Source organism: Ctenopharyngodon idella, chromosome 15 (assembly GCF_019924925.1).
Source record: "Ctenopharyngodon idella isolate HZGC_01 chromosome 15, HZGC01, whole genome shotgun sequence".
NCBI classification, from domain to species: Eukaryota; Metazoa; Chordata; class Actinopteri; order Cypriniformes; family Xenocyprididae; genus Ctenopharyngodon; species Ctenopharyngodon idella.
Genome location: NC_067234.1, coordinates 1,426,513 through 1,546,724, shown reverse-complemented (window position 1 = coordinate 1,546,724; position 120,212 = coordinate 1,426,513). Strand labels below are relative to the sequence as shown.

General features: G+C 39.3%; 3 protein-coding genes across 3 annotated transcripts; 1 reads left to right on the top strand and 2 right to left on the bottom strand.

Moving 5' to 3' along the window:
- Positions 1-5,566: 5,566 nt before the first annotated feature.
- LOC127495015 (chromodomain-helicase-DNA-binding protein 7-like) lies at positions 5,567-56,743 on the bottom strand. The gene is made up of 38 exons (XM_051861374.1): positions 56,476-56,743; positions 36,722-38,715; positions 31,348-31,769; positions 26,742-26,877; positions 26,394-26,516; positions 26,223-26,288; positions 25,364-25,419; positions 25,013-25,127; positions 24,400-24,483; positions 24,140-24,277; positions 23,891-24,012; positions 23,477-23,720; positions 23,140-23,316; positions 21,822-21,965; positions 21,440-21,722; positions 21,096-21,306; positions 20,731-20,926; positions 20,341-20,508; positions 19,931-20,110; positions 19,601-19,711; positions 18,762-18,967; positions 17,373-17,572; positions 17,126-17,285; positions 15,376-15,465; positions 14,824-14,927; positions 13,406-13,535; positions 13,186-13,243; positions 13,033-13,093; positions 12,608-12,944; positions 12,300-12,508; positions 10,770-11,555; positions 10,060-10,217; positions 9,456-9,683; positions 8,907-9,311; positions 8,574-8,771; positions 8,321-8,461; positions 8,126-8,230; positions 5,567-7,685 (listed from the first exon to the last, which is right to left on the bottom strand). The coding sequence occupies exons 2-38, from the start codon at positions 38,537-38,539 to the stop codon at positions 6,618-6,620; spliced, it is 9,438 nt and encodes a 3,145-aa protein (XP_051717334.1). The 5' UTR covers positions 38,540-38,715; positions 56,476-56,743; the 3' UTR covers positions 5,567-6,617.
- Positions 56,744-57,568: 825 nt separating this feature from the next.
- Positions 57,569-71,173, bottom strand: LOC127495304 (ras-related protein Rab-2A). The gene is made up of 8 exons (XM_051862043.1): positions 70,947-71,173; positions 67,134-67,205; positions 66,336-66,403; positions 62,539-62,621; positions 62,290-62,382; positions 61,435-61,546; positions 60,477-60,545; positions 57,569-59,059 (listed from the first exon to the last, which is right to left on the bottom strand). Exons 1-8 carry the CDS (start codon positions 70,990-70,992, stop codon positions 58,964-58,966), a joined length of 639 nt encoding a protein of 212 aa, XP_051718003.1. The 5' UTR covers positions 70,993-71,173; the 3' UTR covers positions 57,569-58,963.
- A 12,841-nt stretch (positions 71,174-84,014) lies between these two features.
- Positions 84,015-98,866, top strand: LOC127496100 (carbonic anhydrase-related protein-like). Its single transcript, XM_051863725.1, has 9 exons — positions 84,015-84,583; positions 85,540-85,731; positions 86,851-86,975; positions 87,598-87,693; positions 90,571-90,633; positions 90,722-90,770; positions 91,785-91,897; positions 93,702-93,872; positions 98,346-98,866. The coding sequence occupies exons 1-8, from the start codon at positions 84,511-84,513 to the stop codon at positions 93,834-93,836; spliced, it is 846 nt and encodes a 281-aa protein (XP_051719685.1). The 5' UTR covers positions 84,015-84,510; the 3' UTR covers positions 93,837-93,872; positions 98,346-98,866.
- Positions 98,867-120,212: the final 21,346 nt, after the last annotated feature.

Sequence of the window (120,212 nt, the reverse complement as noted above, 5' to 3'; positions counted from 1 at the left end):
GGATCTCTGCCGCTAAATAAAAGTGCGCCGAGCCCCAGGCTTGCTGAAACAGACCTGTCACAATAGCTAATGAGCTGCTCTCATTAAGGGAGAGTCCACCAATTAGCTGATTATGTAATAATAATTTTGATTAGTCGCACCTCAATGCCTCCGGTCATTTCTTCTGAGAGAACACACTTGCGTCAATGAATCAGTCCTAATATACTGTCAAAAATGTGATAAATCCTTTGGGGTGTGTTGAAACTATTATTTTATTTTTAAAGAAATACACCACTGCAAAACGGAAGTCCCGCCTTAAGCCCAGTTCACACCGCCAATAGCTATGGCTGTGTTCGAAATCGAGCCCTATAGACCTTATTTACCAGAGAAACAAGCGCGCCGCCATCTTTAGAATATTGTCTTTGAACTTCCGTTTTTGCGGTAGCTCTGTATATTTCTATGGCATCGCTGTTGAAGAATAATTAGCTGGTGAAGTGGATTTACCTGTTGTAGAGTTAATGAAAGTTATCATGAGCATTGTTATGTTTAAAGCAGATGTCTTAGCAAATGTCAGTAGACCGGGAAGATTTTAAAATGAGCAGTTCTTTCATAAATACATAAGATCACTGTGGAAATACAAGCCGGAAGTCAAAAGACAACGAGCACAGCGCTGAAAAGGGGCGGGGCTACATAAGGTCTATACCCTCATTAACTATTCCCTACATTACTCCACTAATATATAGTCCACTTGAAGGAGTGAATGAAAACGAGTGAGTGAATTCGGACGCTGAGTGCGCCGGGAGGGCTACTGCTTTTGCATAGTTCATCTTCTGGCAAGACGCAGGAATTCATTCAACACGACCGTCACAGTGCATTATGGGTATTTCTCTAGCCGTTGAGTGTACACAAGCAGCAACCTCCCCCCGTTTCTTTTGAAGCCAATACAGAAGTGACTTAAACTGCAATTCATCAACTGGCCGCTAGGGACAGGCTCCAAAAGAGAGCAGAATCTCATTGAGCCCCATGTTAAAATGCCCAACTTTACAGCAGAAAAAAAAAACGTTTACAGCCTGGTACAAATTGTGGTTTTGGTCTATATAGCTAATTTTGCCCTTCATGACAACTGTGAGGGGGGTGAATTTTTTAAATAACTCATCAGTTTAAATTATATTAAGCCTTAAAGTTCTGCAAAATTAAGGGCACAGCCACTTGAGTGACAGGTGGATTGCCGCTGCCGTCATGTCACCTCAGCTCCACCCACGTCCTGCCTCTTTGCCCGTTCTGTTATCCAGGAGTGACGCATGGTGGCGCGCTGACAAGATGGCAATGGCCGGCTTTAGAATTCAAAAATGCTCTTCAGAAACCTACGGGTGACATCACGGACACTATGTCCATATTTTTTTTTACAGTCTATGACTGTACATCAATTGCACACTTGTTATTGCGATGCATTGTGGGATTGAATGAGTCCATTCGATAATGTCCACTATGGTTACAGACGCCACTACAAATGGCTGTCCCCTCAAATAGTGCTATTTAGGGGTGTAGGGGGTGATTTCGGTAAATGTGTTTCCGTTGTAGTTTATGTGCATGTTTTAATAAATAAAAAAAAATATCCGACTCAATTGAGCACAAAAGTTTATGCACATTTTTTAGTATTATATCTATTGACTTTGTCGCTGTATGTCGCTAGTCTGTACTGTGAAGATGCTTCTCTAGTGCTCTCTCTGTAATATTATTGATAGACTGCATGTCGGGCAATCATAAGCAAAATTTCCAAATTTCCAAAGCAAAAAATGCAATCATAAATGATGTATTGACTGCTCACTGCATCATAAAATTAACAACACGAACTATCAATGTAAGAATCAAACTCATGAAGGGTGTTTACATGACGTACATTTATTTCTTCACGCTTTATTTATACAGATGACTACTGATAACTCAAAACGTTTCCCGCTCACAAGATTTCTGCGAAAACTATTAAAAACACTGTATTATTAGTTGGTGAGGTCACTTTGTAAAGAAAAACTACACGCCTATAGACTGAACAAGTAATACGCACAAGTAATACCCAAATCGCATAAAAAGTTTTCAATTTTAAGTTGAAAATGGTGTCGTGTAAACGGCCCCAAAGACTGACGACTATTTCCATGCATCATTTTATTATATATATGTATGGGGTTACAGTCAAATCATATAAAACAGTGAAATCGCTCCGGAACTGCCCTGTCGTGCCTGCACTTCAGATGGTAAATTGAGAGTTCCACTGACAGTCTTCACTCTTATTGGATGTCACTTGCAAAATTTGTTGCTTATTTGAATAAAGTTAAACTTTTCTGAACTTTTGTTGCGTGACTTGTGTCATTTGACACCCACATTCTGTAGCCAATAGAGTACCTCAGGGATGACGTGTTTTTGTAGGCAAAACCCGGAAGCGAGTTAGCATTTTAGGACTTCCGGTTCCATTGCCCCGAAGTCAATAGGTTTTTTGAATGGGTTTTTGCTAAATCGCCTGAAATAAGGTTTGTGGTTAACAAAGCCTCTAAATATTTTCACGTTTTGATCTATGAGATAAAACACACCAGTTATAACCCGCTTGTGATTTTTTAAACCTTTATTGTGTCTTAAAAACAGCGGTTGCTAACAAATTGCTAAAAGGGACTACTTCCTTTGGTGGGGACTTTAGACGTCATCATGACAAACAGGACATTTGGACAGCATTTCTCATAAAAAAGTATTCATACACAGCACAGATCATAATCAGCGAGCATGTTTTTAAATAAAGTTGTTTTTTTAAATAAAGTTTGAGGAAGCTTGGTGGTGGTGACGTTGATTCGTGACCATGGTGTGCTGTAGTCCGTTTATAGCCTACTGTTAGTTTTTTTTATATCTGACGACTTTATTTAGGCTCCAAAATGTATAAATGTTGTGTTAACTTGTAAAGATGATCTTGTCAGACAAAACGTGTAAGTGTCCTTTGTTAAACAAAGAGCTTATTTTTTGCAATTTTCCAAAAGTCTATGGGAAAAATGCATTGGCTTTCGATCGAGGGAACCCATGCGCCACTAACTTCCGGATTGGCCTACAAAAACATGCCATCCCTGAGGTACTCTATAGTCTCTGTTGCTCATGTCATCGGAAGTTGCCAGCTCTCCATTGAAAACGAACTGGATCATGTAGCTTTATTACTGCGTGTTGCTGGCGGTGTGAACGGGACTTTAAAGAGCCTATTACTGTTTTGTTTATTCTAGATCTGTAATTTTGACAAAAAGATAAAGCAGAGTTTGGTCTCAAGTAGTCAGGTGCTGAACATTCAGAAAAAAAAATAAACTTGTCTTACAAAAATGACCACTGAGCGAACTGACTTTAAGGGACTTTGGAAATACATAGTAAACATCTTTTAGTTTTGTGAAGCTTTTGTGAAGATTTCATTGGAAATTGTTAAAGGGTTAGTTCACCCAAAAATGAAATTTCTGTCATTAATTACTCACCCTCACCCAGTGGTTCAACCTTAATGTAGTTCCAAACGTAGGTTCGGGAGGAGCCTAAACATTCAGTCTTGTCAATCATCATTATGAGCGTGTATATAAGCAGCAGTCACTGCGTCATCCCTCCTCCTCTATTTCTCTTATTCTCCCTCTGCGCAGTACTATTATAGGGGGGTTTAACTCGGAGCTCGAGCCGAGCCTCGGGTTTGAGCCTCTTTCGAGGACAGCAAGCCAAGTTTTTTTTTTACCATTCAGATTGAATGGGCAGGTGAACTTGTGAAATGTTATGAAGAAACGAGAATACTTTTTGTGCACAAAGACAAAACAAAAATAACGGCTTTATTCAACAATTTCATCTATACCCTGTCAAATCTCCTACGCAGTTGACAGTGCAGCGCTTCCGTGTTTACGTATGAACGCCGGCTCAGTATTGGCTGACGATGTTCACGTGAGCATCACGACGCATATGTGTGATGTTGACGCAAGAGCCGGCCAATGAGCTGGCGCTCTGACGCAGAACAGGGAAGCTCTGCAATGTTTTCAACGTAAACTGTGAATGAGAATGACAGGGAAGAGAGGAAACTGTTGAATAAAGTCGCTATTTCTGTTTTGTTTTTGCACACAAAAAAGTATTCTCATCGCTTCATAACATTAAGGTTGAACCACTATAGTCACTATTTTAACGGTGTCTTTACTACTTTTCTGGACCTTGAATGTGGAAATTTTTTTGGTTTCTATGGGAGATAAAACCTCTCGGATTTCATCAAAAATATCTTAATTTATGTTCTGAAGATGAACGAAGGTCTTACGGGTTTGGAACAACATGAGGGCGAGTAATTAATGACAGAAATTTCATTTTTGTGTGAACTAACCCTTTTAACCCTTTTGGTGGTTCAGTGCCAGAAGTCCTCTTTTACAGATGACTACAACAGCACAGCAGCTGCAGCCAAGGGAAGCATTCAGTTTGGCCTTCCTGAGAAAGGGCCTCTCCCAAGGAAAAGCTGCCAGCTCTAATCCCAGCGGCCCAGCGTTAGTGAACTGTGCTGCCATGTTTGACGCTCAGTGGCTAACCACTACCTGCCTCCTCGCCAATGACAGACTTCACACCCAGCAGTCAGTGGTTTGTGAAGGAGGCACGATGCCGGCGGTGACGAGCCCTCTGCGAGCGACTGCGCCATGTGTCAAGATGGCACATAATGACAAGGAACCACAGAAGATTTTCAATGCCACAAAAACCACCCTGACAACACAATAACTCACTCTTCATTAAAAACAGGAAGCAAAAAAAAAAAAAAAATCTATTGAACAAATGCAACAGCAGTTTGTCTATAAAGGACAAGGGAAATCATTTCCCTCATCCAAAAACTCAATTAACGTACATTAACACCTCAGGACTTCCATGGCAACAATAAAAGGCACCATTTTGACAACTCCGTGTATGAGCACCTCCTGTCCAAATCTCAAACTCTATCTCCTGCCAAGAGCTGCATGCTGGGTGCACACGAGACCTATGGATTTCACGAGCCACTTCATCGGAAAGTGCAATTATGAAAGATGTCTGTCGAGAGATGGGGAAAAAAGCCTTGTTCCAGGCGTTAGGCTCATAATGGCTGGCTACTGGAGCGGACAGAGAGCCCCTGCCATGTCCTCCCGTCCTGTCGGAGCGCATTATGTCAACCGCTCCACAGGACTGATGGTGTTTATGATGGCTAGAGTAAACAGGCCTGTCGGAACCTCTTTCCCCGGCAACCAGGTCATGCAGCGCTACTGTATGAGGCATCTAATGCAGAATCATTCAGTTTTCAAATTCTGTTCTTTAAAAATGAAATTTTAAATATCAAAACTTAATTTTAATTGTATTTAGTGCTTTTAAAGTCTGTTAACACCTACATTCAATATAGCTTTAGCTAAACATTTGGTGCTAATGATAAAAAAAAAAAAAAATCTTCACAATTGTTTCAAATAAATCTAACTTAACAGATCAAACACGTGAACGTAAAGGGAATTAACCATTTATTCCGTTAGATGATATATAAAAGGTTAGTTGTCGACAGAGGATGCTGTTTGACATCCCCCACAGAGCTACACAAACAGAGTTTTGGTTTCCTAGGCGAATATTGTGAGTCACTTTTATTAAAAGCATCATTACTACAGTTGGCAGCAATTTACAGTTCATCATACATGATGGTTTCAAAAAAAAAAAAAAAAAAAAACCACTCACAAAAGAAAAAACAAAACAAAAACATGTACAACATTTATGTCTGTAAACTTCAAGGCTAGTTAGAATTGAGGTAATGCTGTTCAGCTTTGTGGCTAAAGTAACAAAAGTCCATTCAAATAGATAAAGGTACCTGATTTTATTCTTACACCAGTGCATTAACATGGATACAATGAGACAATTTGACTGCAGTAATTTATTTCATGTCGCTTTTTCACACTTTCCGGTGTTTAGTCAAAAGAGTAAAATCGAACATTCAAAAGCTGCCTTCGTTATTGCTGTCTCCACAGGTTGAGAGGTCTCCTCACCCGTTTGGATTGTCAGTGTGAGAGACTGGGAACAGTCCGAGTGTAGGCTATGATATGTGAGAACTTCGCCCGCTCCTCTCAGCAGAACAGTACAACGAGAACCACGATTCTTCTTCAGCAGCGGAGAGTGTCTTAATGCCGTTAAATTGTACACCACTGAATATTACGAGATGCTACTCATTGTTACAATATCAACAGTAGAGAAAGAGAAAAAAAAAAAAAAGACAAAACAAAATAATATTAAAATAAAGAGAGAGCAGCATAGCACTATCGGAACCATTAATTCCTATAATATTTCAGGAAATTTCCATCTCATCTAGAAGGCACCCACACAGTGCCAAAGACTTCAAAAAAACCCAACAAAAACACAAAAAGAAAAATACAGGGGAAAAAACCCTTTTGACATCCGCACAAATCTATGTCTGTTCGTGTCATCCCTGGCTATGCTAATGGTTACAGAGACAGCTTATTTGCTTTCCTGTTAACTTTACCTGTCAACAAAAACCAAACGACCAAAGTGTTTTGGATATTGAGTTGGCATGTAAACTCACTAACCATCCTGTCAGAGTTCAGTGTGTCTTCCTCAGCCCTGGGAAAAATGTTAGAAGGCCTGATTCAGTTTCAGTCACTTTTGTCATCCTCATCAGCAGGGTCATCATCGTCCTCATCATCATCGTCATCATCATCATCATCGTCGTCCTCATCATCCATTCCACCTTCCATGGAGTCCATTTCCTCTACCGGCCCTGCCAGGTCATCATCTAGTACTGATGAATCAGCAGTCTTGTTCTGGCTCTCCTCTGAGTCACTGTCTTCAAGTGTGTTGTCAGCAGTTTCGACATCAGCCGCAGAGGCATTCTGGTCCTGATTTGTGCCGGGCCCTTTGCTGGACCCCTTGTCCTCACCGGCGGCCCCTAAGGCCCCGGACACAGCACTCTGGAGGTCAGCTAGAGAAGCTTGGGGGAAGCCTGGGAGGCCCAGGCCACCAAGGCTGGGGGGTAAAAACATGGATGAGTAGAAAAGGCCTGGGGCCATGGTGGACAGCAGGAAAGGGTTAAAGGCCAGCGGGCTAGTAGACATGCCGGCGGTGGCAGCAGCGGCGGCCGCAGCAGCAGCAGCTGCATTCAGTGCGGCAGCGTCACCCGTAGCCTCGGCAGACTCTGTTTCACTTGGTTTCTCGGCTTCCTTCTCTTTCTCATCTCCTTCCTCCTTGGTCTCCTCATCCGTCTTCAGGTTGGGATTTTCCTCAGATTCAGCCTGTTCTGTACCAGACGCACCATTGGTCGCCGTCGCAGCTGCAGCCAGGTTTCCTCCAAATAGACCCCCCAGACTGAACATGTTGGGAAGGCCACCCATGCCAGGAAGCATGAGAGGCAGCATGGCTGCGGCGTGCTTGCCGTCCGCTCCCCCTCCGAGAGCAGGGGGAAAGCCCATGAGGCCAGCTGCCAGCTGGAGGCTCTGGAGGTTCTGCAGGCCCTGCAGACTGGTCAGGTCCATACTGCCAAACAGTCCGTTCATCAGTAAAGGATTAACACCGGATGTGGAAGCTGCTGCTGCAGCCGCTGCCTGCGCTGCTGCCGTCGCCTTGGCGATTTCAGATTTGGGACGTCTGCCTCTGCGGCGCACGCCCTCCTCTCTGACCACAGGCCCAGTCAGGAGACGGTCAAACATGGACTCTGGGAGAAAGCCCTGGGAACAAAAATAAATTATTTAAGGTATAACTTACCATTACAAAGTTTGGATTAATAAAGATTGTTTTATTGTGTTTTTAAGGTCATATTGTAAAATATTACAACTTAAAATAACTTATATATTATTTATTCCTGTGACGGTAAATTTGAATTTTAGCAGCCTTTACTCCAGTCTTGAGTGTCACATGATCCTTCAGAAATTCTAATTTGGTGCTCAAGAAACTAATATATATATATATATATATACACTAACAAAAAAAAAAATGCTTAATGTGTGTAAACTAGAAATCAGGACTATTTAATGAATATAAAGTTTGAAAGAACAGCATTTATGAAATGGATCTCTTTTGTAACAACTGTCTTCACAGTCACTTTTGTTCAATTTGAAGCATCTTTGCTGAATAAAAGTATCAAAATTTAGATAAAATCAAGACTCACCGATTGCTTCACAATATCTGTCCAGTCTGGGGCGATGGCAAATTCTGGATTTTCAATCAGCCAGCGTGGTAAATCCTTCATTGGAGGGGCCATGGCTCCTCCCATCTGTAGTCATACAAGTTATAAATGTTGCAGCAAGTGTAAAGAATATTTTGGGGGAAATAAAATGGATCCATTTCTAAAAAAAATACTTGCCTTTCTTCCATTCCTAATGTTAACAACAGGGACTCTCTCCTCTCCGGTCAGCGTGTTAATGTCTATCTTGTTGGGATTGCGGCATCTGTGCCTTTTCTGTTTGGGTTTGGCAAACTGAGAGAGGAGGAGGTCCTCATTCTTCTAAAAGATAAGAACAAGTGAACTCTGTAAGATAAACTGCATACAGCAAAGGACATTCCCACATCAGCCAACAGAATAACAAAGTTAGGCGGGTACAAAGAATTGCACTCACTGGTACGTATCCAGGCACATCCATAGTGTAGGTGGGGTGCTGTCTCAGCCATTCCCGTAGGTCCTTAGTGCTGGGACCATCTTCTCCTTGAAGATGGCTTCCCTCTTCTAGGCCTTCACCAGGGGCTTTCTGTGCAGGAGACGACATGGGTCTGTGTGCCCGCCCATCTACAAAAGCTTTGGTCCCATCTGAACTTTCCTGTAGAAGCAAAGAAACATAAAATGAGAGAGAAAAAAAAAATAAAATAAATAAGTGTGGGTTTAAAAAAAGAAAAGAAAAAACAAAAAACAAAAATGGCATTACACCCACATCACATCCTGACAGGATACGTACCACATTCAGCTGTCCTCTCTTGTTCCCCATAAAGAGCAGTTCCAACCCCTCCACATTTTTCCTGCGACCTCTTTTTCTCCGGTTGGGGAGTTCAGTGTCAAGTAGAGAGCCGTTGGCCCTTGGTCTGGAGGAAGCGCCTGCTTGCAGCAGCTCCATCTGTGCTTTCAGGGCTGCAGAGGAGGCCATGGCTCCAGGGAAGGCAGAGGAGGAGGAAGAGGAGGACACACTGTGCAGCGCTTTGGTCAGGTCTATGGCCTGTGCCTGGCCTTCTGCAGCATGGGACTCTCGTAGCTGGGCTACCATCTCCATCAGGTTCCTGCGCTTGGCAGCACGCTCCGCCTCGATCTCCACCTTCCTCCTTCTGCGTCTGCGCTGCCGAGGTACTGACAGGCTCAAAGTTTCATCCTGGACAACAACATTGATAGTGTGTTTAATCAATGTAACTCCTAAAATCTATTTTATAATGCTAAACAAAAGACAAAAGGTGCATTGGCACCCATAGTGAGTCTCAGGGTGCTGTTGGGGGGGGGGATTATAGGTGGGACTTGCCTTGTTGACCTGTGGTGACATGGTAAGGTCCTCACTGCCACTATAGCTGGTCTGACCCACCATTGAGAGATCACCAAGACTCCGCCTCTGCAGGGGGCTGTCCGTTGTCATGGAGCTGTAGCCAGGCAACAGGCCTGGGAAGTCAAAGAACTGCCTCCTGTTGAAAGGCCACTTGCCCTTCATGACCGCTTCACAGATGTTGTCCATACGATTGATCATTACCCTGTCCTGAAGTACAAACACAGAAGAGCAGCACAAGCGTGAGCGAGCGTGTGCGCGTGTATGCATGCATAATGAACTGGAGGGTACACAAAGGGTATCTCATTTTCTCCATTTCAGCTCTGGTTTCATGTCCCAAGGATCTTATAATGAAATTTTGCTCTATTATAAAAAAGGAGGAAGCTCTGAAACTACAAGTACATTTTTTCCATCACATCGTTGTTTTCCTCAAAGATTCAAGTTTGGCTTCATTTATCTTTAAATAACTTTTGTGGCAAACACTATTATTATATGGTAGAAGAAAAGAAAAGCTGGATGCATAAAAAAAAAAAAAAAAATTGACAAAAAGGGAAGCAAAAGATTGGAAGGGATTGGTTTGACTAACCTTGGGCCAGAAAGAGAAGAGTGAGCGTTCACTGAACATCTGAGAAGCTGATGGCTCAACGTCATCAACACTGAAGCAGTCCCTGGTCTCATCGCGGGCTGTGCTCAAGGAGGCGTTACTCTCCTCATCAAAATTCTTCCTCTCAGAGGCGGCTCCAACTGCAAATCAAAATGATCTTTCAATACAAACAAGACTGCAACAACTTTTAAAATCAAAATCTATGCTATGTAGCCAAGTACAGTCTCTGGAAAATGTAAAGCAAGTCATTTTTCTATCCCAGTCTAATATGCAGAGAAAAGATCAGTGTAAATGCTTTCAGAACTGCTTTAGCAGCCAACACGGTCTCAACAAGTGGACTAAATTTAGGGCAGAATAATCTTTTTGTACAACCAATAGAATACAGGGGGAGTGTCCAGAAACAACAATTTTTATAGTTCTGTTTGGTGTCAGTAGAGGCACATAAATTACACATTTTAACTTAAAATTCCCAATTAAATAGGTACTCCTCAAAGTAAAATTACAGATGATTGAGTGGAATTAGCCTAATCCTAGATTTAGTAATATAAATGGAGAAAATAGAAGCCTGATTTAAAACTGGTTTAATTTGTTTTTGGAGCATACAAAAATGCTTTAGGCATGTTTCTCTAACAGAGATATAATAAATGTAGTTTTAAAAGATAATAAAACAGCAAATAATGCCTAATAGTCACCTTCAGCTTGTGAAGATTTTTCTGATTTGTCATCCTCATCCATCTTTTCTTCCTCGTCTTCTTCAGAGATTTTGTCAATGAGTACTTTAGTCTCAGTTTTTGAGGGAGAAGCTCTCTCATCCTGAGCATTTTTGTTCTCAGGGGTAGGAAGTGTGTCTGTGGACTCATGATCCATGGGCTTCTCCACAGCCATACCATCCACGGAACAACCCATCTCTTCCTTGGTCTTAACTTCCATTGCATCTTTTTCCTCCACTTCCATCTTCTCCTCCTTGGGCTCAAGCTTAAGACCCAAATCATTTGCTTCCTCTTCTTCCTTCACTTCCTTTTTAGGAGACAGGGCTTCAGATTTTTCTTCTTTGACATCCTCTATGTTACCGTTCTCCACTTTGGGCATCACATCTCCGTGTGCTTCCTTCACATCCTCATCTTTGAGCAGGGTCAGAGGGGTGAGGGGATCAGACATGATGGGCAGTTCTGCACCCTTGCCCTGTGTGAACTTCTTATGGGCCTCCAAGAAGCTCAGCTCAGGGTCGTTGAGGATGTGGTAGTCAGTGCGACTGACACCATGCTTTGCAGCACCCCGCAGGAGGTCTCGATCATGGCGTCCGGGCTCCCACCAGGCAGGAAGGTCGGGGCTGGGTTGGCACAGACTCAACCTCTCCTCCAGCAGAGGGTGTGGCAACACCTGCTCCCTGATCCGCCGCAGCAGCTCGATACGATAGAGCGTCCGTGAAGCCCGCTCCTCTGTAATGGGGTCAATGATGAGGGTGGGGTCTGGCAGTTCTGCAAGCAGAAAGATGATGTTCAGTTGAATAATCGAAAACGTGAAAATTCAAATCAAAGCAACATCAAAATGTAAAATGCACAAATAAAATTGCAATTGCAATTACAGTGCAATTTAAGTAAACTATTTTCATGGCAGACAACCTATATATGGCGATTCTTTACTAATTCTGTAATATTTTGTTTGAATAGATAAAAAGAATTAAAAAAAAAAAAAAAAAAAAAAAAAAAAAATCAATCTAGGCATTACAATATAATGTCCAGTATTAAAACATTGAGATTAAGATAATATTTAACAGTATTAACAGTGTTTTTTTTTTTTTTTTTTTAAAGATTAACTGAATATTGGATGATGGCAAAGGTAATCTAAATGTAAAAAAATAGGGAAATGAGCTGCACAATTAAATCTCCAATATAGAAGGACAGTGATAAAAACAAAATCTCTTTTATTAGCTATCAATATGGTTCTGATATATTGTGCATGTTTCTTCTAAGGATGAAGATGCATAAACAGAGGGAAACAGAAATACTTAAATGTAGAGGAAGCAGACTAGGTTGGGGCACAATGAAGAAAATGTTTGGGACTACATAACCAAAAAAGGGGGAAAAAAAAAGAAAAGAAAAAAAAAAGAAAGAAAGAATAAAAATCACAAAAGGGAGGAAAAAAAAAAAAAAAAATCTTTGAACACTTCTATTGCTTTTAGCAATAGCACAAATTCCCACTTTCAAAAGACAGAAGTTTACCTGTCTCTGCTTTGACCTGCATCCGGCACACCCGCTTACACATGGCCACAAAAGAGTAGTAATATTTTTCCAGGCTCTCGTCTGTCTTCTTGTCCAGACGAGCAAAAGCACGGAATTGGGACCAGTCAAAGCACTGTCTGTGCACGTCATAAACCACACCAAATGTGGACACCACGCGGTAGAAATCAGCCTCTTCACGCCTTGTCCATCTGGAAAACAGATGTTGATAAATGAAACTGAGGTGATGCGTGACTAAAGGAGAAGAACTTAGAACCCCCCCCAAAATGGAAGATCTACAAGTAGCTCACCTCTGCCGACGCTCTTTGAAATAAGCTGCTCCATCAGCCAGCAGGGCGGCGCTGTCAGGGATGTAAGGTGATCCCTTGGCCATGAAGGGCCCTCCTTCAGCCATGAAAGCCACCGCTCCTTCTGGAGCATAAGCTCCTCCCTCTGTTACCATGGCCAGGATGTCATCACGCGGGCGGCGCCGGCGCCGGTCAGGTTTGGTCATGGCTTCCTGCCTTAGTTGTTCGCGCTTGTGAGTGCGCTGATAGGCCGTGATGATGCGGCGCAATCGGGCAGTCAGAGCCGAGGCTGGCGGCCAGTAAAGATTGCCTGCCTTGCCATTCTCACCAGGTTTAGGAGCTGAGGGTGGACAAACAGACGATAGTAAGCACAGAGAAGTAAAAATCAAGTATGATGGGTAACACCTGTGCACTAGGAAAACAAATACCTTCTCCAGCCTCACCATCCATCCCTTCATCTTTATCATCCAGAGGAGAGTTTGTAAAATCCTTTGGACATACAGAAAAAAAGTTGAAATGAAATCCAATCTATTACCAATAATGATTTTAGACAGTCAAAACTAATATAGTTCCAAACTCACATCCAGATCGTCTTTGAAAGGCATACGGAGTGGCTTGTACTCTGGGTCTTCATCCTCTCTATTGTGAAAAAAGATAAGCTTTTAGAAAGGGAGAAAACACAAAGAAAAGAAGCAAAAAAAGGAAAGCAGGGTGATGGATAAAGAAAGAGGGAGAGAGCCAGAGAAAGAAAGAGCAGGAGGAGTCCCTCTTGCTGGGGCTGTGATTTTGGGCCAAACTTACCCCTCGACACCATCTGCCATTATGTCCGCTCCCCTCTGCTCGGCAGCGATGGCCTTGGCATCAGGCATGCCCACCCTCTCCAGGAAACACAGGGTGGGGTCAGCACGCATAGAGTTATACTTCTCATAGCCTAGCGGAAGAAAAGAGAGCAGCGGAGAACATAAAATATGCATAATTACAGGGTAAGCTAAGGGCTGGGGAGCTATTATTTCCCCTGGTGATGTTAAAGCAAAAAAAAAAAAAAAAAAAAAAAAAAAAATATTACTGGTGTCAAACGTAGTTAACCCCCCCCCAAAAAAAACCAAATAAGTTTCCAAAGAAAAGAAATTTCGCGCATACACACACACACAAAATATATATAAAATATATATCTATACACACACGTAAATCAAACCAAAGAAAAAACAAAAATGAAACAAATAGCAAGCCAGAGGAAAATGCCCGTTGAAACTGTCCAAGCAGAACAGATTTGAGCCTGCGGATCCCTACAGTGCACAACAGGGGAGGCGATTGGCAGGCTGGACCCACTTCAGCTGAGCCGCTGATCAGACGGGGCTTGAGCACCCCCTCCCCCGCTAGAACATCACATTTCAATTAGGATTTATGCGGTGACACATTGTTCCTAACTGCCGCCGCGCCCCGAGCCAAACTGTAATCATGAGGGGGTTTATAGGCCATCACTCTTTCCTCTGCAGTCCAGGCCTGCCACCTCTCCTCTCCCTGTTTCCTCCCCAGACCTCCCTACTGAATTGGGATTATGATTAAGAACAGGCTGCCTGTGTTATATACACGCTCCTGTGTGTGTGTGCGCGCGCGCGTGTATGGAGGCCAGCTGTTAACGAGGTAGCGCAGCTCAGCGCACCAGGGGAGACCAGAGAGAGAGCTCTCTGTACACACATTCAGGAAAAAGACCAATCTGAGAGAAGCATAAAAGCCCCTCACACCAAGATTAATATCGGTGGTGAGAGCAGCAGACACTATTAAATAAAGCGACTATTACTACACTTTATACAATTAAAAGTCAGCAGCTGAAAAACCCCTTTCCATCTCTCTTATTAAATACTGCTTCTGGCCCCCTTTCCCCCAAAAGATAAATTGTGACAGCTGCGTAGCTTCACAAAAGAAACAATCACGTCCCAAACGGGGAATTTAGCAGGCTCTCCCAGAACACTTCTTAACACTGCGGGTCAATGTTAATACAATGTGCTAAGAGGTGCCTGTTGCCTCTGATAGATTAGATCTTGGCTTTTTCCCGCTATCCATTTTCCCATCAACTCTCCATCTAGTCCAGGATCAGCCATTCAGAAAATATCACCAATCAATCTCTAGGCAATATTACAATAGGTCAACATTAGCAATTGTCACCTGTCACCGCAAAAGCACCAGTTGGAGAGCAGCCGTAAGAAGGCAGAGCTTACCATGCTTAAAGACGCCGATGAGGAGGGACTTGTCAGCATCGAGATCCCACCAATCAGTGGGGACGTCGGCATGGAAAGGTTGTGGGATCCAGATATCCAACTCGCTATAAATGAAAGACAAACAAACACACACAGGAAAGGGTGATTAAAACCAGGAGATGGCTGCAGTGGCATATAATCTAATGAGAGCAGCATTAATGTCTATCTGCAGACATCTGGTAGGAAACGCAAGCATTAGCAAGCCACATCTCATTTAGGCCCATTTCTCATCTTGTTTGTTTAGGGCCAACCTGATTATGGCCAGAGATCTGAGTCGCTCACTTATCTCACCCTGTGCACTTGCGTGCACATGAGCCCCTCGCAGTCATTAGAACTTCAGTCGAGTCCTTGAGATCATCAACATGGCGAGCACGTTTGCACATTATAAATGCATGCACATCTGGGTGGGGGTGTTGTCAGAAAGGGGGAAGAGGAGGAGGAGAAAGAGATGGAGGGAGAGGAAAGATAACAGCAGGCAGGATTCAGTGGAAGGGAATGGAGAGAGATGCCAACCTTGAATCAGTTCCCTCTAGGATTCTGTCTGCCTGGTCTCCGATGACTTCTTGTCGCAGATAGTACAGCATGCGGACCCGCAGCAGCACTCTGTCATAGATAGAGCGAGCAAGAGAGAGGATAAAAAGGGCAGAAGAGAACAAAAAAAAAAACAAAACAAAAAAAAAAACACACAGATGAGTTGGGGGTTAATGGAGTGCCACACAGATTTGAAAGGAAGGAAAAAGGGACAAAGGAAGGAGAGAAGGCAGAAAACAAAAGAGTGAGTAAGTTTGGCCAGCTACGAGCTGTGCCAGCAGCAGTAGCAGCGGCAGCAGCAGCTCTTTGGCATGTGCCACGGCTCATCCATCATGCTGCCAGGGCTGATTAGCCACGCTGTGCGGCAGCCTCCACGCCTGACAGATGGCTGCACATAATCACCTCTGTGTGTGCCGCCTTTCACCCGCTTCCAACAGGTCTGCCTGGCACCTGGCCTGGCACCGCGCCGCTGCGCTTGGGGAGCCGCCCGTACCCACCCTCTCCCCCCTCCTCCACGCATACGGACTCTAGCACCTTCATCCTCTCGTTTTCATTTCCTTCCTAATGCTGTTAGGGAAGTTGGGGAGGTGCTAACGGGACGCCTCCAAAGTACAGAGGCAGAAGTTTGCAGTGCGGCGAGCAGATGGTTGGCGGTCTAAGCACCTCGCATTTATCGTCTCGTAACGTTTCCTCAGCTGTTGCTCTGTTCCCCTTCTCTGGATGCACATCAGAGCCAGCAGTGTAAACCTTGTTTTCCTTTCTCTCTCTCTCTCTCTCTCTCTCTCTCTCTCTGCTGTCACTGCCTAGCGTTAGGCAGGACACAACAATGCTGGCCTGGCAACAGAAATTATTTATCAAATGAAACCAGAGAGGCCTCAAAAAACAAAAGACGAAAGCCGGCGACACAGGGCATAACAGACATGTGGGGTGAGAGGGAAAATCATTATATGCGGCCTGATGAGCTGAACGATGAATTATTGAGTGATCCTAAAATCTTTCGTTTCAGTGATGAAAAAGATTCTTCATGGCCTGTCATTCATTATTTCATTGGCAGAAGCCTTTGCCAGAAAGATGGGACTCTTTCTTTTGCCAGATTCTCTACAGCTGGCCATTTTTTAACTGACATTCATTAGTCAAAGCTAAACTATGGATGAGCCAAGCAACTTAATGAAACATCTGCACCACAAGGTAACAGCACAAACTCACTTTTGGACATGTTCAGCTAAATTCATAAGTTTGCTTTGATTAATTTTTCAAAGTTGAAAACCTTTTTACAAGTCTTCAAATGCACCTGCTTCTGAGGATATCAAAGGTTACTTTCAAAAAAAGACAGCAGCAGATACTTTTACAAAAATTGGTGGGAAGATTTCTATTCATGTCCGGTACAAAACTTTGACCAGATCTAAACTTATACTAATTATACTTTGATCTTAAATCATAGTGTCTCCAAGACCCTCAATGGGGTGACTAATGTTATCACATTGACCTAGAATTTTTACTCCACAAGTACTTTAAAGTGCAACAAACAGCCAATTGAATTTTGGAGTAGTGGGAAACAAGTTGGAAAATATCATGGATTAACTATTAGTATATATTAACTATATATTCACAACTTTAATAATTTCACAGATTTTATTTCATTTTATTTATTTTATTTCACAAGACCATAACCCTGGAAACAGATTTACATTATTTTTGCTGGAAGTTTCTGTAAAGGTGGAAAAGGACATACTTGTTGCAGTGGTGTTTAAGGTGTCTCTTATAACTATCCTCTTGAAGGAGGATGTCAGGATTACAGTCAGCAAGCCAGTCAGCCTGTGGCATGTGAGTTTGAGCAGCCTGCGGCTTCCCCTTCTTCCCTTTACGGCCCCGGGGCACTGGAGCAGACAGTCCTGAAACCACAAAAATGCCATCATTTAACACGTTAAGAGGTAAATGCAAGAAAGAAGAAGTGCAATTTCGAGGTTGTAGTGTCCTACCAGAGTGGTTGGTCAGTGTGCGGCTCTGGCCGTCCTCGGTGGGGGTGATGAGGTCCCAAATGAAGCTCTTGATGTTCTCGTCTCCACGGTAGTGGAGCAGGCAGTAGGCCAGGAGGGCACGGCAGATGGTCTCTACGTCTCGCTCCCTCAGCGGACGCTTAAAGCGTCCATGGGACAGGATGTCACCCCAGCGGCCCCAGCTACGCACAACAGAGAAGAAGTTAGCCAGGGCACAGTTCAAGCCTTTTTGAACTAGAGTTCTGTTCAATTTTGTAAAGCAGCACAAAAATGTCACTGACAAGACTAGTTAAACTAATTCAAAAAGTGAATTTGTACTGTCTGGGAAAAAACTATCACAGTGTCAAGATCATTTAAGAAGAGTATTACTCTATGATTGTACTATTTCTCACAAACTGGAGGAGGGGGGGTTGCACCACTGCCTTGCTGGCATGGAGCATGACCATGAGGAGACCCAATGCCCTTGTTATTTGATGGAGTACTCAAGCGCTCTCTAAGCACAAGCCTAAAGGGCTTTTGGGGAAGAGAGAGGGGGGGGAAGGTCTGCTCTGATTTCACAGCATTACACTGCTTTCCCAAAAAAAAAAAAAAAAAAAAAAAAAAAAAAAAAAAATCAGAAGAGACAAAGCTCTCAGACTTGATGGATCTAATTTGCCATATAGCCCAGGGGTCTAGACGTGTCTGACTGAAAAGGAAAAAAAAAAAAAAAAAATTATATATATATATATACACTGGTCAGACATGGTGCGTGCAGCCAGCCATGATTAGTGCTGAGTGCACTGAGGCCTGGCGCTTAATTAACTGTGCGCGTTAGATAGCGCAGTGTCTGCCACTGCCCCGGGACAAGGAAGCGTGACAAACTCGGCCACTGCACTGGTGGCCTGTGAGCTACCAGATATTCTCATTCCAAATGGAAAACAAGACGAGACAAGGGGAATTTGGATGGCGATAAAATAAAGCTGGAAGCTGAATATCCTGTCTCATGGCACTGAGATGGACTTCCTGCTAAAGCTGGTTTCTATGACGAGCTACGATTAAGGGAAACTGAAATCTATTAATGAGGGACATGGACTGAAAAAGTTAGTTGACTGCAATAATTTTAACTTGCATGTTTCTATGTGGAAAATGTGTGGGGATATTTTTCCCAGTGGGGGTGCTGTGTTGCCCTACAGGGTCATGTATAGTTGATTTTGAGCAAAAAGCATCTGCTAAATGAGAACTAATTATAGGGAAAGCCCCAGGGACTGCTCAATTGCAAGATGTTGATATAGAACAATTGTGATCTCAGTAGATTTTAAGGCTAGCATAGTCTGCCACAAAGATGTTAAAATCAACAACACTTTAATGAGACCATTTCCAGACTGCACTCACCCATACACCAGCAGGTTCTTCTCCACTCTAAAGCACTCACTCCGGGGGTACCCCTGGGTTCGGTCCTGGGGCCTCCGTGGTTTCTGAATGGGCTTGTCTTCAGAGTCACTCTCAAGCTCTGAATACTCCATCAAATCATCCTCCTTCATAGAACTGTAGTGACGAGTCTGCTTCCGGACCCGAGGAGTGTCAATCACCAGATTATTCTGACAAGAGATATGATCTGGGGTTAGAACACTCCCACATGTATTTAAGACAGCAGAAAAGGATTCTGTTTGTTCAGCACAATGATATATGTGATTGCTAGATAGCAACATGGAAGACCTCTAAATCAAGGACATATGCAGAAAATGTGATAAAGCACTTATTTCTCATGTAGATAAAAGATGCTTAGTGCCTATAATTCTCTTGAGTGCAAAGAACAGTGGTAATTACAGAAAATGCTTCCCATGGCCAAGTTTAAACAATTTCGCCTTTGCTCAATTACGGCTACATTCCATGCACTGTTAGCCTGGGGAAATCAGCCTCATTAATTATGCCCAGATAGCATATTTATGAGGAGTGACACCACCGAGTGTGGTGGAAACTACCCAGATTTTAATTTACACCATATCTTCAGTTATCAATTGTCAAACAGAATTATGAATATGATACCCGTCAAAAGCTGCTAATGCATGACCCTGGCATTAACGAAACAATGAATAGTCAGCCATAACTGCTCCACACATGATTACACAAGAAAGAGGTGCTACAGATTAGTGTCTCACTTTATGCAACATCTCCTGTGAGGCATTTCACAGTACAAGAGAGCTCCTTTCCTCTGTTAATTTGCATCTTACCCTGCCATTGATCACATCCAGGTCCAGCTCTGCTTTCTTTGCCCATTTCTGCCAGAAATCTGGGTCCTCCAGAGAAATGTCAGTTCTGTTCCCAGAGGCCACAAAACTTGCCTGGTAGGGGGGAAAAAAAGAATGTAAATAGTGAGATCAGAGACACTTACCCTTTAGGTTGCACTATTTTAAGAGCAAGATGAAATGGGTAGTAAGCATATATGCTGGTAATTACGTAATAGCATTGATGGGTGGGTCAATTTTTTTTTTGTTAAAATCAAATACCTCAGCCATGTCAAAAAACAAAACAAAAAAAACAACAATTTTAAATGCCATCACCTTAGCAAATGTTGAGCCTTTGCCTTCTGATTCAATAGTAATGGTCTGTGTGCGTCTCTGCAAAATCTGATCAATGTCTTCTTCACAAAACTTGGATCCCTCGTCCTCCTCATCCATTAGAGCTCCATAAGCCCCTTTACGCAGGAGGTCCTCAATCTCCTTTTTAGAGAGCTGCTGAACCTAAAAAAACCCAAACAAACAAATTAAAGATCTCAAATTTACTGTTTTCATCTAGAGTATTTCATGGAATGGATAAATTTAGGTAAAAAGGAAAACAAGTCTCAGTGCACTGGAATCAGAGGTCTTTCCACTGACTGCCAACATGTGCAAAGTATGTTTGATTAATGAACCATCTGGATTACTGTTTCAGTGAAACACCACAAGATGGTGGCGCTGTGTGCAGTTCATACCCCATTGGCAGCATTCTCCCTTCCGCTCATGGACTGAAGCACAGCCTTGTCCAGTCCTAACTTCAAACTGGCCTTGTCAAACATTTCTCTTTCATAAGAGTTTCTGGTGATCAGGCGGTAAATCTTCACAGCCTTGCTCTGTCCTATCCTGTGGCATCGGGCTTGTGCCTGAAGGCAACAGCACAAAACAGTCACACACCACCCCTAAAGACTCGCACACACATCCTAGAAAACTGCTAAGGTTGCACAATGTGATAAAGCACTTCCAGCTGAGTAGCTAGCTGGAATGCAGCTTTAAGATTCTTTATGTAATAAAATGGCTTCCAATTCAGGTCCAGCACATTTTCACTTGCATATGCACATTATATGGTGTGAAACTACCATGCTTACCTGTAAGTCATTCTGAGGGTTCCAGTCAGAGTCAAATATAATGCATGTATCAGCTGCAGTTAAGTTAATACCCAGGCCTCCAGCCCTGGTGCACAGCAGGAACACAAAACGGTCAGAGTCTGGCCGTGAGAAGCGGTCAATAGCTGCCTGGCGGAGATTTCCTCGAACTCTGCCATCTATACGCTCATATGGATACCTAGATTACAGGAAATGGAGCATACATTAACTATATATATCTAGTGGTTGATTTAATTTCTTCTTAAGTATTTTCTGTTATTTCTACCCTGACATATGAGATTGCACATTAAAATAAAAAGTGTTTTTCTCTCAATTCATTGGCAGTGCTGTGGGCTCAGACATCCTACCGTCTCTGGATGAGGTAGTCCTCCAGGATGTCCAGACAGCGCACCATCTGGGAAAAGATGAGCACACGGTGACCCCCAGCCTTCAGTTTGGGGAGCAGCTTGTCGATCAGCACCAGTTTTCCTGCAGCCTGGATCATGGCCTGGAGGTGGAACTCCGGTTGGTCTAAGGGGTGACTCTCCCTGAACTCCTCCATTATCTTCTCCTCAGCTCCTACAGACAGAGAAAAGAGTGAAATTTAAATCTGGCTGACTGGAGAAATGGTTATACAATAAGCATACACCGTTAGCAAATAAAACTGTTTTCAATTTACATGTAGAGTTTCACATCTGAGATTGTTGCTCACCATTGATGAGGTAGGGGTGATTACAGCACTTTCTCAGCTCCATCATGGTGTTTAGCAAGTTGGGAACACTGGATCCTCCTCCACCTCCGCTTCCTCCTCCGCCGCCTCCACTCTTGGACAGAAAGGCAAAGTTCTTCTCCAAGATGGCACGGTAGTATTTCTTCTGCACATTGGTCAGCTCCACTTCAATGATGGTCTCCTCTTTCGGAGCAAGATTCTTCTCTACATCCTCCTTCAGTCGGCGCAGCATCATGGGCTTCAGAATGCCCTGCAGCTTTTGCACCTAAAACAAGGAAATGACATCCATTAGAAAACATCCAAGCATCTCTGAAACGTTTTACAGACCAAGTACAGTGGTTTAACAAGTGCTGATATTCCATACCTGCTCTTCTGTTTTAAGATCTCCAAACTCCTGCATGAAGGTAGACTCTGAAGGAAACCTGTCTGGCTCCAGAAAATTAAGGAGACTGAAGAGCTCCTCCACTGTGTTTTGCAGTGGGGTCCCAGTCAGCAGGACTTTGTGTTCCTATGGAAGATAGAGAGTCTTGTTAAGTAACAAACAAGAATTAATTCCTCTAATGTCTTATCCAATGTTGACCAATAAAGGAGCTCTAATCTGCAGTATTGGCAGATACTGATCACCAATACCGATCATCGAAATAAATACTACATAAATAAAAGGCTTTACATAGACCCACTGCAGTTATTTAGCAATTCTTAACAACAAAATATTAAGGATATTTATTAAAAAAAAAAAAAAAGATAAGAAAATATCACGAATTGACAACTCTATTTATTGGCAAGCAACATGTGCAACATATCCCATTCCCCTCCCTTAAAGGTGATTAGGAACAACTTGGAGCTTAACAAATATAGCATTCCTATGAATTAAATATCCCCAAACTATCAACAGAAAGTTATCAAATGTAAAACTACTGCATAGTCTTAACAGTATAAATTAAATATAGATTAAGCCTACTAAATCTACTAAAGAGCAGTGAGTGATTTTTCTGTCTTTTGTTTTTTTGATTAACATTTTAATTTTTGAAACAAAGCAGCAGTTTTTTTGGGCTGCTGTCCACTTTAAGACTGAATGCACAGATCCAGTATCCTGTTACATATGTGACTTGTATCCCCGTTTATGTTCACTTAAGAGAAAATCGACTGACATATTTCTGTGTGTATTTGACCAGTTAAGCACAAACCTGAAGCCCAAAGTATACTTTGCTTCTCCGTGTTCCACTCCGTCTCGGAGCACACAGAAAGCCGCTAGAAGAATAGCATCTCTTTCACAGGTAAATGCAGTTTTAATAACTCTTATTGAGCATGTCCTGCAGTTTAGCAACAGTAGACTGCATTTTACAACAATCACTGATGTAGCTGATTTTGACGTTGAGTTTTATCTTTTAGGGAGGAACCAAAGCGCACCGCTGTGATGGAAAGAAATGCACTAAAATTGCACAGCTCTAGTTTCTTGCTGAACTAAATAGAAAAATTCAAAGAGCATAACAGAAAAATGACTTAAAATGAACTTGTGATTTTTCAGAGCTGGAAAACATTAAAATGCCTGAATAGTTACAGGTTTGCAGCACCATAGGAGCCCTGCATATAGTAAAAGTGAAAGCTATTGCTATATTTACAGCAGGTTATTTTCAGAAAATATATATATATTTTTTTTAGGTTGAAGTGGAAGCACTAACCATGTCCATCATCTTTAGGCCCTCAAGCAGCTTGCAGTTCCTGTTCTTGAGTCTATGAGCCTCATCAATGATCACACAGCGCCACGGCACACTCCGTAGCTCGGGGCAGTCCGTCAGTATCATCTCAAATGTGGTGATGATTGCATGGAATTTGTAGGCTCCCTTTATTACACGACCCTGCAGGAAGACAGATTTTATTTACAATGAAGTGGCTCTTGAATGCACAGCCTTATGTATAGAGTCCTGGAGAAATCTTGTGAAGCATAAACTCAAATGATAAAAAACAAAAACAAAACAAAACCTATGCTTATCAAATGACAAAAGCAGCATTATGTACCTGTGTGTCTCTGTAGTACATCTCATAAGCCTGAATAGTCTTTCGGCTAGCCTGGCTACCATGATAGACCACTACGTTTAGCTCAGTCCATGTCCTGAACTCCCTCTCCCAGTTGGGAATGGTGGAAAGAGGTGCAATCACCAAGAAAGGACCGTGGATTCCCTTCAGGTATATCTCATAGAGGAATGTGATGGACTGGATTGTTTTGCCAAGGCCCATTTCATCGGCTAAAATGCAGTTTCGTCTGAGAGCAGGAAAAAAAAAAAAAAGTGCAAATGCACCAGTAAGAATACAATTCTTCATGCAGCGGCTGCAATTCATGACATCCTTGAATTTAAAATGGCATCAAAAATGCACTTCAGCCCATGTATGAGTGAGTCGTGCAGCTGGACAGCTGGGTAATTGCATACATACGTGTTGTACCAGTTGAAGAGCAGCCAGTTGACTCCCTCCAGCTGGTATTCCCTGAGCGCATTGCCGTTTTTATATTCTCTGGAACTCTCGGATTTCTGCCAGTCACTGGTGGGAGGTCGCTCCTGTTTCAAATAAAACAATTCCCGTTAGTGGTTTCCGTGCAACCGCAAGAACGTGGCCCTCTCCCCTCACTAGCTCAGCACTCCAAAGCAAAAATAAAGAGAGGGCTAGAGGAGTGCCAGCTCTTACCACGCGCTTCGGCTCTGGCTCACGTGCCATCACTCTCTCGAACTCTTCAATCTTCCCTTGGTCGATGTCAGCTTTTAACTCCCACGTGCTGTCCTCGTAGGGTAAGGAGCACCACTTTACCAGGTACAAAGTTACAGGCTGCAGGAACACACATCAACACAACAGTTTTCCAAAAGAGGGTTTAATCAAGGTTATCCATGTTTTGAAAGACAGATGGTTTGAGAATGATTGAAGCAGATGGATGAGAGAGACAATCATACCTCTCCATTTTCATCGGTGCTTTCAGACACATCCAGAACTCTGTCCACCTCCACATAATCTGGGTTGAAGGGCTCATCATCCATCTGTCAATAAGAGTGTGATTGATTGGTTAGTTGGAGCACTGCAGAATGGTGGTTTCACTGCCGCTTGAGCCGCAACTACTATGAGCCTCTAAATGAGAATCTACCAGGTGGAATAATTTTATGCCACCCACATCAGAAATCTCTCTGGGAAAACCCCACCTGGTTTTGACAGTGAAAAGCCCTTTCGAATGGTAGCGTGGAGTTGCGCAGCAGAAATGAAAGTCTCAGCATACATTTCAATACAACTGCTTGAATTACTTTAACTTGTGAACCAAACTAAGCAGCATGTTAAGGGAGATTGCGTGCAACTGAGATAAGGGCTTGAAGTGAGGCGTTTTATTGCTTTAGCGTGCATGAGATTGTTCAAAAAGCCACTATAATACCAGCACAATACACCACTGTTGAGCATACATACTGCCACCATTATCAGTGAGGGCCATAAAATGAGGGGGGAAAAAAACAGAATGGAGAAAAAAAAAAAAAAAGACAAAATGGTGGAGGACAAGGAAAATGGAGGGCTGATGCTAACCTCACTAAGGAAGTTACTGAGGGCTTGCTTGGCTTTGAACCTCTTAACCTTCTGCTGGATTCTCTTATCCTTCTCCAGCTCTTCGATGTCTGCCCAGCGACAATGCAGGTAGGAGCTGAAGAAAAAACCCCAAAAAACAATAAAAAGGTCATGGGTGAACAATGACTTGACAGGTTATGATCCATTGGCATGGGTAGTTTTAAACTTACTCATTTAATAGTTTAGTAGCTTGTTTGCATTATTTGGCAAATTGATTCAATTAATGTTTAACTCTATGTTTAACTATTCTCCAATTACCTTCATTATGCAAGAAAGACATTAGCTAGAAGACATGTTAGGTCAGATACTTACAAGCCTTTGAATTTGACATAAAACTCTTCAACTTCCACCTCTTCACCAGATGACAACTGTAAAATAAGCAGCAGGAATAAAATTTGATCAAAACGTGTTTGTAACATGTTTGGCCTTTAAATCACTAGTGTGCATATTATTCAACCATCACACCATCAACAAGTGTAACTCATTTCCTGTGACAAACAACTGTGTTTTAGCATTGCTCTCAAATGTAATGCCCCAGGACAAAAGCAGTATGACAACAGAGACTAGGAGGAAAAAGAGAAAAAAAAAAAAAAAAAAAAATAGAGCAATCCTCCCCCTATTCTCTTTCTCCAGCTAGTAGTACGCTGTGCGGCTGAGTCATGAATCACTTCAGCTCCTCTACCACACACAGCCCCATTCACAGGGAGCTGACCCAGGGCCTGGCTTCCTGCCAAAACCACAGCGCTACGGCAGACGCCAAACCTACCATTTCCTCGGGCGGGAGCCCATTTGCAGCTGCGCTACTAAAAGCCATGCACGGTGTATTATTTTTGGCCAGGCTTTGCTTTGTGGAGCGGTTTCAAAGGAGTAACGTTGCACACTGCCACGGCCTGCATCTAAGGGTCTGTGATTAAACATGCTGAGAGACAGTTTATTCTTACATGTTTCATCTCAAAACCTCACACAGGCTTTGCTCTGAACCGGCCATGGCCTTTACTGGATTAATACTACTACTGTCAGGCAGAAGACAATATCAGCCCACTCAGGCATCTTCCTGGCAATCACAGGGTCTGGGGCAGGATTTGAGACAGCTGTTAGGTGTAATCTGCCCTTATCCAGCTGACAGCAGCGGTTAAAGCTCATGTGAGAGGCTTTTGGTGGCTCAGCTCACCTCTTTCTTTCCAATGCGCATCCCCATGATCTTCTCCACCACAGGGCCCTCCGCATCTGGCAACTCCTACAGTACACACAGGAATGAAGGACACAGAGTCAGTGGGAGAACATCCATCACGCATAACAACCAGCATGTTACATCAGCAGTTTTCTAACTCATGATATTGACCTGCTGCTCAGATGTTGTTGGAGATTTTGGTCCTGGGGAATCATCTCCATCATCATCAGAAATTCTGAACTCCAGGTCCTCAGTATAGCGTTTCCTCTTTACCTGCCGGCTAGATCGCCTCTTCTGTAGTAAACATTCCCCCCCCCACCCAAAAAAAAGTTACAAAAATGGCCAAAAAGGATTTTTTTTTTTTTTTAATCAGCATTATCTTGTCAATCTTTAGGTATCGGTTTTAGCCACAGAAAAAAACCATATCTACCACTAGCAAAGAAAGCATTCAAACTTTTCTTAAAGACAATAAGAACTTTGTTTTTTAATAGCCAAAGTGAAAACTTTAACAATATTCACCTGAACACCATCATCTTCCTCCTCCTCTGGTGAATGTGGCGGCGTTTTCTCCACATCAGATGTGACAGAGGGCTCTCTCTTGCGCTTTGCCTCTTTCTTGGTGCTGTTACTGGACTCGAAGTCAGATTTTTTTGCACTGTGGGTGAACAGGGAGGTTTGGTTAATGTAACAGTCACACCAATAAACCACAGATTTGTCTGGGTCAAATGTCAAACCATCACGCTGAAAAGTTTGTTAAAAAAAAAACAAAAAACAAAACATAACTGTTCATACCAGTCCAAGAACTTTAATGCCTTTCAACTTATATATACACATGAATGAATACATAAGGGAATGTGTATATTTCTGTTTGTTTTTATTTTTTAAATCACTTGTTAGCTTCAACAGTTCAATTAAATAGCAAATGGACAAATAAATGTTTAAATGCAAGTAGTTTAAATTAAGATGAGATGTACAGTTGTAGAATATTGTAGGCTGTCCATAGTTTTTGTATTTGTTTCTGTAGTTCTACTCAATTTTACCTTGTGTTCACACACAGACCAGGAAGAAAAAAAAAAAAAAGAATGGTCCTTTGCCTCTTAAGTTTGGTTTCAGACAGATAAAAGGAAAAATAAGAGAGGGAAGACAAGAACTAGTTAACTCCACTTCCAGTTCAGAGTCGTGCTCTCTCTCCCTGCCACAGATTACACAATGCCCTGAAGGTTTTTGCGCTCTCTCGCTCTGGGGCCCCCCTCTCTTTTCATTCGCACGCCAAGAGCAATCAAATCGCCCTGGTAACCGGCGGTCACGTGACCCGCACCTGTTCCTCTGGCTGGACGCCACTGGCTAAAGCCATCTGCTTGCCTCAGTTAGAGTCTCTCTCTCCAACACTCCTCAAGCACCTGCAGCCGCACCGCTCTGTGGCTTTGGGTTTCATACTGTCACTGCTCAGCAAACACAGCCAGAAATAAGGAGAAAAAAAGGCACATACAAAAGGAAGAAAGAGGGAACAGGAGGGGAAAAAAAAGCCACGAGGGCAGGAAGAACACTCAGTTTAGGGGGAGGGAGGACAGGCTTCCTTTCGATGGCTGACCTTTATGAATCATAAAATGCAAAGAGCTGCTATAGGACACAGAACATACACTGAAGATCCAGTTGAACGGGCCAGCGGGGTGGGCCATGGCGCGTGTAGTCTTTGAGATGAACGGGCAGAGAGAGAGGGGCTAATTGGCATTAGTAAGGGGAGGATGCAGGCCCTACTGCAGGTTTGTATGAGCCACACTGCTCCAGAGCTGACACTCAGGAGGAGGAGAGAGGGCCAGGGGGTTAATGGGACACCTGCCGTCGCCAGTGAGATGACTCATCTTCAGCTGGACCCCCGCACGGTGCTCTCTCTAACAGCAGCTGCTCACACACACACACACACACACACACACACACACACACACACCCACCCGTTTACCCTCAACAGCTCTTTTGCAGCGTCGGACAGGCGCAAACGTAAACAAGCATACATAAACAAGATGAAAAAAAAAAAAAAAATGCAGAGAACGAACATGCTACGACAAGTTAACAACTGCAAATAAAAACGGGCATCTGTGTCCTTCAAAGCAAGCAGGCTAATTAGGAACCACCAGACAAAACAAGGTCACACTTTTATTTTAAAAAGAGGGACAGAACCCAAACACACCCTGTTAGAGTACTAGCAAGAGGAATCAATGGAGGTTGTGCAATTAAAATTGTGCTAAACGTGCCTGAATTAGTGGAGGGGAAATGCCTGAGAGTGCCGGACTGTGAGGGAAGAACGTGTGGAAAGAGGATGTGAGTGGGTGAGTTGAGATATGTGAGAGAGGGAACACAAACTGTGCTGTGGAATGGGAGGAAAGAGAGGGAGGGCTAGAAAGAGACTCGGCAGAAGGATTGTGAGCATGTGATAATAGGTGGAAAAGGACAGTGTAGGCATGCAAGAGTTTGTGAAAGTGTTAGAGGCCCAGTCGAGGAGAAACACAGGAAGAGAGTCGGGGGGAAGCAACAGTGTTGTGTCTTGTGCTCTCAGAGCAAGGTCACCCGTGCTGTGGAGCCATTCAATTCCTCAGCATCACTGAGAAGGCTGGTTTACTGAGAGTGCAACTGTGCTCAAAAAGAAACATGTTCTGCGTTACACAGACTTGTGTTTCATTGTGCCTCTGAACAAAGCAACATACATCTTACAAAACAAAGTAACATACATCTTAAGGTGGTTAAATTGCCAAGAGACTATTCAAGCTACTTTTTTTAACCTTCTTAAAGTCATTTTAAAAGTGGAGGGTCTTTCATGCGCATAGCGTGGGGGCTGGCTTTTTGTTTTAAATGAGGGAGGTTTTGATGGAATTGGGTAGCACCGGCGATTTGAGTCTTCACTCTTGCTCGTCCCCCCAGTGGCTGCGCATTTAGCGTTCGGCACACTTCTCGAATCCATTCACCGCACTGCCTCACTCGCTCGCTCTTTTGAGGCGGTGGCCTGTCTGATCACCAAAGCAGCAAACCCAAGAATTCACAGGAACTGAAAACTCCCAAGCTCTGGTGGGACAGGCCTGGCAGTCTTAGAAAGATAAAATAAACAGGAAGGACAAAATTGGATGCTTGGTCCTTTCCTTCTGTTGTGCCATCCACCTCTATGCACTTTGTCTTTGAGGTTCAGTCACACAGAATTCAGCTTTTTTTTTTCCACTGGAGCCTGGAGCGAAGACAAGGGGGAGTGCTTGTTTGAGGACAAATAAGCAAGCAGTCTGGCGTAAAGGTGATGTAGTCAGACTCGCAAGCAAACAGGCATGCTGGTCCCGCAAGCGAAGAGCTTTGAGTACACACATTGCAGCACTTCCTATGCAACCGCGACTGTTGTGGTTTTTGTATGTGAGCGCACAGGATGTAGCTAAGATAATCTGCGAAAGAGAAAAAGTCTGCTTCGACATGAGAAAAAAAAAAAAAGAAAAGAAAAAAAAAAAAAAATCAAAGGGCTGACGGAACTGCCCACCCAGGTTAGGTGGTTATGCAGTTAGAAAAAAAACCCCCACCAACTAAAATGGGGGTTTGCTGTAGTTGCTTGGGAACCTGCCAATAAATTGAAGGTGAGAGGTGTGTATTTGCAATGCAAAACAGTCTTCTCGTGGGGGGAAAGAGCCACATGCAATGCAGCACTGAGGAGGGATCTTTCTGAAGTGTTTGATGGCTGTGTGTATGTATAGGGGAAACAAACCTGGGTACACAGACGCTCAAATTTTACTCTGGGTGCGGCCTGAGAATGACTATTTATAGTTGTACTTTCTTTGTCAGATAAGAATGCCAACAGATACAAGGCCAAGACTTTTAATGTCCAACCTACTTTCCACTTGCATGATCGAAACTAGTAACTAAACAAGGAAAACATTAAAAGAGCTGATAAGACAGACAACAAACAAATGGAGAAGGGGGAAGGGAAATGAATGACATACTCTCATCAAATGTGAGATGTGCTATATGTAGCCCACTTTTTGAGAAATGGGGCCACACAGTTTTAAAACTATCCACAGGGACTCTCCAATGCCACACATCCAGCACTGTAGCAGATTTGGTCAAATTCAGGCCGGCATGATTAATGAGACAGCATTGTGGACTAACTAGCATTAGTTGCCATTTTGAATGGAGACATTCCCCCTCCTCTTTTCCTTTTTCACAAACACACACACTTTCATCCCTCCTCCCCTTTTAGATGACCTACTGCTCTGGCACTGTGCTGCAGATGAGCTTGCTTTGGCCTGGCCCTTTTCCTTTGGATGAAAGGGACGCGGTGGTGGAGTGACAGGCTTTGGATAGGCGAGGGGAGGAGGTTAAGGGGGAAGGCTGACACATTCCTCAGCCGGATCATGTTACTACCTCAGCTAGAGAAAAAAAAAAGGCCATATAACCTTGGTGCTCTGCATATTTAGGATGGATGCATTTTCATTTTCTTTTTTAAAAGGGAATGGAAATGGGGGGGGGTGAAATCAAAAGAAAAAAGAAAGGGGCATCATTTAAAATGTGATGAGCACCATGATTAACTGTATCAAGAAAAGAGACAGATATACTGTGGATTTACATGATAACATGCTGTTTTAGGCAGTGGATATTAACATAACATTCTTGACAGAACAAATGACCAGAAAAGATGAGTACCTCTTCACAGACCTACAGAATGAAGTTCATGTAACTAGGGAGGATTTATCAGAAAGGCGTCAAGTTTGTGGTTTAGCACTTGCAGTTCAAAGCAAAAAAAAGCTGTTGTCTTTTAAAATCTATAGAAAATATCAAGTTCCTTGGGTCTCAAAAGTGTGATAAATAACAACCTAATGCTTCTGAACTGACTGAACTCTGATTATAGCACCATCAGCTTGTACCACACCTAGAAAACAACTCATAGTAAACATATCTACAATTCAATTAACTAGATGATCACATGAGGCTTTTTGACTCCATCCACATGTACATGGGTAAACATACAATAAAGATGTAGATATTACATTTGGAAGGTCATGTAAAAGTATTTGCAACATTTAGATTATCAAACAGTTTAAAACTGTAGATTTTTTTTGAAGGCAAGGTGAACACTACAAAAAGCTCAAATTTCACATACCTGGGCTTTTTGGAGCTCTTAGGCTTCGGGGTGGCAGTCTTCACTTTTTTCTCCTTAGGTTCCTTGGGTTCTTTGGGTGTCTTGGGAGTCTTCGGGGTTTTGGGAGTCTTGGGCTCTTTCGGTTCCTTGGGCTCCTTCTCCTTTGGCTTCTTTTTGCTCTTCTTTTCAACAGCAGACTGTTCCACGGGAGTCATAAGACTGTCTCCCTCGTTCATCAGAGCAGCTGCCTCTCCACCAGCCTCACCGCTGATGTCGTTACCCTCCTGGCCTTCACTTACCTTGGCTTTCTTCTTTTTCTTCTTTTTTGGCTTGAGCTCGCTCTCCGTCTGCTGTATGTCACAGCTGGCTGGTTGGAGGTTTGGGCCCGAGGCAGGTGCCTTACTGGATGTTATCATCTCCAGGGAAGGGTCTGATGGAGAATGCTGATGACAGGGGAGAGAAATGAGGAGATCTGTTAGTACCAAGAATGAAGAAATATAAATCAAGGCAGAACATAGAATTAGAGGATTTCCTTGTATTTTTTGCATATCTCACAGGAGCAAAGAAGCTAAACAAAGCTCATGGAATCACTGCTTCATTACATCGATCAACTCCAGATCCATTCCAAGTAGCAAAAACATTTTTTTCCCCTCTTCAGACAAGCTAGACCAAGTGGGGGGAAAATGAATAAAAACATCTTAACATTTTTATGTACTCAAACAGCTGCCCCTGCTGCTGTTGGCCCTTAAGGCATGCCATGTTACATGGTCTGATTCCCTTTGCTCCCATTAGTGCCAGTGCTAGTTGTAGCTCAGCAGAATCAACGCAGCATTAGTTTTGCCTTTTTTCTTGCAGTTATCTCCATTCCATTCAGACTGACAGGGAACATGTTGGCAGCTGTGCTAAGAGTCCAGCTTCTCAGAGTCCCTGCAGCAGATGGGACTGAGGCATTATGACACTAATAAATTATATCTATAATTCATAAATGCCTCAATTTTAAACGTCAGCAAATTTAATGCAAAGGCTACAGCTTTCAAAAGGCATACACAAAAAAACTGCCCTGGTGAAAACGGTTTCCATCCTCGGAAACCAGGAAGATTGTGTATTCTTTATAAGCTGTGTGTTGATTCTAGTCTAGAGTTTTATTGCATACCATGCACTTCGCTTTAAAACAAAAGACTTTGTAAACCACATCATTGTGGTGATGAAATGCATATTTCCTGTAAACAACAGCATGAGAAATAAGGGTGCACCGTGCATGCCAAACAGTGGCAAGGTCACAGAAAATGCCCAACACCCAGTCCAACGGTGGTCATTAGAGCAGCTGGAACAGCGAGTGTTCTTCTGGCGCTTTAACGGATAAATGTCTCTCCTCCTGCCAAGCCTCCCCAATAATCAATTGCATGAATGACAATAGGCCTACCGCATGTGCTCTCTGCATTTCTAATTTGACAGCAGCAGTCCAGAATACAATATGTTCAATATAGGATTTCATCTCTCGGAGGGAAAGACTGACGTGTCAGTTAATCTAGCAGGCAAAGTGCTCACTCGATGAGCTAAATACTCCCTGAAGGAGCACTGCTCTTCGGCTCAGCACGGCAGGCTTTTTGCAGGGTGAACCCGTGAGTTAACACCCAATTCATCTGATGAAAAGCTGGCTCCCAGACATGGAGCCTAACCCTAGCTAAACTTTATCTTCAAGATTCATTACTTACTGCTGCTGAACTTCAGTTTGCTTCTGGCTCAGAGCAAATCTAATGAGCTACAAATTTATGGCACTGAAACACCATGATACTGTAAGCTAGTTTACTAGCAGCTAACTACTCCAAATAATCCCCCCGCCCCCCCCCCCCCCCCCCCAGCATAAAAGAGCTTGACGATGCCAAAGTAAAGGCTTTTCTATCTCTGTCAAACAAGTTTATAAATGGACAATGAAAAGACCTGCCACATTAGGACTTTAAGACATATCAAAAAGCTGTGCAAACAGAGACACTAGAACATTTATACACTTGACATTTTACCCATTCTGTGTCGCAACTTCCTTTTACAACATTTAGTTTGCGCAAATTAAATAGCAGCAAAGGCAAACATACAACAGTACCTTCCTGGCTATATAAGCTGAATATTTAGGAAGTACTGCTCTGGTTGCATCTGACCCAGACAGAGTGCGACACCACCAAGATGGCTGGCAGCTGCTGTCAGCAGAGAGTCTTAAGCAGATAGCACCTTGCATAAACTGTTAAAAATGAAATAAATGAATCAAACATGGCTGTTTACTCTTCACACAGGGCATTACTGGATTTAAGCCATGGCTAGGGCTGTCACACAGTGAATGAATTTCCCTTGCAGTGATGTTGTGTGGATCAATATTGCGATAAGCAATATTATCGCCATAATATTATGCTGTTATATAAATAAGCTTGTTGGGCTATATTTATATTTATAACCAGAGTTGGCCAAGTTACTTTCAAAATGTAATACATTATATATTACTAGTTACTGTCATTTAAAAGTAGTTACATTACAATATTACTGTCTCTGAATTATAATGCGTTACACTACTTTTGCGTTACTTTAGAGAGATTTTTTATTTATTTTTGAGATAACTTAAAATTATATATATATATATAAAAAAAATATAAAATTATGCCCTTTGAAGGTTATTGGACACTGCAAAATTTTTGTTCTTTAAGTTTGTGACAAGCACATAATTATTACTTTTTTCATTGGAGTATTAATAAAGAAGCCGTCCTACATTCATTAGTCTCACTGTGTTGTGCTTGGAAAACTGCCACATCAGCAGCAGGAAATAGACATACTATTTTACCTGCTGATTTTTTTTTTCCTCTGGTGCTGGAATGTCTTGTGGTATTGGTAAAAAATAAAACTAACACCACTTGATTTCGGGTTAAAACGCGTTGTTGTAACGTGTGTTACTGAGATTGTAACGAGTATAATATTACCCAAATTTTAGTAGTAATGTGTTATATTACTGCGTTACAGCAAAAATATAATTACTTTTGTAATGCGTTACTCCCAACACTGTTTATAACAGTTCCGATTATCAGTTAAGATATTGCTTTCATCTTCTTACAACTGATGGCAAACTGATTTTTTTCACAAATATATGGCGTGGCCTGAAGGACAGACGCAAGTAAATCACACATGCTCAGTTCCCTTGCCGCTGTCTGTTCTCTCTCTGTTGTGTGTGGGGCAGAGCTGCCTGAGCCTTGCCTTCACCTCAGATATCACAATGCCTCTCATCTGCTAAGTTCCACAAACATTTTTTTTTATGTAAACAAACACGCATGTACACACAATGGGCAACATACAGTGTCACTGAAACTTATCAAGGTCATGTCCATATATCTTGCGACAAGTCAATATAGTAATTATCACGACAGGCCTAGCCATGACAAAATCTCATGCATGCATTCCCATCTGATCTTCTATTTTAGTTCTTAAAGCCCAGTGTGATGCTGTGAACACTTGCGCTTGGTACCAGTTTGACTGGAGCCACAATGAAGAGTCTGTTCCCTCAGATGAAGCACTGCTTTACTTAAAAGGGCACGCTCTTTTATTTCTCATCAAACCTCTTAATATTCAATGAGTGACACAGCTCTAGCAATAATAGTGCGAAAAATGAGCAGTGCAGTGTTATCTTTGATAACATGAAGCTTTCAGCAAAAGAAGTGACCATCACATCTGACTCACTTCATACTAACTTCAACCAAGTACAGGATGACAAAGTATAGGAGTAACAAAACAGAGGACTTGAACTATTGTTAATGTACGCAATTTATATTCCTGCCCAAATATTTTTACAACCGCCACTGTAGGTTTCAGAAATGAGATAAGGTAACCTGATATTAATAAAATTAACATGGTCACTCACATGGTCTAATTTTATTTAAAAGGCGATGTAATGAAAGTAGTGACGTCTTTTCTGTTGTGTTATGTACATCAGAGTAAAATGGATTATCGAAAAAAAAAAAAAAACGTAGGGCAGGGACTTGGTTCTATGTATCAGTTGTTGATTGGATAGAAGCATATCTGATAGTGAGCTTGCAGTCAATTGTAAGAAATGGGCAGGGTTTAAGTGGACTAAATGTTTGGTCTGACATGTGTCACAAGATAAGTGTCATTTCAACATTGAGTTATGACATTGATTAAAGACTATGAGGTCTTGGAGAAAAGGACAGGACTATTCAGAACTGGGCAGAAACTGCTGAAGTGTTGCTGGACAAGCTAAAGCCCTGATATTTTCTCGTTTATTTGACATACCCTATCATTTTCCTTTAAGGTGGACAGTTTTCATGGCATCTGTTTGTATATAATTAATCTGATTTGTGATTCTGGATCTGTCTCGTACATGCTGAAACGGCAAAACAAAAATTGAGATTTATTAAAAAAAAAAAAAAATAAAAAAAAATAAAAACTGATTTTTTTGTGTGAAATGTATGCACAAATGAATGGTTTACACTAAGATCAGTAACATGTATTTAGAAAATGTGGTGAAAATTCATGCCCACTTTGAATAAAAATCACCATATTAGAAAGAAAAAAAATATTAAGATCAAATGTCTTTAGGCAACTCATGATCTGGACATGTATTTCATCTAGGTCACAAGTGATGTGGATGAATTAATACTGACTGATCTTAAATGTCAACCACAAAACTTTAATATCAGCACACAATCAAAGAGACACCATCACTGACATCGAGCCATGGCTGTCAATGGTGGTATGGATGAGAAAGACAAAAATGCTATGTGCAGGATGTGTATGCTGGAATAACAGCAGCCATTGTGTGTGAATGGGTCACTAGAGAAAGAGGCTTTCAGAGCAAAACAAGCTAATGGTATCAGAAGCACGTGACACACGCAGCTATTGAGAGCTGCTAACCTCCCTTCCCCACTGGCTCCCTCCTCCACCCTCCCAACAGGACGCATCCTGCTGTACGCCATTAACTCACGCATGAGTCCTCCGAGACAGGCAAAGCAAACAGAGAGAACAGAGCGAGAGAGAGAGACAGAAATGATGCAGACAGAGAGCGAGCAAGAGCGAGAGGGGAACGGAAGGAGTGCAGACGGGGGAGGAGAGTGATGCTTACTGCGAGCAGGAAGGGAGCGTTTCCCCTTCAGAGTGGAAAGGGGGGAGGGGTAGGGGTTAGGAGATTAGCACTGTGGCGCCTGTGTCTTGGGGAGGGCCAGGATATGCAGCGAGGAGGAAACAAACAGCTGTAAAAATCCATTTCCACACTTGCGGGGCACAGGCGGCACCATAGCCGCCATAGAAACCCTCAAACGGGCCTTCTGCCACCCACACGCTTAACATGGATTTTCCAAAAGACTTTTAATGGCAATGGAATGCATGCTTCATTTGCACAACTCACCTGCATGTGAGGCACTTTCTGCATGGGTGGAGGCGACTGGTGAGGAGGTGCCCATGCCTGCTGAGATGGAGGAGAGTTCTGGTGGTGTGCACCCAGGTGTGTCTGTGACGGAGGAATAGAGGGAGGGGTGTGCACCTGCTGCAGCTGTTGCTGCTGGAAAGGCAATGGGGGCGTCTGCAGCTGCTGGCGCTGTGCTTGAGCAAGCAGCCTCTGGTCCTGCGGGCCCAGCGGCTCTGTGTGGTTTGCACCCAGTCCTGCTGGAGGTCTTCCTTGAGCGCTTGTGGCCCTGTGATTGGGTGACAAAGCAGCATACATCTGGGTTGGAGGAGGATGTGGATGCGAGGGATGTGATGGCAGCTGTTGGTGGGGATGCTGCTGTGCTGCATTCATTGGGCAGGCTCCTCTCTGAATGTGAGCCATTGGGCCTTGAGATTGATGTGGCACACTAGGGTAGCTGCCAACATCAGTTCCCAAACCAGCACTGGGTGGCCGGCCCTGCTGGGGCGGTGGAGTGCCTGCAGGGGTAGCCAGGTTCCTCATGGGCGACATGGAAGGAGGGGAGGCGTATGATCCCTGAGGTGGAGTCGGTAGATGCTGTTGCTGCAGCTTCTGCTGGGCTGTAGACTGGTTCTGAGCTTGATGCATAGGCTGGGTGTTGATTTGGTTCACATGAATGGGCTGCTGGTGCATTGGTCCCTGTTGAGCCCCAGGTGTGGGGTAGCGCTGGGGCCCTGTTGGGGCAGGGTAGCGTTGCACCTGGGTCACAGGAGCATTAGGGTTGCTGTTGCTGCTGGTGGTAAGGCTCAAGTTGGGACTCATCCCTGAAGTGTTGGCTAATCCCTGATTAAGGTTGCCGTACGAAGGATAGGGAGGGTACTGCCCTGAGCTGTTTACAGTGTTGGAAGGGACTTGCTGGTTGTGCATGTTAAACCCCATGTTTTGGTGGGATCTTCCACCCATGACCTGCTGCTGTTGCTGCTGCTGTCGTGAAGGGCTTTGTGGGAACTGGGGGTTATGGCTGGCGACGGACTCCGGATGAACCGGACCCTGGCCGGGTCTGTGGAGAAACTGCTGATTGGGTTGCTGACTAGGCTGTGCCGGGTGACGCATGGGGGGTCCCGACATGCTGGGATTCTGAGTCATCCCCACGTGCCCCATGAAATGATTGGCTTCCTGAGGGAGGCCTTGTGGAAAGTGGTTCATTCTAGGAGGTGTTTGGGTCTGGTTGTGACCCTGCATGGCATAGTCACCGCGGCCGATAAAAGGGCCCATTTGGTGGGCGTGTCCTTGTGGTCCGGAAGGGCCATGCTGATGAGAAGAGGCTTGTGGAGGCTGCTGCTGGAAAGATGGCCGAGCTTGTTCGGGCACCTGCATTGCTTGAGCACCCCACACATTTCCACCATCTGGGAATGATTGGCTCCGCCCATCTCCTTGTGCACCTGGGTAAACATGATGCCCTGCAGTCCCTCCCGCACCTGGCGGAGCACCATGATAGCGGGAATGAGGGGAGGACATGCCATTTACTGGTCCATTCCCTATCATCCGGCCCCCCTGCTGGTCCATTGGATGCATTTTGGGCTGCTCATACTGATTAAAGTGGTCAAAATGGTGGCCAAGCTTGGCCTGTCCAGGAACAGCAGGTGAGGAGAGGTGAAGAGAAGAGGGGAGCTGCCCGTAGCCTTGGTGCTCATGGGGCATCTGTTGACTCATGGGATTTGCCTGACCTTGGGGGTAGCCACAGTCCCCCAGGCCCTCCAACTCATCAGAGAACAGATTCCCATCGTCTCCGAAGAGGTTCATCATGCCTGGGTCAGCCATGGCTGCAGTACTCCTGCTGTGCAGCCGAGCTTCAGGAGCAGGACAGGGAATGTGTGCTCACACAGAGGTGGATGTCCTCAAAGCCGCTAATCCGCTAACTAATCTGCAGCATGTCACTCCATATTTCCTTAATTCTCTCAGAGAACGCAGCGTCAGGCAAAGTCAGGTTACGGGACCTGGAAAGGAAGGGAGAGAGAGAGAGAGAGAGAGAGGGAGTATTAACACAAATAGCTCTAGGTGAGAGCAAGCCTCTTCCATTTTGTTCACTTTAACCATGCTTTATTAAATTTTCAGCCACTGAGTCACAGCTGTTGAGAGATATGAGAGCAGTTGAAGGGTGGTGAGACTGAGGTTTTTTTTTGTGTGCAGTTAAATCAGTTGTAACTGACTCTTTGCCAACCTTTGATCCCAACCCCCACCCTCTGTTCCTTCTGCTTCCAAACAAAAGGGCCAACACACACACACGCACACACACACACACACACACAGGCACCAAGCTTAAATTCATTCATTCTTTACAATTTGTTGATGGTGAGGAAAGAACAAAGGAGTTTAGAGTGAAGCAGCAGCAGAAGCAGTGGTAGTTAAACAACAGCAGCTGCCAGACCAGGCAGGCAGATGTAGGAACAAGCAGGCGGCCCACCTGCTGAAGCCAAGACTTAAAACCAGCCCTGTTGCCGCCTGCGTTTGTGAGCGTTTCTGGAATATTTTGAAGTATCAGCAAGGTGTAAATTCATGTGCACATGTACTTAACCAGCTTGTCCTAAGTGCAAGGTAATCAGATGAGCGGGGGAATTATGTAGATGTGAGAAACCAGGCAAGGGTGGGGGAAGATGCGGCCTGCTGAGATGGTCTACACAACCACAACTGCCTCCATGTGTGTATAAGTTAGCAAGCGAATATGCGCATGTGGGGGGTGGCAAGGAATGCATCGCCTCAACTTCAACTACCCCACAAGAAAAATTTTCCATCCCTAGCTCCTCCCATTTGGTTCCTCCTTCAGCCATTATTCACCCAACCCCCAATTTCCCTCTTTCTCTAGGCCTCTCCACATGGCTGTTAAAACTATCCTGGTGAAAATCTACTCTGACCAGCCTAATCTAAGGATCAAAGAGTCACACTAAAACAAGATTCAGCTTGTTCCATTTTAAACATCCTTTATATAAAAAAAAAAAAAAAAAAAATGCTGCAAAAGTTCTGGACACAAAACTTCATTGTCATACGTCACTATGACAACAAATTACAGACAAAAAAGCCCTTTCTGGTCATAAACTAGAGTGACAAAGGAGTACATGAGTAAAACTAGATAACTTCATAATTTTGTAATGAGCTAGTGGTCGTGTAGCGTGGCAGATGTCGTCAAGACTTCCTGTAAGGCAATAATCACAGTATACAGTCTCTCTGCTACAAACCACATAGAAAATAAACAATACACTCTTACACACCTTCACCAAAACCAGCAGACAGGCACAAACAACCATTCATTCAACTGATAAAGATGGAATCCCTTTTGGGCAGACATAACTAAACCTTTCTTAACTTTTTTTTTTTGTCCTGAAGCCTTGAAGATGGTGACAAGCTGACTATTACAAACAGAGCTAATCTTAACAGGAGAAGTGATCGGAAGGATGAGAGATGCCTGTGGGTGACAGCACCACAGCTTTAATCTCCTCACAGCTCTAGTTAAGAGCAGGAAGAGGAGTCTCAACACCAAAGCCATAAATCAGTCCTTATTTACCAGAGTACTACGCTACTCTTGCTGCACTGGCGGGGGAGGGTCGGAGATCCTACAGAGCCATGCTAAAAGCCGCAAATTTGAATCCCTGTGATCAGATTTGGCGTCTAAGCCAGCAGGCTGACCGTTCACCCAATTCTCTTTGGAGTGACAGATGTGGCAGAGTGCCAGAGCGGCTCCTTCTGGAGTGCCACACCCCTCAGGAGGAGCACAAGCCATAGAGCAAGAGCACCGTGACGTACATACTTACTCATAACGTAACTGCAGTGAGTGGGTGGCCAGGCTTGCCCCTGACCAGAGGGCAGAACAGGAAGTGAAGATGCAGCCATTCACAACCACAAAAATACACTACATTGCTAAAATGACCTTACCAAGCTAAAACAAACATATTTAAGTTGTCTACAATATTTGTATCCTCCAACATAAGCCAAATGGCCAGGCTAAAAAAAAAAAAAAAAAAAAAAAAAAGTTCCTCAAATCATTTTCTGAAGAGAAACAAGAGGCCTAGGAAAAGGAAAATTCCTGCAGGAGATACCAGAACATCTATAAAATAAAATAGTTTTGATCTCTTTACAAGAAGCAAGGCCTTTTTGATTAATTTGGTAAAGCAATCAAATTTGGCCTTTAAAAACATGCCCCATCACACTAAGACTGTGAATAATGAGGAATAACACCATTCAAGAGTCATAATCCATTTTAAAATCGTACATTGTAACTCAATGTCAAGAGGAAAGAATGTACTGGGCAAGTAACAAATACTCTGGCAACATTAGAACATCCACCTTTAACATTACCAGTGATTCATAGCTCAAGTTATATAGGGCAAAAAGCCTAGAGCAGGTGAAAAGTGTAGTTCAGTGTGAGACTACCGTGCTGCATAATAAATCTGAGTAAAAGTCCACTCACAGGCAAGTTATAGCCACAACACCCAACCCCTCACTCAGAATAACTGAATGCTGATTTAGCAAAACTGGAGTATTCTAAAGAGACACTGTGCTGATCATGTGATCTGCTGGTCAGTTTATACTTCAGTCCATTTCTATGACAGTGAGCCAGTTTACATAAGCAGTAATAATCAAAGTACAGCAGCTTTTTGCTTAGTCAAAGTTAGTGTTTAGCTGTACCCAAATATACACGATACAAAAAGAGCAATCAAATACATTTGACGGATATTTACACATTGTGCTTACTAGGACTGGACGATTAATCGAAACCGAAATTCAGAATCTCTAACAGACATCATTTTCCCATGTCGGTTATTTCGTTTTTTTTAAATCCTGTTAATACTTTCCCCTTAAAAACATACTACTGCGTGTGTAGTCACCTGACTCCGCCCCCTTCAATCAGCGGCATGGAAGCAACACGGAGGCAAACTCAAACGCTGAGTCAACACACACAGACAGCACGCTAGCCCCAAAGTGAGATCACTTTCACTTGCGTCTTCACTAAACTTTGTCAATTGTATATGTTTTACAGCTTGCCAGTTTGGACATTTAAATGATTTTAGACCATCGGGTGTGTATTATATTGAACTACTACGCTGATGCATCGTGGGACATGAACACTCATACAGATAGTAGGCTGTGAAGTTTGGGCGCACAGAGAGGAGCGCAGAAACTCGTTGTCAATGCTGTGATTTATCATTAAAGTAGCTTAGAAACTCAAAAGTTATAGCATATCTATTTCTACGTTTGAAGTAACTACTTACAACCCACAGCTTCACAATTAATAGAGAGATGATATGACTAATTCACACACACACACACACACACACAATCGCTTTCTCATTAATGCACTCAAATAAACATACTGGTACTGTGCTAATTTATCTGTATCTGATTTACAACGAGCAGAAATCTGTAAGAAATGTTACGAACCATAGATAAAATAACTGCTGAAAGTGAGCTGTTATGTCAGAGCACTCTTTCATTAGGAAAAAATATCCCACCTTTAATGGTCAAGCATATTTACAGTACAAACCTTGTCCGGGAACTATGAGTGCAAAAAAAAAGTTTAATCGTAATCGAGGTAAAATGTTCAATTAATCGAGATTTTAATTTTAGGTCATTTCGTCCAGCCCTAGTGCTTACCTCCGTCTCTGAGCAGGCATACAACAAAGAGGCCAACTTTAGTCGAATTAACATGCATACAAAGCCTAGCTACAATCACAATATGTTGTTTCACTGAAAACTGAACTGGTACGATTTCAGGTAGACTCAAGCATTTACTTTGACTGAAATCAAACAAAATGCATACAAACTAGAGCTGCACGCCGATTTATCCAATAATGAAACAGGTGAAGTATTTGAGCGAGTCATTGAATCATTAATTCAAACCAATTTTTTTTTAAATAAATAATTGAAATTAATTAAACATTAAGTAGACTTCAGCAATTAACACTTCAGAATCTCTAGTAAATTACAAGTTATTTTGTTTAGTTGTCTGTTCAGAATCATGATCTCTATTTGAAAAAAATTGAGATTCTCAATTTATCCAGAATCGTGCAGCTCTAATACAAACAAACTTAAGGAGACTGTAACGACATGAGAAAGGTCTCACTGAGAAACAAAATAGGTAACATCTCTTGCCAGCTACGTGAGAATGGAAGGGATTCGTGCAACTCACTATCTTCCTTAAAATCAGTTTCATAACAGTTAAGTTACACAATGTAAGAAAGCCAATCAGTCGCACTGATAACTGATTATTTGACGTCATGGCTACACGAGTAGTTCACTGAGGTTTTTGCTGTTCCTTATACAAAATATAGAGATGCATGTGGTATTCATGGAATAAACAAAACCACCATTAATGTTTGATAAAGCCTTATACTATGAATACATATTTGATGAACATTATAGGTCACACTTTTCATCTTGCGTGAACGTTATATTGAAGGTCACTGGAGTCTTAATATAGGCTAGAATAATAAATTGGAGATTGGTTAACTAAAAGAATCTGAAAAAAGTAGCAAAAACCCTTAGTAACAGGTGCCAACAAAACATCAGTATCTCTGGAATGATGCCAACAATAAACTCACGTTTATAAGGGTGACCAAGTTCATGCTATCTTTCAATAATCATTCAACAATCATCTTTTGACACTAGCGATAAACATAAGAGCAGTCTGAGCCGGTTTTCAGCCATCTGTGTCAGAGCACCAACCCGCATTGTTTTTTCCTGAAACCAAACCAACCAACGTGGCCTTGCCAAAAGAGCAATGCACGGTGATACTAGCACAGAAGAGACTAAAGGGAGAAAAAAAAAAAAAAAAAAAAAAAAAAAAAAAAAGTGGGGGAGGAAAGGCCCACCAAGTGCGTGTGATTGCAGTCATTAACACCGACAGTCTCTTTAATGCACTCGGCAAGCAAGTCACTGATTAACCAATCCTACCTCCCCAATTTTCCCCATTTCACAGGGAGCTTTAAAACCTTGTTAAGAGAGGGCAGGTCTATGGCCACCTGTGGTTTGTCTCTTGAGTTTAAGTTTAACATACGAGGTGTGCATCATAGCAAAAGGAGGGGCTGCGCTCAAAACAAGCTCCTTGCACAAATGCTCTCCAGCAGCATTCCTTTTATTTCATTCCCCTCTTCAACAACCCCCACTAGAAGCTGTAACTGCAGCTGGGCATAATTTATATGTGTGCTCCTCCACATTATATGCATGGGCGGGGGTTTGGAGGGGGTGTATCTGTGGCAAGTAACTGAGCACAAAGACGGTGTGAGGGTGACACAGGATGTGACGGGTGGGTAGCTGGAGAGCAAGCGGGGGTTAGGGCCGTAGAGCTGCTCCATTTGTGTAAACTGGTTCTTTTACACAATGCTGCTGTAATTAAACGGATGAGTTTTTTTTTTTCTTCACACTTCATGCTGGCTCACGCATACTGGGTATAAAAAAAAAAAAAAAACATTTAGAAGTTGCACGCAGAGAGCTGTGCACTCCGTGCATGATATGATGTAATCCAACATATTACAGGCCAAATATGAAGCAGTTCCTATTAGAAACATTATGGCAACATTTTAGTCACGCAAATAAAAACAAGAGCTTGAGTGCGCTAAAAGTCACAGACAGAGGAAGCGGATTTGGGGGGAAAAAGAAAAGAAGAAAAAAAAAAAAGGGAAGAGAGAACTTTGACCTTCACTTCCAGACCTGCTGTCACCCAGCCTGCCTCCAGCACTTGTTTGAGTACCAGCTGAGAACCTGCAGCAGGGTCAGCTGGGGCAAGAAGCCATGAAACTCCACTGTTCCTCTAGCAGAAGACAGTTAAAGACTTTAAAGCAAATTCATCACCACCATGACATTGGCATAGTATGGAGGAAGCTTAACCAGATCAGGGCTCCAGATTAACATTTCCAGATGCAGATAATGTGTAAAAACCAAAACTTTATAGGGACAATTTTAATTATTCTACTCTTATTAAATGTACCATTGTTCTTCTATAGCATCATACTGAGCTGACCGACGGCTTCAGTGATTATCAAAAGGAGCACTTTTTACTAGAGATGCACCGATCGACCGGCCAGGAATCGGTTGATTTCCCGCACGATTGGCCCAGATCGGTGACTGGCCGGTCAGTCTTACGTCTTTCAGATTCCAAGCCGATCCGTTTTGCTACCAGTGGCCAAATACAATAGATATAGAAAGACGGTTCACTCCTATTAGTTATGAATGGGATAAACTGCAACGCGCAGTATGGCGTAATATGTCCCGCCTTCTAAGTAAAAGAGCCAATCGCTGATTGACCAAGTCATTGCATCACTGCAGCTGCCGTTAGAAGCTCTGGTTCCCATAGAAACCCGAGACTCGCGCTTAGGACTGCATATGTGCATTGGCTCGTCTAGCCTGAAAAATAAGCTTTTTTTATGCTATTTGAGCATAAGAAACAACATTTATGGGACAGTTCACGTCAGATTTTGTTGCCGATTTGAAATGTGTTATTTAATTGCGAGTTCGCCAAGCAGATATATCTATGTATCTATCTATAGTAGATAGCTGTTTCGGGCATCCAAAAACTGTCCTACCAGGAGGCACTGCAAATATGGCCGCCGAGTGAACAGACTTTCCTTGAAAGGGACTTTGCAGCGGCACAGGCAATAACGTCAGCTGCGCGTTCTCACATTTCTCTCCGATGGCGAGGTGACGCACACCCGCCTCCTCTCTCTCACTCGTCTCATTCGCACTGGTTAAATAGTGCTTGTATTGCGCATAATTTTAGTCACTCCTACAGGTTTCGTGCTCACACCAAAAGCGCGTGCACCACTGATCTATATTAGTGGAACGCACAAGCCGCTTCTCAGCCTCAAGCAGCTTGTGAGTCACAAGTACCAAAATGAGTGGCTTACTGCACTTAAACGGTCAAATACATATAAAATTGTGTCAAAATGCCTGTCTTGGTGAGTATTCAGTTAAACAGTCAGTTTCAGAATGTTAAATAATTGAGAAAGAGAACGCATGTTGTATAACAGTAAATCGGTATGTGCATAAACTCTTAAAGTGACGCAGTCTTATATTCCTGCTGCTGTCTGTCATGTTATTCAAAAAACAAAAGACAAAGAAAAACGCTTTATGCCCTTGATTGAATAAGTTTTATAACTTTAATTGTAAGCATGAATCTGTAATTAATTTTTACAATGAAGACTTTGTGTAATTCAGTCGTTTTTGAATAAAAGTTTTTGTTTTTCGTGAGAATGTGACTTCATACTTCAGTACAAAAAAAAGTGCCAAACTTTGACAAAAAATGATTTCTTGATTTGATATTTTGTGATTTCATAATGTCTAAATATAAAATCAAAAGCAAAACGTGCAAAAAAAATATTAGTGAGTGGAAATGGCTAAAAAGCAAAGTGCTCCTCTGCGCCATCTACTGGTTATAGTTGTAATTTCATGTCCTTTTTATTTTTAAATAAAAGCTTGTTTGCCACAGTGTAAGTTCTCCTATAACTTATAGTTTTACAAATGGGGACAATCTTTGAAGACTGAACAAATCATGTTTTTGGTCATCACATTAAAATTAACATTTAAACTCGATAATATTTAGAACAAAGTGCTGGGAAAAGTGTGAAGCACTTTAAAAATAAATAAATAAATCATAGAAGAGTGCTTTAATTTCACTCTCAAAAGTTTGCATGAACCCTGAAATTAATAATGTAAAAACATTCAACTATTTCTGCCACAATACCATTTTTACAGTTAGCGTCACCACATAAAATCCATGGTGAATGTTGTTGATTTGTGGACTGAAAAGGCTTCTATAACTTGTTCATTCATGGCACAATGTCTCTCCTGGTCAGTGCTTGTTTCGATGTCAGAACTGTTTCATCTGATAGCTATATATCATTTATAACAAAATTCTGTGCTGAATTTGAATGTTTCTCACTAGATCTCGCAGCGATGTCATTTCTGCGGCCAACTCAAATGCTTTCTCACTGGATCTCCCAGCGCTGTGTAGTAATGGTGTTGCGTGATTGGAATTTCTCATAGTCAACAAAAAATGGCAGCTCTTATCATTTGGAAAGGTGGTGGTCGCACCAGTGCAACCTCTAACAAAATTTAGTCACACCTGCAGGAAAAAAAGCAAAATACAACCTAGGGATGCTAACGGTTAATTGACAACCAATTCATTGCTGATAATTTAACTGATAAAACTTATCGATCACAGATTAAGTAAGGTGCGTACATTTGTGGTGCATGTGGCACACAAAGCACGTGTAGCCAGGGCTGTGACGGGGCTGGATCTTTTGCTCAAATGTACAAATGATGCATTTAATGTGATGCAAACTTTAAAAGTGCATTGAAATAATTAATAAATTTCTATTGCTTTCCATGTCCAAGAACTTTGTATTGTTTAAGTCAAATTTAATTTTACTTCCCCACAAAGTATTTAATCATATATCGGGCTCTGCGCTTTGAGAGGGCGTTGGGACACATGCAGGGCATAGCATCTCTTGTCTCATACCTTTATGTTTTCTCCCAATATTCCAAAGCTACTGACACTGACATAAAAGCGAATTATATCTTCCTCACAAGCAAGACATTTAAATTGGATGTTGCTCTTCCCCCGCGAAAAGGGTGAGACGGTATGGATTTGGGAAAAAGAAACGAGATTGCATCTCCAGTGGAATACTTCACGGAATATTGTTAAATTCATGGAAATTCGAGTGAGCAACCCGCAAAACAGAACACAAAGCCGCTTAATTCAAACTTATGGGCTTGCGTACCTCTCTCATTTAGAATGAATCCAAATGTTCCATTATCACAATGTAACTTTTGCCTGCTAACCAATTATTTCTCTTGTAAACAACTTTATACTTCAAAATATTCACATAAAAAAAGAAATGTGCAAAAATGTGTTTTGTCGTACTAGAGTTGTCAAAAGTACTAACTTTGGTAGCCATCATTGAAGCCAATCACAGACATAACCGATGAGCCGTGAACACGATAGCCAATCAGAGGTGTTAACAAATCCGCTCAACAGAAATGAGTACCGACTGAGTAAAATGAGTAAAATTTCATTGAAGTGAGTTGAGTAAAAACATGTTATTAAATGTTATCTTTTGTTGGACAAGATGTTAATAAATGCTTCATGTCTGGAAAGATGTTTGACACGTGTTGCTTTTTCAAATGTACACAAGTGACTCAAACTCACAGTGCTTTCAGGTGGATTAGCATTTGGAGCCATACTTCATTGACAAGCTGCGCATTTATTTAAAAAAAAAAAAAAAAAAAAAAGTTATTAATCGAAGCCTTTGCAATTTCATAATCGCACTAAGAATCACGTTTAAGCGTGATTTCAATGTTATTTTTCATATTGTGCGATAAATCGTGCAGCAGACACTGGTGACTATGTCATTGCCGTATACGCATCTTGCAGTATTAAGGTTAATGATTAATCAATAAATTGATTGTTAATTTAAAATGACTATCGATCATGGGAATGATTGTAAATTGACATCCCTAATTTGTTCGCAGTCTGGAGCCCTACAGATCTATTTCCTGATGGTGATATTTGAAATTAGTACTTTTATTCCACAAGGAAGTAGGAGTGTATAGAAAATATTGATACATGTGAAAATTGCGATATTATAGGGCTGCTCGATTATGGCAAAAATCACAATCACGATTATTTGTCAATATTGAAATCGCGATTCTTTAATATTGGTCATTGATCATTATTAAATGATCAAAGTCTTATTTTATGAAACGAGTAATTTTGGATGCATGTAAAATTTCACAATTATCGATAGGCTACTTCAGAAAAAACTAATACTAGGTTAACTAATGTAGCTAAGTAAAAGGTCCTCAAAACAATTAAAGATGAGAAGTAAACAGTCAGCAACACAATAAGAACAAAAATCAATTACAAACTAAATGGACAAATAGATACAACATACAAAAATAATGAAATAAACAGTGCTTTAATTTTTCAGGGAGATGTACTAACAGTGGTATTCAGTAAGTAATAGCCTACCACAGTAACACTGATAAAATAACACTGCTTAGTCTTCACTGTACACATTAAATATAGATTAATCCTAATTAGAGCTACAACATTTATTCATTCAAGAGCAGTGAGTGATTTTATCTTTGTCTTTTGTTGTTTGATTAACATTAATGACAGACTGAAGCAGTAAAATTGTGCTACTTTCACTTTAAGACCGAATGCACGGATCCAATACACTGTTACACAAGTTCTTTCTCAACTGTTCACTTTCACTTAAGACATATCCGACTATGTTTACGAGGAAACTTGCTAAAAACGACATTCTGACTTTTGTGTGTACGCTATTTGACCATTTAGGCGCGTAAGCCCACAGTATATTTTGCTTTTAATCATGATCCACCCCTTCTCAAAGAGTGTGCACTAGAGCTACACGATTCTGGATAAAATGAGAATCACGATTTTTTGGTTTTAAATAAAGATCACGATTCTCCCACGATTCTGAATAGACATCTAAACAAACAAACAAAAAAAAAAAAAAAAAAAAAAAAAAAAAAAAAAAAAAAAAACACACCATCTAATTTACTAGAGGTTCTGACAAAATATTAAATGCTGGACTAATTGCCGGAAAATTTAATTTGAATAAATTATTTTTTTTTTAAAATTGTTTTGAATATATGAATGACTCCTTAATAAATACTTTTCATTAATGGATGAATCAGGGTTTAATGAATCTTTTTGAATGAATGATTCAATGACAAAGTCACTTGTTGCCAACTAGTGGCGTAACAAGGTAATTTATACAACAGTTATTTCAAGTGCCACATTAGTTTTGATTTGCTCTATTTTGATTGCTATCTGATGTGCAGGTGTTTAAATCCTAACTGTAAACTTTTATCTTAGTACTTCTGTGATAATTTGAATATTTTTGTCAAAGGTTTAATAGACAGGCGAATCGTTGTCATTAATAAGATCGCATGGGTGTTTGAATCGAGATCGCGATCTTTTTACGATTAATCGTGCAGCTCTAGTGTGCACAGAAAGCCGCCTGAGGAACAGTGTCTCTTTTGAGGCTTAATGCACTTAATGACACTGGTTAATATTAGGCACGTTGTACAGTTTAGCAACAGTAGAATGCATCTTACAACACTCACATCTAAACGGCAGTGTTATCTCAGAACGTAAACTGTGACGCAGAGAAGCGCAAGAGTGCATCTAGCGGTCGCATTAGAAACCCAGCTCACAAGATGATATTATTATACCAGCTCCCACTGCGATGTACAGAGCTCAAGTGTAGACTCATTTTGGCTTCCACTAAGGAGATCGACAAGAGTCATGTTGTTTGCAAAATAAGCCATGATGCTAAAATCCAATACTCACAAACACATTGAATCTGAGAGCTCACTTAATATTTCGATGCCATCCGCGCCGCAGAGAGTGGCGTTTTGATAGAATATGTAAATATGTCCTGCACGCTTTCCTCTCAATAACAAAATAAATACACAAAAATGAGAATGGTGGGAAAACAGCAGCAAGAAAGCATCTGATCACAATTCGAATGTTTGCACAAGCTCTGCAAATCAGCCCTCCAGCAAAGGAACGTTTATTTATATAGCACTTTATACAACAGATGTAGATGCTTTAAATCAAGCAAAAAAAAAAAAAAAAAAAGTTATATACAATCTATATACAAACTGCTGAGAGTGGTGTTTAGTTATGTAAATGTGTTGGGTGCTTTCCTCTCAATTAAAAAAAAAAAAAAAAAAAATACAACAGTGAAAAAACAGAAGTTAAAAAAGCATCTGATCATAGCGACGTGGATATGCTTGCACAAGCTCTGTAATTCAGTGTTAAAGAATGAATTATGTACTTTAAAACTGCAAAATTTAAAAACTGCAATATTGTGAGCCTTTAAAGCAGGATCTAAGAATATTTACAGTCTGTATATATAACCGTTTATATATATACACACTGTTTACCTAAAAAAATCCTGTAAGCACCACTTCTTTACTCAGATTGCAAAATAAAAAATAAAAAAAAAATCTGCTGATGTTCTGTTACAGGGACTGATAAATGCAAATGCAGATCCCACAGTTCTGATTAATTTTTTTTTTTTTTTTTTTTTTTGCATAAGGTGGTATGTTCATTATGAGTTTTTTTTCTAAAATTAGAACCTCTTCCTAAAAAAAAATTAAAAAAAAAAAAAAAATTACAGCACCTTCCTTATAGTACTGCAATATATCATAACCCCTGTATCATGTTACACATTGTATCACCAGATTCTTGGTGATACAAGAGTCCTACTCCCCAATGCACAGGGCAATGGTGACACCAGAATAAAAATTCATGATTCTGAAGGGAAAAATACAGAATTATGTCAGACATGCTTGCACTCTATTACTTACTACATATATTTAAAATAATGTAGAGTAGTTTAATGTAGTACTGTCACTGTTCACTCTGTAAACTTTAATTTTTTTCCCCCTCACGCAGTACACGACTTGCGCATTTTGTTGGATCTCTTACACTGACTCTTACGGTGTGCACTATGTCCTGTCTCTCCCTTTATTAATGCACTTACATGATCAGAATAAACCATCTAAAATGCTTTGAATCATCATACCACTAAAATGAAAAACACACTAGGTTGATTTAAATTGTTTGTGCTTTCACTTTAAGGAGTGCTGCTCAAGCGTATGTGCATCAGGTGATCAATGCAATCAATCAGTTCTAATCGCAAAGAATGTCAAAATGACTATTCACAAACTTTAACGGCTTAATTCATCCAAAAATTTAAATTCGGTCTTCATGTACTCACTCTTACGTCATTCTCGCACGTCACATGTACATTGGAACGTTTGTGTTTACTACAGTATGTGCGTTGTTCAGTAAATCTGTTCATCATATAAAGCAAACGTGTCTCTTCAAAAGACTTGGATTAAACAGGTCAATTGATTATTTTTATGATGCCTTTATGACCTTTTTTTTTGGGCTCTTTTAAGCTAAGGGAATGGACTTTAAAAGGAGGGACAGAAATCCAGAAATCTCTCCTGTTTCCTAAAAAAAATTCTTCATTTGTGTTTGGAAGACAAACAAAAATCTTATAAGTTTGAAACAACATGAGGTTGAGTACATTATGAGAGAAATTTCATTTTTGGGTTAACTATACCTTGTACAGTAAGCTGAGTCTTGAACAAATCTAACTCATATCGCAATTAATTATTCACATCACTGATAAAGTCGCATTTTTATATCGCAATAATATATTGTTACACCCCTAGTTTTCACAAAAATAAAGCAGCACAACTGTTTCCAACGCTGATAAAAGAATTTTTTGCACACCAAACCAACATATTAGAACGATTTCTGAAGGATAATGTGACACTGGAGTAAAATTCAGCTTTTCACAGGAATACATTTCTAAATAGAAAACTTTTGTAATAATCCACAATATTACTGTTTTTACAATATTTTTAGTCAAATAAAAGCAGCCTTGGTGAGCATAAGAGACTTCAAAAATACTTTAAAAATTTTACTGAACCCAAACTTCTGAATAGTAGTGTATGGTGGTGTAATGATACACTCATGTTCACGATTCAATACAAATCACGATACTGATGATACTATCATGATATTTCAGGCCAAAATACAGCAGTTTTTTTTTTAATTACTTTATTATTATTAAAATATATTTTTCTTATTATAAAAGGACCCACACATATTCCCCCATTACATTATTATACATTCAACATTATATATAGTAGTTTAATGTAGTGTCATTGAAACTCCATAAACTTATTTTTTCTTATGCAGTTTTCTCACCCATCTAAAACACTTTGAATTATCATTCTACTAAAACTAAATGCGATAATGATTTAAATGATGTTTGCGCTTTCACTTTGAGGAGTGCTGTTCCATCGCATATGCGCTTGAGATGATAAATGCAATCAATCACAGTTCTAATCACAAGAAAGCATGTCAAAATGACTATTCCCAAACTGTAAATGGTTAGTTCAACCAAAAATTAAAATCATGCAAATACTCACTCTCATGTTGTTTTCACATCACTCAAGCTGAGTCTTGGATAAAACTAACTCTATATCGCAAATCACATCGTTTACATCTACGATACATATCGTCACATTTTTATATTGTGGTATCTCGATATAATGATGTACCGTTACACCCCTAGTAGTGCATATTTAAACGAACTTGAGATTAAGGACACACACTGAAATATCCTAATGCAAAAGCTCACTACATGAAGAATTGGAAAATCTTGATCTCATCACAAGTAGTAATATCAATTTTAGCGTACCACTGACTTTGACATTCCCTCAGGGCTGATGATTTTAAGGTTGTATATCCTGAGGCTCTGATGACTGCCTGTAGCCACATGGGACATAGAAATGACCTGAAGGGAATTAAAACATTAAATCCACTACTAAAAAGCCTACGGATTCAAAGCATGTGTTGCTTTAAGAAATTATGACAGAAATAAGCAAGTTTTAAGTTGTTGTATGAGTGGAAAAAGGCTGCTTTGTTTGACAAAAAAAAAATTGGGGAAATGGCACGTAAAAACAGTGTGAATTGCATGCACGACAATATTAACAGCGGATGTGATTATGAAAGCTTTGACATATTTTGAAAGGCATGATTAAACACGCACTAACAGAGGGGCACAGATCATGGTACAGACATTACTTTCGCACCACTTTGTTTGCTGTCCATATAAAAGTGGAGTTTACAGAAACTTTATGAAAAAACTAAGGTCTTCACAGAGGAAAAACAGTAAGAGTATCCTATGCAGCAGGCCCCTAAAATTGGAAAACTTTAAATATCTAAATCTTTATCAATTAAAACGCAGCAGCTCTCATTTGAATATTAGAAGACTCATCCATTCTAAGCTATTCATCTGAAACTGTTCCTCCATCTTCTGTGTGGCAGGGAAGAGGGGGATGGTCAGCGAGAAGGGGAAAAAAGCCTGCTTGTTTTGCAGCACAACAGGCCACTGCAGCCCTCCTGCTAACCCACGGCAAGAGAGGAGGGGTTAGAGGGAAAGGGCCTGCACACTGCGATGCTGTTTCTGGCGTAGATTGAAAGCATGTTGTCAGATATCTGAAATACCAGCTTTGAAAGCACCGTCCAATACCAGTGTTTGTGTGCACATGTGTCAATGCAGGGGGTGCCTGACCCACATCTACTGCAGTCCTCCAAATTTGTCACAGCCAGCCCCCAGCTAGTCTAGTACCAGGATGGTTTGCATGAATTTAAAATTGTTAAATAAATAACATATCTATGCTAACTGCTTTGCAAGATATAACTATGGCATCAATTTTCGTGTTCACTGTATTGTTTCAAGGCACACAGGAGACTTTTGCCCCCCTTAATTTCATCCAGGCACATACTAAAGATATGGATCCACGGACATTTCAAAAGGTTTAAAGCTGTAGTGTGTAGGCCAAGGTAATGATTTCATTATCAAAACAACACTAATACTGATTCAAATGCATTAACACACACAGCTGACCAGATCTTGTATGTATATCTTATACAATGCACTTAAAAGTACATTTAACAAGGATGAAACAGACATCATGTGCCGTACTTGCATTTAATCATAAAACTAGGTTAGGAACATTTTATATCTCATTAACTAAAGCATACAAACTAATCAAAACGACTTATATTTTGCTGAGATAACAAAACAGGGTGTAAATATCCCATTATGGTTCGTTTAAAGTGTCAAAATTGGTTATGAGAACAAACAAGTTACTATCGAAAATTTCGTTAGTTCAATAAAAAGTTGAGCAAACTAAATCAATAAGTATTTCTCTGAACATGAACTGCAACTCTGAAGCTTATGTAACTCTTACAAATAATGTTTTCTCTCGGATCAAATCAAACCCAGTATTTCGATATGGGCGAAGTTATGCAATGTAAGCGACTTTACACTAGACACTAATGTGTACTGGAACAACAACAAGTTGGATTCAAACTTTCTCTGAGGACAAAAGAGGAACCGGCACTTGACTTTTCGATTTGATGCAACTAGTGAACAAGCCCCGGCAACCACAAGAAAAGGCAAGCGAGATGAAAAGCCTAAAGCGACTACAAAGCAGTCTCACATATGCTCCGCCATACCGGCTTCATATCTGCTCATTGAGTGGACCGACACACATTAAAAGCTGCCATCTTAGGTTAAAGACTTCAGAGGCAGCGAGACAACGACGATACCATCTTTCAACGATTCTTTGTTAGATTTTCGAGTTTAAAAGAGTGTTTTTAAACAACTTTTAAACACTAAATATGTTAACGACAATTGTTTTAGTTCATTTTAACGACAAAATACAGATACGCGTTAAAATTGCTTAAAAACACTGAAGGATAAATTAGAAATGCGCTTTTCCCCCATTCGTGGCTCTACAACGCTGTAAATGAAGCAGGTGCTTTTCAAGTTTTCTGTGCGGCTTTAATACGGAGATTGGATAATAAAACCTGTTCGGCTTTATATATATAGTACGAAATAAACAAAATCGTAAACTTTTGAAAACACGGAAACTTCCCCAAAGATAAACCAGGTGCATTTTTTCAGTTCCCCTCAAATAAAGTGTCGTCCGACCCCTCCTCCCTTTAAAACCCTTCTACCTGTTGAGGGGAAAGGGGGACAAAAGAAATGTGAGATGAGTTGTGTCCAGTTAGCAAGTTAGCTTGTTGTGAGACAATGAAGTCGACGCTGTCCGTCTCTTACAGCAGATCGGCCACTTCCAACTAGCTAATTACCTCAACGCACGTCTGCCTCTCCAACGCACCTCTCACAGCCGACCAAACGATAAAAATAAAAATAAAAATTCCCAACCCAGAACACAAGCAACACCTATGAATTGTGATTCGTAAAACACATTAAAGTTTTGACTACTATAAACGAATAGATAAAGACAACGATAAATTGACCATCTGGCCTCAAGCAACCTTCCCCGGTATCTATATTGTCCTTCGGACGAGCGCACTTTCCGGCTCGCTTTGCCGTTTCCACATACTGTTTCGAGCATCATCGAATGTTATATAAGCGAAAAGCACAAGTATAAAACTTTAGGGTTATTCTCACGTGCAGTTTTGTGTGCGTGAAAACTATTTTTCAGTGTAATTGTTGATACGAGGGGTCGGGGATCTCCCTCATTCAGCTCGGCCAATGACTCACCTCTACGCTCAAACCACCTCGTGTCTCAACAATTAGCTTGCTAACGAAAGCTTACTTTATGTGATTTTGAAAAAAATAGTTTTATCAATTCGTGAGAAATGTAAAGAATATGAGTGATTTTCTAGACAACGAACATAATAAATTGTTTGTATAAAATTTAACAAACATATTTCTCGCTTCCACCCCTATAGGGATCCGTGCGGCTCTATACAATGCAGTGCGCGTGAGCTAAACGAGCTAATGTTAGCATGTGCTCGAGCTAGTTTGGGATTCTTCGATAAGTTAAAATGTGGAGAAACGAAAAACTAACGTGCGGTTTCTGTGTTCCCTGTGAAACGTTGAATTAAAACAACTTTTCGCTGTTTTAAAACACAATTTACACCGCGGGTACCACCAGGGTACAAAACAAGTTAAATGTACACTCAAAAACAGTTTTCTCACAATGAAAGTACGGGTATATTTGTACAAGAATGTTAAAAACGCTAAGAACTACCTAATAAGTTTGTGTGCGACTGATAAAGTTGGTTGATTCATATTGTATCATTAGAAAGAAAGGCTATTCCTTACCCTACTCAACGCGGGTCAGTTTAGGGTTTTCACCAATTAACTCCTCTTCATCTATCCCGAAAATCCGTTTAAATACGTGAATAACTGTCGAAATTCAAATTCTGTCGGTAAAGTCGGCGTCTCAGAGTCCTGTCCTCGCCGACTCTGCTTCTCTCCTTTGTGTTAATTTCACTCAATTCGAGTTTAATCCGATCGATCCAGGCAGTCGCGTTCTCGCGTCCTCTCCTCTAGACACTCGCGCTCACCTTCCACAGGCAGGGGGCGCGTGCATGACTTACTGGATAAACATGCGTGCGCGTGAGTGACCTCGCCGGGCTGTGACGCAAGTGCTTTTTTTCTTTTACTTTCCAGGTCTTTATAAACATTACGTATTGTTTCGATATTGCAGTTTTTCGCTCAAAATCAGTCTTTAATATTTCACATTTTGGGTTTTGAAACTTTTTAGCGCTCGTCATGTTTTATCTAGCAGTCTTTTTAGTGAACATTACGCATATCTCATATCATATTTTAAGTTTTAAAGATTCTTTGTGTGCTGACTGAAAAGCTTATGTAAAGATCTCAATGTACAGCAGTTCTATATGTTAACACAATATCTGCATGAAGCATTAATGTTGTTTTTTACTGGAATGTTGTGAATCATTTTGTCTTTCGCAGTCTAAAGAAGAATTAATAAGCACGATAACTAAACATGCTGTGCTTTCTTTCTTGAATCTGAGAAATTTTCCATTCACAACCTTACAATTATTGGCATAATTATACGCAACCAAGCTATACATATATAAGCGGAATTTACCTGACTCGTAAAACAACCAATCCCTGTTGGCGTCGGTACCCCGGATGTTCAGGTCTGCCTCTATACGTCAGTTCTATATGCCTGCATAAACATTCGGGTTGGTGCATTCCTCACATACGTTGTGGTTCATGTATTATCTAATTATTTCACTTTAACTCATTTTCTAAACTAAAAGATAAACATTTATGGCAAGAAAATAGCTAAATATACTTATTCTTTTTTATCATAAACATACGCTTTATTCGTATGCAAACAAACACAAAGCCAGTCCCGTTGTATAAAAACTACACACAAACAAACTGAGTTTAGAAGGTTTTATTATATTTTTCGTGATAGCATTTCATTTTGAGAACACAGCAAATAAAGTTGAGGGTCACAAAGTTACTCCAGGTTTGGCTTTATCACACCCCTTTCACAACAGACAAGATGTTCACCGTATATCTATTAACAACATAGTGCCAAGAGAAAGCAAGTCTTTACACAATCACTCAGACACCTAAATTAATGTGGATCTGCACTGACTTTACACAGCGGACTGCATTGGAGAAAATTAATTTTGAAGAAAGGAAAAACAATAGATATATTTATATGCATACAAATGCATGCATATGTGACGACTTGTATGGATATATAAGTACAGGCATGTATGCGTGAGTGTCTGTCTAATGGATAAGTGAGTCTAGCGTTATCATATGCAATATACGATTGCACGTAATGACTGAAATGATCCTGTGTAACATGAATATGTTATTGTTTCGAAGTCCCAAAATCTTTTAAGGCAAACAGCAGATCTAGTTCTGGAGGTGATCCATATCTGGAGCCATGATTTTAGAACACAGGTAAACACAAATTTGGCATTAAAATAGGTATATAGAGCCAGAGTTTCTATACAGAGAGGAGGATCGGGTGCACGTATACGAGGGGTCAAGGCAGATGGCAGGACCAAACTAAAATAAATGAAGTAAAAGATTACCTTAAAATGGTGTCAAAGCGGTTTTGGAAATATCGCAATACTGTTGCAGTTTCAAGCTCTATTCATACAGTATAGAATTTAAGCAAATTCAGTACAGAATTCTAGCTCGGTCAACGTACACCAAAGCAAGAAATGATAACTATATATACAGAATGTGAATGATAAATACAGATTTAAAACAGTCCTGCTTTTTTTCTTCTTTTAACTTCTTCACTTTGATAACAGCTGTTCCTTTTTTTTTTTTTAGACCAGCTCTACGTTCCTTTTATTTTGACTTCAGGGTTCACCACAGTTTTCATTGAATTCACCCACATAAACTGATTAAAATACTATAGATGACTTTGTAGTGTTTAATACAGTTCAGCTTGAAGTCAAATGGGCAAAAACAAAACAAAAACAAACAAAAAAACAATTTGCTGAGAAACAAACATGAATATATTTACCATAATAACTCCAAAGCTCCTGCCTTTTTCCTTACTAGTAACCATATAATGTCTTCTGTAGCCCAAACAGGCTTCAGGAGTTGTCAGGAGGTTTGAAGAGGACCTGGACTTTATAAATATTTTTTTTTTGTTTTGTTTTGGACAGCCATCTAATATATGATTTGAATCCGGGGTCTGGGCTGTGGGAGGTTAAGAAAATGTTAGTGAGCCCGACCAGTCCAGTAGAAACGTAAGGGGCGGAGGGGGACGTGGAGGAGACTGGAGGGTAAAGGGTAGTGCTCAGCAACAGCCCCCTCCGGCTTGCTGTCCTCCCTGACTGCCGCCCATCGTGGAGTTGGTGGCAGCATGCTGGGGTCCAATTTTAATGCCGTTAGCCTGCACACACACAAATAAAAACATTTAAACACTCATTTCCATTTCAGATGACAAGAGACCACACAATTTGAACCTCTGCTTCCAAAAGTGAAAAGAATCCATGTGAAATGATGGTGATTTTGTACCGTCACATAACGCTGTATTAAGTAGAAAATACCAGCCCCTGCAGGCCTGAATTAGTGGGCCGCTTTTGTCAGCACTGAGGCGGGAGAACCTCTGGAGTGTTATTCCAGCGGTAACACAGAGACGTAGGGAAACCTGCCAGAGCTTTAAAAACACACACACACCCAAGCTGGTGGCACTTTCATTCATCACACAAAGGCATCCACCACGCCAACTTTTCCCTTAAGCGGGCTTGTGTTCAAAACAGACATGCCGTAGCGAAGCTGTGCTTTTGTAATGCTCTCAGGAAACTCCTCATTGCGCCAAATCTGATTTATAGTGATCTGGGGTGAGCTCACATGTGAGCCTTGAGGTTCCTGGCCAGAATCTCTATCAGCTGATGCGGTTTGGACGCTGTGCCTTTACTTTTTTTCCTTTTCTTTTTTTTAAAGAAAACTCTTCCTACTACTTCAATAAAAAAAGCTGCAGTGGGCTCACCTCCATCCAACCGGTTGTAAACTTACAAGATGTGAGGAATTTGTGTGTTGGCTACCAGCCAGTAGAGAGAAACAGAAGGGCCGGAGGGCTTTTGTGGAACTTTCCCTGGAGAAGATCTGTGTTCGTCGTCACCTTGCTCCTTCTTCTAACTTTAGCTGTATATGCGTTTGTCATCGTACAAGTATACACCACCATTACATTCCTAAACATTTTATGGGCTGTTACAATGCCTGTATCACGTGCAAACCAGTACAATAATATCTGCTATGCTCCATTGGCTTTTACATCTGAATTTGCATAGATTTGAGGACAACAATGTGGCTACTGTGGGAAAACATCACAGTACAAAGTGCATCAACCATCCAATGTGAGACTCTAGTATATGACTTTACCCTTTTATTAAACCCATTTACTGATGGAAAACAATGACAAAGTGTCTGTCATATTAGCAGGAGCTTCCACTAAAATTAAAAGGTGAAGTACACCATTTAAAATTTCACTAAACTGAATTAAATTAGGAAAGAAAAAAATAAAAGCACTATAGTTTGGATCGCCCCAAAGTGGTCACAGAGCCACAATGTTTACTTTTAGGGGGATTCATTTTATGGATCTCTTACTTAACACTGTCTCTGTATATTAAGTAGGAAAAAGTAGCAAGTATTTTAGACAAATTACACATTTCACCTCCCTGGAAAAGGACTGTAAATTTAGTTTAAATTTCAGTGTAATGCTACAGGAAGTCCTCTTGACCCAATTACTTTTTTTAAGTTATAAAAGCAAACAAACAATGAATGCGCTTCCTTGTCATATGGGTTACCTCATTGTTTATATCAAAGACTCCCTCCTGGATCTTTTCATAAATCTCCTTGGCCGTATTGATAAATGCCTGAAACAAAAAGAAACCATATTTTATCCATGTGATTAAAATACCATCCTTTAACTGGTTTAGATGATAAATTCATCCAGAACTCAATACACAATTAAATGCAACCAATGCAAAACATAGCCAATACTACATACTGGAATCAATATAATTCAGAAATAAATTAGTCAGATAAAACAGATAGGATTAACTTGAAATGTTCAAACCGTCAAGGTCTTTACAGTTGAAGGCTGGTGCCCCCATCTGGCTGAAAGTAATGGTGTCTATTATTACTGGAGTTGAGCACACATTGGTCACCCAAAGAAAATAAATACGGCCGTGTGCACGGCTCACCTTTAAAGTGTTAAAACCTGCCACTGGCACTTTGTAGCCTAATTAACAGAGCTGCTTTGCTTTTTGGTGCAACTGCCTCTCAGCTCTCCAGAGCAATCAGTCCTCTGTGGCTCAATTACCACCGAGAGAGAAATAGATGGCTGAGCGAGTGCCACAGATGTGTGCGCTTGTATCCGCGGATGGATGTGTGTGGGGCAGGGAATCTATGAATATGCATGAACCTTAAATAGGAGATTGAAACGTCATAAAGGGGTGGGGGAAGGGTCAGAAGAATTCACACGACACTAATGAGACAAATTAATCATTGAGGCGACTTCGGGTGGGAGGATGGGGGAGGGACTTCCACAATTTAACATCCCCACTCTTTTAAAGCCAGCTCTAAGCCCTGCTTTAGCTTCTTGGCTTCCATCGCAGAGATCCGAATGTTTTTCTCCCCAGTCTGTGTGTCCCTAGGGTGTTATCTATATGCATGTATGTGCACATGTTTTCACACAAAAACCCAGGCATAAATCACGACACAGGCACTGAAGACCTCTGAGCCACACAAGAGCTGTTTTACCTCTTCTACGTTTGATGCAGTCTTTGCAGAAGTCTCCATGAAGATCAGTCCATGTTCTCTGGCAAAGGCCTCTCCTTCCTCTTTCTTCACCTCTCTCCGTGACTCCAAATCACTGGCACGAGGAAACAAAATCAGATTATTCTAGACTGAAATAAACTACAGTTCAAAAGTATGGGGTCAGTAAGATTTTAATGTTTTTTTTTTTTTAAAGAAATCTCTTATGCTCACCGAGGCTGCATTAATTTGATCAAAAATACAGTATAAACAGTAATACTGTAAAATATTACTACAATTTGAAGTAACCGTTTTCTATTCAAATATTTTTATTTATGTACATTTTAATTATTTGATATTATATATTTAATATTTTAAAATGTTAATTATTCCTGTGATGACAAAGCTGAATTTTCAGCATCATTCCTCCAGTCGTCAGTGTCACATGATCATTCAGGAATCATTCTAATATGTTGATTTGGTGCTCAATAAAGATTTCTTCTTATTATCAATCTTGAAAATGGTTGTGCGGCTTAATATTTTTGTGGAAACTGATATATTTTGTTTCAGGATTATTTGATTAATTTAAGGTTCAAAAGAACTAAATCAAATGTCATGTCAATAGATAATATACTGAAAATGGAAAACTTTAAGTGATTAAATGTGGTGTAAACCACTTTACACCAGAGTTTAGATCCAAATGGTCATTTTAGAAATTTGATGTACTCTTATTTCTCTCATCTCATTTGCTGTAATTAAACTGTATATATCAAAGATATTTATGTCAATATGTACTAGATAAATAATAAAAATAGACTATTTCTACCAATAACAACAACAATAAAAATGATGTACACTGACCTTTTATTTCCAATGAGCATGATGACCATGTTAGAGTTGGAATGTTGACGAGCATCTTCTAACCAAGTTGTCAAGTGATTAAAAGTGTCCCTTCTGCAAATGTAACAAACATCCACACATAAAAAAATAAATTAAATGAGTGAATTAAATAAGAATAATTTTGTAGTGAAGTACTGAAACTGGACTAGACAAGATAGTAAAGCAGAGGAGCAGAAGAGAAATATGACAGTCGTATGAGTTTGGTCTCACCTTGTGATGTCATAAACTAGCAGAGCCCCAGCTGCACCTCTGTAGTAAGACCTGGTGATTGAACGGAAGGACTCCTGTCCGGCCTGAAACACACAGACACAGGGATCACACCATCAGTAAAAGCCCGTTTATAAGGAACAGTAAGGTGCCAACAATGTCCACTGGGTATATTGTGTCTACACTCTGTGCGTAAACCATCTTCACCACAATCCCTCCAGGCTGGTGTTGCTCTGGGAACTCCAGCTCTAAAAGACCACAGTGACTTCACATGCACAGACCCTCCGTCGACTCTCCACACCACAACACTTCTCTAGAGTCTCACTGACGCCTGTCGAATCTACCGGCCCCCAGCGTACGGCCACCGTTCAACGGAGTGTCATGGTATAAGGTGGCCTCTGGTCAACCCAGCCCCTTTGACAGCAGGCAAATAAGCCAGGAGCACGTATTTGAATTCAATAATCCATTCCCTGGGGCAGCTGTTAACATTAGAGTTAATGGAGCCCATTGTGAATAAATGATGAATGACACTGTTATGCCTGCCATCTGCTGGAGTGAAAGGTTACAGGAAGGCCAGACATGCAGATTTCTCCTGTTACTTCATCCAACACTCCCCCCATCTTCTCTAGTTTTATCACAGAGCTTGTTGAAATAACCTTGAAATGAATTATTTATGGTGCATTTAAAGACACAGCACAATCTAGGTGACATCATCGCATCGAACCCACACCAAACAACCACCGCATGATTACCCCTAATTATCCCGACATTAGATTTTTCATAAGATAGCCTAACCCATGCAAACTGGCTATAAACAGGAAAACATCTTTTTAACATTTAATGTGACTTCATTTACGTTGCAAAGAGACGCCTTTACACATAAAAAACAAACAAACAAACAAACTGGTGTTGGTGTCTCTTAGTTACTGTCTAAGAATATACAAGTGTACAAATGAAAAGAAAAAAAAAAAACAAAAAAAAACAAGACATCTGATATGTACAACAAATACTGACGCTATGAACAACATCATGGCCATTGGTATGATGTCTCCCTCTGCTGGCCAAAATGTTTGTGCGCAGCTAAGGCATTTTATTTTATTAACATTTCATGACTGCATTTCCAATACAAGAAAGATTAAACAAGTCTGCTCAATGATGATCTCAAAATATTGACTGCTTTATTGTAAACATTTATGCATGCTGACAAAGAACTGAAAGTCATTTGAGACAAGGTTTTAAAAGCTCTGTAAATAAAACAAACATACAACCAATTACAAGGAATGCTTATAAAAATAAAGTTATATTCTGGGTGGCATATTTTGAAATACACAGAATGAAGTCTACACAATTCACCGAAATATTTTGAATAGGTCTTTCACTATGAAGAACTGCAGTGATAACCAGAAAAAAAGGAAAAGAAAGAAAATATACACACACGTTCAAAGGTTTGGGGTCAAAAAAAATAAATAAATAAAAATAATCGATTCAGCTAATTATCGGAATTATTATTATTAATTTTTTTTACAATTTTTAAATCATTTTTTAAATTCCAGAACTGATATTAATTCATATTAAATTGGTTTATTTTAGTCCTTGCTTATAGACGAGGCAGAATCTCTTTTATTGTCGAGCCTGCCCTCTGCTGAAATAAAAGGACAGCCCGACTGTCGCTTGGGACAGTTGACGCAATTGTCACTTGCCTGATTGGGCCAGTGCTGCATCATGAAAGTTTATCATTTGCACGTGTTTTTAAGCATTACCAGTTTAAATGTTAATTGCAAGAAGACGCAAAAGATAACTCAATTCAATAGCATGAGAAGTTTTGTGTGTGCATACATCTGAAGCGTGCAGCCTGAAAGCCGCTTCTCAGACAGCGTGGGAATGCTGAATTGAGCTCTTTCACATCTTCTTGTGCTTGAACAGACATAGTCACACAAAATTACGTCAAAAAATGCCAGTCTCTGCGAGTATCTTTTAGTAAACAAAGTCTGCTATATCTGAAGTGAACATAAACAGTTGAGAAATAAAACAATGTGTAAGTGTATTGGTCCATGCAGCTCTTAAAGTGACAGCAGCCTAATAAACCTGCTGCTGTCTTAGTTTTAATGTTAATCAAACAACTGAGGACAAAGAGAAAAAAAAACGAAACAAAAAAACAACACACTGCTCTTGACTAAACCTTCGTAACTTTAATAAGGATTAATCTATATATCTAATATATACAGTTAAGACTATTTAGTGCTATTTTACATTTGATTACTAATTTTCTCTACCTGAAAATTACTCTTAGACTTACTTGAAAAACATGAAAGGCAGTGTTTATTTTATTTGTTTGTTCCATTGTATTTGTGCTATTGTTTGTAATTTGCTTATTTGTTTATTTTATTACTGACAGTTTACTTGCCTTTAACAATATTTGAAATTTAGAGGGCAATATGAGTTGTATTGGTGAGTATTACATGATGTCATCTCTTACTAGTGGACATATCTATGGATATATGACCTGCACCATCATGCATAAGTGTATCAGTTAACTTTTTCCCCATGGTCTAGAGAAAAAAAGCAAACAAAAAGAATCGCAATACTTGTAGAATCACAATTTTTTTAAAATAATTCATACTATATCGGCACCCAAGTATCGTGATAGTAACGAATCGGGAGATAGGTGTATCATCCCAGCCCAAACAATTATTATAATTCAAAATGCTGTTCTTCTGAACTTTCTATTCAAAGAAAAAATAATATAAAATAATAATGTTTCTTGAGCAGCAAATCGGCATATTAGACCGATTTCTGAAGGATCATGTGACACTGAAGACTGGAGTAATGATGCTGAAAAATGAGCTTTACCATCACAGGGATAAATTACATTTTAAAATATGATAAAACAGAAAACAGTTATAGTTTAAAATTTCACAATATTACTGCTTTTACTGTATTTTTTGATCGAATAAATGCAGCCTTGGTGTACATAAGAGACCTTAAAATAAACATTACAGCCAGTGTAATTTTGTTTACATACTAGCGTTAATCTCCCACAGATCTCAATGAAATCGGAATCTTATGAAATCAAACATGTTTCAATTCAACAGGTGCTGCAAACTGCAAACAAACAAACAAAAGGCCAGGAGAGTGGCATACAGCAAGGAAACACAAGTTAGAAATCTTTTCTCCCTGTCAATCATTTTGAACAAGACATTAGGTTTGTTGACATGTCAGGGCTTAAGAAAAAGAGGATGAATCAATGGATGTCTTGTTGGTTCATGTCATAACTACAACATTTGGCTGCAAACATCTTCTTCTATTGATAGCAATTAAAAAATATCTATGGATTCTGGAAAAAAAATTATAAGGGCTTCTAAAACGGTGAAATTAACCTCTATTTCTCTCTGTTTGCTGCCTTTGACATCAAAGCACATTATAGTCACTATTAAACTGCTTGGGACTTATTTTGGTGCCAATAAGCATCATCAAGACAATTTTCCTGTGTCTCTAGAATCATTAGTCACATGATATTTATGTTTAACTGGCCCAAAACAACCTGACAGCAGAACTGAGCTCCCATGAGCAGCCTCAGGCATATTGCTGCATTGGCATTATTGTATGCCCAAATCTGCCTACTCAGGAAACACATGTTCCCTCAACACTGTCTCAACTGTGTCAGTTTCGTTTCACAAGCATGGTAACACTCATAATATTTACTAAGGGCATTAATTTGACCTAAACGATCACACTGAGAAACAAACTTGTGATATCTGCATAAATAAGATGCATGAAAAATCAGATGACTGTAATCTTACCGTATCCCAGATTTGAAGTTTTATCTGTTTGCCATCTATAGTGATCATTCGTGCTCCAAATTCAACACCTGTCAACACAAATGAAGGCAGAGCTTGATTCATGACTCATGCAACAGCATAGGGCAGTGAACACATCACCTCAAATTTGCATTAACACTACGGATCAACTCTTTCATTTTAAAGTATTAGTGATATAAAACTTTTTTGGTTTTGTGGAATGGGCTCATATGGAGTGGATGGAGGCTACAACACTATAAACAATATATGTACATGATTAATCATTAAATGATCACACACATGGGATCTTATTGCTAAATGAAAGTGATTCGGCCATGTCTATTAAACCTTTGACAAATACGATCACAGCGAAAGATTAAAATCTGTCGCTGAACCAGAGAGAGCAGTTGTCATGTATAGATATGAAACAGCTTCACAAACAGTCTTTTCAACCACACAGTATCATTATTATGAGTCACTGAATCATTCAAATTGATTTAAAAAAAAATAAATAATTCAAATTACTTCAATATATTTTTAAAAAGTCTGCAGCAATTAACATTTTAGAACCTCTAGTAAATTACATGTTATTTTGTTTAGTTGTCTATTCAGAATCGTGATTCTCAATTTGTGCAGCTCCATCAAACAAAAAACAAATTTCACTATTATGTGCTATTAGAAGGTTCCTTACAAAAAAACACCAAGGAGACTGGCACCAGTCTGCTTCCTGTGCTAAAATGAGACCCATTACTGCTGTTTTAATTAATGAGAGAATATGTGGTTGGGTTAAAAGAGCCTTACCGATAGTGAGATCGTGCACTGGCTGAAAGCGCTTATCTGTAAACTGTAATAATAGGCACGACTTCCCCACACCTGCAAAGCAAACACAGAGGGTCACGCGTGAATGGCCACAATTAGCCTCAGGCCTATACATCTGCTGTATCCCATTACATCAAAATCATTTGTTCAGGATTTAATTGAAATTTTTTTAAAAAAGTGATGGGGTCATTTCTGTAGTGAGGCTAAAACTGGCTTCCCCTTTTCACCTCATTTTCCAACAAATTGCATAAACATAAGTGGTTTAATTAAAGCCATTGTAAGACCATCTCATTATTCTACTGATAAAATGAATGAGGGAAAAAAAAAAAAAACTCATGCACTAAGATCAATATCAGACAAATAAAAAAGACAAATAATTTAAATGAGTTACATTAGAGCAGATGAGTTTGAGACCACGGCATGTAAAACCAATTACCTGATGGATTGATAGCAAAAACAAAGACATTTCTCATATCCTATTTTCTTTTTAATATTCACTGTGTATTGTGAACGTAAAAAATAGAAAAAAAAAAAAAAGGTTTTCTCTACACTTTAAACTACATACCTGTTTATTCATTAACAAAATGTCACCTGCTAATTTATATGAACTTGATTCTATAAGATATTAACTACATTATTTGAGTAAAAAAATCATCAGTTCAAGACATTTTATATTACCGGCATAACTAAATAAACTCATCCACCAAAATGTGATTAGAGGATCTGCCATGATACACAAACAGGTTAAATGCTTATGACATTAGGAGGAGGCGTTACCATGAGCAACAGCCGTTGCTAAGCAAGTGAGCCGCATTCAAAGAGCGCTCACAAGAGAGATGTTTGGAGACAACCTAACAATGATGAAATTACAATGTGTAATGTGCAGACTCACCTACAGCAAACACTACACTGACCCTACAGAACAATTTAGTAACTAACTTAAAAAAAAAAAAAAACAGCCTTCACAAAATACTTGTGATGTTTTGTCTCTTGTACATAATGGTGACGACAACAAATAATGTGGCAACAGCTAGATGCTACTACTTCAATCTAACCCTTTAGTATTATCTATGCCAGTAAAGTCATGGTAAGCATCTGAAATCAAACTCACAGGGAAGGGTTAATCATAATGTTCTCTGCTGTTCTGGACTTGCCTAGAAGTTCTAGTGCTCAAGGGAAGCATAAAGTAGCACTACTTGTATAGTTGCGCCTCTTTAAACTAATCTCTTATGCTTATTTTATTTTCATTTGTGGGTAACTTAAGATAAAAGTGTCTGCTAAATGAATAGATGCAAATATAGTTTGTCCAGAAATCAACCAAACCTTGTGACAGTTTTAACACTGCAAACCTACACCTCAAGCATGAACACAAACCAGACTAAATGCAATCTCACAACGCCTAGCAATGACTAGCTAGATCGAGTTTCAGATGAGCATCAACTAACTGGGGTTGAGCAACAAGCAGAGGCATGAGCCTGTTTACACACATTAACAAATCACTTTTACAACCAAACGAAGACTGAAAAACACAATTTTACTATTGTTTAGAGTCTTATGAAATGCATTAGGCATTGTAGAGTTTATATGATGGTTGCTTTTGCCTTGAGCACAGCCCAAGCCTGATACAAAAGGTAGAAAACCACTGTAGACAACTGTGCAAGTGGAAGTGTCGAGTTGGGCAAGATGCTGTAATGCTTTGGCTCCACAACAAACTGATCATCAGATGTTATGGTACAACCTATTCTAGAATTAGGCCTAGATAATTAAAGGTATCGTTCACCCAAAAATGAAAATCCTTTCATCATTTACTCACCCTCATTTCAAACCTGAATGACTTTCTTCTGTGGAACAGAAAGATATTTTGAGAAATGTCTCAGGGTTTTTAGTCTCATACAATGGAAGTTAATGTTCACCAAAACTGTTTGGTTATTCTTTTGCGTCCTGCAGAGGAAACTCGGTCATACAAGTGTGGATCAACATGAGAACGAGTGAATGACAGAATTGTTCATTTTTGGTTGAACTATCATTTAAACTCATGCATGTTATCTGTCACACTGAGCACAGAGAGAGAGAGAGAGAGAGAGAAATATGAAAAAAGTAAATCAAGCTCAGGGATGATATAATCATAATATGTTCTCAAACACTTAACGTGGGCAAAAAACTATTTTGCATATATGAATGCATAATAATAATAAAAAAAACTTTAGCTGCTGTTCTGCACTTGCAAAAGGGATAACGTCTACATGAGGCAGAAAAGACACTTCATAGTCAACGAAGAAAACTTACCTATTCTGTCAATGAAAAGCTTGTTGAAGGTTACATTTGCAACACAAAAGGCACCAGTTTCAGGATGCATTTATTATGTCTTATGATTATTTTAACGCTGTGTACGTCAGTGCAACAAAATCCTCAATACAACATTGGTTGCACAGTTGAATTGACCGTACCCATGTAAAAACACTGAGTTTTATCATTATAAGCTAATTTGTGTAGGAAAGATAAATCACAGCATTATTTAGAGGACAAAAAAGGTCCTAGTCCCACTTTATATTAGGTGTCTTTAACTACTATGTACTTGTCAAAAAAAAAAAAAAAAAGGAAAGTTAGGTACAACCTACTTATTGCACTCATGTTGTATTAACAAAACACTTTTGCTGCTATTGAAATGGGAGACAGGTAAGTTTAGGGACAGGTTTATAGTGTAATTATATATCTACATCTATAAACGTAATTATAGACATAACTAGAAACTAAAAAGTAACTACATGCAGGTATTTATAAATACAAGTAAAACGTGAAAACATATGTACACAGTAAGTGCATGGGATCGAATTATTAATTTTAATGTTAATACATAGTAGTTAATAACACTTAATAATATAAATAGGTCCAGAACATTCACTGGAATTACGTGGATGCAAAATCATATAGAGAGTGCTGGGTTGAATTAAACATCAGCACCCTCCTCAGCATTAATGTATTCATTTTATCGGTTAAATATTAATTTTTTGAGGAAAAAAAAGAAAACTTCTGTTCGTAACTAACGTAAATGACAGATAAACACGTTTAAAGATAGAAATACATTGTCTGCTGTTGCCGTATCTCTTGGGGAAAGGCCTACAGTGACAGAAATCTAGTGAGAACCCTAGCAGGCCACAAATTTACGGGGTTACCAGCCTTGAGATACACATTGTATGACCCTGACCGATAAATGTGGGACTTGAGTAATAAAACAAGGGAATTTCTTTTATAGTCATTGCTCATTAAATGTTTTATCCTCTGATAAAACGCGACTGAGCCAACGCCATTTTCATAAAGAGTAAATAGCTGCTAGCGATGTTGGCTAACTAGCCAGGTTGTGGCCTTTAAATGGACTAGAAAAAGATGTAAATAAAGCAAGCGAACATTGAGTCAGGCGTACTGACACGTACACAGCATGTTGCTTTTTCGCTCTACATGTCATGCTAATAGAAATCAGGGATGCCGCTGTTGTTATTGAGGCAGACAGCTGATATGAAGCAGCGTTTAGCTTGCCTGCTAGCTTCCCCCACCCAACAGAAAACAAAAGACCGTGGCAGCCTTATAACCTCACACCGCTGCCGTGACATGAAGCACACGATTAGAAATTAACTTTATGTATGTGATAAGAGTTAGCCAAAGAGCTAATGAGGTAGATGGAGAGAAAGGCAAAGAAAAAAACACAGGCTGTCAGTCCTCCCACCCCTCGCGCCTCTGCTTGAACCACGTCATTGACTCCAACACTGCGGAAATAACAGACTCGCTGTCGCTGCTTACCCGTGTCTCCGATTATGATGTATTTGAAGAGATACGCGTACGCCATGGCCAACCGGTCCTTTATCAACCTGCTCTGGCCTTACTAAAATGGCTCCTTGAAGCTAAAACCGCAGGGAAAGTGTGTGTGATATATGCCTCCGCTAAGCCAGCCCTTTTCTCCTCTCGACGGGAAGGAACAATAAACACCTCGAGCTCCAGCCGGTCTACGTCACACGTCCCGCCTTCGCCACGCACACAGAACAGAAGAGGTTGTGGACTTCACCGGAAGTTCACTCACCTAAACCACTATGTGTCAGGTCAATGTTCATCGAGAGGGCAGATATATCAGTAGACGTAGGCTAAGGGTTTTATTGTTCGCAAGACACTTTACAGAAGAATAATTATCATTCTAAAGATTCACACCTTGCATTGATCTCTCAAAAAGTGGTCGTGAGTGAACTCCTGAATGTTAAAACAGCAAAGCTGACGAATCTCCCGTTTAAAACCAATAATCAACCACACTTGAGCACTCTCAGAAAATAAATGAACAAAAATTGCTTGTCTTTGGGGCAGTACAATTAAAGGGGTAACTATTATTTACCCCTAAAAGGTAGTACACAGGTTGGCATAGAAGGAAAAATGAAAAACATGCATATATTTTCTAAATGCATATAGATCTTATTGTGAACAGTTAATCTGTGCACGTTTCATTTTTATATATTTTTTTTTTACCTTGTAATGTTTAATCAAAATGTCAGCGAAACAGTGAAAAAGTTAATTCAACAGTGAAAACGATAGACGTATGCAGGTGTTCTCCAATCAGTGGATGCTTCTCAATTAGAAGGCTGTGTTCTAGTGAGTCTACGACCTTCCTAGCCCAGTCCTGAGGCTTGTAGGCTACAGTTCTTCTCAGCATTAGACGATAGAATGAGATGTCTAGTAAGTGCGCATGGCTACGTTAAAGGTTTCCGCCCCTGCAGTCATAGCACAAAATACTTTGTATTAAAAATCTTTAAAGGTTTTTACTACTCCCTAAGGTACTAATATGCACCTTTTAGGGGTAGATAATAGGTTTATCATTTAAAGGGTACTGTCCTAGTGAAAAAATACCACTAAGGCACAATTTTTGCACACTTTTTTCAAGAATATTCAGGAAAATTCAGGAAAAAGACACTAGGACGCAGGCTGGTGTAAATTTACACCTGTGTAACAACCGGTATATAGGGTTTAAGCACTAGGAGTGAAGAAGACGTCGCTGGAAGCCATCAGAGGCAGACAGCGCATAAGTTACGGCTACACAATCTATTAGGGGTGAGGGGCGCTGAGAGCCAGCAGGCAGCACATAGGAGAACCCACCCCCATAGAAGTAAAAAGACACTAGAAGCCAGGAAGTATAGCTCTAGTGTAAAATCACAAACCCAAATCTTGAATTCTTCCATTCCAGATAGGGGCGCCCCGAAACTAACTGATCACAGGCAGTTAGGAATTGAGTATTATTTTATGATTCTTTTTTTAATCCTTTTTTCATGTAAAGCACTTTGAATTACCATTGTGTGTGAAATGTGCTATATACAGGTGCTGGTCATATAATTAGAATATCATCAAAAAGTTGATTTATTTCACTAATTCCATTCAAAAAGTGAAACTTGTATATTATATTCATTCATTACACACAGACTGATATATTTGGAAAATCCCAAATTCAGTATCTCAGAAAATTAGAATATTGTGAAAAGGTTCAATATTGAAGACACCTGGTGCCACACTCTAATCAGCTAATTAACTCAAAACACTTGCAAAGGCCTTTAAATGGTCTCTCAGTCTAGTTCTGTAGGCTACACAATCATGGGGAAGACTGCTGACTTGACAGTTGTCCAAAAGACGACCATTGACACCTTGCACAAGGAGGGCAAGACACAAAAGGTCATTGCAAAAGAGGCTGGCTGTTCACAGAGCTCTGTGTCCAAGCACATTAATAGAGAGGCGAAGGGAAGGAAAAGATGTGATAGAAAAAAGTGTACAAGCAATAGGGATAACCGCACCCTGGAGAGGATTGTGAAACAAAACCCATTCAAAAATGTGGGGGAGATTCACAAAGAGTGGACTGCAGCTGGAGTCAGTGCTTCAAGAACCACTACGCACAGACGTATGCAAGACATGGGTTTCAGCTGTTGCATTTCTTGTGTCAAGCCACTCTTGAACAACAGACAGCGTCAGAAGCGTCTCGCCTGGGCTAAAGACAAAAAGGACTGGACTGCTGCTGAGTGGTCCAAAGTTATGTTCTCTGATGAAAGTAAATTTTACATTTCCTTTGGAAATCAGGGTCCCAGAGTCTGGAGGAAGAGAGGAGAGGCACACAATCCACGTTGCTTGAGGTCCAGTGTAAAGTTTCCACAGTCAGTGATGGTTTGGGGTGCCATGTCATCTGCTGGTGTTGGTCCACTGTGTTTTCTGAGGTCCAAGGTCAACGCAGCCATATGCCAGGAAGTTTTAGAGCACTTCATGCTTCCTGCTGCTGACCAACTTTATGGAGATGCAGATTTCATTTTCCAACAGGACTTGGCACCTGCACACAGTGCCAAAGCTACCAGTACCTGGTTTAAGGACCATGGTATCCCTGTTCTTAATTGGCCAGCAAATTCGCCTGACCTTAACCCCATAGAAAATCTATGGGGTATTGTGAAGAGGAAGATGCGATATGCCAGACCCAACAATGCAGAAGAGCTGAAGGCCACTATCAGAGCAACCTGGGCTCTTATAACACCTGAGCAGTGCCACAGACTGATCGACTCCATGCCACGCCGCATTGCTGCAGTAATTCAGGCAAAAGGAGCCCCAACTAAGTATTGAGTGCTGTACATGCTCATACTTTTCATGTTCATACTTTTCAGTTGGCCAAGATTTCTAAAAATCCTTTCTTTGTATTGGTCTTAAGTAATATTCTAATTTTCTGAGATACTGAATTTGGGATTTTCCTTAGTTGTCAGTTATAATCATCAAAATTAAAAGAAATAAACATTTGAAATATATAGGTCTGTGTGTAATGAATAAATATAATATACAAGTTTCACTTTTTGAATGGAATTAGTGAAATAAATCAACTTTTTGATGATATTCTAATTATATGACCAGCACCTGTACATAAACTTGCCTTTCCAATGAATGTATACAGTATCTCACAGAAGTGAGTACACCCCTCACATTTTTGTAAATATTTTATTATATCTTTTCATGTGACGACACTGAAGAAATGACACTTTGCTACAATGTAAAGTAGTGATTGTACAGCTTGTATAACAGTGTAAATTTGCTGTCCCCTCAAAATAACTCAACACACAGCCATTAATGTCTAAACCTCTGGCCACAAAAGTGAGTACACCCCTAAGTAAAAATGTCCAAATTGGGCCCAAAGTGTCAATATTTTGTGTGGCCACCATTATTTTCCAGCACTGCCTTAACCCTCTTGGGCATGGAGTTCACCAGAGCTTCACAGGTTGCCACTGGAGTCCTCTTCCACTCCTCCATGACGACATCACGGAGCTGGTGGATGTTAGAGACCTTGCGCTCCTCCACCTTCCATTTGAGGATGCCCCACAGATGCTCAGTAGGGTTTAGGTACCCTCAGCTTCTTTTGCAAGGCAGTGGTCGTCTTGGAGGTGTGTTTGGGGTCGTTATCATGTTGGGAGGGGATCATGCTCTGCTTCAGTATGTCACAGTACATGTTGGCATTCATGGTTCCCTCAATGAACTGTAGCTCCCCAGTGCCGGCAGCATTCATGCAGCCCTAGACCATGACACTCCCACCACCATGCTTGACTGTAGGCAAGACACACTTGTCTTTGTACTCCTCACCTGGTTGCCGCCACACACGCCTGACACCATCTGAACCAAATAAGTTTATCTTGGTCTCATCAGACCACAGGACATGGTTCCAGTAATCCATGTCCTTAGTCTGCTTGTCTTCAGCAAACTGTTTGCGGGCTTTCTTGTGCATCATCTTTAGAAGAGGCTTCCTTCTGGGACGACAGCCATGCTGACCAATTTGATGCAGTGGGCGGCGTATGGTCTGAGCACTGACAGGCTGAACCCCCACCCCTTCAACCTCTGCAGCAATGCTGGCAGCACTCATACGTCTATTTCCCAAACACAACCTCTGAATATGACACTGAGCACATGCATTCAACTCCTGTTCTGAGTGGAACCTGTCCTGTTAAACCACTGTATGGTCTTGGCCACCGTGTTGCAGCTCAGTTTCAGAGTCTTGGCTATCTTTTTTCAGATCCTCAAAGAGTTCTTTGCCATGAGGTGCCATGTTGAACTTCCAGTGACCAGTATGAGAGAGTGAGAGCGATAACACCAAATTTAACACACCTGCTCCCCATTCACACCTGAGACCTTGTAACACTAACGAGTCACATGACACCCAATTTAGACATTTTTACTTAGGGGTGTACTCACTTTTGTGGCCAGCGGTTTAGACGTTAATGGCTGTGTGTTGAGTTATTTTGAGGGGACAGCAAATTTACACTGTTATACAAGCTGTACACTCACTACTTTACATTGTAGCAAAGTGTAATTTCTTCAGTGTTGTCACATGAAAAGATATAATAAAATATTTACAAAAATGTGAGGGGTGTACTCACTTCTGTGAGATACTGTATATAAATAACACAGACGATGAATAGTCAGTTACAGGCGATCCACACTCCAATCCAGAAGGTTATGCAACGCTGTTTGCTAAACGCCACAACAGGAAAAAGCGCAGAAGAAGAACAGATCTATGCATAGATGTTTATAGCTGTTTCTCAATTCCAAGAACACAAAGAATGGACTTGTGTTCTCGTGGAGACCGGTCTTGCCAGGTGAGCTTGAAAGAACGAACTCAGAAGGACGCAAGGACCCGCATCCTTGTGAGAATTGAGATGTGCTGCGATCTTGTTGCTCAACTGACCGTCCCAGCATATTAAGTAGCAGCCATTGCACAATAAGTACAACATAACATCACAAACAAATGTGACAAACTTTTAAAACATTTCTCTCATATTATTATAGACATTATTTTCATATAATTTTATATCTTTTTATTTTACTGTGTGTATTAATGAAAATGAGTAGCCCATGTTACCATGCTTTGTCAATGTTAAGATTCTTTTTAATATGCCAATAAAAATGCTGCAGGCTTTCTTCAGGTTATCACTTTATTAAAATTAAGCATTCAAACAGACAAATGTTTAGTTTCACAATCCGTCACGAATTTGCAGCGGGAATCTCTTAAGTGAGAACGAGAAGTTTAAAGCTTACAGGCTTCCCTACATCGACCTCCCGCAGCGTCTTCTGGGATTTCTGATGGTTTGATTCTCTCAAGTCTGCATTCGATGCATTGTAGATATCAAGAACAGATCCGGCTACTTTCATGCGTCCTCTGTACTTGCGTTCTTGAGTATTGGAATTGAACTTCGTCGGTTGATGATGACGTAGAGAAAGAACACAAGGACGCAAAAATCACTGAAGAACGCATATTGAGAAACAGTAATCTCGCAACCAGTGTTTCAAACGCGGAAAGACATCAATAAAACAGCTTGAGAATAATATCTAACGTAGCATTACATTTAATTTAAAGTGGTGATGAACTGAGAAATCACATTTTCCTTGAGCTTTTGATATATAAGAGGTCATCATACTATAAGAATATCCTGTAAGTTTAAGAACTGAAAACTTCCTTGTTAGTCCAATAAAAGCTTTTATTGACACCAGGCCCAGCGAACGACAGGTTTTTCAAAGTGCGGATCTGTGACGTCAAAAGGCATCAAGCACCGCCTCCGCAAAAGAAGATTAATGCCTACTTCATCACTGCCTGTTTAGCCCAGCCCACCGATTCACGCATGACATGTAATAGAGTACCTCAGGGATGACGTGTTTTTGTAGACAAAACCTGGAAGCGAGTTAGCATTTTAGGACTTCCGGTTCCATCGCCCCGAAGTCAATGGGTTTTTGTTAAATCGCCTGAAATAAGGTCTGTGGTTAACAAAGCCTCTAAATATTTTCACGTTTTGATCTATGACATAAAACACACCAGTTATAACCCGCTTGTGATTTTTTAAAAACCTTTATTGTGTCTTAAAAACGGCGGTTGCTAACAAATTGCTAAAAGGGACTACTTCCTTTGGCGAGAACTTAAGACGTCATCATGACAAACAGGACATTTAGACAGCATTTCTCATGAAAAAGTGGATAAGTATTCATACACAGCACAGATCATAATCAGCAAGCATGTTTTTAAATAAAGTTGTTTTTTAAATTATGTTTGAGGAAGCTTGGTGGTGGTGACGTTGATCCGTGACCATGGTGTGCTGTAGTCCGTTTATAGCCTACTGTTAGCTTTTTATATCTGACGACTTTATTTAGGCTTCAAAATGTATAAATGTTGTGTTAACTTGTAAAGATTATCTTGATAGACAAAACGTGTAAGTGTCATAACCCTTTGTTAAACACAGAGCTTATTTTTTGCGATTTTCCAAAAGTCTATGCTTGCATAGGCTTTCGATCGAGGGAACCCGTGCGCCACTAACTTCCGGGTTGGCCGACAAAGTGACGTCATCCCTGAGGTACTCTATAGGTAAATAACAGGCCTACGTGGTGCTATCGAGCTACCAAGCAATAAACATGCCGTTGAGGATTACAAAATTTTGTGCAGTGCCTGGATTTGACAGTAATGCAACATGTAAGTAACTGTGTTAATTCTAATGCCTGATCTGATATGATTCATGTACAGTCAGATGTTCTTTGTGTGTAAGTAAATCAAACCCGTGACTAAACGTCAACTTGCGTTGTTTCCAGGATGAAAATAATCAGTTATTTAAACGGTGATTAAATTATATAGAGAAAGCGATCAGAGATAGCTCCCTTTGTAATCGCTGGAGCAGCGAGCGCTGAAGCTGTCAATCAAAACAGTGTGAGTTTATCAGTGACTGAGTTCTGGACTCGCACCAAAACTCCCGTTTTATTCAACAAATCACTTAATTATATCGCGTTTGCACTGTTAGTGGCAATGAAAGCATTTGTTAGTGTACAGAAATTGAGTTGCACATCTGTCTGGTTCAGCTCAGCTACCAAATCTGACCTCAGAAGACTACAGAGGGTAGTCCGGTCTGCTGAGCGAATCATTGGTACAACCCTCCCCACTCTCCAAGAACTGTACTTATCCAGAGTGAGAAAAAGGGCAAAGAAAATCACTCTGGACCCCTCACATCCAGCACACTCCCTCTTTGAACTGTTGCCATCTGGTCGACACTACAGAGTTCTGAGCACCAGAACGACCAGACACAGGAACGGTTTCTTCCCTCAGGCAATCCATCTCATGAACACTTAACAAACACGGAACACACAACACTATTATACATTATTTACTTAAAACACATACTTATTTATTTTTAAAATTTGCACACATCATAATTGTACATACAAATTGTCTATATTATATATTGTTTTTTGCTTTTTTTGCACTTTGTCTATCTTGTATATTATTCTTTTATTCTTTTTATTATCTGTGTCTTGTCTTGTCGCTGTCACTCTGTTGCACTGTGGAGCTTCTGTCACTAAAACAAATTGCTAGTATGTGTAAACATACCTGGCAATAAAGCTCTTTCTGATTCTGATTCTGAGTTGCAATGACGAGATCACTGCTTTCATGAGCTCAACATGTCTGTGATCGGCTACAGTGTTTATCTCTGCAACCTTTCATGCCTTTAACCTTTCACGATCTAAATATAATGCCATAGATCTAAATGTAATGCAGCACTTTTCACGATTAGTTAACCTTGAGAGCTGTAATAGTAAAAACGCGCTAAAAGAGATAGTAATACTCGGCTATTTCAAATAGAAAGATGTTTGCCAATCACAGCAGTGGGCGTTTACACTGAAGTCTCACAGCAGACACGCCCCTTAAAACAGAGCGTTCAAATCAGAGGGCTAAAATCAGGGTAGGAAAAATGCCTTTTATTTAGAAATTATGACAATTTTGGATGTAAATAGCATACTAACATTATAAATGCACCCCAGGAAACATTATAAAACAATAAAACAACGCAGTTCATGACCGCTTTAAGTAATTTAGTGTCCACAGCATGTTAGTTCACTAGAGAAATGAACTCTTGAGGGAAACATTTCACTAAATATATGCACTATATTAGCTTATATAATCAATATATTTACTTTGTCAAGTCAAGTCACCTTTATTTATATAGTGTTTTTTACAATGCAGATTGTGTCAAAGCAGCTTTATAGTGATAGAGGGAACATAATTTTGGCTGTACAGAAGCTCTAGAAGAAAATAATGTCATTGTCCTGCTTAAGTAAGTTTGGTATGGATTCATTCCATTGAAAAAATCATTAGTTATTAATTTAGTTCTTTTATCTATACAGCAGCTCTGGAGAAAACAGTGATGCTATCGTCCAGCCCAGTTCAGGTCGCATACAATGGTGTCAGTGCAGGCAGATCAAAAACATTGTTGAATATCAAGTGTCCCCAACTAAGCAAGCAAGAGGCGACAGTGGCAAGGCACCCAAACTCCATCAGGTGACAAAAATTCTCCTCTGGCCAACAATAAACAGTGCATGATTATGATTCAGGCAGCATTACAGGTCATCAGTGTTGGGTAAGTTACTCTAAAAAAGTAATTAATTACTAGCTACTAATTACATCTTCAACAGTGTAAATAGATTTATGTATTAATTACTCTCTCTAAAAAGTATTGGATTATTATTACTAGAAAAACAAATGGAGGACAATCGGCGATGTCAGCGGAGCGCGTTCTGTTTAACAAAGGAAAGCAAAGTAGAAAAAAAAGAATATGGGTGATCTTCTTTCTCAATACTCCAGTTTTGTGGCATGTTTGTGGCTGCCAAGTTTCAACTAAAGAAGCACGCAACATCCGGTAGGTGACACTTGCTAACTCTCATTGGCTATCGCGGGTATCACGTCAGAGGCAGCCCGATCAAGAGTCGTAAATATCAAACATGTTTGAGATCGGGGACGCTCCGTCTCAATCGGGAGCAGTTAAATAATCATAATGACACCACACAATAGAGGATTTTTTGGAAAAAAATCTAATTAATGATCAAATTAATTGATCATCATCATGCGTGAACAACTCTATAAGTATAAATAAGTTTTGGCAATTTGCTGGTCTAGAACATTCAGGTGTGTGTTAACACAATGCCAAGGAGGAAAGACATCAGCAATGATCTTAGAGAAGCAATTGTTGCTGCCATCAATCTGAGAAGGGTTAGACGGCCATTTCCAAACAATTTGAAGTCTATTATTCTACAGTAAGGAAGATTATTCACAAGTGGAAAACATTCAAAACATTTGCCAATTTTCCCAGGACATCCCAGCAAATTCACCCCAAGGTCAGACCATGTAATGCTCATAGAAATCACGAAACACCCAAGAACTACACCTCAGACTCTACTGGCCTTAACATGTTAAATGTTAAAGTTCATGGCAGTACAATTATAAAAAGACAGGCCAATTATGGCATGTTTGGAAGGGTTGCCAGGAAAAAGAACATGGCAGCACGGCTTAGGTTTGCAAAGTTGCATTTAAACAAACCTCAAGACTCCTGGAAGAATGTCCTTTGGACAGACGAGACCAAAAGTGATGTTTGGCCATAATGCACAGCGCCATGTTTGGCGAAAACTAAACACAGCATATCAGCACAAACATCTCATACCAACTGTCCATCACACTGGTGGAGGGGTGATGATTTTTGGCTTGTTTTGAAGTCACATGACCTGGGCATCTTGCAATCATTGAGTCGACCATGAACTCTTCTGTATACCAAAGTATTCTAGAGTCAAATGTGAAGCCATCTGTCCCGACAGCTACAGCTTGGCTGAAATTGGGTCATGCAACAGGACAATGATCCCAAGAACACCAGCAAATCTACAACAGAATGGCTGGAAAAGAAAATAATCAAGGTGTTGCAATGGCCCAGTCAAAGTTCAGACCTCAACCTGACTGAAATGTTGTGGCGGGACCTTAAGAGAGCTGTGCATAAACAAATGCCCGCAAACCTCAACGAACTGATGCAACATTGTAAAGGAGAGCGGGCCGAAATTCCTCCAGAACGACGCGAGAGACTGATACTGTCATACAGAAAATGATTCCTTCAACTTATTTCTGCTAAAATGTCTTACAAGCAATTGAATCATAAGGTGTACTTAGTTTGTCACCCATGGCCTATAGAAATTCATCATACCCCTTTGAAATAGTTACTTTATTTGTCGTACAGCCTGAAATCAAAACCCATTTAAAAAAAAAAAAAAACCTTTTCCAGCTTAATTTACAAATTGTGCCTTACAACATCAAAAGTAATGAAAGAAAAAGGCATGTTCTGAAAATTAATAAAAACTGAAGCTAGAATAACAGGGTTGGAAATGTCATCGATCCCCTGATTTACTATTTCGTAGAGCAAACTTTTGGTTTAATAACAGCCATTAATCTTTTTGGATATGTCTATACTAGCTTTGCACACCTAGATTGGGGAATATTTACCCATTCTTTCTTGCAGAATTGTTCAAGTTCAGTCAGATTCCGTGGTGAGCGGCAATGGACTGCTCTCTTCAAGTCCATCCACAGATTTTCTATTGGATTCAAGTCAGGGCTCTGACTTGGCCACTCAAGGACATTCACTTTCTTTTCATTTCATAATTATCTTTTTTTTCTTTCAGCGCTATGTTTGGCAAAACAAAACCAAACAAACCAAAAGTGATCTCTAGAATCACTATCACACTATTTCTTAATATTTCACATTCACCATAACCCTACATTTCTTTATTGCATATGTTTATCCATATTATTTTGTGATCTCTAGAATCACACTTTCTTAAAGGATTAGTTCACTTTAAAATGAAAATTACCCCAAGCTTTACGCACTCTCAAGCCCTCGCAGCAGTTAAGCTTTTTCGTAAGTTGTATACGGAAGGCGTAAGACGTAGTGTAAGCGAGAGGCATTACACTTTCTTTGTAAGTTGGATACTAAAGGCAGTCTGGCGGAAGCTAGATATTTTACTTTATAGCTTGTTAAATATGGATATTTTTCTTGCACAAATGCATCACTTCGCTTCAGAAGGCATTTATTAACCCCCCGGAGCCGTGTGGAGTACGTTTTGCTTTGGATGGATGCACTTTCTTAAGCTTTATACTCGCTGGTCCCGTTCACTGCATTATAAAGCTTAGATGCGTCAGGATATTTATTAATTTAACTCCGATTGTGTTCATCTGAAAGAAGAAAGTCATATACACCTACGATGACTTGAGGGTGAGTAAAGCTTGGGGTAATTTTCGTTTTAAAGTGAACTAATTCTTTAATATTTCACATTCACCATAACCCTACATTTCTTTATTGCATATGTTTATCCATATTATTTTCGTATACATATTCATCTAAGTACCTTTAGTATACAGAAGCAAATAGTTAAACATTAATTATCCAGCAATGAAGTAATGTTTTCTTTCTTGTGCAAAGTTTGCACTAATACATTTTTTGTCAACAAAGGCTGTCCATCACACTGAAAAGACATGGTTGTCCTTGTTCAGATGGACAAAAGAATCAAAGTGCCAATGGTGCTATTTGAATTTAAGTGCTTTGCTTTTGGCCACAGTGGTGGTGTAGAGTTAGATGGTCCTGGAGCGACACAAAACCATTTCACGGGTGAAGGGGCAGCCAACTTATGTTTACAAACCTCCAGTTACCAATCTCTATTTAAAAGAATATTTATCAGGACAGTGCCAGATTTGTAATGCATATTATGTAATGAGCTAATGAGAGGAATAGGCCATGTGAGCTTTACTCTAAAAAAGTTAAGACATCAGAGATGAGAGAAAGAGCTTGACTTTAGATACTGAAGAAATACTGAGATAAATGACCTTCAATGGACTTCCCCTGCAAATTTCCGTCAAAATTGTCTTTAATCATATGCACTAGTCACAATCATAATGCTTCTCTTTGAAATGTCCAGCCTGAGAGTCTGACTCTCTGTGACTAGGATCCAGGCCTGATGGATATCTTAGACATTATTTATTACTATGACATTGTTTTTTAGAGTAGATTTATTTGCCCCCAATCGCTCCATATGCAAGGTCAAAGGTGAGTCAAAAATGAACTGTTTTAATCATAGCTTTCTGTACAAAACCACTTGCATTCATAGACTCTGAGTATATTGTCATGTCTTGTTATGCCCACTAGAGGACAGTGCTGTAATCTGCTGAACCTGGACTCAAACATGAGGTCTATTGTTCGTGAATAATAATTCAAAGTATTCAAACGATCCCCAACATCAAACCACCCACACCATCTGATACACTGATGAAATGCTTATGTTTTGATGTATGCGAATGCAAATTTCCTGATATACCTGATCAAATATAGATTTAATATAGAGGATGCTGATGTCACGTGACAACCCTGTTCTAGTCCCTGAGCTTTGGGGAGTAAAATGACCTACTTATAATTAATTAGGTAGTGATTGCACTTTTGTGTAATGTGCTGCCTTTAATTTTAGAAAATTAGGGTCAAAGTATTTTCTTAGTATAGAATTCAAGGCAATGCACCAAAGTGTTCACCTCCTCCAGTTGTTACATTTTTTATCTGGGTCAATAAGTGGATTTAGGAGACTTTCACACATCAATCCAGTTCAAATTGTTCTTGATGGCAGTTGTCCAGCTGATAAAATATCGAAGCATTGTTAAACTAAAAAGAGTGATATGATTTGACTGTGCTGACAAACAACAAGGTCACATGTAAACTTCTGATTAAAGTTGGTAGAAATATTATTCATCATTTTGTTTCGCTGGCGACCAGGAAATAACATGCCAGAATAACACAACCATGAGCCAGGGGAAAGCACTGTATGGGCCCCTCTCATCTTTACCTTGAAAACACTATCAGTAATGTGCCGAGAAAACAATAACAGACCTTCCCTCTCTTCAGTCTCTCTTATTTCACCCTCCTCCTGGTGGGTGTTTTTTTAACCACACCCATTTCCTCCATTGTGGGAGGAACTCTCCAAGAGCAACATCACTCCTGCATTCCTGCCTGTGTGCACTGTGCTTCCCGTGGCCTGACTGTAAACCAGGCTAGACTGCTGAGCTGTTTCTATGGTGCTACATCAGAGGCTTAAGAGTCACTGCACGCAGCCAATCAGATGACTTGTGGGGGGAACCGTGTGGGCTGTAGTAGCTAACAGAGTGAGTTTGTGAACTTACTTTTGGTGTGCTCTGAAGTTGAAACAGGGAGGACAACTTTCCTGGAAGAGAACAGGAGAAGAAAATTCATCATTTTCAATGGAATGACAAGTTTCTGTTGGTCTCACTGTTGACGACATTGTGTCTTTAAAGCCACTGAGTTCAATCACTCCCACTTGTATTGTTATAGACCACTTTCTTCATGTTTTATGAGTGGGCAGTGAGCAAACAACGAGGAAGACTTCACCCTGAAAACCGGACCAGAAAGAACTAGTTTTTGGCATCTGCTCAGGACAGAACACAAGTTGTTCTGAAAGCCATAGAGGAAATTCAGTTGCCATGGCAGATAATGTTATTGAGGAGGCCGATAACTACCCTGGCAAGGATGAGCTGGAATGGGGCTATGAAGAAGGTAAGGACTCAATGCGAGAATCACTGCTAATTCTTCTCTTTGTGAAATATGAAACTTTATTGTCACACCCATGATAAACAAGCTCTTCTCAATTTGCCTGAATGAACAATATATATATGAATTTATGCAGTTTTTACACTGCAGAGTCTTTAAATACACAGACAAAATTAGACAGTTGTGATCTGTCCCTTTTTTTAACAATGCTGCATAGTCACTTAATTCATAACCAATTCAGATCTTTTTTTTTTTTTAACAGTGAATCAGCGCAATTTTTTTTTTTTACTTATAAGGTATTTTTTATTAAATAAGTGCCTGAATAAAAATATTTAAAACATAATTGCATAATTAATGTTCATTATGTGAAAATAGCAGAGGAAAAAATACATTTAAACTGCATTCACACCAAGACTTTTCTTTTTGTGTGAAGAGTCATTTTTCTGAGCTTCAAGCTGTACTATTTCTAGTAGTGTTAGTCTACAATGAAAAGCATTCTTTACTTCTCTAGTGCAATTTTAGATAATAAAGAAAACGTATAGTGAAGCGTAAAAGAAGAGTGGAGTGAGTAATACATATACACAGGGTGAGATAAAAAGCAGCAGAGGAAAAAAATGAGCACATCCTGTATCCCCCTGTGTCTGCTATTCCTGTTGGACCCCTCAGTAATGACTTTGAGGCACTGGAGCTTTAGCAGCCCTTATTTAGTTTCAACATTGGGACATAAAAATGGACCACTGTTTGTATTATCTGTGGCAACACCAAATATTTCATAGCTACATACAAAGTTTGATTCGAGGTTGAGCAGCAGGCTGTGGGTCTGGGTCATGAACAAGGACAGTGTTATCATACACTCAAAACAAGATAAGTATTCTTTAATAAATGCATTAAAACAAAATGTTATCTCCATTTAAGGGTTGATTGATTGAATCAACTTTTTTGTCTTTTGTGAATGAATCCAGGTGTTGAATGGGGTCTTCTGTTTCCTGAGGCAAATGGAGAGTACCAGTCCCCCATAAACCTTAACTCTAGGGAGGCCCGCTATGACCCGCGGCTGCTGGAGGTGGGGCTTAACCCCAACTATGTAGTTTGCAGAGACTGTGAAGTCATTAACGATGGTCACACTGTGAGAATCATGCTTAAGTCCAAATCAGGTATAACATGCTGAAAGTTATCTCTGTTTTTGAAAATAAATATTTTGCCATTATTTTCTCACTTTCATGTCATTCACAACTCTATCATAATTTTTTCATTGGAACACCAAAAAAGTTGACAGTTGACAACAACTTTCAAGTCCCAAAAAGGACACGGTTAGTTCCTGTCCTTGATTCTGATTGGTCAATAGCTGTGTTTTATTCACGATAAAACACGGCTATGACCGCTTCACCCAACGGTTCTGTGTATCACTACACAACACCCTTAGCAACCACTCCTAGCAACGTAAACTGTATGTTGTCAATTGATGTTGTTCATTAAAGCTTACTGTATTATGTAGAAGAGTACTGTGAGAAAGAGATCGAGTGAGCGAGTTTATTACCTGCATTCAGATTTAGCATTTTCCTTCAGGTCAGTCATATGTTCATAATAAAAAATCTGTTTAAATGTCAGATGTATTATCTTGTCGTTTTCCCGTGACTTACAGCACTAGTTACAGCATTTGTCAGTTGTGTCTTGTTCCGTGTTCACAACAATTCAGTCTTTTCAATATAAAAGTCTTTGCTACTGACTGACATATTCATAAAGACAGTCTTTGCCGCCATCTAATGGCGTAATAATGTAACTTCTTTTGCTGTTTACGGTCAGAGACTATTTTTTCAGGCGAAAGGAAGGCTTTTAGTAAGAGTTTACTTCGTGAAAGTTGCATTGTTACATATTTTTGGCTTTAATGTCTGTATTGTGTGGTAACCGTTTCTCTCGTACCTTATTGCTTACTTATATGCTAGCAACTTCTCAATTCTGTAATCGTATTATAGTATTTTTCACAAACAAGTTCTTCCAATTAAAAAATGCCAAATATCGGCTGATATATCTGCCTGGATTTATTGATATATCAGTAGACGATATTATATTATATTTGTAACATGAGAGTGAGTTAATAATGATAGAACTTTCATTTGGGGATAACCCTTTGACAAAGTCCACAAATAATCATAAGATGTTTTGCTTTTCTTGGTCATTGAGAGGTTAAAAGACATAAATCTGATGTCTGTAAGAAATCTGTATTGTTTATCAAATCATCTCTTCTCTTCCCTTTCCTGTGAATGCTGTCTCAGTTGTGACTGGGGGTCCTCTCCCCAGTGACCATGAGTATGAATTGAGCGAGGTGCGCTTCCACTGGGGAAAAGAGAACCAGAGGGGTTCTGAACACACTGTCAACTTCAAGGCTTTTCCTATGGAGGTTAGTGTCACTCCGCCAGTTCTGTCCATATCGAGCGTTTGCTCTTGTTGAGTCACTCGTCCTTCCTGATGTCTAAATCGAGTCTGTTTCACACCGCACACATAGACAGCACATATTTATACTTAGGAATCCATATTAACAGGTCACAGTTTCACACTGCATAAGCAATGCATCAGAAACAGCAAACAACACGTTGAAAACAACCTCACTGTCTGATATGCATGTTTACGAACTTACAAGGAACAGTACAAGGAAGGATGCCTTTTTTAGCTACAAATCAAATTATGAACGATCTCAATTCATGTCAAAAACAACAATACCACTTGCTCCAATGAAGGATTTATCATCAAGTGATCTATACAACCTGTCTCTGACACCTGCTCTCAAACTCATGGTCTTCTGTACACAAGGAGAAAGATAAGAGCCTGTTCTCAATGTGTCACCATGTTTGTCAACCTGTTACCATGTTGCAGTTCCTCAAGCTGTTGGCACAATTGCAAGTCAAACCAGTCTTTTAACAGGACACAGAACTGGCATAAAAGTATCATCACCTTCATAATTTTGTATATGTAGAGTTCAGTTTATTGCAGATCCCTCAAGCAGTAATAAATATCTCTCACAGCTTCATCTAATCCACTGGAACGCTACATTATTCAACAGCGTGGAGGAGGCCATGGGCAAGAACAAAGGCATTCTCATCATCGCCTTATTTGTGCAGGTATCTTGGAGGTCATGACAGATACAAAAATACCCAATCATGTTGGGTAAATAAACATGGTATTACTAGTGTAAATACAGAAAGCCTTTCAAAAGACAAAGTCAGATTGGTAACACTTTAGAATACTGTTTCTTACTTACTGCATAACTAATAAGGAATTACTGAAGAACTACTAGGTAATTCTTCATTAACACTTAAGTCACTACTGTTAACTACTAAGGAAGATGTGTTAACTAATCAGTATGTAATAAAATTTTCTGATTTTGTCAAGTAACAGTTAGCTAATCAATAACTAATGAATTCTGTCATACCTCCTGTAGAACTACTATTAATTATCTACTAATTAAGGTTAACTATGAAGTAACTGCTAACGAACAGTCAAACACAATTATATTGAGTTGTGGCCCTTTCTTATTTACTAATGTTATCAGTAGTAGTATTATGAAAATGCAATATTAATAAATACAATACATTTTATAGAGTTTTTTGCCTGTGTGGTAAATAATTGTTTTGTGAGTGTGTTCTGTAAGAAATCAACTTCGGAAAGGAACCCTACCCCCACTCTAAATGCCTTGCCATAGCCAACTTACCTCAGATTAATATTTATATTTCATATACAGTACTGTAAGTGTGTCTGTTTTCCTCAGCACATTACCATTGACTAAATTCCAGTATGTAAGGCAATGACTGAGGGAAAGTGAAAATACAGGGAACCCATTAGTAATTAATAAAGAATTATTAGACAATTCTGCAGGAATTAGCCTAATTAGAACCTAAAATAATATTCCAAAGTGAAAATATATGGGAACCCATTAGTAATTCATAAAGAATTATTAGATAATTCTGCAGTAATTACTTAGAACTTGAAACAGTATTCTAAAGTGAGAATACAGGGAACTCATTAGTAATTAATAAAGAATTATTAGATAATTCTGCTGGAATTAGCCTACTTAGAACCTGTAATAGTATTCCAAAGTGAAAATACAGGGAACCCATTAGCATTTCATAAAGAATTATTAGATAATTCTGCAGTAATTACGTAGAACAATATTCTAAAGTGAAGATTTAAGCAACCCATTAGTAATTAATAAATAATTACCACATAATTCTGACTCAAATATATATATTGGTCAATAACAACACGAAAACTACAAACCCGATTCCAAAAAAGTTGGGACTCTGTACAAATTGTGAATAAAAAAGGAATGCAATAATTTACAAATCTCATAAACTTATATTTTATTCACAATAGAATATAGATAACATATCAAATGTTGAAAGTGAGACATTTTGAAATGTCATGCCAAATATTGGCTCATTTTGGATTTCATGAGAGCTACACATTCCAAAAAAGTTGGGACAGGTAGCAATAAGAGGCCGGAAAAGTTAAATGTACATATAAGGAACAGCTGGAGAACCAATTTGCAACTTATTAGGTCAATTGGCAACATGATTGGGTATAAAAAGAGCCTCTCAGAGTGGCAGTGACTCTCAGAAGTCAAGATGGGCAGTGTGTGGCATGGGCAGCTTACACATCTGGAAAGGCACCATCAATGCTGAAAGGTATATCCAAGTTCTAGAACAACATATGCTCCCATCCAGACGTCGTCTCTTTCAGGGAAGACCTTGCATTTTCCAACATGACAATGCCAGACCACATATTGCATCAATTACAACATCATGGCTGCGTAGAAGAAGGATCCGGGTACTGAAATGGCCAGCCTGCAGTCCAGAAACATTTGGCGCATCATAAAGAGGAAGATGCGACAAAGAAGACCTAAGACAGTTGAGCAACTAGAAGCCTGTATTAGACAAGAATGGGACAACATTCCTATTCCTAAACTTGAGCAACTTGTCTCCTCAGTCCCCAGACGTTTGCAGACTGTTATAAAAAGAAGAGGGGATGCCACACAGTGGTAAACATGGCCTTGTCCCAACTTTTTTGAGATGTGTTAATGCCATGAAATTTAAAATCAACTTATTTTTCCCTTAAAATGATACATTTTCTCAGTTTAAACATTTGATATGTCATCTATGTTGTATTCTGAATAAAATATTGAAATTTGAAACTTCCACATCATTGCATTCACAATTTGTACAGTGTCCCAACTTTTTTGGAATCGGGTTTGTACCAAACACTGAAAAAATAACCCAAAAATGACTCAACAGCATCATCCCAGTGTTTGGGTAAATAAATAAATAAATAAATAAATAAATACATGAATGAATAAAACATTTTATATCTGTGTTAAGTTAGATAGTTATGACAAGGCAGTGGGGGTGGGGTTCCTTTCCGAAGCTAATTTCTTACAGAACGTGCGCACAAAGTAGCTAATCACCATACAGGCAAAAACTTCTGAACAATTTGTTGTAATGAATCTTTTTGGGAGTGCAGTACAGTATGCAGCATATAAATGCATATTATTATTAGTATGGAAATTAAATAAGTGGTGGACTGTAACAAAGTAGTTGTAATTTTACTCAAGTAATTTTTAATTGAATCATGAAATGAGTAATTTTCTGTTCATTAGTAGTTACTTCATAGTTATATTTCTTGAACATTAATTAGTAGATAATTAATAGTAGTTCTTCAGGAGGTATGACAGAATTCATTAGTTATTGATTAGCTAACTGTTACTTAACATAATCATAAAATTCTATTACATACTGATTAGTTAACACATCTTCCTTAGTAGTTAACAGTAGTGACTTAAGAGTTAATGAAGAATTACCTATTAGTTCTTCAGTAATTCCTTATTAGTTATGCAGTAAGTAAGAAACAGTATTCTAAAGTGTTACCGTCAGATTTAGATGTCTCTGGTCTTCTTTTAGTATATTATGCTCAGCTGACACTGGTGCTCTAATTTGTTAATGCAGGTTGGAAAGGAACATCTTGGGCTGAAGGCCATCACAGATGTCCTGCAGGACCTGCAGTATAAGGTGAGCAGAAGAGCTGCCTCACTAGAGACTATAGCAAAAATTATGACACGTACGCTTGTGACCTAAAATACCTTTTTTGTGTGTGCAGGGAAAGACAAAAATAATTCCATGTTTTAACCCCAACACATTACTGCCTGGTAAATGAGTCATACTGATATTTTTATCTTTTTTGTATGTTTTGATATTTGATCTTTTTTCTGACTACATCATGATATCCTAGTTAAAGGGTTAATTCACCCAAAAATGAAATTTCTGTCATTAATTACTCACCTTCATGTTGTTCCACACCCGTAAGACCTTCGTTCATCTTCGGAGCACAAATTAAGATATTTTTGATGAAATCCGATGGCTCAGTGAGGCCTGCATAGCCAGCAAGACAATTAACACGTTCAATGCCCAGAAAGCTACTAAAGACGTATATAAAACAGTTCATGTGACTACAGTGGTTCAACCTTAATGTTATGAAGCGACGAGAATACTTTTTGTGTGGCAAAACGAATAACGACTTTATTCAACAACATCTAGTGATGGCCGATTTCAACACACTGCTTCATGAAGCTTTGAAGCTTAACAAATCATTTGTTTCGAATCAGTGGTTCGAAGCGTGTATCAAACTGCCAAAGTCACGCCCCCCAGTGGTGAACCTTTGAAATTTCGAAACACTTATGATGTAACAAAGCCTCGTTTACTGAAATCACTTGACTCTGGCAGTTTGATACACGCTTCAAACCACTGACTCGAAACAAAAGATTCGTAAAGCTTCGAAGCTTCATGAAGCAGAAATCTCCCATCACTAGATATTGTTGAAAAGTCGTTATTTGTTTTTTTGCTGCACAAAAAGTATTATCGTCACTTCATAACATTAAGGTTGAACCACCGTAGTCACATGAACTGATTTAAATGTGTCTTTAGTAACTTTATGGGTGTTTAAAGTGTTAATTGTCTTGCTGGCAATGCAGGCCTCACTGAACCATCGGATTTTATCAAAAATATCTTAATTTGTGTTCCGAAGATGAACGAAGGTCTTACAGGTTTGGAACGACACGAGGGTGAGTAATTAATCACAGAATTTTCATTTTTGGGTGAACTAACCCTTTAAAGGTTATCAATATTGTATCTGAATGCTTCCGTTGGTTTGTGTACCTCCTCAGATCCTCTCTTAAGAGATTACTGGGTGTATGAGGGCTCTTTAACCACACCGCCGTGTAGTGAGAACGTCATCTGGATTCTTTACCGTTACCCCCTTACCATCTCTCAGATGCAGGTAACACCTTTACACCTTTTATTAAATATTATTATTACTCAGATATGCATGATAAATCTCTAATAAACTGTCAATCCCATTCATTTGGTGGCTATATATATTTTTTTTTTCAATCATGGCAACTCTTGGAATAGTTTTAGCAGGTTATTGAATATGGCAATGTTTATGTATTTGGGCTTGGTGGACTAGATCTGCTACGTTTCTGCTGCTGTTGATTATTACTGCTGCAGAGTAAGTATGGACTTGCTACTGCTAATAGATATGCTGCATAAATAGACATACATAAATCCTGTAGCAGATCTAGGCAGGTGGAGCTGGGGGAGGAGGATGATTCAGAGGAACTCGCTGCAGGACTACCTTACAGAATGAACCAGACTATTTAAATGTTCCAACATGCTGATTTGGAGTTCAAGAAGCATTTCAAGAAACATCATTATCAGTAATGAAAACAGTTGTGCTGCTTAATTTTTTTTAATATAACCATAGCACAAATAGAACAGCATTTGGTTAAAAAAAAAATCTTTTGTAACATTATAAATGCCTTCTTTACTGCCACTTTTGATCAATTAAATGTGTCTTTGCTGAATAAAAATATTAATTTCTAAATCCTACAAACCCCCAAACTTTTTAAGAGTAGTGTATCATATATAGAGCACTTATTCATGTGAATAGACAAAAGGGGAAATCAGAAACCGACTTTGACATGACTTAAACTAACTGGGGTTTACCACAGTAATTTACATCATAGGGTGAAGGACAATTTAGGCTGTTTGTTTGCAACTTAGATTATCTTTGATCTCATTGACTGGCAGAACAGGGTCTTTCAAGTAAAGACCAGTCATATATTGAGTATGATGCAAAGATAAAACATGAAAATGGGTCAGGGTCTTGTCCGTGTTTGACGACTATAATAACTTTTTTAAATTATAAATTGTTTCCTTCTTGGATTAAGTTCAAATGCATTATCCCCATTTTGTACGTGTACATGGTACTAATATGACCCTGCTAATGTTATGACTTCGATAACAGCAATAATGAGAAAGAATAGAAAAGATACGAAAATACTCATTTCCTCATGTTTCTAAAAAAGCTCACACCCAGGGTCCAAATTCAACACTAACACCAAATGTGAGCAAAAAGTGACACTGTTGAGTAAAAGGAATGGAGTTATTGACCAGTTGGCTGGTAATTCTGAATGGAAGCATAAAACATCTACATTTAAACTGAATTGTAAGAAGCATAGTCTGACTCTTGCTGATGCTAGAGATGTGTTTATTTCAAATCAAACCATGTGGACACAGATGTGCAGTAATTCCTTACTAATAAACTAAAATTTAAGGAACAATATCATGATTGTTTTCAATATCAACACGCGTGTTGATATTGTACACCTATCATTATGAGGACATTCCATAATGATTTTTATACTGAGCTAATGACATTTTCTATCATCTAACCCTACCCCAAAACATAGCCTCACAGAAAATTTTCTATATTTTTACATTTTAATACAAAATGGTTTATTTAGTGATTTGAATTATGAGGATGTCAGCACATCCTCATGATATAGGGGGCAGGGCCTGAAACCTGAATACACACCACAATATAAGGACTTTGTGTCCTCATTATGTTGGTCAAACCAATACACACACACTCACACACACACACACACACACACACACACAATGCTGGTCCTCTTTTCAATGATTGCTTTTGCTCCTCTTTTGAAAGTTGCTTTGGGTAAATGCATCTGCTAAATGGATAAGTGTAAATGTGAACTAATTTAAACTCTTTTTCTGCCCAGATTGAGGAGTTTCGTCGTCTTAGGTCCCACATTAAAGGAGCAGAGCTTCTAGAAGGCAATGACGGGATGCTGGGGGACAACTTCAGACCCACCCAGCCCCTGAGCGACAGGGTGGTCAGGGCAGCCTTCCAGTAAAACCCCCACAGCAGGATCCATTTTAATCTGCCATGGGTAAATTTACAGGAGATTGTATTCTGTTCTTTGTTTATTCAAGCGGAGCACCCTCATTTGAGCATAATGCAATGGCTTACGTATGGCTTTGGCTGCTCTTTGTAAAGCAGGAGTTAAGATTAGGCTTCTCACATTAGCTGATTAAATGTCTCATTGTCTGGGTTGTGGCAAGAGCCCACCTGGATTTTAGTGCAAAATTGTTAGCACTTCCAAAATGATAGAAAATGGAAGATTCATCTCCATATGACCATAATTCTGACCAATAACTGTACAAAAGCCCCTGCTTAGTGTGCAGTAGCTTAATGGAAATAGGCCAAGTTCTCTTAGTAGTATTAGCATCACTATACAAAAGAGTGCTGCCAGGGTTAGAGCAATAGAGTAACCCAATTCCTTCTGATCTAGGACTAGCTGCAGCATTGTGTATAGATCTGTCTATTTCTAGGGCTCTCAAGGGGACACCTGGGTCTGCCTGCATATTATTCATTTTGAAATGAGACTTTGAGCAAGATAATTTAGGCCATGATGATGCAGTGCTGCTAAAAGTGTCTGATGATGTAACCAGAGTAATCTAAAGTATTACTTTGGCGATACTGTGCTTCTATATACTACACTTTTAAGGTTTAAGTGCTTTATCATGTAACTTATATTGATAAGCAGAGAAACCCAAGGAATCTCAGGAAAGAATAGCAGGATCCTATACTTTCAGTCACTTTCATTCAAGTTTTCTCTTTAATTTGTTTGGGATGATGATGAAAAAAGGCCCCCCTTTTATAATTGGAAATGCCCCCCCTCCTCTACATTTTTGACATATTAGACATACAAACAAGAGTGAATGTGTGCATATTTTTAAATAAAATATTATTTGCAAACAGTTTAAATGGGCTACTCCCTTAAATTATTGTTATTCACCTCAGATATTATTCAAATAACCTGGAGCCATGAGCTGTAAACACACCGCAATAAACAAAACCCCTTCAAACATTGAGTAAACCTCATTTCCCACTTCTTACGTTTTATATTAAAAAAAAAAATCCAACTAGGTCAAGTATGTTGCAATCGTCTTCAAACTATGGCCATGAACTGCCAGTAAATCAGACTAAAGTCAGGATGTAAATTAGCTGAATCAGTACTAAGCAGTAATATTGATGTCAGCAGACAAATTAGGCAATTATAAGTCACTTCACTAATTGCATTTTCTCTATTAGTAGGCAAATTAGTAATGTTAAAACCGCTTTCACTTACACTACATGCTTTTTTTGGCTCACATACATATTTATATTATCACACACACACACACTTACCGTCGCTCTTACCTCTGTCTTTATTTCTCTCCCCCACCTCTCTCTACCACACACACACACACACACACACACACACACGATGAACACACTACTTCCTCTGTGCTAAGCAACAAAGAGCACATACATGACAGGCTGATGGAGCCACAATAAGATATTGTTCAGGTGTAATGGATAGCTAATGGTCACATGACTGCCTCACAAATCAGCAATGTGTAGTCAGATTGAGAATTGAGGGTCCACACATCCTTATTTTCTTTCTGTTTCCACCAAAAAAAAAAAACCTTAAAAGTATAAGTTAATTTTATTAAGTAAACTTAAGTTCAAATATATGTATTAAGTATAGTTTATGTAGTAAGTATATACTAATATCAATGTACTTGTCACAAACTGCACAGGGACACGAAGGCTGAGGATCTAAGTGCAGGATTTATTAAGATAATCGCAGTCGTACAGGCAAGGATCAAACACCAGCAATAACAATGTCCAAGGCAGAGATGAATCGTAAACGGGGACAGGCAATGGGTCAGGGCAGGGAGCAGACAAGGCAGAGTAATCCAGTAAACAGGCAAAGAATCAACAGGGCAGGCAGCAAACACACAATGATGATAAGCAGTCCAAGGTAATACACAAGAATACAGGAAACAAGGAAACAAGGAAACAAGGAAACAAGGAAACAAGCTCAGACCTGCAGTTGAAACACTACACAAAACTTTACAGAGAATGAGTGAAACACAGGGACTATATATACACAGGCACAAACAAGCTTAACAAGATAACGAGTTAACAAGGGGGCGTGGTCCAATGAGTGTCCATGGTAACAAAACAAGGGGAGCAGCATGAGGTGCACACACAGAGAAGGTACAGGGAACACAGACAAGGATCATGATAGTACTAGTTGTATACTTGTAAGTGTACAATTTCAATACTTGGGAATAAATTGGCCCACTTTTAATGTATAAAAGTATACTTTAAGTGTAAGAGTAGTAAACTGAGTACACAACTAGTTTACAACTAAGTTTTTTGTTTGTACTGAAACTATTGCAACTATACTACAAGTGAAATTATAGGTATACTGATATACTAGTCAAATACTTGTAGCACATTTTTTAGTTTATGAAAGTACACTTTAAAGTATACTCTCAGTAAACTGCTAATTTAGTAGTTTTATACTGCAAGTATGCTTGTAGGTTTTAAGTAAATATAACATCATACTTATAGTTTTATTTTTTGCACTTTATGTATACTACTATGTTCCTATTTAGGTATTAATTTTTTATACATGAAATATACCTTTAACTGTACTTTAACTCATTCCATTTTAAAAACATTTTATTCTAGCTTCATGCATCCTTTTTTATCAACACTTAAATGTGGGTACTTTTAATTAAAAAAGCAACATTTTGTACAAAAAGCTAAGAAAATTGCATTTTTGTCAAAAACTACATCCGGATCGGATTCATAACGATGGTTAAAACACCCCCAAAGTCTCACAGTCATTAACCATCACATTTCATTCGGTAACGTTAGGCAGTTTTGAACTTATGCTGTTTAATGTTTGATGATCACATTATTTTATTATTTGTGCAAGGAATCTTCTATCACTTGTTTCTGCTTCTTATTCACCTGTGTTTTGATCCGGAGATTCTGTACTATTTCAGAATATGTGTAATAGTGCCCCCTACCGTATAACAGTGAAAACATAGATAGCCGTAACATCAAAGACTCTAGAAAAACACAAGACGCGTCACTCGTATTATTATGAATGGGAGAAAGTGCAACGCGCAATATGGCGGAATAAGTCCCGCCTTCTAAATAAGAGCCAATCGCCAATTAGTAAAGTCATCGCGTCACTGCAGCGGCCGTTAGAAGCTCCGGTTCCTATAGAAACAATCAGAAGCACGCCTCCGAAATGCTTTTAGGACTGCGCATGCACATTAGCTTGATCCAGGTTGGAAAATACCGTTTTTTTGTCATGATTCAACAAAATTTATGAGACAGTTGTTGTCAGATTTCATTGATGATTTCAAATATGAAATTTAATCGAAAGCTTGGCAAACAGCTTTGGAGAATTTGATGTTTCCCCATTCAAAGAGATAGGAGCTGCACTTGCATGCCCGAGAGGCGTTTTAAAGATGGTCGCCGAGTGAAATGACTTGTCTTAAAGGGACTTTGGGAACATTCAGTCAATGGTGGGGAAAGAGCAAAGTAGATTTTAAGTAAATTCCTATGTACACTACCAGTGGACTAGCCTACACAAAAATTCAGATATTAGCAACCTATTGGTTTTCTTTATAAATCAATATTTTCAAACAATGTAAGTTTATAAAACAGTACGTAAATGTGAAAAAAGTATTTGATTAATCTGTCAAAAGATTGAGTACAAGTATCAGCCAAATATACAGACATTTATGTCAGTACAAGTCAAGTATTCTTAAGTGCAAGTGTAAGTTTATTTCTGATAGAAACATAAAGTATGTTTCTGAGAAGTACATAAGAAGTAGACTAAAAGTATAATAATAGCACACTTGAATAAACTTTTTTTTTTTTTTTTCGTAAGGAAGGTCTCAGTCTGAATGTAACGTTATAGACCTCAGAAAAAAATATATTTCCCAAACATGTTAGTCATAAAGAGACAACATTACACTAAGATACATTTCATGTCTATAGGCTAAATTATATGCTTATGAGTAAGGGCTTTCAATATAGTCTCAGTAGTGATGAAACGAAATGAAAATTCTTGGCTAAAAAGTAAAATTCTGAACACATTTAGCCAAATCTACTGAATCCTAGCAACATTTATTTGTGCATGAAATATACTGCACATATTGCACAATGTTTGTGTATTTGTGCATTCTTTCGGTGACTTGTTTCGTGCACGTGTGGGAGTATTTGGTACTGGTTTTACTCAAGTGTCTCATGAACTGTAAAAGCAAACTCTCCGGCAGGACATCATTATAAGACAGTGTTAAAAAAAATACCCATGTCAGTCGTTACACTCTGCATAGGACCCTTGAAATAGTACTGTCTGTCGTGAGGTTCAGACCACAAACCACAGCAAAAGCAGAAGATAAAAGCTTAGTTATATATATATTATTCTATAATATTATATATATATTTTTATTATACTACTTCAATGCATGTAGTTTGATCTCAACCCTTTTTTATCTTTCAGAAATTAGATATGATGAAGAAATAGAGATGAGGGCTCTACAACATCCTGGCTAAAGTGAAACTTCATCACTTCCTGTATATGTGCATGGGCATCATTTTGTAGCTGCATGTTCTGAGTATGGCCCTGATGTGTGCAGAAACTGCTTTTACCTTTCATCTGAAACAAAATTATACTGGATTTTATGTAAACAAGAGGAAGTGAGTAATTATGAAGAGACACTTGGTGATGAGGTTGTATAAGCAAGAGTGAAGGAGCATACTAACGCTTGATGAATATTGTTAGAATACTGCAGTTTAACAATATGTTTATGTGTAATCCTATAAATGTGGCTTTATAGGAAGATCATAATATACATGACTGATACATGACCCATTCCATATAGTTTTATATTTGATTATTTCTGATATTTGACATGAACAGGAGGTAGAAGGTATTTATGACTGTACATTGAAGGCTTTTAAATACTAAGATTGAAATAAATTTATGCTGTTGAATGAACTGATTAAAGACACAAAGATTGATTTCATGGGTGCATTTTTTGTCTTTACCTGCTGATGAATGAACAGAATATGAGCCTCTGTTTTGTTTTGTTTTTTTCATTATCTTGCTTTATACATCTTTATAAGCAATGTGGTCATCTCTAGTCCTGCAAAAAAGGAAACATGATTCATTGACAGATATGTCTGTCTGTACTATTTCTGAAACCTGATAAGACAGACTCTTCTCTTCTAGTGAGAAACCACATTCAGGTGAAGAGTATTGCTTTTGCACCTTGAAAAATCCCTTGTCATCATAATGATTGTCATGTAAGGAGTAAGGATACTGACATTTACAGTAGAAAATATAGTGTCATTTCAAATAGATTCTCACTGTAATTTTTCACTGGGTATTTGGGGGGCAGTATGTCATTATGTACTTATTTGTTCATATGTATTTCAAATAAAGTTAAATTTAATGCATTTTATATTGCATGTGATTTTAATAAAAGGTCATGTGTCACACTGTATATTTCTATCCACCTTATACCTACACCCCATGACGCTTTGCAAGAATTATGGGTGTAACTTCCATTAGCTGTAAACAGTCAGTGAAAGGCTCGCTCTATGAACGCAATAATACGTTTTTTTTTTTAAAACTGGGTACAATGAGATGACATTATTCTACTCAACCTTCAACCAATGAACATTAAAAGGACATTTAAAAGTGTAAAAGCATCAACAAGGTACTTTCAACAGGCCATGAAAAAGCACAGTTCTTTCCACAGCAATAACGGACGGGTTAAATATAACTATAGTGATATATATCTGTATTATGTAATATACGTTGCCTTAATAAAAAATGTTCATGAACTTCTGAAAATAAAACATGAAAGAAAAATTGACAGCTCATTCAGTCAAACGTACAAATACGCTTTATTTGTAGGGCAACCTTATGATTTAAAACGATTAATTTCAGTCTTTTTAAATGGAAGTTCCCCAAACCGGAAGTGCAACCCATAATTCGAAACGCAGTAGGCTAGTCAGGAATAAGGTGGATAGAGTGGTGCAGGGATGACGTCAGTACCTGGAAGGATAATTTGCCAGTGGTTCCTTCGAGATTTTCCTATGGGCTTTTATGGGGTTTTTCAAATTATGAGGAAAATAAAGCCTGTGGTAAACATAACTTGACAATACTTTGACATTTTTCTCTACAACGTAAACTGCACACACTCACACCCCAAACGGTCTTATCTAGTAACTTAAAAATAAACATAACTGCTTCAAAATTTGCATTTTTGGTGTAGGTGTAGGCAGTTTATGTTGTAGATTAACACGTCAAAGTATCATTATGTTATGTTTAGCACAGACCTTATTTTACACATAAATTGAAAAACCCCATTATAAAAATCCATTGGAAAATCTCAAGGGAACCAGTAGCGAATTATTATTCCAGGTTTTGATGTCATCCCTGCACCACTCTATAGAATCATAGTATTTATTAATATTTTTTTTTATTTTAGCTTTTATTTTTATATTTGTATATCTGTTTTCAATTTAATTTTAGCTTAAGTTTGAATACATTTTATTTTTTGGTATTTTACTTAATCTTAAACTTACAGTTAGTTGCCAAGGTAACATTTCTAATTTTCGTTTTTTTTTTATTTTTTTATCTAATATATAGGCCTGTTTTATTTCAGCTTTATTTCAATCAAGTAAAAAAGAGTTTTAGTTAACAATACCACCTCTGATGTGTCTGCAGTGTTGCCATTGGGCTACTTTGACACTGTTGTCGTGGGTTTGTTTTTTTAGTCACTTGTCCCTGACACTCTGGTTTCATAAATCATTCAAATTACTAAGCACTTAAAGGGATAGTTCACCCAAAAATGAAAATTCTGTCATCATTTACTCACCCTCAAATTTTTCCAAACCTGTATGAATTTCTTTGAACACAAAAGAATATATTTTGAAGAATGCCAGTAACCAAACAGTTCGGCCCCACTGACTTCCATAGTATTTTTTCCCATACTGTGGAAGTCAATGGGGCCCATCAAATGTTTGGTTACCGACATACAACCCGAATTCTGAAAATGTTGGATTTGAATAAAATGAAAAACTAAAAGACTTTCAAGTCACATGAGCAAATATTTTCTATTATGTTATCTATGTTCTATTTTCACAATAGAACATAGATAACATAACAAATGTTTAAAAGGAGAAATTTTACACTTTTATCCACTAAATGAGCTCATTTCAAATTTGATGCCTGCTACAGGTCTCAAAAAAGTTGGCACAGGGGTAACAAACGGCTGAAAAAGCAAGAAATTTTGAAAAGATTCAGCTGGGAGAACATCTAACAACTAATTAAGTTAATTGATATCAGGTCTGTAACATGATTAGCTATAAAAGGGATGACTTAGAGAGGCAGAGTCTCTCAAAAGTAAAGATGGGCAGAAGCTCTTGAATCTGTGAAAGAGTGCGTAAAAAGATTGTGGAATACTTTAAAAACAATGTTCCTCAATGTCAAATTACAAAGGCTTTGCAAATCTCATCATCTACAGTGCATAACATCATAAAACGATTCAGAGAAACTGGAGAAATCTCTGTGCGTAAGGGACAAGGCCAAAGACCTTTATTGGATGCCCGTGGTCTTCGGGCCCTCAGACGACACTGCATCACTCATCAGCATGATTGTGTCAATGACATTACTAAATGGGCCCAGGAATACTTCCAGAAACCACTGTCAGTAAACACAATCCGCCGTGCCATCTGCAGATGCCAACTAATGCTCTATCATGCAAAAAGGAAGCCATATGTGAACATGGTCTAGAAGCGCTGTCGTGTCCTGTGGGCCAAGGCTCATTTAAAATGGACTGTTTCAAAGTGTTAAAGTGTTCTGTGATCAGACAAGTCCAAATTTGACATTCTTGTTGGAAATCACGGACACCATGTCCTCTGGGCGGGAGACCTTCCAGTGTATTTATCAACGTTCAGTTCAAAAACCAGCATCTCTTATGGTATGGGGGTGCATAAGTGCATACGGTATGGGCAGCTTGCATGTTTTGGAAGGCACTATAAATGCTGAAAGGTATATAAAGGTTTTAGAGCAACATATGCTCCCCTCCAGATGACGTCTATTTCAGGGAAGGCCTTGTGTATTTCATCAGGACAATGCAAAACCACATACTGCAGCTATTTCAACAGCATGGCTTCATTGTAGAAGAGTCTGGGTGCTGAATTGGCCTGCCTGCAGTCCAGCAGATCTTTCAACTATAGAGAAAAATACGTCAAAGATGACCACAAACTCATCAGCAGCTGGAAACCTATATCAAGCAAGAATGGGATCAAATTCCAACACCAAAACTCTAGAAACTCATAATAACCTCGATGCCCAGCTGTCTTCAAACTGTTTTGAAAAGAAAAGGAGATGCTACACCATGGTAAACATGCCCCCATCTCAACTGAACTTTCACTGTTTTTAGCTTCACTTAAACCATCCTTGTTTACATTACTTAAGAAAACTCATGTAAAATTTAGGGATTAAAGTGTTTTTTAATGTGTTTTCAGTAAAGGGAAAGATGTTGTTAGTTTATGTTAGTGTTTAATGTTCAGTTATGTTGGACATTTAGATGAGTTTCTGTAATGTTTTTGAATTTTGTGGTTACCATTATGCAAAAGTATGGCACCTGTGTTTAGGCTGTGAGCAGCCTAAAACTGTTTTTATTTTTTTTATTTTTTATATTTTTATTTTTTTATTTTTTTGAGTGCATTTTGTAGAGTAAATAGTTAATTTAATAAGGTAAATTAAGTCAATAAATGTGTTCACCTTACATAATAAACATAACATTATTAAGTAAACTGCACATATAAATATTATGTGACAGTGACAAATTCAAGTGATTTGTATTTACTCAAAGAAATTTTGTCAGCTTTACTTGAATTTCTTTTCTTCATACAACTAAACTGTGTACAATTTGTACAAATTACTCAATATAGTTGCATGCAGGGATGGGCAGTATTTATGATACATGTATTTCAAATATAAAATTGTATTTTGTAATTTGTATTTGATAGGGTTGATGGAAATGGCTTTGTATTTTGTATCAAAATACTTCAGTGTTTTGTATTTTTGTAGTTTTAAAATACTGTAAAATACTTTGTAAGAAGTCTACATGATGACATAATAAAAATGCGGCCTCTGATTGGTGCCTACTCAGTAGTTTGCCCAGACTTGTTGAGATTGTAACAGAAAGTTGATCCATATGGAAGAAGGTGGTCAAGGTAAGAAACATGCAGGCTGCCATTTTTTGCATAAATTGCTATAATTTTTAACATTTCATGTTAAGTTTTGGTGTTCGTTTTAGTAGCCTAGGCTAAATAGTATACCAATTTACATAATGTTCTTGAAAACTATTATACTGAGAAGCAGCCCCCTATATTTATGATTAACAATCAAATGATTAATTAGTTAGAAACTAGTTGCTATTAATACAGGTGCCATCAGTTGTCTTCTTATGAATGACTTGTTTGTGATTGAGTCAGTGTTGCTGATGCAAAGTAGGCCCTTCGTTACCAAACACCAAGTAACTAAATTAGGATACAATTATGACTCATTTGCAAACTGCTGAACATTAAACTGTTGGTTACTTTAAAACTAACCTTCATCTGGGCAAACACAGGGATATGTGAATATTTGATCTGTTAAAGCCACAACATGTAAATTTTCGTCGCTAGAGGTCGCTTATTCAAAACAAAGGTGTAGCTTGATGACGCCTTGATTTTGCAGAATCATGGGAGGTGTTGTCTTCACGTGTACAGCCTCAACTCTTCTGGGAAGGCTTTCCACAAGGTTTAGGAGTGTGTTTATGGGAATTTTTGACCATTCTTCTAGAAGCGCATTTGTGAGGTCAGGCAGTGATGTTGGACGAGAAGGCCTGGCTCGCAGTCTCCGCTCTAATTCATCCCAAAGGTGTTCTATCGGGTTGAGGTCAGGACTCTGTGCACTCCAGTCAAGTTCCTCCACACCAAACTCACTCATCCATGTCTTTATGGACCTTGCTTTGTGCACTGGTGCGCAGTCATGTTGGAACAGGAAGGGGCCATCCCCAAACTGTTCCCACAAAATTAGGAGTATGAAATTGTCCAACATGTCTTGGTATGCTGAAGCATGAAGAGTTCCTTTCACTGGAACTAAGGAGCCAAGCCCAACCCCTGAAAAACAACCCCACACCATAATCCCCTCTCCACCAAACTTTACACTTGGCACAATGCAGTCAGGCAAGTACCGTTCTCCTGGCAACTGCCAAACCCAGACTCCTCCATCGGATTGGCAGACAGAGAAGCATGATTCGTCACTCCAGAGAACACGTCTCCACTGCTCTAGAGTCCAGTGGCGGCGTGATTTACACCACTGCATCCGACACTTTGCATTGCACTTGGTCATGTAAGGCTTGGATGCAGCTGCTCGGCCATGGAAACCCATTCCATGAAGCTCTCTACGCACTGTTCTTGAGCTAATCTGAAGGCCACATGAAGTTTGGAGGTCTGTAGCTATTGACTCCGCAGAAAGTTGGCTACTTCTGCGCACTGTGCGCTTCAGTATGCGCTGACACCGCTCTGTGATTTTAGGTGGCCTACCACTTCGTGGCTGAGTTGCTGTTGTTCCCAATTGCTTCCACTTTGTTATGATACCACTAACAGTTGACTGTGGAATATTTAGTAGTGAGGAAATTTCATGAATGGACTTACTGCACAGGTGGCAACGGTACCACGCTTGAATTCACTGAGCTACTGAGGGCGACCCATTCTTTCACAAATGTTTGTAGAAGCAGTCTGCATGCCTAGGTGCTTGAGTTTATACACCTGTGGCCATGGAAGTGATTGGAACACCTGAATTCAATGATTTGAAGGGGTGTCCCAGTACTTTTGGCAATATAGTGTATTTGTGTATTGAACGTTGTGTAGGAAACTTTTTCCTCGTCGAAGCAGAGACCAGGAGACGTTGGGATATCTTTTAAGCAGAAGTTACTCTTTATTGAGAAACGTGCTGTGGGTCGCTGTAGTCATCCAAGTCTAACCAAGGCAGTGTACTTGGTAGTTCATATACATTCAAGGGGGAGGGATACATAGAGTAGAGGTGGAGACAATCTAAACAAAGCATGCAAATGCAGTGCAGGAATCAGCCCATTCCCTACATTTCCCAGCCATGAGCTAATCAGCATAACGGTGTCATTCAAATGCATAGGTGCTAATCCACTCAGTCTGACAGTATGGCCCATACCTTTACATTATCATAGAGACAAAGGCACAGCTGTATCTTGAGCCAAATGGTTAGGAAGTGCATGAAGACAAAAGGTTAATGTTACAGACACCTGGGCTGCCTGCCTTGATCTCCTTAAATTGTCATTATCTTTACCTCAAAATGTTAAATACAATATACTTCACCTTAATATTTCATGTGAGGTTATGTCAGGATGTAGGATCAGCAGATCTTAAACAGATTCTTAAATTTGTAATCCCACAGTCCCCCCTTTGAGAGTTCTAATAACTCTCACATAATACAAATTTAAACCTTCTTAAATCCCTTCTTTAACCTATGTTTGTTAACATAAGTCCCATCTTCCAGTCATGTAACTTGTAACAGATACAGGCACATACATCTTATTCTATGTCGTGTCCAACATTTACATAAGTGTTGTTCTTTAACTTGAGTATACTGTTGACACACATATACAATGCAGGGTGGTAATATGTTGTATGAACTACATGATGACACAGAAAACCATGTAGCATAAGCGTGGAAGTCCTAAAAGTCCATGGCGCCTGAATAGCTGTGGAGTCTGTTCCCTGTAGAGTCCATTTCCAATGCATTTCCATGTCTGTTCCAAGTTGCTCAGATATTGTTTGTCGTTGTGCAACTCCGAGTTGCTCAGATGACTCTGTCTTCATGAAGGTTGTTCATGGATATCTGAGGTGATGCTTTACACCAGGTGCTGCTTATGAGCCGTCATGGCATATACACATACCTGCAACACAAGAAAACAAAGAAACAGCAGACCAGCAGTATTCATGCATAGACTTTAGTACGTTAGATGATCGTATAGTTTTTCTGTCTAACTCTGATCATCATAAACTTCTAGTGATCGTATAGTGGTTTTGTTCCTTTTTTTTTTTTAACCTAGTCTTAATCAATTTGACACCTATAGACCAGTAAGGTGGGGATAAACTGAGAGGGGGAAACCTATGAGGAAGTCTTCACCACAGGGTTGGCCCCCGAGGCCTGTTGCACTTCGGTTCTTCCCTGGGCTCCTCACTGGTCTGTGTGTCCTATTCTCTCCCTGTAGTTAATTTGTAAACTTTACTGTGCTACATCTCATCTTCCAATGAAACATCAGTCATAGCAGACATCATAACCCACAGAGGATGGATAAGTGAATGGAGTGTGCTGTAGCATAACATTTAAGGCTGTGAGTGTACTTAACCAGTGTACCCCAAATGGTGGAAGTGACAGTCAACTTTCTTTTGTTCAGAATGAGTCTTTTAGCTTTCTTGTAGATTACTGGGGAAATTAAGCACTCACAGCCCAAATGGTTAGCATGTCAGTAAGCTGTTGCTCCAAGTGTTTGGAGAAGAGGGGAGGGGCAGTTTCAGTGTGGCAAGTAGACTGAGTAGGAGCTGAGTAAAGCTGTTCATTTCTTTAAATGTCTTTTTGTTTTTCCTACACTCTTTCATCCAATGTCCAGGTTTACCACAGTAATGACAACTGCCTTCTCTCTTAGGACATTTACGTTTCTGTCGATTCTCTGTGTTGACCTTAAAGGATGCTGCTGCAATCTTTACTCTTGTCTTGACATCCGAGTCTCTTTCCCAAATAGCTAACCGATCTAAGTTGTTTTGCAGAGTTCCATTGGACCATGTGAGGTCTAAGAAAGGCAATGCATTTTTGTATTCTGATGAGAGCCCATCAAACCACATGCGGACCAGTGGTCCATTGTCCTCTAACACCTTCTCTGGAGTGTCAGCTATTCCACTGTATGCTGCAGCTGACTGACAAAATCTTTCAGTGTACTCACTTACAGTTTCATCCTTCTTCTGTACACAACTAGTGATCTTTGGCCAGTCCACCTTTGGTCCAACAAGGTTCTGTAACACTCTCAGAACTCCTTCTCTCAATTCACCTTTGCTGGAATGCTGAAACTCAGAATTATTTACAGCACTTTCAAAATCACTGAATTCTGACTCTTTCAGGATTTGTGACATTAGCTGGGTGACTTCAGCTAGGGACATATCATAGAGCTTCATTTTCCTGGACAACTCTGTCCTAAACTCAGAAAAATTTCTCTGCACTGATGGCAAACTCTCAGCAAGTCTTTCTATGTCTTCAGGACCTAGAGCTGTACTGACTGCTTGTAACTGGAGTATGGGGGTTACAGATGTAACTGTGTCAACACCTTTTACCCTACTCTGAGCCTTTTGTCTCGCTCCACACACTTCAACTGCATTTACATCTTTATCCATGAATGCAGTATTGCTATTGCCCTCTAGTCTACAGAAAGACTCTAAGTCAGGATAGCTTTCATCTGACTGTTGGTCTTTTGAGTCACATTTGGTTGAGGCTTTGTTAAGGCCCAACTTCTGCGTGAGACGAGACACTCGAGTGTGCAACTGTTTGTTCTGCTTTTCTAACTTAGCAATACGTTGGATTTGTTCTTGTGCAATGGATAGAGTAAATTCTCTGTGGCAGCAGATAATGCCCTTCATATTTTTCTTCCGAATACAAGCACCAAGTACCTTTTTGCATTCTTCAATAGACCAAACTTTTTCTGGATGAATCCCAAATTTCTTTGTCAAATCCAATCTGACTGACTCAGTCACTATTGAGTCCATGTGCTTTCCTAACAATGATTTGAACTCACTATCTGTCCATAAAGGGGTAGCTAGTCCACCTTTCTCAGTTGGAATTAGTCTAGCGTTCTTTCTCAACATTTTGTAATGTCTTTCTGGCACAACAATACACTTCAACACTTCCCTGACAGAGCAGAGGTTACCCTAGTTAATACACATCGTAATATATTCAACCTTCTCTGGTGAGCAGAGTAGAACCAACTTGCTTACACACTGTAACAGTTGTAACCTTCCCTGAATTAACAGAGGATGAACCTTCTTCTCTAGCAAAGTAGAGAATGACTATTCTGTTAACACACCACCTTCCCTGATTAAACAGAGGATAAACAACCTTCCCTTATAAAGCAGAGGATAAAACTTCCCTAACTTTACAGAGGATAAACCAATATTAGCACGTGATGCCAATCTTCCCTGCCTGAGCAAAGGATACCAATATTAGCACATAATGCTAATCTTCCCTGATTAAACAGAGGATACCAATATTAGCATGTAATGCTAATCTTCCCTGCCTAAACAGAGGGTAAACTTCATCTCTAAAAGAACATTTTTAGAGGGTAACTTAGTTAACCAAACCCTACAGCTGTCTGTTAACTCTTCTCTGACGGTGCAGAGGATAACAACTTGGTACTGGTCTTAATGGTTCTTTTGGATAGAGTATCACTCACCAACCCTTGGGTGTACAGGAAAATTCAGCTTGGATCTTCTTTTGGATCAGATCTTTGTTGTGCTTGAAGTTTCAATCAGGATTGAGGTGAGAAGCTCTATCCGGGTCACGGCACCAAAACTGTAGGAAACTTTTTCCTCGTCGAAGCAGAGACCAGGAGACGTTGGGATATCTTTTAAGCAGAAGTTACTCTTTATTGAGAAATGTGCTGTGGGTCGCTGTAGTCATCCAAGTCTAACCAAGGCAGTGTACTTGGTAGTTCATATACATTCAAGGGGGAGGGATACATAGAGTAGAGGTGGAGACAATCTAAACAAAGCATGCAAATGCAGTGCAGGAATCAGCCCATTCCCTACATTTCCCAGCCATGATCTAATCAGCATAACGGTGTCATTCAAATGCATAGGTGCTAATCCACTCAGTCTGACAGTATGGCCCATACCTTTACATTATCATAGAGACAAAGGCACAGCTGTATCTTGAGCCAAATGGTTAGGAAGTGCATGAAGACAAAAGGTTAATGTTACAGACACCTGGGCTGCCTGCCTTGATCTCCTTAAATTGTCATTATCTTTACCTCAAAATGTTAAATACAATATACTTCACCTTAATATTTCATGTGAGGTTATGTCAGGATGTAGGATCAGCAGATCTTAAACAGATTCTTAAATTTGTAATCCCACAGTTGTCATAATGTTACTCTGTGCATTTTCTCGGCGGCTACTATGAGACACTTGTTGCACACTGCAGTAAGCTAGATCGATATTAGGCATGGTAAAACATGGTACTCGCGGTAAATCAAGAAAAAGAGATTCAAACAATAAGACTTACTGTGTTGAGCTATATAACAATGATTAGTTTTCTGTCTATGAATGTATCCAAACAGTTGCTCAGCTGTGTAATAAAACACATAATATACTAAAGCGTCTTTGGTGTTTCCATGGTTTCTACAAAATAAAACCGGAAATCAAGGGTAACGCGGGTATGATGTCACTGATAGGCGACGCACGGACACGGTCTGTGTTCTGGTTAAAATTGCTTATTTTTCTGGATTTAGACACTCTTGGATACATTTGGGATAATGTAAGTACAAAAGTCAACAAAATGTTTAACTTGTTCTAGTGGTTTTTGGATATTTTAATCTACATATAAAAACATAAAAATCCTACATATTGTGCCTTTAGCTGGTTGCATATGTCAGATTTATTGCATGACTCGGGCAGAAAAAAGCTGTTGCTATCAAACATTGTTTACTTAATCCACTGAGTCAGTGTAATGGTGAAGGGATAGATCAAAGGCCAATTGATGGCAAAGAAATTTCATGCTCACTTGTAAAAGTATTTTTTAGTATTTTTAAAATACAAAAATACAGTAGTTTATTTTGATACATAGTGTGGCTGCTGTATTTTGTAGTTTATTTTGATACATTTAAAATTAAGGTATTTGGTATTTTATTTTAAAATACATTTTGATGTATTTTTGCCCAACCCTGGTTGCATGGAACCACTTGACACTTCTTTTTTAAGTAAATCCAACAAATCATTTTTTTTGTGTATTTTGAGACCTGTAGCAGGCATCAAATTTGAAATGAGCTCATTTTGTGCATACAATTGTAAAATTTCTCAGATAAAACATTTGTTATATTATCTATGTTCTATTGTGAATAAAATATTGGGTCATGTGATTTGAAAGTCTTTTAGTTTTCATTTTATTAAAATTAAAAAAAAAAAAAAAAAAAAAAAAAAAAAACGTCCTAACATTTCCGGAATTTGGGTTGTACTTCAAAATATCCTTTTTTATGTTCAGTAGAAGAAATAAACTCATACAGGTTTGGAACAACTTGAGGGTGAGTAAATGATGACAGACTTTTCATTTTGGGGTGAACTATCCCTTTAAGGAGACTTACTGAATGTTTGCTTCAAATGAATAACATTAAACCACAACACTACAGCACAAATATGAGTGTATATCTGCCATTTTGATGTAAGCATGCTGTCATTTAGAGCGTTGACATGCCAACTGCAAACTGACTGAATTTGTATTTAAATCATATGACCTATTCCACTGGACCGCAAGGAAAAGACAACACCCCCCATATAAAGTAGCAACTAGCATATGCAACCCCACCCAGCAGCTTCAAAGCTTCTAAAACAGTATATTGAACATACTGTTTTGTCTTCTGAATACAGAGGATCCACATCTGTGTCAATTCAGTTTTCAAGTGGTCTAAAAAGTCATAGTCTTGCTTGTTTGCTTTCAAAAGGCATGTTTTTGTGTAAATGACACCACTATAAAAAAAATAAAAAAAAATAAAAATAAAAAAAAACGGCAACATCCAAAGTACTATAGCACATAAATAAGATAATCATTTAGTACCAGGGTAACTATATTGCAGTACAATGGTTTTACCATCACTTTCAATTTTTGTTAGGGTCATGTACTTCAAAACTATGTAGCTTGTTTGTGCTGTACGTGGGTCCACAAATGTGTTTTACCACAGAACAAAGATGTATGATTGTACTTTGGACCAGATTAGATGCATTTTGTCAACAGTCCAAAGAGATGTAGTTATCAGATCACTTTATGACTTTTAGATGGCTGTTATCAAATCACTTATAGCAACCGAAGATGGCTGTATCTTGAAATGTGTCGATTGAAAGACGCTACAGTGCCCTCAGCTGTCTGAGAAAAAAATTACAGCAAACAGCAACACTGATTGCTCATTAGATGCATTACACAAATGAGCGCAATTTAAAGGCGTTGCGAGGTTCAAGACACAAATATAGCACTGAGGTCATTTAAAAAATAATAATGTATTCATTAAAATCACTCTATCGCTTATGTAAAGCTGATAGTAGTGTCACATCAGAGAGCAGAATCGTCAAATCTTTAATGAGGATGAAAACATATCTAGGCTCCTCATTTGAAGCTGTGTTTAAAGTGCACGAGAGAGCCTTTCATCTTCAAACACACTCGATGAGCAAATCGTCATGCTCTGACATCATGGTGAATGGTTAATTGAGGTAGTCAACCTAGTGTGTCACACTAAATGAAGTGTTTCACTCCACTAATCAGCAAGAAGATTCGCACAATGCCCATCAGACAGCTAATTCCTCAATCCTCTTGTCGTTATTAAGACTTGATTAGAGGGAAATTATAGCATGAAAAATAAACAAGATACAGATGTTAATATGTTAATAGCTCTCCCTTGGGCCAGAAACAGGCAGATTATAACAATCATTCACAAATCCTATCAGTCTAAAACGGAACAACAAACATGAGCAACAAGCCTGTATTCATGCTATCATGATGGGGACTTAGCATTGACTGCTATTGTTTTTATACTGAGCTAATGATTTTCTGTCCTCATACCCCCAAGCCAAACCCTCACACAAACCTTTTTGCATTAAGACATTATTAAGTAGGTTTATTTGTTAGGTTTTCACTATTTAATTAGAAATATACTATATTAAAATTAATATTACAATTATAAAATTCTGAAAATAATTATGATGTTATGAACAATAACAATATTGGACCAATATTTGTCTAAATAAAAGATAAAACAGTCTAAATAAATCATTTTGAATTAGTAAATTTAGGCATCACAATATTATAATGTACAATATGAAAATGGATATTTATTTTGAGATTTGGCAAGGATTAGATTTAACAGCTATTAAATTATTTGTATTAAAGGGTTAGTTCACCCAAAAATAAAAATTGTGTCATTAATTACTCACCCTTACGTTGTTCCACACCTGTAAGACCTTCGTTCATCTTCAGAACACAAATTAAGATATTTTTGATAAAATCCAATGGCTCAGTGAGGCCTGCATAGACAGCAAGATAATTAACACTTTAAACGCCAAGAGAGCCACTAAAGACGTATTTAAAACAGTTCATGTGACTACAGTGGTTCAACCTTAATGTTATGAAGCGACAAGAATACTTTTTGTGCGACAAAAAAACAAAATAACAACTTTATTCAACAATATCTAGTGATGGGTGATTTCAAAACACTTCGAATCTTTACAAATCTTTTGTTTCGAATCAATGGTTCGGAGGGTGAATCAAACTGCTAAAGTCACACGAACCATTGAAATTTCAAAACACTTATAACGTAACAAAGCCTCATTTACTGAAATCACATGACTTTCACCCTCCAAACCACTGATTTGAAACAAAAGATTCGTAAAGCTTTGAAGTGTTTTGAAATCGCCCATCACTAGATATTGTTGAATAAAGTCGTTATTTTGTTTTTTGGCACACAAAAATTATTCTGGTTGCTTCATAACATTAAGTTTGAACCACTGTAGTCACATGAACTGTTTTAAAATACGTCTTTAGTACCTTGAAAAGTGGCATTGAAAGTGTTAATTAACTTGCTGTCAATGTAGGCCTCACTGTGCCATCGGATTTTATCAAAAATATCTTAATTTGTGTTCTGAAGATGAACGAAGGTCTTACGGGTGTGGAACGACATAAGGGTGAGTAATTAATGACACAATTTTCATTTTTGGGTGAACTAACCTTTTAAAGATTAAATTTAATTAAGAGAGGATGGCAAAGGTAATCATATGGTAAAAATATGGGAGGTAAATGTAAAAATATGGGAAATGAGAATTGAATTAAATATTCAATATTAAAGAATACATTTGTAAAATCTCTTATAACAGCCGATAACTGATGATATGGTACCGATATATCACACACACACACACACGCACACACTGGATATTCATTTTGAGATTTGCTAAAGATTACATTTAACAGTTATTAAATTAAATATTCAAGCTCAAACAATAAAAATAAATTATATCTAATATCAGTTGATAACTATGGTACCAATATATTGTGCATTCTACATTGTTCTCTTTGACCAAGTCTATGCTCATTCAGTCTTTGCTCACTTCAGTGGCATCACAAAGACGTGCTTTAAATAAACATACATATTCTCAATACGCTTCTCTACAGTTGCCATGTGTATGAATAGTCCAGAGCTCTTTTATGTGGCACATACCTGTAAGTAAACAAACTGATTGTGAACACAGAGGGGGATGCATGAGCAGGGATCAGACAGTGCCTTTCGCCCTGAATGTCACTGTCCCAAATCTGCCCAAACCTGTTTTGATCAAACATTGTGCTTCCATGCGGGAACAGAAATGACTCAAGTGTGTAACCTGAAATCATTTTATCAGCATGGACGCAAAGCAGATATAAATTTGAGCTGGAAAATATAAAGTTGCTCGTGATAGCTTATTGTTTTCTATGTTTCTTTTAAATGGTCGAGAAAAAAACATTCAAGTGGCCACCCTTGTGTGATGTACCAGCGCACATAAATTTAAAGCAAGAGGATACAGATTTATTTTGCTTAATAGGATTTTGTTCTCAGATAAGTGCCGCTTTATTTATTCTGGTGGTGTACTTTGACATGATTCCTGGCACACTTGTAGCTGCTTTGAAGAAACAGCAGGGGGAGCTCTGAGTATGCGAGTATTTATGTACGAATGGAGGATAGAAAGGTTTCAGGCCACAGGCCATCTAATTGAGTGATCTGCCATGACCTTTCATGGTCAGAGGGGAAATATCAGTGACAAAGGATTATTCCATTTGACATTTCTATTATTCTCCTCCAATATTCACATGGATAGTTTATTTGTTGTTTTTGTTGCCAACAGCACTAGGGCTTGCATTTCAGACATGGATGATTAAGTTTTATCTTGCAGATTTTGAACTGTAAAAGTGTGGGACTAATTACATAGAGTTGCATTTTGGATTTTTAATCTATACAATAAGATGTGCAACTTGCTACATGGAAGTTCTGTCCTCTTTATGAGTTCTAGTTAAGCATGTGAAACATGCATTGAAACATGTCTGGGCAAAATCCAACTCTTCATTGTACACATCAGACATAATGGCAGTGGCTCTAATTGATTTGTTTCCATAGCAGAAGATTAGGTGGACCCAGATGTACCCTCGAGTACAGAGGTATCGCTTCCCCCTTTTGTTTTGCATTAATTCACGAGTTTATTGATGTCATTCCCGGAATGACCTTTTGCTATTACAGCTTTAATACAAAAGAGCTTAAAGCCCAAACAGATGGTTGCTTCATGGGTTGAGGGACAACTCAACGCCCTTGTAAAGCTGGTGCATTTCCTGTCCGCATTACTACTCATTTTAGCAACAAAAATATACTGTATGCCGTGATGGAGACAGAGGGTCCCTTTACATTCCCTCAGCACAGATATCAAATCACTAGTTTCTTTTTTTCCTTGCATGTGAATAGAGAAGGACCATAGTTTAAAAAAAAAAAAAGAGCGAGAGAGAGAGAAATTCCTGCGATGGAGTAGTAAATCCCAAGGGTCCCCAATGCCCCAGGCTACTACACCTCCACAGACACTCAGATGGAGAAGTATTATGGAAAAAAGAATTTAATGATAAGGTGTTCTAATGAGAAAGAAGGCTACAGAGAGAAATCAGATATAAACCACTATAGTTTCTGTAGTATATTCTGTTTGTGGACAATATAGAAAATTCATATGCGGTGCAGATCAGCATTTTACTGGAATGGGATTCTGAAAGAGATATAATAACAACAGATATAAATCAAACAGCAAAATCTAATCCATTTCACCATGACCTTTGTGCCCAAAAGAGAGAATGTGTGCAGAGAGAGAGAGAGAGAGAGAGAGAGAGAGGAATGACTATTGTTCCATTAAGCTGCTCTAAAAATAACTACCATTTCTAACCAATGAGCTGTGGGTTGCTATAACGTCCATATCTTTATGCCAATGAGGGAGATATAAATGTGCAGTATGGAAGAAGAGAGGGGGAAGGGAGAGAGAGAGATATTGATCACTCACTCCCAAATGGAATTGAGTGTGCTTGACAACACAGGGCTGGGGGTGCACAAGAACATGGCCTTGTAATTCTGCCCACAGGCTCCAAAGAGAACAACATTCGGTTTGAGAATATTCAAATCATTTTTGCCGTTTGCTCTGCAATTAGATTGTGTGGGCAGTTTACACAGTTGTCAGAATCTAGCAGTGGCAAAACAAAAACAAAGTGGTGTTCTGTTTTCAGACAACCTTTTTTTCTGTTGTAATTTAACAGTTGAAGGCTCCATCAGATATGTTTGCAAATTAGGCTGTTAAGAACATCAGTGACAGTTTTGGACAGAAGAGATATAAAAGAGATTCTCCGCAGAGATTCATTACGCTTCTGTTTTAAAGCAGTATCACAAGAGCAAGAGTGTTGACATTCAGTACTTCAGCTTTTAGTAACAATAGTTTAATAAGTAAATACTAATTAACTTACATTTTAGTCACAATATTGCCAGTTTCTTTGTCTTTTTTTTTTGCTACGCTGACGAAAATAAGAATGGATCGCGCATCTCTGAGCAACACACAGTAGTTGCACACTTTAGTTCCCGTCCTAAATCTGTTGAGTGAACGATTCAATGACTCACTCACAAAACAAATCGCCAGTTTATTTCCTGAATGAATCAATGTTTTAAATGAATTGCTATTGAATGTTTAGACAAACTCAGAAATAAATTAGCCCCCAGTTTCACAGACAAGGCTTAAGCCTATTCCTAGACTAAAATGCATGTTTCAGCTGTTTTAACTGAAAGCAACTTGCACTGGCATATCTTAAAATATATCAGTGCCATTGTTTAAGTCAAGATACACACCAGTAATGCTTTTGTCTAAGGCACATTTATAAAAGCTACTTAATTAATTAAACTAAGGCCTAAACCTGGCTTAATCTAAGCCCGGTTTGTGAAAACAGACCCTAGTCACTGGTTTTGTTCTTAAATAAATCAACGTTATTAAACAAATTGTTTAAATGATTCCACGATTCATAGTTTTCATAGAATGAATCAAGGTTTTAATGACAAGACTCTTTCATTAAGATAGTAAATTGTCACCATTTACTGGTGTAATGATGTAACTACCAGAAAGAATAGAACAATTCCCAACACTAAACTGAACAGGCTGACTGTCGGCCAATCAAATTCAAAGACCAGAACTATTTGTTGTATAATACAAACCATTTTTTCCACAATGAGTATAAGGCTCTTTTAAGCAAATAGCAGATCAGATTTCTTCCTTCTTGACATTAACCACTAATCTACTATAAATCTTTAAATTTAAAGTTACTTTAGTAGGCTCTTTGTCATGTTAGCAATCCTGCCTAGAGTGTCAGGCCTGTGGAAAAGAAAACTGCCATTAAGAGGAATATTAATGTTATGCTGAGTCACAAATAGGGCTCAGATACAGGCAGCTGACTTATGCACACTTGATGAGCTTAATCATGCAGTTACAAACATTATTTAGATGTCAAGCTTAGATAAAGATACTTCAGCATTTGTCCTATTGTATTATTAGACAATTTAAAAAATCTTTTTGTGTTGCTTCTCTTTAAAGATCATGCTGTATGGTCTCTGCCTCTCAGTATTAACACATGGTTTTAAAAGCAAAAGTTAAACCATGACACACAAACTCCTTGTTTTGAAATGCTGCATATACAAGTTTCTTCTGGTGACAAAATCTATCAAACCTGCACCTTCATGACAGGGGGTGTTTATTATCGCAGGGAATCACACCCTGCATGGCCAGAAGCAGTGGATGCAAATGGAGTGGCACAAGGTTTTAGCAGCCATTCCAGGCAGGCAGCAGAGCATTATGTGGACAGATTGGAGTTGATACGTGATTGTGTGAGGGCAGGGACCCAGAAAATGGGCAGTTATTGAGACTGGGCTCTGAGGGGAGGACAATGTCCCATTCAATTGGTGAATGTGACACAAGTGTTGATGATGAAATGTGAAAGAGAGAGACTCGAAACGATGGAATTTGCTGCATGGAGCCTCCCAAGTTTGGAATTTCATCACACTTTAAACTTACTTAGGCTCAGGTTTTTGTTCGCAAGCTTCATGTTAACGTTCCCATACAGATTAGAGTCCTTTCCAGATAAATGATACAAGATAGCAGTCACAACGGACTCTTCATTTTGTTAACGTACCTCATTAAAGAAGAGCATTGGAAAGAGAGTCAGGCATAATTAAACCAATGAGTGGTCATTTAAGTACAACTAGAGGATAATCAATATTGATTTTTCAACTGTTTTAGAAGCGCATTGATTAAACATCACTCAGAAATAATTGATGTTTCTAGGCATATGTTACATTAAAAATTAAAAAGAAGTTCAAACTCTAATGTCTGAACATATAGCGCTGGAAAATGATGGAGTTTTGACAGGACCCTGCTAAAGGGGGTCACTGCAAACCGTACTCTAACAGAGGCAATGACCCAGCAGAAAGAGATCATCAGAGCAAACTAGGTCTGTTGCCCCTCAAGTGGGCTGTGACAGTGGAATCAAAGGACTATTAGGGTGGTATAAGATTCTCCACTTTTGCTGAACTACGTGTCCTTTCTCCTGAAGCTGAGCTTCCGGAACCCACCAAGCATCACTGAACCCGCTGATTAGCTCATAACAACCTCTGATCAGGAGTCCACTGTCAGACCACCAAGACTCAAGACACTAAATAGAGTACTAAACCCAAATGCCTCAGCTGAAGATGTTTTGATCTGTGCCCAAAACAATTCATCCATCCACAGAAACCACACTAGCTCAGTAGCTCTTAATAAATATCCCTATTTAACAATTTTTGTTCTGATTCCAATTTGCTTTCAAATGGTCCCGTGTGTATCTGTGTAAGCGCTTGGTGAAGAGCATCAAAGATGTCTATTTACAACATGTTTTTGAAGCGTTGATCATTGTAGCCAATCACAGACATATCTGATGAGCGTGTGAACACAATGGTCTATCAGAGGTATTTACGAATCCACTCAACAGCATTCAAAATGATAGGGAGAAATGCTGGTATCGTCACTTTTTTAAATTTCAGTACTGACTTGCTACTGAAGTTGGTACTTTTGACAACACTACTGTATACCACTGACAAAACTCATTACGTATATGTATTTTAACTACACATTGTTATAATAATAATAATGTTTAATTTATATAGCGCCTGTCCTGAGCTCAAGGACACTTCACAAAGAGCAATAACATAACAATCAGTCATTTCACATGAACAATTATATAGACAATGGACATTTTCCCACTCCAGAACAAGAGCTAATGCAGTTGCATATAGCAGTAATATCAAATTGTGAAAACATTTAAATCCATACATAGAAATGTAACATTGTCTAGACAATGTAGAAAGTAGGTAGATAGTATAAAACATACGAACACAATCATGAAGTAAATACACAATATGACTGATGATCTGGGTTTTGGGTTATATAAACCAGTCATTAGCCACACTGTTTTAGATATCACAATCCTAACATAACACAGTAATGACTTAGGGTTCAGTAATTACTAATTAATATCACATTTTTGAGAAACTCAAATGGATTCATGTGCTTGTTATTCATAAAAAAGATCTGGTTCATAAGAGTAATTTGTTCTGGTTGCATTGTAGCCTATGTTTTTGATTCTCTAAAAACAACCAGCTCTTAAGAGTAATTCGGTCAAGAATCAGACTTTACTGCTTATGCTGTATATTCACTAAAAATAACCAGTTCATAGGAGTCTTTTGCTCGGAATAGGACTTCACTGGTCGAGCTGAGTGTTGTTGATTCACTAAAACAAACCAGCTCACAGGAGTCATTCGGTTGAGAATCAGAATCAGACTTCAACACTTTCAGATTAGTACATTGTCTGCAACAGCTAAAGAGAATACACATGCGAGAACCGAACATCATGTAAATCATATATCTAATAAAATAACACTGGATAGGTAGGCCTATTAAAAAAAATAGAAAAGTATCAGGATACACAGCTGAAAAATGAGCAATTGGTTGTGTTAGGTGTTCTTATGATAATCATGATCTTGAGAAAGTAATCAAAATATTTGTTATAAAATGCTGATGTTTCAGGCAATTTTCTTATTATGGAAGCCCTTTTCCACATTAGAAAAAATGCTTTAGTAGGTTAAATCACAATTATGACATAAGAAGTTGAAATTATGACATCAAAAGTAGAAATTAGAACATGATAAGTCATAGTTATGACATTAAAAATCCAAATGAGGACACAAAGTCAAAGACTTTTTTTTTATGTCATAATTATGTCTTCCCATAATTTCAACTTTCATGTCATAATTTTGCCTCTTTCCCCATAATTATGACTTGGCATCTGATAATTTTGATTTCATAATTATGATTTTTGCAAAGCATGTTTTTTCTTATGTGGGCTTCCATACTTTATAATATAGCTAAGCCTTTTATGATTTTATATTATAGATGATGGGCACATGTATCTAGGTTGTGTCATGTCCTTCACTGAGCTCTCAGCCTCTTGAAAAAGTCAATGTTGTGAAATGTTCATGTTTATTTACATGGCTTCACTGTAACAGACTCTCCTTTCATTTTGAGAAGTCAGCACAAGTCCTTTGGACACAGGAGAGCCAGACTACGAAACTCCACCAGCATTATGTATATTTTATTTGGTGTGGTTTGTACCTTAGAGGAGTTTCACACCTCCTGTAAGTGCTGTAAGTTATGCTTGGGCTGTATTCTGTTTCACATTCATAATGAGAAGGAATGGAGGAGAGGAATGTAATCACAGCTGCCCCTTATAAAACCCTCCTTGTGTTTTGCAAACCACATGCCACACTGAGCTAGCTGTGCCAAGTCAAATAACATGCATTGTATAGTAACATTTACTGTGAGACAACAGCTTGATTGAACATATTCAGCACAGACACAATCTCGCATTACGGTCCGAGGCTCTGGTGGCTTGTCA

Bases quoted from the DNA above. Each gene is read 5' to 3' on its own strand.
- LOC127495015 (XM_051861374.1), bottom strand. From the start codon at position 38,539: ATGGCTGACCCAGGCATGATGAACCTCTTCGGAGACGATGGGAATCTG. The intron at 25,128-25,363 runs GTAAGTATCTGA...TTTTTTCTTCAG, and splicing joins TATGTCAAATTCAAAGGCTT to CTCCTACCTGCATTGTCGCT. The intron at 21,723-21,821 runs GTATGGAATATC...TCCTTGTTTTAG, and splicing joins ATCTTAAAACAGAAGAGCAG to GTGCAAAAGCTGCAGGGCAT.
- LOC127495304 (XM_051862043.1), bottom strand. From the start codon at position 70,992: ATGGCGTACGCGTATCTCTTCAAATACATCATAATCGGAGACACGG. The intron at 66,404-67,133 runs GTAAGGCTCTTT...TTGTGTTGACAG, and splicing joins AGTGCACGATCTCACTATCG to GTGTTGAATTTGGAGCACGA. The intron at 60,546-61,434 runs GTAAAACAGCTC...TTTTTGTTTCAG, and splicing joins CTGCATCAAACGTAGAAGAG to GCATTTATCAATACGGCCAA.
- LOC127496100 (XM_051863725.1), top strand. From the start codon at position 84,511: ATGGCAGATAATGTTATTGAGGAGGCCGATAACTACCCTGGCAAGGAT. The intron at 90,634-90,721 runs GTGAGCAGAAGA...TTGTGTGTGCAG, and splicing joins TGCAGGACCTGCAGTATAAG to GGAAAGACAAAAATAATTCC. The intron at 91,898-93,701 runs GTAACACCTTTA...TTTTCTGCCCAG, and splicing joins TTACCATCTCTCAGATGCAG to ATTGAGGAGTTTCGTCGTCT.